This window comes from Eleutherodactylus coqui, chromosome 7 (assembly GCF_035609145.1).
Source record: "Eleutherodactylus coqui strain aEleCoq1 chromosome 7, aEleCoq1.hap1, whole genome shotgun sequence".
Lineage (NCBI taxonomy): Eukaryota > Metazoa > Chordata > Amphibia > Anura > Eleutherodactylidae > Eleutherodactylus > Eleutherodactylus coqui.
In genome coordinates, this window is record NC_089843.1 from 122,460,732 (window position 1) to 122,604,910 (window position 144,179).

Consider the following 144,179-nt stretch of genomic DNA (forward strand, 5'->3'; position numbering starts at 1 on the left):
TTTTGAAGCTGTATTTCATCCGCTGAAATCTTACAGTATTTCCGTGCGGTCATTCCGCAAGATTTCAGTCAAGTGTGAACCCAGCCTGAGGGCTTATTGAGACGACCGTATATCGGCCGGGTATTCACGCCTGGCTAATATACGGCGTCCCTCTCCGCAGGGGGAGGAGGCTGGAAGAGCTGGGAGCAGTGCTCAGAGCTCCTGCCCCCTCTCCACCCCCACTCTGCCCTTTGGCACCATTTGCAATGGGAGGGGGCGAGGCTAAGTCCCGAGACTTACCCCACCCGTCCCACCCTTCTCATTGCAAATAGTGCAGAGGGGCGGAGAGGGGATGGAGAGGAGGCGGGAGCTCAGTGCTCTGCTCCCAGCTCTTCCAACCTCCTCCCCCTGCAGAGAGGGACGCCGTATATCGGCCAGGCGTGAATACCCGGCCGATATACGATCATCTGAATAAGCCGTAAGGGCTCACACACACACACATGTTTTTTTAACGCAATTGTCAATGGAAATTTCTTATGTTAAAAACGCATCGCAAGTTTGGGCTTCAAGATTTTTGTGCGATGTTTTTTTAACATTAGAAAGTCCCATTGACATTTGCGTAAAAAAAACGCAAGTGTGTGGAAGCCCAAATACTACTGAGAGCCAATAGCAATAGGTAATCAAATTAAACAGGTTTTATACATGAAGCCTAATTACTATATCAATTAGCATTTAGGGCTCCCTCACATTAAAAACGCATCACAAGTTTGTGCTTTGCGATTTTTGTGCGATGCGTTTTTAACATTAGAAAGTCCCATTGACAATAGCGTTAAAAAACTGCAAGTGTGTGGGAGCCCTCATACAACTTTCTTTCTAACATACTTAGGGCTTCAGTTCCTCCTTACCTTCTCCAAGACATGTATTTGCTGCCAATGAGTAAGAACGCTCCACCTGCACAGCCCAAGCCTGCTGGCAGCTGAGATGTGGACACAATATCCAGTCTTTGCAATGTCCTTCAGCCAAACAGCTTTCAGCTGGACTCCAGGACTGATACACTGTAGCAAACCAGAAGTTAGACTTGCCCAGCAGCAGCTCCAGTACTTTGCACAGAGGCATTGCCCAGACTGGCTATAACTTGTCAGCACAGAGAAGGACTTGGACAAGTTTTTGGTCTCTTCATTTTAACAAGTGTTCTCATTCACTGAGAACAAACTAATATCTGGAAAGTGGTGAGGAACTGAAACACAAAGGGGGAAATGTACTAAAAACTGGAAATCTTACAGCAGTATCTAGTGGCTGCGCTGGAGACGCCTGCATAGCTCTTAGTGAATTGGACTTGTCTTTGGCATGCACCAGAAAACCTAGCCTAGTTTTGAGCTATAATTCATGCCAGTTTCTGGTGTAAATCCTAGTAAGGCTATGTTCACATCTGCGTTGGGGAGTGTGCCTTCCTGCTCCCGGGCAGACGGTCCTGTACTATGACTGAACCGATCGGACTCTAGTGACTATAATGGCATTCATTCGGATCCTGTTTGGCAAATGAAGCCAGATTTGAGCCTCTGAGCACCAAAATGAACACATTTTTCCCACCGAATTCTGGCACAAATGGATACATTCCCCTGAGGCTGCATTCAGACGACCGTATATCGGCTCGGTTTTCACGCCGAGCCGATATACGGTGTCCTCATTTGCAGGGGGAGGAGGCTGGAAGAGCCAGGAGCAGGCACTGAGCTCCAGCCCCCTCTCTGCCTCCTCTCCGCCTCCTCTCCACCCCCTCTCCGCCTCTCTGCACTATTTGCAATGAAAGGAGGCGGGACAGGGTGGGGCTAAGTGGGAAGAATTAGCCTGCCCCTGTCCCACCTCTCCCTATTGCAAATAGTGCAGAGGGGGCGGGAGTTCAGAGCACTGCTCCTGACTCTTCCAGGCTCCCCTCCTGTAGAGAGAGACGACGTATATCAGCTGGGCGTGAAAACCGAGCCGATATACAGTCATCTGAATCCAGCCTGATGGTAAGTTGTAGAACTTTTGAGCTGCAGAGTGCTTTTTTTCCATACAAAAAAATAATTTACAGATGTGTCCATCTTTAGGGCTTATTCACTGGAGCTGTTTTCACGGCCGGCCGATATACGCTACCATCTGAGCTGCTGCCCCCTTCCAATACTCTGCAGATGCTCTACGGACATTTTCCACTCCATGTAGAGCAAAGTTTTTGAAATCCCATCCACATATGTTACTGTAAATGCTGCGGAATTTCCAAAGAAAAAGCTTTGGGTGTATTCAGATGGTGCAGCTAGAACCAAACTAACCCCCATGTAGCCGTATCCACTTTTTGTAGTGGTTTACACTGCAACTGTATCAAGAGCCGCATCAGATTGTGGTAAAAACGCATGCTGTTTTCATTGGTCGGATTTAGATGTGGACTGCACCATCTGAATACACCCCTGGCTCCTCTGAAATTGCATTGTTATGTAATTAGTGATGAAACCATTTCAGTACAATCGCATGTCACCCACATATATATTTCTTGACATGGGAGCCTATGGCGATGGATGGCATCCGTGAATAGTATAATTTTTTCCCTGTCATATTTGTTTAGGATCTTGTGCCATACGTCTCAGGGTATGTTGGGTTTAGAGACATGAGTTACCAAAACAGCTCGAAAGCATCACATTTTTTTCTGTCTACTATCCTCAATGTCCGAGTCTCACAGCTATATGTTGCAATAAAGAAGATTCCCTTTCCACAGTCAGCTCAAAGTGCAGGGAGAGTGGCAACACATGACATACCAACAGTGGTGGTTGTGTGGCTGAGTGCTATGGGTAGCGGAAAGACCTGGTGACATACCCCATTAAACCCTATGGTTCAGAATCAACATAGTAGGAAGAAGTCCCACCCAAACACCCTTTGGAGGACACAGACCCCAACTACTGGCCCAAGGGCATAGCTAGTGGCTCATGGACCCTGGTGAAAAAAAAATCAGCTCAGACCATTACCCTCTGAGCAAGGGGTTGGACCAGATGATCTTGGAGGTCCCTTCCAACTCTACCATTCTATGATGCAATTTCACCTCACGGTTGCCATCCATGACTATAAAAGTATATTAGAGTTGGCATAGCTACTTGACAACTATTGTAATACAACAGGCTTACATACGTCTAGCAGCTCACCTCAGTTATCCACACCGTAATGATTCCCCCGTTGTTCCCACCACAAAATAACATACTTTGTGCTTTAACTCCCATGGGTGCTGGAAAGCACGCACCTCGGATCGTAGCAGGAATTAACCCGTTCACGCGATCTTTAGAGCATGTGCGTGCCCACAGCGCTCATCTGAATGAGCCCTAATGGTGATCTTCTGTGTTCCCCTTTCTACAAATTAATGGCAGTGCTCTGTTGTGTCCCACCCCCACCCACACATACACACAAAGTAAAGCTTTGTTCCCAGCAGCATTTTTTGCCCATGTTGTTGGATTTTGTCTCAGGGTCCCATCAGAAGTGCCAAAAAACACCTTTGAGGCGGAACTCCGAACATAACTATTCACTGTCATTCATTCCCTTCGTTTCCACTATATTTGGAGTATAATATAACATAGTTGACTGTACTATTCTATATTCTAAATATAGTGGAAATTAATAAAACCCCTGTCAAACAGACCTTAAATTGTTGTCTGCCTAGTAACAGTGAATGGTTCTGTTTGGGGGTTCTGTCTCAATGCCATTTTCGGCATTTATGACTGGGTCCCAGGACAAAATCCCAAACACTATGAGAATGAAGCCTAGCTATGGTTCCCTGCTCCCCCCACACTCCATCCAACACACAAATTGTGTGTTCTTGCTGCTGCGGAATTCGACAGATTCTGTGTCAAATCTGCATCCTGTTACATTCAATGTAACAGCTGTGGCAGAGAAGAACGATGTTTGCCCATTGAATTCAATGGAGCCGGCAATACAGCCGGCTCCATAGAAAGCAATGGGCTGCCGGCGTGCGCGGGATGAATTGTTGGGAAGGGCTTAAATATATAAGCCCTTCCCTGCAATTCATCCAGAAAAGTGTTAAAATAAAAAATATATACATACTCACCGGCTCCCGGCAGCCGGAGTTCCGCGTGGCCGGCCTGCAGTGGGTGTGAAGGGGGTGTGAGTCAGACCTGCCCCCTGATTGGCTCAGCGCATTGCTTTTAATGGAGCCGGCTGTATTGCCGGCTCCATTGAAAGCAATGCGCTGGACAGCTCCGGCCCGTTTCTAATGAAACGCGGCTAGGAGCAGATTTTCGGGCACCGGTCACGCGATTTGCGGATGCGCATCCGTCATGCGATCCGCAAATCGCGCGAAAAAATGCCCGTCTGACTAAGGCCTAAGGGTAGGCTCACATGGGGAGGACATCTTGTATATTATCTTAAAATTTCCACCAGCACACAATATGCGTAATATATGAAGAGACGTGTGCCTCTTTTCGGATCAGGTGGTTTCTGCAGCTTTCTGCGCCTCTACAAAAATGTGTGCCAGGTCCGACCTAGCATATTTCTGGTATAATCTACTCCAGTTTCTGGTGTTGGTCCTGGGTGGCCACACTCCCTCCTATCAATTCTCGCCCACTTTTTACAAAAGTGGCAAGGGTGGCGCAAAAAAAAAAAACAACACAATTTGTTTGCGTAAGTGGGAATTGTGCGAAAATTTATGAATTTTCTACACCAAGAGCTGGCATAAAACCCTTCATAAATGTCGTTCACAGTGTATTACAGGAGCAGAAACGTGGATAGAATTGTAACTCTGCAACATACATTTGTTGTGCATTTTGTCCATTGAGTTCCATGGAAAATTTGCTCCATCGGCCATTTTCGGCTCCTTCCGGCAACTGCAGACTGCCCCATATAGCGCTATATTACATTCTCCCTCTGCTGGAGATTGGTGAGTAATGTGCAGCATTTTTGAAAAAACTCTATATGTGAAACCAACTTTACTGATTTCCAGAATTACGCAATGTGGCAAGATCAGTGCAGTTTGTTAATACATATATGTCTGTGGGTCTATACATAATCATGGTATCTATATCTACTTCAGTTGTCTTCTGTATCTACCGTTACGTTTATATCTTTGTGTTTTACTTGCTAATTTAGAGAAGTACTTGGTCCACTATACAGATTTCACTCTATATTACTTATCATTGCTCCACTTGCAATATTTTAAGCAATTAAAATTAACCCCTTTAGTGGCACACCCTGAAAATCTCCGGGGCTTGCTGCACTTAAATGTGCTGAAGACTACCTAAACCTGCCACTAAAGGGGTTAAAGGGGAATTAAACGGCACATATCATTGCTTTGACCAACGCCAGCGCTTGTTGCTGTTGGAAACAACTTTTAGTAAAGTAAAACACTGTTCTATTAAGGGGAACTTGGATGCGCAGACACAACTCTGCTCATTATCTGGCATGCAAATAAAGAATATTCAATGTGAGAACAAACTGAATAGCATTCTGTCTTCTGTTATGCAACTGTGCTTTTCAGCTCCTCAGAAGATTCAGTAAAGGATCTGCTGTCTTTTTCTCCCATTGAAGAGTATCTCTAGAATACTTCGAGGGGTTCAAGGAGTTTTCAGAGTTTTTGTACAAGTAATAACATTGGCCGTAATAAACTTTATTTATGCAGGGCAAGCGGTGAACAGACCACATGTGAAATAATGCAAAAAGGACAACATGCCCACAAGCGCTCACAATCCAAAGGGCAAAGGTTTAAATGCAGATTTTAAAGGGGAACCCATCAAATAGACATTTTAGAATATAAGATCCATAAAAACAAGTCAGCAGAGGTAAGTACCCAATTTTCAAAGATTTATACAAGTTGAAATAGTTATGTGAAAATACTGTATACGTTTACTTGCAAGTTGCCTTTAGACTTATACGGTCATCTGAATAATCGGCCGCGTATTTACGCCGGCCGATATACGGCGTCCCTCTGTGCATGGGGAGGAGGCTGGAAGAGTCGGGAGCAGTGCACTGAGCTCCCGCCCCCTCTCCGCCCCTCGGCACTATTTGCAATGGGAGAGGCGGAGCCAACTCCTGGGACTTAGCTCCACCCCACCCCCTCCCATTGCAAATAGTGCCGAGGGACAGAGGAGGCGGAGAGGGAGTGGGAGCTCAGTGCACTGCTCCCTGCTCTTCCAGCCTCCTCCACCTGCAGAGAGGAACGCCGTATATCGGCCAGCGTGAATACCCGTCCGATATACGTTCGTCTGAATAAGCCATAAGGGGCAAATAAAAGAGGAAATTGATATAACCAATATCATAATGTAGTAAAAATAAATAGCCATCTCCCATTATCTCCATAGATTTATCAGAGTGAATGGTTTGTCCAGTTGTAAACTATGCCTTATCCTTTAGCACAGGCCAACAATAGTAGATAAGCAGGGGCTTGCCACTTGGGATTCTCACCAAAAGCGGTTTACCAGGCCAGTGTGATTGTGCACGAAGCAGATTTTTGGAGGAAGCAGACAGCTCCATTTCCACTGCAGTGGCCCGGCTTGGTATTACAGGTGCAAAGTTCCTATTGAAGACTTGCCACTGCAGTAGGAGATGTCTGCTTCCTGCGGAAATCAGTTCAATGCAAACAGCTCATCAGTGGGAATGCTGGGCATCCGGCCCCAGCTAATCTACTGTTGATGGCCTATCCCAAGGATAGTTCATCAGTTTACTATTGGACCATGCCTTTAACTATAATGTTATTCTATGTTAACAGATTTCCCAAAATTGAAATCCCCATTTGTAGAACATTTTTAAGACATGCACCCAAATCCAATCACAAATTGTACAGCCGATCACTATGAGCGTGGGATGCAGAAGACAAGCGGGGCCGCTTGTCTTCTGCATCTAGCTGTTCTCAGCTCAAATCGCCCGGCTGTTATACAGCTCAGCGCTCCAACCGATCTGTTCTTCATACCCTGCCTGTGTTCAGGGAGAGGGATACAGATGAAACAATAGTATCAGCTGTATCCCGCTGTGATTCCTGATAAGCCTGGTCGTTCTCTTTCAGCGTGCTGAAAGACAACGATCAGCGACTGCTTAATGAAAATTGTACGAAGTAAGTGCAGTTACACACAATGATTATCGCTCAAAAGATGGCTTTTGAGAGATAATCATTGTGTCTAAATGGGCCTTAACAAACAAGTCATGCCAGACGAATCTAATTTCCTTCTATGACAGAAACACTGACTGGGTTGATCAGGGAAATGTGGTAGATTTAGTACATCTTGACCTTAGTAAAGCATTTGACAAAGTATCTCATACCATACTTATTGAAAAAATGACCAAAAATGGGATTGACAAAGCAACTGTTAGGTGAATTCATAACTGGCTGAGTGATCGTACTCAGAGTGGTCATAAATGGCTGCACATCCAAGTGGAAGAATGTATCAAGTGGGGTACCACAGGGCTCTGTCCTAGGCCCAGTGTTGTTCAACATTTTTATAAATGATCTGGAGAAGGGAATTGATGGGAAACTGATCAAATGTGCTGATGACACAAAGCTAGGAGGACTAGCTAACACTAGGGAAGAGAGAGAGAGTATTCAAAAAGATCTAGAAAAGCTTACACAATGGGCGGTGACTAACAGAATGGTAATTAACAAGGAGAAATGCAAAGTCCTACATCTGGGCAAGAAAAATTAAAAAAGCACATACAGCAAAGGAGGAATTAGGCTAAGCAGCACATGTGAAAAAGACTTGGGTATACTAATAGATCATAAACTGAACATGAGTCAACAATGTGATGCAGCAGCCAAAAAGGCAAACACAATGCTGCAATGTATTAAGAGAAGCATAGAGTCTAGATCACGTGAGGTAATTATCACCCTCTACTCCTCCTTTAGTCAAATCTCATCTGGAATACCGTGTCCAGTTCTGGGCACCCCACTTTAAAAAAGTCATAGACAAACTGGAGCAAGTTCAGAGAAGAGTTACTAGGATGGTGAGCGGTCTGTAAATCATGTCTTATGAGCAACGGTTAAAGGATCTAGGAATGTTTAGCTTGCAAGAAAGAAGGCTGAGAGGAGACTTAATAGCTGTCTACAAACATCTGAAGGGCTGTTACAGTGCAGAGGGATCAGCCCTATTCTCATTTGCACAAGAAAAGACCAGAAGCAATAGGATGAAACTGAAAGGGAGGAGACACAAATTAGATATTAGAAAAAACTTTTAAAGTCAGGGTGATCAATGAGTGGAACAGGTTACCACGGGAGGTGGTGAGTTCTCCTTCAATGGAAGTGTTCAAACAAAGGCTGGACAAATATCTGTCTGGGATGATTTAGTGTATCCGGCACTGAGCAGGGGATTGGACCCCATGACCCTGGAGGTCCCTTCCAACTCTACCATTCTATGATTTCTAAGAGAGAAGGACGATTACAAAAAAGAAACAAAATATCGCATTAAGACATTGTGTGTGGGGTCCTTAGAAACATCCTTAGAAACCAATCCAAAGAAACATAGGGTTTAAACTGGAAACTCAGGAAGATTTATGAAAATAACTTGTCATGCAAGAACTACAAACTAAAGTCACAGTACAGTGATACCTTGGGTTAAGAGTGCCTCAGCCTACAAGCTTTTTGACTGAAGAGCAGGCTCTCACAAATTTTTGCTCCAATTTTGCGTGTCTAGGCGCCGCTTGTTCTCCCTGCATTTTTAATCCCTTCTTGCTGAAAAGCTTCAGAGCAGTGCAAGGAGAACAAGCGGCGGTTAGACGTGCCTGAGCCCCGGCAGACAGGTGAGTATATATTTTTTACAACGGCTAGGGATGATTTCAGGGCAGGGCTTATATTTAAAGCCCTTCCCCAAAAATCACTCCTGGCGAGCCGGCATCCTATTGCTTTCAAATGGGGCAACGCCATCCCCATTGAAATCAGTGGGAGAGCTTCACGATCTGGAACGGATTAATGGCTTTACAATTCATTTCAATGGGGAAAATTGATTTGACTTACAAGTGTTTTGGGCTAAGAGCTCCTTCACGGAACAAATTAAAACTTTTAACCCAAGATACCACTGTATATGGTCACAATTACCTTGTTAAACTAGACATTTAACCCTTTCCAATTCAGTTTCACACCTAGTTGAGATTTCCCTGCATAGCCCCCATGTCAGCAGAGGTGTGGCACATGGTTTTAACACCTATGCAGAAGAGAGCTGTAATGCCGGAGCTCTTTTCCGTATATGTATATTAAACTATGCATATACATATACGGAAGAGAGCTCCGATGTTGGACCTCTCTTTTGCATAGTGTAATACAAATATAGTGTAATATACACATACATGAACTTGCGTTTAATTAAAAAATTGCTAATAAGATCATCATGACAGGTCATTTTTATGTGTTTGTATTGAGTAATTCCAAGGAATCTACAATGTGCTTTCCCACCCAAAATAAATAAGAGCTGGGGAGGCACGGAAATTGGATTGGAAAGGGTTGAGTGTGTAATGCACCCTACAACTAATCCTTCACATAAGAATTTGAATTCAGAAAGATTTCTTGTACAACATTCCCCTAGGAGGTAAACAGTTACCTGGTCCTACCCAATGTGACCTCCCTATTCCTAAAACTGCAACTTATGTTCTCCTCATCCTCTTCTTATGCAATCATCAGAACAGTCTTACTTCAACCTTCCAAAGTTATCCTTTATCTGGGACCTTGCTTAAAAAATGTATGGTGAGGAAAGAGGCCTCTTTTATGGACATTTCCACTGAAGACCACGGGCCAATCACTGCCCTCAGCATTCATATGTCTGTGTGAATGGCATATGTGACTACTAAGGCCAGTGATTGGCTGCAGTGGTTACATGGACGATTTTTCACCACTGCAGGAACTTCTGGAACCAAAGCCACAATCCTAGACCTAAGGGACATTTAAAAAGGGAAGCACTTTTTTCCCCCCTCGGTCGCTTTGTTTTATATATAAGTCAACTACCCTCTAATTTTTTTTTAACTTCTAAAAACCCCTTTCATACAATTTGATATAAATAGGTCATTTTCTGATAACACGTCCCTTTTAACTAAATAACACTAAACACACTGTCACTGGATGAGTCCTCCAAACTGTTGCTCAAATGGCAGAATCCACCTCTAAGGCGGTGTCAGGAACCTGCAGCTAAGCCCCGTGTTTCTACCTTGGATTTTGTCCTGCATTCACGCATGGATTTGGCCCTGTCAATGGGCAAAATGCACATGCGGGAATCGCAACGCACCTTCGCATGAAGTAGTGACTTGTCACTTATTCACGCCGAAACGCGTTGGTGATTCTGCACATTGACAGAGGGGTTGTCCCGCGAAACAAAGTGGGGGTATACACTTCTGTATGGCCATATTAATGCACTTTGTAATGTACATTGTGCATTAATTATGAGCCATACAGAAGTTATTCACTTACCTGTTCCGTTGCTAGCGTCCCCGTCTCCATGGTGCCGTCTAATTTTCAGCGTCTAATCGCCCGATTAGACGCGCTTGCGCAGTCCGGTCTTCTCCGTTTTGAATGGGGCTGCTCGTGCTGGAGAGCTGCCTTCGTAGCTCCGCCCCGTCACGTGTGCCGATTCCAGCCAATCAGGAGGCTGGAATCGGCAATGGACCGCACAGAAGCCCTGCGGTCCACCGAGGGTGAAGATCCCGGCGGCCATCTTCGCAAGGTAAGTAAGAAGTCACCGGAGCGCGGGGATTCGGGTAAGTACTGTGCGTTTTTTTTTTTTAAGCCCCTGCATCGGGTTTGTCTCGCGCCGAACGGGGGGGGGGGGCTATTGAAAAAAAAAAAAACCCGTTTCGGCGCGGGACAACCCCTTTAAATCCACATGCGGATCTGTGCTTAAAACGGTGACAAAATAGTCCTGCATTTCTGCCACAGTTTTAGAAGGCCCTGATCAACCAAACCTAATCATATACTGACTGACTGAAAGAAAGACGACACATATGATATAGAAGAGTAAAGTTTATTCGGAGTACAAAACAGGTTTCAAAAGTGTTAATTAGAGCATAAAATTAACATGCAGCTATTGAAGAAATGCTAAGTATTTAATTCAATATATGTATAAACAGATTGTGCTAGGATTTAAAACGGTTGTCTGAGTTGTCAGATCTGTAGAAACCCCTTCCCCATGCAGTAAAATAACAAATGGCGATATACCCACCTCTCCTAGCTCCATCCTGTCCTGGTGTTGGGTCACCGCTCCGGTCTATGTTGACAGCTGCAGTCCGGTCTGGTTTACGGGAAGTCAATAACGGAGCTCAACGATCGATCGGCTGTCAACAGAGACTGGAGCGGGAGACCGAGCACCCAAAGCACTATCTTGGGACACAGCAGGAGCGAGAAGAGGGGAGTATATCACCATTTGTTATTCTACTGCATGGGGAAGGGGTTGTCCACAGACGTTACAACTCGGACAACCCTTTTAAGTACAAAAGCTAAATATTAGCATCATTTAAATACTGCAAGCTTACCACATCACCTGAACTCGGCACAGATACATTCTTTATTCACTACAAAAGGATGATGTAAACAAATACTTAATACATACAACGTGAACATTTACACTGTACCTGCACTTCACCTCTTCAAGGCTCAACCGTTAACAGAAACTAAGTGCTGCCCTACTGCCATTCTCCCACCTGATCTGAAATTGGGCGTGGAGGGATGCAGGTGATGTACAGGCCATATGGTTGTATCTGCAACTGTACCGAGAATAGCCAGTCTGAGATCAGGTGGAGGAATGGAATTAGACTGACACTTTAACCCTTTCCAATCCTATTTGGATCCTGGTTTTCCTAGGAGGCTTACTCTTTTTCTGCCGTTATACAATGGCGATATATGCTGGCTAAAGCCAGTACTGCATAAGGTGACACGTTGGATAGGCTCCGATAGCAGAGAGGCTGGCAATATACAGTAAGAGAACCCCGACGGACGTCTTCCAACATCAGAGCTGCACAGTCTTAAATCATAATGTCTTCAGACGTCAGACAGTGGATTGGAATGGATTAAATGTACTGTATGGTTGAGTGTAGAAGGATAGTTTGTACAATTAGAAGATATTTACAGTGGAAGTAACCATTTAATGAACTCAATTGTATATCTCTGTAAATATTCATGGACACGATTGATGTAAACATAAGGATCTCCTGTAAATGAAGCTTTCCAATTAGATAATAATAACTGCTGATTACTGATGTTTAGCTGAAACCACACCATATTCTCCAGATGTTCTCCAACTCTAGTAAGTGGCTACTAATTAACCGCATCATATTCTTTTTCTCTAAACTCATTTTAATTCTTCCAAGATTTCTCAATTCCATTTTATTTACATGATTATGTAATGATAGCAGCCGCAAACATTTGGGCAGCAGGCACCAGAAAATGTCTAAGCCTGCACAAGTCAAAGAACATACATATCTCACAATGGGTATTGGGTCAGTAGGGCGAAGGAACTGAGCAGTCTAACATCGACAATCATATATTGTCAGTGGTGTGATCCTATGCGGTCTGCCTCTAACTTTATAACAGAGCTATCACCATACATTGCAATTCTGTCTTGAGAATGAGATGACTGCTGGGTCACTGGCCTGCCCAAGTCTACACAGAAAAGCTGAAAGGTGATTTCTACAAAACAGGAAGAATCCGCCTATTGTGAGAGGCCTGTGGACACTATGAAAACTGCAAGATTTCAGATCTCCCCATGTACTGTAGATAGTGATATGGAAAATGTATAAAAAAGAAAAAAAATAGGACCTTTTTTAACATTCATGTTTAAAATTAAAGTAGTTCTGCATTATGGAACTAGTCCGTCAGTATATATTAGTGAGCTAGTATTACCGGTTTTAGTTATTCCTTTCTATATGAAAATTCCTGTAGTTCTGCTTCTCAGATTGGTCATGTGATCACCTGGGATTCACTTGTCTGTGTGTTCTCTGCATGGACTGTACCACACAAGCTATTCACAAGGGTGAAGGGATAGAAACTCCTATTGCAGTTATGGATGGTGATTAGAGGCTCTTTTCACACAGTTGTAATGAAGGAGATCAGTTTATCCTCCTGGCTGTATACTTCTGATCTTATTTAGGTGATGATAATCACATTGTACTCCCAGCAGGCAGAGATTATACTGGCTGTAGCTGGTCATGTGATGCTCTGCTGATGCATTATAAGATCGCTAGCAGAGCATACAGGAGGCTGCACTACAAGCAAGTGAGTTCAATATACATAAGAGACTTCCAGAGTGTGACAGGCAATCAGGCAAGCGTAGGGATGGAAAAATGTGCTCCATTATAAGGCTTTAATCTTAAAAACTCCATGTATTTTGAAAGACATAGGATGGATATAAAGAATCATTTTAGAACTACATTATAATGGCTCCCAGTGACTTATAATGAGTCTCGGATTTCCATTTTTTAATTAGATAAAATAGTGCATAAAAAACACAGAAAAACGAAAAGTACAGAGCTGATAACATGATGACAAGTTTACCTTAGAAATTCCGCATACAGTATATATTAAGTATACCTGCGTATAAAATATATTTGACTAGCAATATACATCATGGCTTCTTGTGTGTTAACCCGTTGTGTTTCTCCATAAATAGAGAAATTTTGATTTTCTATATTAGAACTCTAGTAAACATTTTGGCACAGATTCATTTTAATTCTATCAGACTAATCAATCAAAGATTTCAAATCGGGGACGTTTTTGATCTCAAGATCGAGTAACATCTGTCCAAATGCTTTTCCCTGAAAGAAAAAAACATCACAAATCAAGACACATATACACAAACATGGAACTCAGAAAGGTCAACTGATCCCTTTAAAAGGGAACCTGTCATGTCTCCGCAGCACCATAAACTAAGTAATGGAGCCGTTAGGGAATGTGGCAGTGAGCTGGGTGATGTGTTTTATACTGCCTCGATCCAGCGCCATCACTCAGTGAAGGGTGGCAGAGCGCGCACAGGACCCTGGAAAGAGCCAGACTTTTTCACACCACACGATCTTCACCACCGATTTTGTTTTTCCTGAATAGAAAAGTATACACCTGTATACTTGTTTTTGACAGAACAGGAAAATGTAGCAAGCTGCACTTTTCTTTCCTGTCATAACACAGGGGTGTAGAAACAAGGATAAAATAGGTCAGCACTTCCCACTAGAAACCTATAGGTGCACGTTAAACCATGGCTGCAAAATACAATAGAAGCACAAACTAGGGATGAGCGAGCATGCTCGTTCGAGCATTAACATACTCGAGAGTACTCATTACTCGAGCAAGCACCACTGCGGTGCTCGGGTGCTCGAGAAAATTTCACCCACTCCATTGTATTCAATGGAGCCACGGCTGCTGCCGGCGGCTCCATTGAAAACAATGGTCTGCCGGCACCCCTGCCTAGTTTTTCATGGAAGGGCTTTACATATAAGCCCTCCCCTGAAAAAGAAAAATTTTAGTGTAAAAAAAAATAAAAATATATATATTTACCTGTCCGCCGCTGCCGTGACCCTCGCAGGGATGAAGAACAGATCTGCCGCATTAAAAGAATTCCCTGCTGCTACTGCTACATCTGCCACATCTGTGACAGATGCAGCAGAGGAATTCTTAAATTCCCTACCGCGGCTGTCATGTGTGAGAATTCTGCTGCCAACTGCTTTAAATATAAGCCCTTCCCTGAAAATCCAGTAAAAGTTGTGTAAAAAACAAAAAAAAAATAGATACTCACATCCCTTCAGCTGCCGGGGCTCAGCAGAGTCTTCTCTGCGCTGTCCCCGGCTTTGTAGTGCTGTTCTGCTGTTCTCGACGAATGAATGACAGGCGAGAGCTGCCTGTGATTGGCTGAGCGCCTCAACCAATCACAATCAGCTCCTTCAGCAGGCAGGGATTTTAAATCCCTGCCTGCTGATAGATCAGCACTACAGAGCCGGGACAGAGGAGAGAAGACGCGGCTGAGCCCCGGCAGCTGAAGGGAGTATGTATTTTTGTTTTTTACACTACTTTTACTGGTAGTATAAAGTAGTGTAAAAGACAAAAAAAAAATTGAAGAATTCCTCTGCTGCATCTCTCACAGATGTGGCAAATGTAGTATCAGGGAAGTCTTTTTACTAGCGGGGATGAAGGAAACAACTGCCGCATGCGGCAAATGTGTTCCTTATCCCCGCGGGGACACGGCAGCAGTAGCTAGGCAAATTTTTTTTTTTCCTTTTTTTTTTTTTTTACACAAAAAATTCTTGTTTTTCAGGGAGGGGCTTATATGTAAAGCCCTTCCATGAAAAACAATGCAGGGGTGCTGGCAGACCATTGTTTTCAATGGAGCCGCCAGCAGCAGAAACCAGAAAAATGGCAACAGCACTCATAATACATTTACTATCAGAGATATACATACCTATAATAAATACTATAACCACATTAAATAATGCAAGGTTCTTGGTATATAATTTGTATATAACACAGGGGTGTAGCAAGGGAGGAGCTAGCGGGGCAAATGCCCCGGGCACCGTGATGATTGAGAGTAAGGGAGACTCAGCTACTTTCAGAGGGAGAGAGAAAAAACATTCTCCTCCCTCCCCTCTGTTGTCCTGGATGAGCACTTAATTTATTGGTGGAGTAGAGGCTGTCAGTCTACTGCTCCACCAATCAGAACGAGGTGCAAAGCAGAGGAAGCCCTGGGAAAGACCCGGAGGCTCACGAGGAGCACCCTCTACCATGGAAAATTGAGTCCCTGCTCTTCCTCTTCTCTCCCTCCTGCACTGCATTTCTCCTCTCTGGTCTTTTCCTGTGTTGCCTAAAATTTTATACAGGCAGCAGATCTGAGCTCTGTTGAGAAGGACAGAAGGGTGAAGAGGAAGGACCCCACAAAGATATAATAAGAGCCGCAACTCTTTTCTTCCACTGATGGGATCTTTTGTGCTGCTCAGGCTCACAACCTGAGGCTCCAGCAGCAGGACAAGTACGGCGTCATCTCTGTAAATATATATTTGTCTATGTGACAGTATATAGGTATGTGTGTATATATATTTATGCATATGTACGCATGTGACTATATATATATATATATATATATATATATATATATATATATATATATATATATATATATATATGACTGTATTGTGGGGATACCAACTAAATCTTTGACCTAGGTGATGGAAAGTCTAGCTACGCCTCTGTATACAACAGAGACCAATACCACAGGAATCAACTGTATAAGCATACAATCGCATTCGGTTTAAGGCCTCATGTCCACGGGGAAAATCAGATCCGCTGCAGATTCTCCATGGAGAATCTGCAGCGGGTCCCTCCTGCCCCGCGGACATGAGCGCGGAAAATAGCAATTTAAAAGAATTTACCTATCCGGCGCGGGCGACGAAGCTCTGCTCTTCCTCACGGCCGGATCTTCATTTTCGGCCGGCGGATGAATTCCTGACGCCGGCGGCACGTCGCCGGCACGTCGTCGACGTGCCGCGCGCATGCGCCGGGCACATCCGCCGAGCCGAAGCAAGGGAGATGCGGCCGTGAGGAAGAGAAGAGCTGCGCGGTCCGCTGCGGGTGAGTAAATGCTTTAAATTCCTATTTTAGGTCTCCCGCGGATCCGGACGGCTTCCATAGGCTTCCATAGGCTTCCATAGGCTTCAATAGAAGCCCGCGGGAGCCGTCCCCGCGGGAGACCCGCATGAAAATGGAGCATGGTCCAGATTTTTTCATGCTCCATTTTTTTTAAAATCACTTTTATTGACGATCCGCGGGTATTTATGTACCCGCGGGTGGTCAATGCATCCCTATGGGGTGCGGATCCGCATGCAGGAAATCCGCGGCGGATCCTAAATCCTATTTTCCCCGTGGACATGAGCCCTAACAGTGTATGCATTTATGCAGCGAGAAGTCAGAAAATAGTTGCCTTAGTTGTATGGTAAAAATGTCATGTGAACATAATTTTAGGATGGAGCATAGTAGGTCACCAGCAGCCCAACTCATCCTAATAGCTAAAGGATACATTCACACGGAGCACAAATGGTGTGGATTTTCTGCATCACAATCAATTGGTATCGATCAGCAGCAGACTCTATTGAAAGGTTGTAATCAACTGCAGATCTGTAGCAATGGTGCGGGTTGTGATGGGATGTTCCGCTACGTGTGAGTGTATTCTAAAGAGGGTTTTAGATTTGGGAAATCAGAGGTTGATTCAGGGATTATTTTGATTGCCATTATGGAGTCGGGAAGGAATTTTTCCTTTGATGGGGCTAATTGGCTTCTGCCTCTTGTTTTTTTTGCCTTCCTCTGGATTAACAAGGAGGCTGAAAAAGGCTGAACTAGATGGACATTGTCTTCATTCAGCCTAACATACCATGTTACTATGTAAATATTTGCATATCATTAGTGTGAGCAGGTAATTAGGTTTTCAATAGGGATGTTACTAAAATCCTGCTAATAAATTAAGCTACAGTGACCAAGGGACAGAATTCAGCACAAAAGCAATTTTAATCTTGGTTCTCCATGGAACTACTACACTGGGAACATGTGCAAGACACATGGATATCAAATACTGTACCTGTGGGTCACTCCTCAGTGATGCAATGCCTCCACCGCCTAGTGCATTCTTCAGGACAAAATTTAATCCATATATTCCTGGCAACTCATATCTGCAGAAGAGGAATACAAGTCAAATGCTGCATGTAAGAAACAATTTCGCTCTGAACATTCTACCTAGGAGTGTCAAGAGGGATAGCTGTCTATTGAACAAGCATTTGGCCAACATCTATCTAACGTGATAGCGTAGCACCTCACCAATGCAGTAGCGTAGCACCTCTACAAATGCTAACTGAAGTTTTACCTTTTCCAACAAGCATATAACATGGTTTAAAGGGTCCCCCAACTGGTCCTCCCACACTGCCTCCAGGTGACATGACCAGAGCTACTTACACCTTTTGGATCTTCTTGTATGTGTGGGTCCCATAGCTTATAGATTGTAAGCTGGTATGTGCAGTCCTCCTACCTAATGTAGCTTGTACACTATGGCGAAGATTTACTACTGAAAGGATACAAGTTTTCTGGTGCAAATTGTGCAATAAAAACAAAACAAAAAAACCTCTAACTGTTTCATGGCAAATTTACACGGGCCGAGAATCTCCCTATTCTCGTTAGCCCGAGGGAACGAACTGGCGACGTGCGTGTTTGAATACATCTTTCAGTGTAAAAGAGATGGGAACTAAAACTGAGGAACACAATTTTCGTTGACTTTGATCTTACAGTTGTTTTTTTACTAACTTTTGGCTTGTGAATCCAAAAAGGATTTTTCTCTATCACATCAGCTTTTTAAGATACAGGATACCCTCCATTTGTATCTCAAAAACCATAAAAATGTACATACAATAAAAAAAAAAAAAAATAAAATAAAATAAAAAAATGTATTTAAAGTTATCCTGTCCATACAAAGGATATTTTGTTTTTGTATGTCAAATTGTGTGCAAATCTTCCGGGGGTTTTACTGCATAATCAGTATAGCAAGCCCCGGAGATTTCCCAGCCATAATACCAACTGGCAAGGTAGTACAGTACTTTTAAATACTTGCGAGATTAAATTGCATTGTTGACTCATTTAAAAAACCTGCCCTGTGAGGCATGAGATGGTAATAATAAACCTGCCTTTGAAGGGGTTAAGCTATGTATGTTATGACAATACACAAAGCCACTGTCACTTCTAGAGTATTGCAGAAATGCAATTTCTCTGGACTGAAAGTAGGAAACCTTCGCTCGTTTTTCAAGCACGTTTTTCTCATGCAGTCTTGATGCTAGGAGTTCTGAAGCCTTTTTTGATCTTCCCAAATCTCATGCCAAATCATTCAGCTCATGCTGATCAAATCCCTCACGAACCAAGTCATCTGCAATTTCAAAATCTTCATCATTGCTGTCACTTGTTCTTCACCATAATCATGTTCTTCAAGAGAGGTAGTTCAGCGAAAACTGGCACTGGGAATTCAGCTGAATGAGACGCTGGACGTACAGCTGATGGTAGACGAGACGCTGGACGTACAGCTGATGGTAGACGAGACGCTGGACATACAGCTGATGGTAGACGAGACGCTGGACGTACAGCTGATGGTAGACGAGACGCTGGACGTACAGCTGATGGTAGACAAGACGCTGGACGTAGAGCTGATGGTAGACGAGACGCTGGACGTACAGCTGATGGTAGACGAGACGCTGGACGTACAGCTGATGGTAGACGAGACGCTGGACGTACAGCTGATGGTAGACGAGACGCTGGACGTACAGCTGATGGTAGACGAGACGCTGGACGTACAGCTGATGGTAGACGAGACGCTGGACGTTCAGCTGATGGTAGACGAGACGCTGGACGTACAGCTGATGGTAGACGAGACGCTGGACTTACAGCTGATGGTAGACGAGACGCTGGACGTACAGCTGATGGTAGACGAGACGCTGGACGTACAGCTGATGGTAGACGAGACGCTGGACGTACAGCTGATGGTAGACGAGACGCTGGACGTACAGCTGATGGTAGACGAGACGCTGCACGTACAGCTGATGGTAGACGAGACGCTGGACGTACAGCTGATGGTAGACGAGACGCTGGACGTACAGCTGATGGTAGACGAGACGCTGGACGTACAGCTGATGGTAGACGAGACGCTGGACGTACAGCTGATGGTAGACGAGACGCTGGACGTACAGCTGATGGTAGACGAGACGCTGGACGTACAGCTGATGGTAGACGAGACGCTGGACGTACAGCTGATGGTAGACGAGACGCTGGACTTACAGCTGATGGTAGACGAGACGCTGGACTTACAGCTGATGGTAGACGAGACGCTGGACTTACAGCTGATGGTAGACGAGACGCTGGACTTACAGCTGATGGTAGACGAGACGCTGGACGTACAGCTGATGGTAGACGAGACGCTGGACGTACAGCTGATGGTAGACGAGACGCTGCACGTTCAGCTGATGGTAGACGAGACGCTGGACGTACAGCTGATGGTAGACGAGACGCTGGACGTACAGCTGATGGTAGACGAGACGCTGCACGTACAGCTGATGGTAGACGAGACGCTGGACGTACAGCTGATGGTAGACGAGACGCTGGACGTACAGCTGATGGTAGACGAGACGCTGGACGTACAGCTGATGGTAGACGAGACGCTGGACGTACAGCTGATGGTAGACGAGACGCTGCACGTACAGCTGATGGTAGACGAGACGCTGGACGTACAGCTGATGGTAGACGAGACGCTGGACGTACAGCTGATGGTAGACGAGACGCTGGACGTACAGCTGATGGTAGACGAGACGCTGGACGTACAGCTGATGGTAGACGAGACGCTGGACGTACAGCTGATGGTAGACGAGACGCTGGACTTACAGCTGATGGTAGACGAGACGCTGGACGTACAGCTGATGGTAGACGAGACGCTGGACGTACAGCTGATGGTAGACGAGACGCTGCACGTACAGCTGATGGTAGACGAGACGCTGCACGTACAGCTGATGGTAGACGAGACGCTGGACGTACAGCTGATGGTAGACGAGACGCTGGACGTACAGCTGATGGTAGACGAGACGCTGGACGTACAGCTGATGGTAGACGAGACGCTGGACGTACAGCTGATGGTAGACGAGACGCTGGACGTACAGCTGATGGTAGACGAGACGCTGGACGTACAGCTGATGGTAGACGAGACGCTGCACGTACAGCTGATGGTAGACGAGACGCTGCACGTACAGCTGATGGTAGACGAGACGCTGGACGTACAGCTGATGGTAGACGAGACGCTGGACGTACAGCTGATGGTAGACTGGGATACTCTATTTTACATTTATTTTTCTTGTTCTATCCTGAAGTTTTCACTATGCAAAAGTAACAGTGACTGGGATGATTCTTGGCTCTCGCCTAACCGTAGTTATACCAAATGTCAACTTATCACGTGTTCCCTTCCTCCACACCCGTAAAACTCTCGGCACACTGCTCGCACACCTTGTGAGGGCCCAAGACTTATCTTGATCACCAAGTTTAAGTTTGAAATATGCAAAATAGGCTTGCTTGACAAATGCGCTGATGTTCGCCCTTTGACTGGGAATAGTGAAAGTGCCACAGATATAACAAGAGGAATCAGGGCTGTTTAGACACTTACAATGAGAAATAGCAGAAGTAGATATGATCTGAAGGAAGGGAGGTAAGTGTGGAACTAAAAAAATAAAATGTTTCTAATTCACTATAATGAGCGGCACACAACTCCTATTCACATGTGTAACTGAATAGCCTAAAGAAATAACAACCGGTCGCAAGGTCATCCTCCACCCCTCCCCACTCGATTCGCCCTTGGCCAATAGGAAAACCCTAGTGCTCCACTCGACTCAGAATTGAGGAATTGCATTAAAATAAGCTGTAGAGAAAAAAACTGATGTGCTAGAAAAAAACTAACAGCATTTTTGAAATCAGCATGCCTATTTTAGTCTAAATCACCTGAAAAATCAAAGTCAATAAATATTCTGTTTGAAATTGTTCCCCAGTGAATCAACCACAGCCACAACAGACGTGCAATAAAGATGCAGACAAGTTAGTTGGGCAGATTTAGTATTGCCACCTAATATTTCAGCGCAGACTTAGACAAGCCAATCAGAAGATGCACCACTTTTTTCCCATTGGTATGTACACTGTAGGGTAGATTTAGCACATCTTTATAGAGACACTATTCTCTTCCTTATGTCAGATCAAGGCTGTCTCCCTTTCCAACATTCTCTGCAAAAAAAAAAAATTGCAAGGCAAAAAGTGTGTCTAAAATAAATAAAATGTGCTGCACAACATGTGCCCCAGTTTTTTGGTGCATTTTATGGTAGAATCCTTGTGAATCTTGCCCTAATGTGGTCGTCTGGACACAAAACTAAGGACAGTTAAATTTGAAAAATCTCACTACGATAAGTGTGTGTGTGCAGCCTCAGCCTTAAGGTACGGGCACACCTAGTGGTCAACGCACAGCTGGGTTGTGGCAGCAATGCGACCGCCAACCTTGCCAATGATGCAGGTCTATGCGGTTGACTGATAAAATTAAGTCTTCACTAGTTGTAAGCACCGCATGGTCTGCCTAAAACCAACTGCGCGGCAACTGCTACATGTCCCCGTACACATAGAATTTAGTCAGGGTATGAGAGGAGGGGTAAAAATTTATGAGACGTTAGATTGTATATATTACAAAATGTCTATACAGTAAATGAATCAATCAAGATATGGTATTCAGCAGAGGTACATACCTGGCTACCAGTTGCTCATCAGGCTCATCCCTCTGCAGTAAATGCTGGAAGTATTCTTCTACAACTTGGGATGTAAGTGCTCTTTTAAGGTACGGGTAATATAATGGGTGACGAGCCACCACACCTACAGTACAAAAAGACAGGACTCTCACTCTACAAATAAATGGCAGGAAAGTCAGTTTTTGTTTGGTAAGGAAGGAGATACACGAGATGAACCATAAGGACTTGTGAAGTATAATCAATCTGCTGACGCTCTATGGTTCTATAACATGCTTGTACTGCATGTACAGTGTAACAGATTCAGGAAGTATACACAAGGAATACAATGTTTCTGTATGTATTAGGATGTTCCAATGTGCTAAATATTACCTTAAAGGTGTTCTTTCATTAAGAAAAACAAAAAACCATTAATACTTATTCCTCCCTGTCAGTCTTCTTACCGCATCTTCTTTTGTGGTTCCCTGGGTGACACAACCTCCAGCCGGCTTATTCTTCTTCTTCCGGCGACAAAGTGTATATCGCCGGCATTCTCCTTCCTGCAAGTCAATGTACGCTATGTCACTAGTGACGGAGCAATCACGCCTAGCAGGGAGTGCCAACTACTAAGCCGCACACTGACTCGCGACAATAGTATATGAATGGAGATGAGCGAACATGCTCATCCGAGCTTGATGCTTGTTCGAGTATTAGCATACTCGATGGTGCTCATTACTCGAGGGAGCACCACGCCGTGTTCGAGAAAATTTTTTGGCCCCTCTCCGCATTACCACTTCCTGTTGTGACGTGCCAGCGTGCGCACGTCCACAGCAGTATGTGGCTGAAGAGAGGGAGTGGGAAAAAAAAAAAAGCTCAGCATCCGGCGGGTCCATTGCAAAAATGCTTGAGTCTCCCATTGACTTCAATGAGGTTCGTTAGTCGAATAGAGCTCTCGAATATTACGAAAAGCTCGACACTAATAACGAACACCCGAGCATTTTGGTGCCCGTTTATTCCTATATATGAACTCTCACGGCGAGACAGCGCGCATGCACGGTCTCAGCAATAGCCTGGCATTCCCTGCTAGGCAGTGAACATTATGTCACTAGTGACATAACCTACACTGACCTGCCGGATGGAGACTGCAGAGGATGCATGCTTCATAACAGGAAGAAGAGCATCCAGCCAGCTGGAGGTGACCCGGGGGACTGCAGGAGCCAGGAGAAGAGACTAAGAAAACTATTGGTTTTTTTTTACAAAACCCCTTTAATGCCTCAATTGATACACATTTTCCACAATTCACTAATATGGCTCCTATGTAATCTATTTAGGAAAATAAATGGTGTTTTTTGGGAACTTTGGCAGTGGTATTACTATTTCCACCCTAGACACATACATATATACTTTTTGCCATCCCAACTACAGCAATAAAGAGTCTGGAAAATACAGAATTGGAGAGAGTCCAGAGGTAGAATAGTATTGTAGATGGAAGAGTGCACAAATTGAAACTCCTTTTTCTTAAATTACCTACTCATGCACAAAGTAGGGCAGAAGTGTAGACAGCTTCTAGGCATGACTTGGTACACCAGATACCATATCCTTTGGAAAAACGCATATTTGTGGGCGTTTTGTAGCTTGGAGGGTGGGTGATTATTGGGATCAAAAAGGTGGAAGTATGCATGTCAGTTATATTATAAAATATATATATATTTTTACCAAGGTTGCAAATCCACTGAAACATAAGTATACATCACAGAATTGCCATATACAGTGCTAATCTAACCAAGCTACTACATCTATGTAGTGAATTAACAATAATCAGCGTATTGGAGTTCTCGTGGTTCTACATATGAGTCCCGGCTTGGGACGTGGACTTTTACAACTGTGGTGAAAAGTAAAGGGTAACGTGAAGGGGGGGGGGGGGGGGGGGGGTGGAGGGGAAGAAAAATAGGCGGAGGAGAAAAGTAGGAGGAGAACAAGAGTTTGTCTGAACAGTACGGCGACAGGAAAGTCACAGCAAAGTTTCGAATCACGATGTTGGCAATGACACGTTGTGCAGTTTTGCAGGTACAACACCATTAAGAAGGTACGCATTCAGGCTAGGGGAAGCATGGAATGATATTATGGCGAGATATTTCAAATCTTCCAACATCTGCAACTTCTTCATTTATGATTTTTCATTTGCAGATTTATGAAAGCTGTCATTTTTCACGAGCGCTATGAGAAATGAAAGCTGAACTGTGATTGGTTGCTATGGGCAACTAAGACATTTTTTGTTTAAGACAGCTTCATAAATCTCCTTAGGCCTCCTGCACATGGGCGGGTCAGACCCTGCATGCGGGATTCCCGCAGTGGAGTTCAATTGGGTGCCCCACTGGTGACCCCTCGGTACCTGTCCGGCGGCGTTTTCTGCACTTCAGATGTGACGGCGAGAACTCCATCGCACATGCACAGTAAGCAATGGCAATCAGCGAAGACCCAGATCTCCTGATACTTCCGCAGTACTCACTGTGAAAGTGCCGCGGGACGGACGGCTTCCATTGACTTCAATAGAAGCCATCTGTGCTTAGCGCGTACAAAATCGCAGCATACTATTTCCACTCGCAGGCTGGAAATCGCATTTTCTCATAGCATGCTATGGGCTGGATTTGCTGCAGAATCTGGAGGAGGAATCCCGCTACAAATTTCGCAATGCAAATCAGCCTTTGTGCAGAAGGCCTAAGTCTTTTATTGAGGCAGATGCGGTCCCATCTCAAATGAGCAGTGCAGAGATGTTCTTGCTGCAGCACCTCATATATCTCTCAGTGCGGCTCACCGGAGATCAGAATGAGGATGAATAGGAAGACAGTGAGGGGGATGCCAAATGCCCCAGATATCCTGCTCATGAAGCAGATCTTAAACATATGTTATGGTCTTGTTTAATGCTATCTAAATCATGGTTTCATGTATTTAAATTGACAGTGCATGGAGTACAAGTCCCGGCGGTTGCACTGGCTTATTAGTATCTATTGGGATATCTCCTACATATCCTAGGAAGCAATAAGATACAATAAAACTATTATACCAAGTATGTGAAGTAATAGCTAGTAAATGTTCTGTCAGCATCCACTTATCTTGATGCATTTGGGAGGGTTGGGGGGTCGATTGGAGGGCTATGTCCTGTATTTCATTGAAAAACCCTAAAAAAACTAAGGATAGTTAATTAAAAGTTGATTGGCTCAGGTTCATCGCTCGGGACCCCGACCAATCAGCTGAGCGGGTGCATGCTGTCAGCTTCACAAATACAGAGGTTGGAGCTGAAGCAGCAGACTGACTCCCATGTAGTGGCTGGCGCTTGTAACTGCAGGCAGCGCTTGCGTTGATTTCAATGAGCACCGTGCCTGCAGTTACAAGCTCCGGTCACTACATGGGAGGTCAGCTCGGAGACTCCCGCTGCTTCTGCTCTGTGTATTTGCAGGGCTGACAGCAAGTGCCCGCTCAGCTGATTGGCCACGATCCTGAGCGACAGACCCCACCGCGATCAACTATTGATGAACTATCCTGAGGATAGTTCATTAATAGTATTTTCCATGGAAAACCCCTTTAAGAATACAATTTACGAATTATGGAGACAACAGCAATACTAATAGACTTGTAGACACTATAGATATGAACTGCTTAGAAACAGTCTAATTACCTATGTTGGCAATGTCTCCCTTGTCTCCACTTCTAGTGTAAGCCAGTTCCTCCAAACGATATACATAAGAACCGCTTGGTAAGTCTGCAGAAATAGAAGGCAATAAGGTGATAAGACCAATGAGCAGTCCTTAGCTATACTGTGTATGTACAAACATTAATACACCTGTATAACAATTACTTGTGAATATGTGATGCTCAGAATATTGTGCTTCACAGGATGCCACTTATGGTACCTCCTGATCCGATTAGTCAAGAAGCTCTAGGGGGCTCAAGCATTTGTATGTCAAAAGGAGTTGCAGCCACAATCACCTGGTGGTTCTTGTCCAATGAGATCAAGAGGCACAATGATTAGCAAACCATCCACACTTTTAAATGGTGCCCGAATTCTTGTTCTGGACACAAACAATATCACATTACTATGAGCATGTAAGGAGGTACCCTTCCTTTAAAGGGGTCTGTCTGAGGACAGATTCCCTTTAAAAAGAGCTATCTCATGAAATAAACCTGTCTATATGCCTTATATGGGTATATTGATGTCACAGAAGGGGGTCCACCACTTGAGACTCCCCTCTATGAACCAGGATGTGAGAGGCTCGTATTCTGGCAGACTCCGGCTGCTCTTGTATTGCATGGATGGCCATTCATGTGAAGCAACATGACACAGGTCAGTTTTATGTAAGGCATTTTTTAATGTTCTCTTACAAGTTGTCACTGCTTCGTCATGCATGATACTTCACTGATTAGAAGTATAATAGATACCAAATTCACTGTAGGAGAAAAAAATGATAAAACGTAGCCGATAGTAGAATATAGATGCTACAATTCACAAAAAATGTGACTAACCAGTTCAGATTCCATCGCACATGAAGTTACATAAACTGGGAGAAGGGAGATAGGTCTACACTGGGGGACCACTCCAGAAGACAGGCAAGCAGATAAGCCCTGACTCATTCAGTCCCTTTAGAGAAACAACTATCCCTGCATCTCCTACTAGCAAAAAGCTTCTCGCTTCCCCAAGTTTATGTAACTTGAGGTAAGATAGAATCTGAACTGATTAGTCACGCTTTTAGTGAATTGTAGCATCTATATTTTAGTATCAGCTTGATTTGTTTTCAAAGTGCATAAAAAAAGTTCTTAAAAGTTTCATCAAGATTTTTTCGCTTACAGTGAATTAGGGTTCATCATGCATCAAGACAAAAAAAGTAACAGACAGCTCATAATCTTACTAGTATTCTATCCAAAATAGGAAGTCTGTGAGGTAAAGCTTCAGGTAATAGCTGTGGAGTGAGGTCAGAGAAGGGGGAATGGATTTGACAAATACTCCTGTACAGTCCAGAAATATGCAGCCAGCGGTCTGATTTTTTTTATACTCGTCCACCTCCCCATACAGTCACAATTCAGTGCATTGTGGGGACCAATCTCTTCATTCTGCATACGCACACAGTATCCTCACATTGTGGACAGTGTGCACACTCATGCAATGAAGACATGACGTGCTGAATGCACCAAGAGGCGGCTTTACAGGTGGACCGTGATGGAACCGGGAGGCAGGAGAGTAATAAAAAAATACATGAATTGCATCCTCGGGCTCAGTGACCCCTGCCTTATGAGCTCACAGCTTTAGTTTATTGGGCTCATAGGACATGACTGGCTCCCTTTAATCTGATTCAAGTTTTAGTATGTCCAAATACCTCTGGGTACTTCTGGTGTTACTGGATCTACAGCGGAAATGTATTCATCCACAGTGAAAGAATGATCATCCACAAACTGCTCTATGTGTTTTCCATCCATGAAAATGTCAATCTGGAAGAGACAGAGACATCTGTAAGTAAAGGTCCCAGTTTGATTTCATATTATGTAGCTCTAAAATGGCTTTCAGGGATATTCCAATTGTTGACATTTATGACATATCTGTAAACGTTTGATGTAGGAGCATTCCACCTCGGGGACCTCCACTTTTAGGAAGAATGGCAACCCATGACTTCCATTGTGCCAAGCAAAACAGCCATTGGTGGCCAAGAATTGGAGAAGAAGGAGAGAGTGAATCAAACACGCACATGGCTTTCTCCATCAAAGCAATGGGAGTAACAGAAATAGCTGAGCATCGGCACTTGACTGTCTTTAAGGAGGATATACAGAACCAGGGCAAAAAAGGGGTAGAGTGTAAGGTCTTGAACAGAATCCAACTAATATAAAAAAAACTAAGGCGTATTAGAAACTCCTCAATTCTTATGTTAACACAACGTAATTTGCCATGAATTCTGCGTCCAAGAGGCGCACCATTGACTTGAACTGACATCCGCGACGCAGGCTACATGGCACATGCATTACATGTGCATTTAAAATCCACAAGCGGGGGACAAAAAAAAGAAGTGCCATGTCACTTCTTGGAGCGAATTCGGAAAGTCAACACTGCAGGACAGCAACAAAGACTAGGAGCATCGGTGATGGGGTGATTGTCCAGGTGAGTAATACAGTACTTACTTTGTTATTCCATCACCTTCCCTGCTTTCTGTAATAAGTTTAACATGGTGCAAATGGGGTGTGGTAAATTTAATTGGATCTCTCACTGTACATGTAAGGGCAAAACTAGTTTCTGTAACCAATGCCTATTGGCATTTTACAGGAAGCAATTAAACCTGAAACTTTCGTTGAGGCTGTAAGGGTTTACAGAATTCATCTGAAAAATCAATTAGCTTTCCCTTCTACGTATGACCAAAGTTTGATTTCCCCCTCTTATCCCGAGTCAGATCCGGCATATGGCCCATCCTTTGGTTACCTTTAGCTCATTCTCCATCCCCTTCCTCTCTTCTCTCCTGAGCAAACTTCTAAGCGAATTTATGACAAAATCAAAGTTAAACTTTTGGTCATAAATCAGCATAGAAATTTGTTCAGGGAAGGAGAGAGAGGGGCTGGAGACTGAGCTGCCAGAAAAGCTCACTAACTGAACTGCTAGTAAACAGATTTTTGTACTCTACTGTTAGGCCCCCTGTCCACGGCCGTTGCAGAATATCACTAGTGATATTCCACAAAGGGGGATGAGGGCGGGCCGCTGTCACTATCTCACAGATAGTCTCACCGCGGAGAATCTCAGCAAATCGTGGCATGCCGCGATTTAAACCCTGTAAGCGGAGAATCGCTATAATTCTCTGCTTGTGGACAGGGGGCTGAGCTTTCCATAGCAACGCTTCCCGTTACCGGATTATCGCCGCGGAAAAAGCAATGCAAGTATGCCCGTGGACAGGCAGCCATATACGGTCACATGCAGAACCCAAATAGTGCAACATTTTTTATAAAATCCTATAGCAAACATGCTTTTCAGCCAAAACACTTGCATTTCAGTGTAAAAGAAATCCCTAAAAGTGTCCATGGCCTTTAACTATTTAACGCACCCATCCTCCTATTTCCAACTACTTTGGAATACTTTTTCATTCAATAAATATCAGATACTTGCATACACTCACATTCACATTTTTCCGGGGGTACAAGAAGGAAAATGGTTTCAGGACTGGAGACCTGTAATGACAAAGGAAGATATATCACTGATCCACATCTCCAATATAATGTTCATTCATAGATAGGTTAATTAACCCATAAAAATTTCTCAACATCAAGTTAAGTCCAAAAAAAAAAATTGCAGTCTTTCCAGTCCGAGTCAGATGAGCATTGTAACCTTTATATTAAGGAACCCATATTTTGGGATCCCCTTAGGTTAGGGGTTCTACAAACTCAGATGGGGCTGTCCAGCTTTGCTTGCTCAGCTGACCTATTTGAGAAGACAGATGAAGTGTTTTGTTCTCAATTTTATCATCTGTCAGGGATTGCCTTTCTCTAAGCCAGTCCATACACTTATGAAACCTGCTATCAGACATCCATGATGGTGGTTTACCTCCTCTGAGAACTAAATACTTGGGCCTACTGAAAATTAAGATGCCCAATCTTCATTTTCCCCCTTGCTGCCAAAGATTTGCCATTGGGGGATAATCGGGATACCGCCACCATACACATTAGATAAACACTAGCTGAGCCCAAAGATGTTAGTGAAACTAGCCAACCATTTCATAGGTATGGCCACTTTAAAGGGACACTGTCACCATGAAAGAACACCATACACTACGTTATGGTGCTGTTCCGGGTGGTGATAAAGAGCGGGTGAGGGGGATGGGGGAATCAGTTTGCCCGGCTCCTACGATGTCCCTCCATGATGTCCATAAGCGGTCTGAAGATTTGACTCTTTTCCTACTACTGTGCCCACTCTCCCATAGACATGTATAGGAGAGCATGTGCACTGCGGTCTGAAAAGAGTCTAAATCTTCAGATTATGTGCAGACATCACAAAAAGACACCACAAGAATTGGGTAGTGGGCGAGTATAAAAGACACACCCTCAGCTCTCTATAGTCACCAGGAACAGCCACGTTACTAAGTTTATGGTAGTATTCCGTGGTGACAGTGTCCCTTTAAGAACAGGAACAGTCACCAATAAAACACAAAGTCTAGCCCAAAGCAAACCAAGTACAGTGCAGAAATGTAACACTCACACTCGGGGACGTCCACCAACAACAGCAGTAAGACCTGGAGCTATTGAAGTAAAAACAGACATGAAATTGATCAAACAGAATATTTGTTATTTAACTCTTTGCAAGAAGATAACTCATGATTATGCAGAGTATTTAAAACATCTGCATGCCTCAATCATTTGAAATCAGAACTTTTTTTCTAGTCTTAGACTACTCTTTATAGCCGTGATGGCGAACCTATGACATACAGAGAAGTATGGGGCCGCATGCCGAGAACCGCAAAGGAGGTTTTATCCTCGGCTCCTGAACGGCCAGGTGCAGTAGCTGAGCATAAAACATCGCTGTAGACAGTCTGTACCGGAGGTCTATAGGTCAGAACAACAGAACTCCGGCACAGAGCGCCTAGTTCTGGGACTTCCGGTTAGGCCGCTGACCTCACTTCTAGTCGGCGGAGCAGGGAGCTGACATGACAGGCTGAAAAGGTTGCCCATCACTGCTTTATAGGAATCCTATCCAAAACTGAAAATGTAACCTTGGTTGGTGTCTGCATAGAGGTCTCAACATTGAATAAATGTTATCTACCTGCATCTTGAGTGAAGTAGAACTGTTGAGCATTTAAGGCCCCCGAACATTCCTTCCTCCCTGAGCTTGTTCTCTGTCAAAAGTTTGTTCGAATCTGTGGACGAGGTTCCAATTGGAGCCTCAGGCACAGAATCCGCTAAATGACCAAAAGAAAAATAGCACAAGAATGCTGCATTATTTTTGCTGGTAAAATGCCAGATACGATGATGGAAACCCGAAGCACCCTATTATTGTCAATGGGGGACGTTGGCATCTGATATGGGATGGATCTGGCACTTCATCACTTTCAATGTTGTGCTCCAATAATGCTATGAAATAGAAGTGAAAGTTAAAGGGGTTTTCCAGGGGAATACTATTTAACCTATCATCAGGATTGGTCATCAATAGTTGTTCGGCTGGGGTCCATCGCTCGGCACCCCGACCGATCAGCTGCGCGGACGCATGCGGTCAGTGCTGCAATAACAGAGATTGTAGTGGAAGCCTCCACGCCGATCTCAGTGTTATTGCGGCGCTGACAGCATGCGCCCGCTCAGCTGATCGGTCGGGGTGCTGAGCGACGGACCCCAGCCGAACAACTATCACTGACCTATCCTGATGATAGGATTTCCCTGGAAATCCCCTTTAACTGTGTATAACAAACTACAGGCTGCCTGGCCTGTATACACGAGCCTTTTTTATAAGAGGCATCTACCCTTTCGCGATTGCAGCTTCCCTGTATAGAAATTAGGCAGGTGCAGCATAAAAACAAGAGTGCACTTTTTTTTTTGCTCATTTTGGCTATATTCATTATCTTTCCCCCCAGGCAGCATCCCTAGCCCTAATTATGGGGTTTGGTAATGGTTTATATTTCTTTATATTGGATGTCATATTGTGTTACTAATATTATATACTTTTTTCTTATTTATTCATTTTTTGTATTTAGGTTTAACACAATGTAATGTATCTTCTGTCTTATTTATGTGATACATGTTGATTCTCTTGTTGCTTTTTCATTGCTGAAGTGTAGCCTCTATTTTTTTGTTTTATGGACATTCCTTTATACATTTCATGGGCTATACGCTGTTTTATATCCCACACACTTTAAGACAGAGATACAGATCAAAAGGAGACAAAGTAAAAAGGATGATTTGACAAGTTCATCTGTTACATTTTGAGATATTTATGTAGGAAAGAAAGGGGAAAAGAGAAGACAATGACCTAACTTTCCAGACAAACTTACAAATCTAAACCAATTTTGTACGCTGATTTTAAAATAAAGTAGTATGTTAGTATATAGAGCAAACGCATTGCTTAATAATGAAGTAGCTGTTCCACATTTCACTTCCTATTAATATATCATAATACTGAAACTAAACTGTGGGAAAGTGAGGGTCTCACGTTAGAAAGGATCCATATCTCTTGCAGTCAGCAGTGTTGTTTTGATGACGTGTAGGGACATACACTGTCACCGAGCCATTGCCCTTGTTGGCTAGGAAAGGTCTTGACATTGTCAGCCATTATCTTGTATGTATGGGGTCAAACAGGGAGTAGGCCAAACCGTTAAACTTATGACTTCTTTTGCAAAGTGTCTTCAACTTGCTATGTACTTGTTATCAGTCATAATATTTATAAATGGGGAAGCTCTTTGAAATCTCAAACTCCACAGCAGCTGCCATTGTGGAGTCAACCGGAGGTCAGCTCAATGTGAATTACAGGTCACTTGCTCATACATTAACTATGTACTGTGAATGCTTCCAGATACTTTTACCATGGTTATACCATAAGTAAGGTAATCAGCCAATTTCTATGCAAAAAAAAAATGTTATTCTTCTCCAAGACCTTTGACCTTTTCATTGCAAGAAATATATATAAGTACTTTATGAGTAGAATAATTCACCGCACTGGTGCTAGACAGCCCTGGGTAATCTCTGAAGCCTACTGCAGGGCAATGCAACTATGAAACCATCCAAGAAACACTTAACGTAGTTGTTGAACCGATAATCTTAGAGAAATGATTCACTTATTTTGTATTATTCTTATTCCTTTCAGAATATTTGTGACAGTGTAATGTCATACCTCATTAACGGGATTTGAATTAAAAAGTCTTCAACCCCTTTCCATTTACTTACAGTGTACTAAAGGTGTTGCCCCGCCCAATTAAATTTTTTACCAAAAAGATAAAATACTATAATCCCTTACCGACATTGGTCGTATATGTACAGTGGACATGTTTGCATAGCATGCTCAGCATCTGACTCAGCAATACGCAGCAGATGTTGGTATTATTGAATCTTGTCTCCACCAGACGAATGGGTAGAGACAAGCTACACATTCACAACTTCATTCGCTGGGCCGGAGAATCCGCTGGTCTGATCTCCTAACTCTGCTGTCATCATTCCCCTGGCAACCTTCTTCCCTTCCAGCTTCGGCGGTATGAGTCGTCATCCACCCCCCCCTCCTTCCCTCATCCATTGCATTCCCCGCTGCCAATATCCCCGGGTGGTAACCCCTTAAGCTGGCACCGCTTTGGGTTCATAGGTCTGCAGTGATATCTCTCCCGGCGACCTTCCCTGCCGGCGTCAGTGCTGTAATTTCCACCCCCCACCCCCACCCCGCGCTGCATTTCCCCGCTGTCACTGGCCTCGGTGCTCTGCCTTCATCTCCGGTCCTTGCTCCAGCGAAGTCGGTCACTCGCTGTCAGTTTCCTCGCTGGCGTTGCATAATGCTTGCAATATGAGACGGCACCAATGAGACTGACAGCGCAGGAGACGGGAAGGGGACAAGGAAGAGCGGCGGAGTGTCACTGGCCCCCGGCGCTCTGCCTTCTTCTTAACCTGTCCCTGCTCCAGCGCAGAAGCCGGTAAGGGCACAAAGGAGAGCAGCCGTGGGGTCAGTGGCACGACGAGGTGGGAGGGGGACCAAAAGGTCTGCAAAACAAATCCGCATGCTTAAATTGCTTTGCGACGCCCATGCATCCCTATGTGCGGCTTGATTTGCGAATCTCCCGCGCAGGTGTCCCATGTGGGTTCTGCAAATCAAATCCACCTGTGGACTTGAGGCCTAAACCCACAACCGCAGTAATACTTCCTTTACAAACATTCTGTCGGTCTCTGTTATTCCTACTCTGGTGATGATTGGTCAAGACCGCATGTGACTGCTGCAGCTTCTCCCTCTTTGCAGTGGTCACATATTGCATTGACACACAATCAATGGAGCAGGGTGAACAGAGAACAGCAGGAGGACCCAGAAAACTGTTGCACAGCGCTGCAGGGACCCAGAAAACTCTTGCACAGCGCTGCAGGGACCCAGAAAACTCTTGCACAGCGCTGCAGGGACCCAGAAAACTGTTGCACAGCGCTGCAGGGTCGGTAAAGGTGAGTACTAGTGCGTGTCTTAATTTATAACATTGTAAGCTTTTGGGAAATAAAGCTTTATGGGGATGAAACAACCTGTTTAATTTCAACATAATAAATGTACAGAGCAGTGTGCCCAACATTACCTATTAGGTATTTGGCAGTGATAGCCAGCTGCACGCCTGCAGTACCCACTGGCATTAGAGCAAAGACCTTGGACCTAGCTATTTCACGCCTCAGATACATCTAGGGAGTGTAACCAATTGGAGGGGATCCCATTGTTACCCCTCAGTGAAGCCTGGCATTCTGGTTTTGCTTAAAACACACATACTAAAATATTGTAACTCAGCATTTAATCCCAGGCTATTAGAAGCAATCTAACGTGCTTGGTGGGATTTCTGCACTAGATTTACTGAAATCATGAGAAGTACTTTCTGCAAATGAGAAATGACAGAGACATTTGTTCTGTTAATTTAGAGCATTTGACCATTGATTGAACTCTCAAGTGTAAATATAGCTTTAAATACAAAAACACATCCATCTCAGCAGCGTTCATAGTCCAGGACGAGAATACTTTCAAAGGTCAAGTTCCAAAATATTTCTGTTAATTAAACATAAGAGATAATAATTGAATTTGCAACAAAGTTGAGAAATAAGGGATACAGAATAAATGAAACCTACCAAATCGGGTTTTCCGGGATTGCATGATTGTGGCTAAAATAATCCAGTGATCCAAGTCCCAATTCTAGTTCTATATTATAGTACGAGGACATTAATCTTATGGACTGCCATTATAAAGTACTACATATACATAAATGTCACTTCACGAACTGGTCTCTCTTATCTGATCCACTAAGCGCCCCCTGTTGGCACCTTCTGCTCACATTATTAATTATCCACAATTAATCTTCATTTGTTTATATACTGCAGACCGTGACTGCATGCATTGGTGGCCGTGAAAGACTGTTCTGCGCTCTGTTGCTGCGGAAGCTGTTTTGACAACTTTTTATGCCAGTTTTCAATGTCCTTGGAGTGTAGTCGACAGCAGCATAAATCTTTTTAGCAATCAAGAAATAGTGCTGCCAGATACTATATCATCTGCACAAAGGAGAACTCACACAGTAGAACTAGGTAGCAGAAAACCAACACTGGCCTTTCATAAAAAGTCCTTATATTGCAGCATCCGTACACATAGCGGCTTGTGCTGCACCACCAAGAGCCGTGTAGCAAAAACCATTTATGGTCTTAGGCCTCCCTCACACAGGTGTTAGCAAATATGCTGCATTTTTTAACGCTGCGTCACTGTGGTTTCAACAGCATTGGCATGCGTTTTGCCAATGCTAAAAAAAAAAAAAAAAAAAAGCAATAGTCATCTAGCAGGCGCTGTCTGGGTCCCTCCTGCTCTCCAGCATTCCTGCAAGCTTTCATGCAGTTGTCGGCACCAACAGAACATCTCTTGCTGGAAAGGGGATTGAAAACCCCGCCTCCAGCAAGAGATTGCTGTGGTTGGTTCTTGAGCGATGGCTCAGCCAATCAGAACCAGTGCTCGAGGCACCAATCACAGCAATTGCAGTGTGACGGAGGCCTTACTGTGAGTCACTGAAGTTTTGCAGTGTGGTTTTCAGCCGCAAAGTCTGTGCATGGTGAAGAACATTGAGACCATCACAAAACTGAGAACTATATCTTAACACAATGTAATTTGTGGCGAAACCTATGTTTGGTTTTTGTTGCTCAGTTCACAATACTACATCTTTAGGCATACTTACAGCGCTGCACAGTCAAATCTAGAAGTGGGTTTCATTCTATGCACATTTTATTAGTCATATCATTGGTTAGATAAACAGGGGTAATACAAAGACATTTACCCATTCCAGTGCCTGCGGGTGCAATCTCCCTTGCAAAGATTTCTAGAGCTTTTTTCTGCTTGTGATGAACACCAAGCCAAATGACTGCTTCCCGAACAAGCTGAAACGTGTCAGAGTATTACTAAAAGCACAGAAATGGATGAGTCTCACATATTAAGAATTACATGTCCTTCTGTGTAAAATATACATAATAACCACATTTAACATACTGGAAGTCACACGAATGGTAACATTTAGGTTAAGGCTACATGGTGGCCGTCAGCTCAAGTAAAGCCACAAGCTTTTCCCATGGAAGATGCGGGTGACAATCTGACCATGTCCAAATTCTTTCAATTGCTGTGTGACCTCTTCCCCTATGGTTAAATATTGAGGAAGCGATTTTCTATTGAAAATACACAGACATCTTTGTGACACATTATAGGTGCTTGTCCACTAAACATCACAGCAATTCATTTAGGCCCAGACAATGGAATGACCCATCTAAAGTTCCTATGGAAATCCTCATTTATTTTCTGCAAAGAGTTTTCTGTTAATATGTGTATTATAGGAACATGCTGTTTACAAAGTACAGGATACCTTCCATGTAAAATGATGGTAACTGCCCCAAAGATAAATGACATGCACTAAAGTTATAACTAATGTCCTACATGAACCGCTCTACAGGAAGCCTTCCTAAAACGATAGTCTAAGATGAATTGCATTCTGTGATGTCATCCCCAAACCATTAAAATGTAAAAGGTTTAACAGTAACTATATGTCACAGAATGCAGCGCAATTAGTGCAGTTTAAAGGAAAATGATCAAGACCTGTAAACACAGAACAAGCTCCAACATTCTGTACAAAAATGTGCTACATTTGCCAATGAAGATGCCTACTGGCAAACTGGTACATTGAAGAGGTGTTTCTGCATTTTGATACTTTCTATAAAAAGGCACCTTCATAATCTGTAGCAACTTTGTAACAATTGACTTACTAAGTCACTTCTATAAAAAAAACTATACACCGTTGTCTAACCCCATAGGCTCTGCAGCTATATATATTATGACCACAGGGGATATGTCGTGTAGTGAGATCATAACTGCGATAACGTCATCGCATCAAACAATAGATCTATGTTGTAGCATACACAGTAAGATTCCAATAATCCAGTATCCAGTAGTTCAGAATTTTTTTTCCCTGTTTCTTTTGTCCTTGACTAAGAATTACAAGAGAATATGTAAATCCTGAAAATTGGGGAGTTCATGCCTCAAGAGTAGTATATGTTAAAGGGGTTTTCTGATGACCTATTCTCAGAGGTCCATCACTTTGGATCCCCAGGCTCGCTGTCAGTGCAAATAGAGTTGGAAGTAGATAGCGCTGTCAACATTGCAGCGGCTCATGGTGCTATAGTAACAACTTCGACCCCCATGATCAACTATTGATGACCGGTCTTGAGGACATGTCATCAATAGTAAATGTCGCAAAGAACCTCTAAGTTAGCATTGTACTTTGGCTGACTTCATGGAGGTTCTTCAGCTTTACAGTCAATATTAATACACTCTTCCACGACTGGAACATTGATACACTCTTCTACGAATATCAAAGCATTTTTGGTGCCTACGCAGGCCTGATAGTGGCATATTGGATACATTGTATTCATCTGTAATGTATTTGTGTACACACACAAAAAAGTTTGGAAATATTTACATCTTTGCCTCTGGCGTGTGGTCCATATACATCTTCAGCACCAATAATCTGTACATGCACTGAACTGTAATCCTCCAAACCAAGCTCTGTAAACATTTCTCGAGTCCTAAAGAAAGATGAAGCAGAAAAATAGTGTTAATCACAGGTCAAAGGAATAGGAATGTCACCATGTCTGCACACACACAAAACACCTATATGCACAGTCCCCAAATGACGTGTGATTAAAATAGTACATGTTCAAATGAGCTGTGCATAATGCCGTGGACACTGATAGAATTCAAGACCAAACACTATTTGCAGAAGGGCAATGATAGCTCAAGAGAAGAGGAGGCTGTACAGTATATACATCTAAGTCCAGGTTTTGGCTATAAGAGGAAGATCTAGTGAAGATATCTAGTACAAAATCCCAAGACTGACAGATTAGGAACATCAAGCCAGACATTTGAAGTACGCTTTCTGTTCACAAGGCCAAATTGTCAGATTGTATTAGAAGTGGTCGAAATTACATTTCGACATGTGGACAAAGCCGGTAAAACCGATGCAAAGAGAGTAATATTGTCCATAGCATTCATTCACATTATTTTAACCCTTTCCAATCCAACTTGTATCCTGGTTTTCCTAGGGGGCCTACTCTTTTTCTGCCGTTATACAACAGCGCTATATGCTGGCTAAAGCCAGTACTGCATGAGGTGACACGTTGGATAGGCTCTGACAGCAGAGAGGCTGGCAATATACAGTAAGAGAACCCCGACGGACGTCTTCCAACATCGGAGCTGTACAGCCTTAAATCATAATGTCTTTAGACGTAAGACAGTGGATTGGAAAGGGTTAAAGTGTAACTTCTACTAAAAGAACCCATGCACCATACTAGCAGAGTACCATACAATAGCCTCAGCAACTGTGCTGCCTAGCGTGCCGCTGCAATTCTCCACATTGGGCGTTAGGATATTGTATGTCTATAAGTACACATTAAAGCGGTTCTCCAGGGCTTTTGCCACTGACGAGGTCTACTGCTCAGGAACCCTGGGCCAGCTGTCAGTGTGGACAGCACTGGAAGCAGATAGCGCTGTCAACACTGCAGCAGCCTGGATTAGTACGACAGGCACATCTCACATGGAATTCAATGGAAGCAGTGCCACAGTAACCAAACCAGGCCACAGAATGCAGGCAGCACCATCTGCCTCCAGTGCTGTCCACACTGACAGCTTCCCCCCAGACATCAGCTGATCAGCGGAGATCCTGAGTGCTGGACTCCTGCAGATCAACTATTGATGACTTATCATGAGGATAAGTCATCAATAGCAAAATCCTGGAAAACCCCATCAATATTCTTATTGGAAAAAGAGCAACTGAACAAAGTTCTATTACCTTTTCAGAATACTCTCTGCTGTGCGCCTTCCTTTTTCGGCTGACCGCGGCCCTCCTACAGCACATACAGCAGTGGCTCTGTATCCATCAAGATATGTGGCACACACCTGGTTACAGTTATAACAGTTGTCACTCTTAAAATCCATATCCATCGATATTTGTTGTAATGCATTACAATGAACAACGTATTACAATGCTGTACACTATCCTATCAAATGTCATTTTACACCTAAGCAAGAATAAATAGCAGCATTTATTTAGATATGTCAATACTTGTTGGGGCCTCCTTTGGCCCTAATGACATCAGATACTTTCTACTAACATCTAGTAGACTTCATCTGGTATTTCCCTCCATTCATCCTGCAAATGTCTGGGGAGTTCTCTCAAAGAAGATGAAATGACCAACCTATAGTAGTGCAAGGAGCGCAATCACTGGACACTTGAGCAATTGAAGAATGTTCTATGGAATGAAGAATTGCGCCACTCCATCTTCAAATCAGATGAAGATACCTGCGTGTGGGGGATGCCTTCTGTCTGAGTGTTTTGTGCCAACAGTTAAGTACAGCAGAAGATCTATTGTGGTCTGGGGATGTTTTACGTGGCATGGTCTCAGTCCATTGGTGGTAGTGACAAGAATATTGAACAAGGAGGTGTACCCTGACATTCGAGACAATATGCTGCAGACAATGTGACAACATTCTGGAAATGGTCAGCCATACTTCCAACACAACAACGCACCTTGTCCCAAATCCAATGCTGCTTTATGTTTATTTTAAGATATCGATGTTCCATGATTGGACAGGCCTGTACAGAGTCCTGATGTGAACCCCACTGAACATCTTTGGGATAAACTGGAATGTCGAGTCAGGAAATATGAACAGCATCCATTTTCTTTGATGTGTGTACTTTGTGTCAAAGTAGTTCGATTTAGCACTTTTGCAGCAGCTGACTTGGAAATAAACTGCCTCTACAAATATTCTGCATATAGCTAGTCTTTATGGGGTTCTCCAACAATTTTCAAAAACCTGAGTATAAGCTGCATATAGCTAAAAAGAACATTCACATACTTGCCTTCAAACCCCCGCTGTTCCCCTGGTAACGATTCCATGGCCAATTTCTCTTTACCAAACCACAGTGCTGACTTAATTGGCTACCATGGGTACGTTTTCAGAAGCAGTGATTATGTGCTATGATGAGTAGTGGCTAAAGACTGGCGGACATCATGGAACCATCAGGACAAGAACTATGAGAGGTGTGTATGTGAATTTGCTAATTTTAGTGACATACAGCTTACATTAAAGTTTCAAAAGTGGGAAATATACCTTAATTTGTCTTACTAAAAAAGTCTTGGATAGAGAGTACTGTCTATGGGCAGCTAAGCAGAAGATCAGTCCAGAGTTGTGCTCTCAAATTACAGTATATTTCACTTATTTTTCAATACTTCTACTAGAGTGACTCATTTGATTTACCACTTAGCCGTGTAAATAGTACTTTTAAAGGATTTGTCACACTTCTGAAGTAGAGATACAGCTCTTTAAATATCTCCCCTCCCCAGACACCTGAAGACTCATTACCTTAAGGAAAATCAGCTTTTCAGTGAAGGAGCAGTTTCTGGAAACTTTCTACTCTATGAATTAGTCCCTAAGGGAACATCTTAGATGATACACTCCATAATTATGCATGTGTATGCTGTTTTGCACAGGCATATTTATAAAGCAGGTGCATCAGTACTGTATATATATTCACAGTATAGATAGGTACACATTGGCAAAATTGGTCCACGAAATGTTGTTTCATGGACAGAGTCCCTCTCTTAAAGGGGTTGTCCCGCGCCGAAAGGTTTTTTGTTTTTTTCCATAGGCCCCCCGTTCGGCGCAGGACAACCCCAATGGATGTGTTAAAAAAAAACCAAACAACATATTACTTACCCGAATCCCCGCTCTGCGACGTCTTCCTTCTTCCTACTTCTTCCTTCACCAAGACGGCCGCCGGGATCTTCACCCACGATGCACCGCGGGTCCTTTCCCATGGTGCACCGTAGGCTCTGTGCGGTCCATTGCCGATTCCAGCCTCCTGATTGGCTGGAATTGGCACACGTGACGGGGCGGAGCTACAATGATCAGCTCTCCGGCACGAGCGGCCCCATTCACCAGGAAGAAGACCGCACAGCGCAAGCGCATCTAAAAACGCCAGAAGAAAGCAAAATTAGACGGATCCATGGCGACGGGGACGCTAGCAACGGAGCAGGTAAGTGAATAACTTCTGTATGGCTCATATTTAATGCACAATGTATATTACAAAGTGCATTAATATGGCCATACAGAAGTGTATAACCCCACTTGCTTTCGTGAGACAACCCCTTTAAGAAAGTTGTTGAGATGCTTCAGCAATGTGTGAACAGATCTCCATTCATAAGGAAGGCAATAAGGCTCATCTAGACAACTAGTCCACGGATCATTTTAGCTGGATTTCCCCTTTACAATGTATAACATTAACTTGTGCAATGACTGTTGTGATCTGAATGGACCTCACTGGACTGGGAGTATCATGCAAAGACATATTTTCAGCGATTAGTCATAAAAAGTTAAAAGAAACCCCAAAAACCTTATAAAATGAAGAAGGTAGCATCCCTCGGGCACCTTGGACGGTTACTGCTTCGGCATCTGAGAAAGCAAAAGGCCAAAAGTCAGTTGCATCAAATGAGATTTGTGCACATTTTTTAGTGTTATTCCATTTTGTAGGACAAGAACTTGTTATTTTGTTGTATCCAAGTATCTCCGGCTTTACAAGTCAAGAAAACGGTAAATTGGTTGGTATATTTTTCCCCAACACTATTTTATGTATTGAAGCCTGAGGCCACTCTCACACATGCGTTCAGTTAAACGCCGCTCGATAGTGATGAGCGAGCATTGCCCTTAGCGAGTACCTGCCCGCTCGAGAGAAAAGGCTCGGCTGCCGGCGCGGGTGACAGGTGAGTTGCGGCAGTGAACAGGGGGAGTGGTGAGGGGGGGGGGGGGGGAGAGAGAGATCTCCCCTCCGTTCCTCCCTGCTCTTCCCCGCCGCTCCCTGCCCGCCGCCGGCAGCCGAACCTTTTCTCATGAGCGGGCAGGTACTCGCTAAGGGCAATGCTCGCTCAAGCAATTGCCCTTAGTGAGTACGCTCGCTCATCACTACCGCTCGAAGCTGCTGCATTTTACCGCGATTTCGAGCGCCATGTTTGTGAACACATGGTACAGTATTTCACAGATCTTTTTGAACGCTCCCCATCATTGTGATGCGTGAGGAGGTAAGTTAAAAACACAGAAAACTAGAACAGACAATGCTGCGAAAATCGAGCGCAGATCTGTGAGGCCCCAATGGGAGTGTAGTACCACGGTAAAAAGTGAATGGTGTGAGAACACCCTTAAGCCTGAAAAAATGTAAAGTTTGATCAATGTAAAACAAGTTTTACTACCTCCAGCTACAGTGAACTCCTTGTAACTGCAGACTATGCCTTTCTCAAGAGCGATCCCAGTGTTCAAGTAAGCAACAATCAGCCACAGTTTCTGATGGTCTATTCTTTCACTGCACTAGTCACAGGCCTGTCAAGAGCAATTAGCTGATACACCCACAAAATTACAGCCACTTTCAGCACTCGTGTCTTCAGGACAGTCTCCCCCACGTAGCTGTCCAATAATGTTCCCCATTGACGGAGAATGCCCACTGGACAGAATACCAATTGCCTGTTTCTGTATCTAATGGTGCAGTTGAATACGAGGGGGGTAAAACAAACAAAAAAGGCTGATACAGTCAGTGACTGCAAGAAAGACTATGTACCCAACCAGTTTATCGGGAAGTGAGACTGGTCCTCTTTAACTGAATGCCCTCCATCCAATATTGGGCTGTTACTACTGTGTGACGTTAGCCAAGGTAAGATTTTACTTTTTCTGCTCATTTTTAGCTAATTAAAACAGATTAATAAACAGTCTGAAAAGTTCATTTTCAGTTCATACAGTATCCACGGGAAGTACAGTACAGATAACTTCAAGCAACAAGAATAACGAATGGCAAATGAAAAGACATTAAACTTCCAATCTGCTTTTGCGGTACGTGTCAAAGTACTGGAGTCTAAAATGTGTAAGGGATGGAAGTTTTCACCATCCGCTCCAGAGAATGTTTAAAAAGTTCACGGGAAAGTTCATCGAAAGTTCAAGCATGTTATATTAAGTTTTTCTCAAGGTAAAAGTTCATCGGGAGGTGAAAATACATTTCTGTAACAACACTGAAAATACGTTGGTGCCTATTTGTCAATAGAATATACATCATGAGGTAAACATTTACATTCCTGATCTGCCTGCAGCTTAACACTAGTACACAGCTCATCATACAGTAACACATAAATCACTACATGCATACTACACGAGGACAAAAGCAGTTTTTACAAAAGATTCTCATGTATAAATCATAAATAATGAAACTGAATGAACAGTGCACAAATCTATTGGAGGTCAGCTATAGGCTAACATGTTCACATTATTTCCATCCCAACCTCGGCTGTTCCCCAGTCCGTTTGCCATGGACTAGAATTTCAGTGGAGGTGAGGAAAAGATAGAAAAAAAACAACTTAAGGCTTCATGCCCATGGCCTTGGTGGACTCCGCTAACGGAATATCGCAGCGGGGTCTGCCGGCGGTGGGCGGGGACGCGTTTTCATGCGATACTTCCGCTGTGGTACAGTAGAAGTATAGTGTGATGGCCGGCTTCCATGGACTACAATGGAAGCTGCCCGTGCGTATTCCCGGGGCAGATAGAACATGCCGCAGATTTGTTTCACGCTGCGTAATTCCGCAACGTGGACATTGAGCTATTAGGTTCAATAGAACATAATAGCTCCAGGGTAACAAGGCAGAAATCCGGTTGTGGGCATTAGCCCTAAGGCCTCCTGCACACGGACGGATTTGCATTGCGCATTCCGGTGTGGGATTCCGCAGCAAATCCAGCCCATAGCATGCTATGGAAAAACGCGATTTCCTGCCCACGAGCGTAAATCGATTACGATTCTCCGCTCGCAGGAAAGTAAATTGCAGCATGCTGCGATTTGCTGCGGGCTACCAGCGGCTGGCTTTCATTGAAGTCAATGGAAGCCGTCCGGGCCGTGGCCATTCTGCAATCATCATTGCAAAATGGCTGAAGGAGCCAAGTCATCACTATGGCAATAGTGTGGCGTCCTCTCAACTGCACATGTGCCGGCCGACACATTCACAAGAGAGCAGGCCACGTCATCGCCATAGCAATGGCACAACGTCCCTTGTACTGCTCCTGTAATGGAAGCAACACTTTCACTTTAGTATATATCGCTAATTGAGCTAAGTGTACTAAAGAAAGGAAGAGGCAGAAAGGGTTAAAACCCACTTCTCCCTCCTCCTCCGGGTTATCAGCTGCAACTAACAACTGAAAACAGTCCTGCTTCTGATTGATTACAGAAGCAGGCTTTAATCCCCGCTGTAATTTTACATACGGCTGGGCTTTAAGCCCAGGACCAAGCTCCGTATATTTACAGTGCTTGGTCTTAAATGGGCTAAATCAATTTAAAACTGGCAGATAAGTGTTTTGGGGTTAGCCCCCTTATCAGTCAGCTGGGCAGAACATCACTCTTTGGGCTGAGGGATATGGACCCAAAAGCGCTGCTGGTACGAGAAGGCTTGGGATGCCAGTGGTGCAGCTATTTGCTCTTCTTATCATTGGTAAGAAATAGGTTTTAGGTTCTCCTTTCTGTGACTGTGGTGTCTTATCATGGCTAAGTCCCAATTATTCTGCCTGGCTCATGTACTCAGTGCAGCAGATGGCTTAGCTGGAAATTGCAATGAAGGCCATTTCGCTGTCCGTAAAGTTGCTTTCAAAACATTCACAATTGACAAAAACATAGATGGATTGGAAGCTTTGTATAAGCATATAATGTTCTCAAATCATAAAAAACATTTGTTATACATCTATAGCACAATCTGTACACACATACCTTGAAGTTCACTTATAGAAACATGGCAGAAATCACAGGATACATCTGGGAGAATATAGTGCTCAGGATCACCAATTTCGTAAACTAATTGCTCAGCAACAGTGCCAAAAGAGATAAGTCCTCCAGTATCCCGAGGCTTGGATATGGTGAACTTCCCATCGGAGGTGCACTCCACTATTGGGAAGCCAATATTATGCCTAGTAAGAAAAGCAGCAAACCACACTTTGGTTTAAAGAAAAGGAAACAAAACATTTTAATGTAATGTGAGTAAAATCTATAGAAAATAAATGAGAACATAAAATATGGCAACAATTTCAGCAGAATACTTTTTAATGTCACAAATAGAATGTTTAATAAACACCAAAAGCTTTAGAAAGCCGTACTATACAAAACCGAGCCCAGTGATGCCACTCATCCAGCTGCTTCCTCACTGAACTCTTTTCAAATTTGTCAGAATCAATGTGTTGCTTAAGATCTGATGAAGGCACCACTATGCTGCAGAAACACGTAATGAATAAAGCATCTCCATACCACCTCGTTGTTTCAATGACTAATCTCGGCAGTGCACTAAAACTCCTGGGTTCTTTTTTCTCCTTTCCATTCCACAATCCTGTATGGAGGCTTAGATACCTTCCAATCGCAGGGGAAACAGCAGCAGAGATATGTCTACTGTCACGAGTTGCGTCCGCCCATTGTCAGAGTTGCGTCCGCCCATTGTCAGAGTTGCGTCCGCCCATTGTCAGAGTTGCGTCCGCCCATTGTCAGAGTTGTGTCGCCCATTGTCAGAGTTGTGTCTGCACAATTCAGCCAAATCAGCAGCATTATTTATACACTCATTGACAAAAAAAAGTGCACCAATAGGGAGTTGTAAGAAAAATTCATCCGATTCCATTCATGATTGTAATGATGACAGAACATTTAGAGTAAAAGGATACGTTTATTGGGGAAAACTGCACAATTCAAAAGGAAGCTCTCATACCCAGTTGTGCTGCCTCTAGCCTGGATACATGAGATACGGTTACGCATGAAGGCATACAGACTCCATATGTTATCCTGCAGAATATTTGCCCACAGATGCTGCAACTGGGTCTCTAGATCCTGCAAACTCATAGGCTGCTGAAGCTGGCGTCACAATGGGTCCCACAAATGCTCAATTGGCAATAAATCTGCCGACTGCACAGGGCGAAACAGTGTAGCAACCTGGTGGAGGCATTCCTGGGATAGCCATGCTGTGTGCGGCAGAGCATTATCCTGCTGAAAAGTTGCCTTTTGGAAGCCCTGCCATGAGAGGAACACATGTGGCCACAGGATTTGCTGAACATATCACTGAGCTGTCAGTGTCCCCAGATCACTACTAGGGGTGACCGACTGTCATATGCGATGGCCCCCCAGACCATCAGACCAGCAGTGGGGGCAGTGTGCCGCTCCACAGCAAAGGCAGCATTGAAGCGCTCACCATGAGGCCTCCATACTGGAGTACAACCATTGTCGGCTTCCAAAGGGAACCAGGATTTGTAGCTGAATACAATATGGTTCTAGTCCATAGCAGTCCAAGTTTCTTGTGTAATCGTTCTTTTCTATCCCCGTGTGTCTCCAGTCACTCCTTTGTATTCCAGGTGTGGTAAGACTTCTCATGCACGCACATCTTACACAAGGACAACTTTCTACAAGCCCAGTATCATACTAGGAGAATTAGATTGCAAAATAAACATATTCACAAGTAGTCATGAATTTGTGGTAGTAGATCATTTATAGTCCCTATGCAGTCTTTTAAAGTTGCATTCTCCTTGGTGTCAATTGACAGCCTATGTTTCTGATATCCCTGTGGGTGAAGTCATTTGGTCAGACATGGTCATGTTGTGTACACTGAGCTCCGGATTCTGCAGCAAATCCAGCCCATAGAAAGATATGAGGAAACATGATTTCCTGCCTACGAGCGTTTTCCGCTCGCGGAGGAGAAATTGCAACATGCTGCGATTTTGTTTTGGCTACGAATGGCAGGCTTCCATTAAAGTCAATGGAAGCCATTCGCCCCACGGCCATTCTTCAATAATCATTGCAGAATGGTCGCAGGAGCTGCGTCATCACCATAGCGACGGCGCGGCATTCTCTGTACCGTGCATGTGTGCCAGTCGGTATATCAACAGCACAGGAGGAAGATGGCGGAGAGGTACATGGGGGCCACCAGCCGGGCACCGGGTTGAACTATGCTACGGGAATCCCGCATGCGGCGTTTGACCCACCTGTGTGCATGCGCCCTAAGGCTGAACTGGACTTTTGGTGTGTGGGGGTCTATCCATTAGACGGTCCCCTTGCACCAGGTGAGTCCTCACCCTTTTTTAAACATTCTTTTTTCTTATTGTTGTACACTGGACTATTATCTTCACAGGAGCGCAGTCTTATAGATATCTTTTATAACTACATGCCAAGTTTTGCAGCAATCTGACATTTCTATCTATATGGGTACATTATTTGCTTTGTCAATGCGTTTATTCGGAGCACATATATATTTTCTTGTGATCACTATATTATGGAGCACTCTGTTAAAGGGGTTGTCCCGCGCCGAAACGGGTTTTTTTTTTTTTAACCCCCCCCCCCGTTCGGCGCGAGACAACCCCGATGCAGGGGTTAAAAAAACAACCCGCACAGCGCTTACCTGAATCCCGGCGGTCCGGCGTCTTCATACTCACCTGCTGAAGATGGCCGCCGGGATCCTCTGTCTCCATGGACCGCAGGGCTTCTGTGCGGTCCATTGCCAATTCCAGCCTCCTGATTGGCTGGAATCGGCACGTGACGGGGCGGAGCTACACGGAGCTACACGGAGCCCCATTCAGAAAAGAAGAAGACCCGGACTGCGCAAGCGCGGCTAATTTGGCCATCGGAGGGCGAAAATTAGTCGGCTCCATGGGAACGAGGACGCCAGCAACGGAGCAGGTAAGTATAAAACTTTTTATAACTTCTGTATGGCTCATAATTAATGCACAATGTACATTACAAAGTGCATTAATATGGCCATACAGAAGTGTATAGACCCACTTGCTGCCGCGGGACAACCCCTTTAAATTTGACATTGAGCCTAATAGGGCCACATCAATTACCATACTAGTGAACAAAAACCCTTCCTTATAACAGCTGCGTATAATTATAAAATTTGTCAGATAAGAATATTAGGAAAAAACTAAACTCAACCCTTTGCAATCCAATTTTGGCTTCAGGGTTTCCTAGGGGGCTTTCTCTTTCTGCCATTATACAATGACGCCATCTGCTGGCTAGAGCCAGTACTGCAGTATGGGACATGCTGGAGAGGTCCCTGACAACAGAGTGGCTAGTAATATACAGTAAGAATACCCTGCCAGACGTCTTCCGACATCGGAGCTGCACAGGCTTCAATCAGAATGTCTTCAGACGTCAGACAGTGGATTGGAAAGGGTTAAAATCCCATATCTTACTGACATTTATCACATATTTGGTTAGCAGTGTCTGGTCAAACTCACCCAGGCTTTAAAAAACCCAATGGATTCGTCTGTTGCTATAAGGCGATACATTTCCGCGCTACACTAAGAGTGCTGCTACTGATAAACCAACAACAGCTTATCTACGGACACGTAAAATAAACTTCATAAAGCAGCAGCGTCCGCACTGTAGCTACTGTATATTACAGCAATACTGCTGATCCAAATATGAGCAATAGAATTCAAAGACCAATTTCCACCCCCGTGTTCCATTTCTGGAGCAGAGGAACAGAAATCAATTTTAAGGTTTTTTTTTTTTTTTAGAAAAACAGAAATCTTTCTATTTATTTCTGTTCCATTTCTTCACTTTTGTTTTTCCAACTCAACAAATAAAGCCGTCGGCTGCGCTACTTGTTCTGTTTGTAAAACAGAAGTGAAAGGAAATGCAATTAAATGAAAACATTTCGGTTTTCGTAAAAAAAAAAAAAAAAAAAAAACAATAAAATCAATGGGAATAAAATGTAAATGCTTAATTGCGTTTGATTTACGTTTCTCTGCTCCAAAAATAGAACGGGGGAATGTAAGCCCTTATTCTGCATTAATGAGACCTGATATGCTGCAGATTAGATCATGTTTTAGCGCTTATTTAGATGACCGTATATCGGCCGAGTATTCACGCTGGACGATATACGGCGTCCCTCTCTGCAGGAGGCTGGAAGAGCCGGGAGCAGAGCACTGAGCTCCCACCTCCTCTCCGCCCCTCGGCACAATTTGCAATGAGAGGAGGTGGGGGAGAGCTAAGTTCCGGGACTTAGCTCCGCCCCATCTCGCCACCTCCCATTGCAAATAGTGTCAAGGGGCGAAGAGGAGGCGGGAGCTCAGTGGTCAAAAATGTATATTCAAAACTTGTTTGTCAAAGAGGGACAAAAAACCCAAAACAAAATGTAAATGTTACATTATACAATTTTTTTAGTCCTTTCTGCTCTCCGCATGTTCATTGTGCCAGAAGCCCATTACCTTACCTGCTGTCTTCAATAGTACTGTGCACGGCTACATACAGTGTGACCGCAGGATTAAATGGTCACGTGAGTGGATTTGTATTGCGGATTCCGCGAGGATGTTCTGCGGTAAGACGCAGGCATTGAAAAACATTCATTTTTCGTTCACTCTTGTGGATACAAATTGCGTATTCCACGAGCGGAAGAAAAATTGCAGCATGCTCTATTTTGCTGCGGAATCTGCATGGACAGCCTCCATTGATGTTAATGGAGGCCGTCTGACCTGTAGCCCATACGGAATTAACATTGCATATGGGCTGTGGGTACCAGAGTCATCGCTAAGCACTGGCCTAGGACATACAAATGGACAAAACAAAAACTGTACTGCATATGACTGCATCCACAGTTAAGTTATAGGGGGTACACAGGATCACCGGCCGGGCTCACAGTCGGAATTCGACTTGCTCTTGGGAGCCCGGCGTAAAAGCCTGATATTCTGTAGTGCAATAGGGGACTGAAATAATGAGTCCTCGGGCACTAAAATCCTCTGAATGGAATGTTCACGTTCAGGTGGTTGTTATGGAACACAGAAAAATCAATAATTAGGTCCCAAGGAGTCCTTGTGCAGAGGGGGCTTGGAGACACGATCACGGTCGTCTGTGCATACAGATCACGGTTATCACATACTACAGAATGATAACCTGTGCCCCTATAGTAAGGCAAAAAGGAAAATTATATAGCAAGATGTAAAGTCTTTCCTCCTCCTAAAAAGTATGCACCTAAGGCCTCATGTCCTCGGGGAAAATCAGGCCCGCCGCGGATTCTTCATGGAGAATCCGTAGCAGGTCCCTCCTGCCCCGCGGACATGAGGCTAAAAAATAAGAATAAACTCACCTCTCCGGACGCTGCGGTTCTTCCTTCCTTCCCGGTCGGATCTTCTTTCTTCGACCCGGCGGATGTGCTCGGCATGCCGGAAGCGTGCCGCGCGCATGCGCCGGGCACATCCGCCGGGCCGAAGAAAGAAGATCCGGCCGGGAAGGGAGGGAGACCTGGTACGGGTGTTCCGCGGATCCGGACGGCTTCCATAGGCTTTAATAGAAGCCCGCAGGAGCCGTCCCCACGGGAGACCCGCACTAAAATGGAGCATGTCTGGATTTTTTACCGCACGCGGATCTGCACCTGAAAGGAAAAATGACGTCCGCAGGTATTTAACTACCTGCGGGTGTCCAATGCATCCCTATGGGCACGGATCTGCGTGCGGGAAAAACGCTGCGGATTTTAAATATTAATTTACCCGTGGACATGAGGCCTAACCAAACCCATGCACACCAATTTTAGACATTCAGTGTGACAATGACACAAGCTGTATGGGCATCAGGCATTAAAGGGGTAGTTTGGAGACAAGCGATTTTTCCAGTTTTCACTCATTCACTGGGGGGTGGGGGTGGGGACACTGATTGATCCGTGGGAGCCCGATCGCTGAGACTCTGACTGATCCCCCCAGTCACTGCTGGATCGCTGCTCTGACCGCTGTAATACCACAATAAATGCAGGACTGGTCATTTCAATGGGTCGAGGGGTGAAAACTGAAAAAATGCCCCATCACTGAGCTGTCACTGGCTGCAGCAGCTCAGGGGTATGTCTTTATGTAAAGTCCTCTTTAAAGTCCAGACTACAGGAAGCTATATGGGAGGGAAATGACCAAGTGGGGTCTCTATGGGTAGAAACACATGGAGGAAAAAGTAAAAATAAAATCCTCATAAAAGTTTGAAATAGACCACTAAATATAATAGAATCTACTGAAAACTATAACGAAGGCAAGTAGATGAAGCAGCAAATCACAGTAAAGTAATTATTATGGGGGCTGTAACTACCGTATATACCGGCGTATAAGGCGACGGGGCGTATAAGACGACCCCCCAACTGTCACCTTATACGCCGGTATACAGTGGAGAAAAAAAAAAAAATTCATTACTCACCTCCCACGGCGTTCTGTCGCGCTCCGGCAGGATGTCGCTCGCTCTGGCAGGATGTCGCTCGCTCCTCGTCCCCGCCGCAGCATAGCTTTCTGAATGCGGGGCTTGAAATCCCCGCTTCCAGAAAGCTAATACACACGCCGGCAGCCATGACAGCATTGAATGGCTGTGATTGGCTAAAGCACACGTGGCTTCAGCCAATCACACTATTCAATGACATCATTGAATGGGTGTGATTGCGAACACGTGCGCCTTCAGCCAATCACAGCCATTCAATGCTGTCATGGCTGCCGGCGTGTGTATTAGCTTTCTGGAAGCGGGGATTTCAAGCCCCGCATTCAGAAAGCTATGCTGCGGCGGGGACGAGGAGCGAGCGACAGCCTGCCGGAGCGAGCGACATCCTGCCGGAGCGCGACAGAACGCCGTGGGAGGTGAGTAATAAATTTTTTTTTTTACACTTTTTTTTTTTTTTGTATTACCGGCGCATAAGACGACCCCCGACTGCAGAGCAGATTTTTCGGGGTTCAAAAGTCGTCTTATACGCCGGTATATACGGTATCTAGATATAAACTGGGAAGCCGAAATCTGCAGATCTCAAACTAAAGATAACTAAAGAGAATTACCCTTCCCAACTTGTGCAGGACCCAACTAGAGGGATGGCCATTTCAGACAATATTAACCAACAGACTTACCAAACAAGCAGCATGCAGGTCGGGGGCACCGAGAAAATTTGTCTTTCAATATGTTGTTTTGTTGGGGGGAAGTGAGAGGGGGCACAAAAATACTGAACTTTAGAAAGGCAAAGTTCATCAGTATAGAGATGCCCTTAAAACGTATTTACTGGGGCAATGTCCTCAGAAATAAGAGTACAGACAATAAATGGGAAATGTTTAAAACCATCTTAAATACTGACTGTGAGCGGTTCATACCTTACAGAAACAAAAGGGTTAGGAATTGGAGGAAACCAATGTGGCCAAAGATGTAAAGGGGGCAATAAACAACAATAGTACAGCAATTAAACTATTAAAACAAAAAGGCAGTAAAGAAACACTAAAAAGCTATAGGGAAAAAAATGAAATGATGTAAAATGCAAATAAAAGCAACAAAAGGTGGAAACAGAGAGTCTGTGCCGAGTCCTCCAAAGTGAGACACTCTTTGTAGCAGCACTTCGCACTGGCTAATATAAGGGTTCCTGAGCGGCAGAACCTCCCTTTATGACAGTCATACCAAAAGAATATCTACATGTGCTTTATCGACTACATCAAGGCCTTTGACTGCGTTGACCATAACAAGCTATGGCACGCCCTACTAGAGCTAGGCGTATCGGCACATGTAGTCAAGCTAATCAAATCACTTTATACCAATCAAGAAGCCACTGTCAGAACACAGTATGGGGGGGGGGGGGGCACAGATGGGTTTGAGATCGGCAAAGGCGTCCGACAGGGCTGCATCTTCTCGCCCTTCTTGTTTAACCTATATGCAAAAGTGAACATGCGGGAAATGGACCTAGACGAATTGGAAATCAGGGTGAAAATAGGTGGAAGAAACATCAACAATCTCCGTTCCGCAGATGACACAACTCTGCTTCAGAAACAGAAGTAGGTCTGAAGCAGCTGATATGCAAGATTAAAACTGAGAGTGAAAAAATGGGCCTCTGCCTGAATTTAAAGACTAAAATTATGACAACTGCAAAAAATGGCCAAATTCAAATCAAAATCGACAATGAAGCCATAGAATGTGTGAAGACTTCATCTTTCTTGGCTCAAAAATTCACCAGGATGGAGAATCTATGCCAGAGATAAAACGTAGGATAGCATTTGTTGCAAGAAGTTTTTGTTTTCACGGAGATCTGGTTTAGGCACTATTTTGGATTTTCCTCCAAGCTTTCTCTAGTACTGTTGGGAATGTCTATTGAAGTATTGTGCTACCTGTTGCCCCTGTTTGGCAATTAGGGAGGGCTTTGATTCCTGTCTTGGCTGTGGGCCTGTGCTGGTTATTCTCAGTCTTCATCTGATGGTTGGTGGAATCAGAGCTGGATCTTGGCCTCCTATCTTTCCCTGCTCATGTCAAGCTAATTACTGTGGTTATTGGTGGTAGTTGTATTCTTACTTAGTTCTTTACTTCTATTCGAGATAGGGACAGTGAGTGGCCGAGGATTGTGATCGGGTGCGTTCTTACCAGGACAGGACTTCCGCTATAGGCAGGTATGGTCTCTTATTCTGAGTCATATAGGGAAAGTGCAATGCTAAACATGCACAAAATCTGGAAAAGTAGGGATATCGGCAGAGCAACTAAACACAGGATAATGCAAACCATAATTTTCCCCATTGCTATATATGGATGTGAAAGCTGGACTGTGAAAAAAGCTGATAGGAGGAGTATGGATGTGTTTGAGCTGTGGTGCTGGCGAAAGCTGCTGCATATGCCCTGAACGGCGAGAGTAACAGAAGTCCTGAATCGTATAAGACCCAATTATATCACTGTAGGGGAAGATGGCTGGACTCACATATTTTGGCCATGTCGCTAGAAAACTCTATAATGCTTGGACAGATCAGTGGCAAAAGAGAAGACCCGGCCGCCAAAGGACACAATGGCTGATACTGGCATAGATCTCACACAACTGAAAGAAGCAGAGCAAAACCGAAAAACATGGAGGGAGGGAGCCTTTAGGGGATGACTAAACGGCCAACAACAACATATTAAAACTTGACAAACTAGCTGCATGGGTATACTAAGGATAAAGTAACAAAAATTAAAAGCACTTCATGGAGATGGTCTGGTCTGCACCATATAGTGGTGGACACAATTGGGTTGTTGACCTGACTAACAGCAGGAAGCAAATCTTGCCAAACTTTACTAGTTACTGTGTAAAGGCCCGTTTAGACACAACGATTATCGCTCAAAAGCCGTCTTTTGAGTGATAATTGTTGTGTGTAACTGCACTGACATCGTGCAGTTTTCGTTAAGCCGTCGCTCATCGTTGTCTTTCAGCATGCTGTAAGAGAACGATCAGCCTTATGAGGAGTTCACATTGGGATACAGCTGATACTATTGTTTCAGCTGTATCCCGCTCCATGAACACAGGCCGAGTATGAAGAACAGAGCGGTCCAGCTGTGTTCTGCATACCCTGCTCAGAGTGCTCGGCTGTATAACAGCCAGGGGCTGTGAGCGGGGAACAGCTGGATGCAGAAGACAAGCAGAGCCACCCCGCTTGTTTTCTGCATCCTCCACTCAGAGCGCTCGGCTGTATAACAGCTGGGCGCTCCGAGCAGAGAACAGCTGGATGCAGAAGACAAGCGGCTCCGCTTATCTTCTGCATCTCCCGCTCGGACTGCAAGGTGATCGCTCAACGTTTGAGCGATCACCTTGCATTGTAAATGGACACAATGATTATTGCTCAAAAGGCGTTCAAAAGACATCTTTTGAGCAATAATCATTGTGTCTAAATGGGCCTTTACTGTGCAGTTAGACATCATGTAGGGACTCATAAATGTGACATTATTTACAAGTCGCTAGAACAGATCTGCTTGCTTTCATCTCTTTGAATATAAAGCACAACAGACCGGCACATGAAGAAAAGTAAAAATACACCAAAGTATTTCTCTTTCGCTAGAAGCTTTTTAGGTCATGTTGATGAATGCCTGCTGAGATAGTTATACAAGGACCTGCACAAACTGCAAGCACATTATTTGGTCAAGCATTTAATGTAGGTTTTATTATGGCATGCAAATCCAGAGACCTGAATGCCACGGTACATGCGGGAACAAACAGTCTGTGCGCTTTTGCCTCACAAAATCTATGAAATACTTAAAATCTATTATTAAGTGGCTTTATATTTTTCTACTCTTCCCAAACAATTATTTATACTACCATAGATTCAATCTCCCAGCACAAGTAGTATAGATATTTTTTTTCAACCTCTTCCCAACCATGAGTGTATGAAGAGGGCTCAGTAGCCACGTTCGCTCCATGGCTGCCAGCTACCCGCTGTTTCTGTCAGCCAGCAAAAACCGTTGGAATCGGAGTCAATTAAGTCGATAAAGCCCTGCTTGTTGTTCCCCTCGAGGACGCTGCCAGGCGAAACATGTCGGGTGGTTATAAATTAGATTTCAATAGGGTTTTGGTGGTGCTGACCTATTAATTTCTACATAGGCTTTAGTAAGATGGCCATCCAGGCCTATGTTTTAGTGTATATATGCACAATTACATATATGATACTGACTGATAACTGCTGTCATGCACGAATGCCTATTAACATCTCCTGAAATGTTGCCGACATGTCAACACGCTTGTTCCAAAAACATCCTGTAGTTGTCCTCTATGGCTGGGTTCACAATGGGCGCATCTTCCACAAAATCTCTGCACAGACCCTCCACACTGTAATTCTGCGGCATTAACAGTGGCAGCAAGGTGGAAAGAATCTGTATAAAACCCTTGCAGGAACTGATCTGTAGCAGAATGCCGACTGCAGACATTACACTACAAATCCGCCCCATGTGGGCCCAGTTTATAAGCGGACACTATGGATTAATAAGGAAAAGATCAGCACTTGTGGATGTATAATACTGCAGAACATTTATTCTACCATCGCCGAGAAAAAGACGATGATCAGATAACTGGAGCAGAAAGGAGGATCCTGGAAGAACTGCTTTAAAATAATACGAAAAGTAGGTGATACTATAGATAAAAATGGCAGCATGAATGAGCATTTATCCAACTTACCAGTCAGGGACAAGATGCCAGTCAGTGTATATGCCACCAGTGCACTGCGCCCCGCATTCAATAAGGTGACCAGCAAGACTGTCAAAAACAGGAGACAGATTAGATGACTGCACTTCAAAGATTAGATGTCGAATGTGAAGCAAACCTTTCCTATTCCTTGTAAGCTGAAGGGTATAGAGACACGTCTGCAACTATTACTTCTGTACCATTTCAATTTAACTCTAAATACAAAATGTAACAGCTGCGAAAATAGTCTTGTTTAACCCCTGAGTGACGGCGCTATCGTAAAACTACGTCCTGCTGTTGCAGGACGTGTATGGAGGGAGGTAGTGCTGCTATCTCCCTCCATACAGCACAGGCGTCAGCTGTTTATTACAGCTGACACCCGCGGGCAATAGCCGCGCTCGACGGTTCGGACGATCGCGGCTATTAACCCTTTAAATACCCCGAACGCTGTTCGGGGGTCCCGCACGGCCCCCCTGCGGTGAGATCGGGGGAGCCGTGGAGGTGTCATGGCAGGCGGGGGCCTTTAGAAAGGCCCCAGGGCTGCCTTAGCAGACTGCCTATCAAGCCATCCCGTGGGGGTGGCTTGATAGACTGCCTGTGAAAAAGCAGTATGACGTAATGCTATAGCATTACGTCATACTGCAGGAGCAATCAAAGCATCGCATGTTAAAGTCCCCCAGGGGGACTTTAAAGTAAACAAACAAACAAAAAAAAAACAATAAAGTTTTTTTTAATTGTAAAAAAAAAAAGTTCTAAAAGTTTAAATCACCCCCCTTTTGCCATATCCATTATTAAAAAATCTAAATAATAAATGAAAAATATGTATTTGGTATCGCCGTGTCCGTAAAAGTCCGATCTATCAAAGTAGTGCATTATTTTTCCTGCACGGTGAACGTCGTCCGAAAAACAAAAATAAAGAACGCCAGAAATACACTTTTTTAGTTATCCTTGCTCCCAGAAAAAACGCAAATAAAAGCGATCAAAAAGTCGTATGTATTCCAAATTGATACTATCGGAAACTACAGGACATCCCGCAAAAATGAGCCCTTGCACAACTACGTCGACAGAAAAATAAAAAAGTTATTGCGTGCACAAAATGACCGCAGAAAATAATTGAAAAAAATTAAATATCTTAAAAAAAAATACAAGTACTACAGCAAAAACAATACTATATAAGTTTGGTATCGTAGTAATCGTACTGACCCATAGAATAAAAATATCAGGTCGTTTTTGTTGCGGTTTGTGCGCCGTAGAAACAGGACGCACCGAAAGATGGTGGAATGTCGTTTTTTCTTCCATTTCTCTCCGCTTAGAATTTTTAAAACGTTTTTCAGTAAATTATATGGTACAATAAATAGTGCCATTGAAAAATACAACTCGTCCCGCAAAAAACAAGCCCTCATACAGCGACTTCGATGGATAAATAAAGGAACTACGATTTTTTAAAAGGGAATAGGAAAAAACAAAAATGGAAAAAAGCAAAAAAGCTCCGGCACTAAGGGGTTAAAGGGGTATCTCCATCTTGGTTTTTCATGACCAATATGGGAAAACCCAGCACTCTTTTCCAACCACCTGGCAGAAAGACCCGAGAGTGTCAGATGAAGTAAATGGGAGCTACGGAAACAGCATAGCGCCAGACAAATAAGGATACATTTTTAACAAAATACTTTTTCAAAGTTGCTTCCTTTTATGAATTTCACATACATTAGAGCAATAAATTACTGCAAATATGTATATACCCCTAAAGACAGTGATCAAAGTATATATCTGCCAGTCCTATGATGTGATCTCATTACATTAGCCCTTAGTTTTAATATGATATACTTTAGAATTAATTACACCAAGTTGCATTGGTCAGACACATATGATAGTGATCAGAGGCGTAACTTGAAGCTCCTGGGCCCCAATGCAAACCTGTAACAGGGCCCCCAAACTATAAGGCCTCCTTCACACGGGCGACAAAGTCACGCGATTTTGTAGCATTGCTACGATGCTACAAATCGCATATATTAGAAGCCCATGCTTTCCTATGGGTTCCTTCACACATGAGATGTTTTGTAGCATGCTACAAAACGACACACAAACCTCACAGGTCCGGCGATATGCCCGCAACACGCGAGGTTTTGTAGCCCATGTTTCTCTATGGAGCCTTCCTCTCTGTTGCATCGCATGAAAACGTGGTTTGCATGCGATGCGGTGCAACTTTGACAGTAGCAGATGATACAAAGTCGCGTGATTTTGTAGCGTCACTTGTGACTTTGTAGCGCTACAAAATTGCGGTATTGCTGCGAGAAAATCGCAGCGATATCGTACGGTGCATGCAATATCGCTGCGATTTTCTCACAGCGATGCAGTGTTGCCCGTGTGAAGGAGGCCTAATGCTTTATTCATAGTACTGGGCTCCCTATATGGAGGAGAGGGCTTATGGGCCCCCTAAGGCTCCTGGGCCTGGGTGCAACCGCATCCCCTCCCCTGCATTCTCTATAGTTACGCCCCTGATAGTGATGTCTATGCTTAAAAGGGTTTCCAGCAATAGGCCCAATACCCACGGACAGATTTTTGCTGCGGAATTAGCGTCCAGACACCAGCCGGGAATTCCACAGCAATGTCCATCCATAGCATGCAATGCTAAATGACTCTTCCCTGCACGCGAGCAGAAATCACTTGCAATATCTGCTTGCGGAGGAAGAATCCCAACATACTCTATTTGGTACAGGAAATCCCATGGACGGCTTCCATTGCCGTCAATGGAAGCTGTCCGATCCGTGGTGATTTCACGTCAATTTTGAAATTGCCACGGGTCAGCATCATCACCGGTGCGTCATGCTCTGCACTGCACATGTGCGCCTGCTGAGACACTCGCGACGGATCCGGACAGATGAGTATGGGTCTCTGGCTGGGCACCGGGTCGGATCCCGCTACTGGAATCTGAGCCAGCCGTGTGCAGGAGGCCTTAATGTTTTCTTATTTTAGCATAAACGGGGAAAGGCAGTCTTATTAATGATGAATAGAGATGAGCGAGTATACTCGCTAAGGTACATTACTCAAGCGAGTAGTGCCTTAGCCAAGAATCTCCCTGCTCGTCTCTAAAGATTCGGGGGCCGGCGCCGGTGACAGGTGAGTTGCGGCGGGGAGCAGGGGGGAGCGAGGGGGAGAGAGGGAGAGAGAGATCTCCCCTCTGTTCCTCCCCGCTCTCCCCCGTCGCTCCCCGAATCTTTAGAGACGAGCGGGGAGATACTCGGCTAAGGCACTACTCACTCGAGTAATGTGCCTTAGCGAGTATACTCGCTCATCTCTAATGATGAACCTTTTTCCCCTCCACTAGTTAGCAAGCGGTGAATCAATGTAGCAAGGCAGAGAAACCAAACTCTTCAATGCTGCTTTGACCACATCAGTGTCTGAGACTTTTCGGAGCCTCCATCATAGGTCTACTTTAAAATCCCAGACAAAATAGCGTGGCATGCTGTGCCATTTTGTCTGGGAAGATGCTGGAGGGTATGACGGAAGCCAGATGGATCCCACTATAGTCATTGGGAGTCCATCTGTCACGGTTCGGTTTGATCACAGATCGGAAATATTCCTGGCAGGGATTTGTGCCTATTCTCATAAAACACAATTCATAAAAGATGACACGTTAGCAATGTCCACCACAGCTGGTAACAAATGAGCGGCATCATACTGGTCGGTAAATGGCTACAAAGCAAAATGCAACAGAACCCGAAACATACACACCATATCTGAGAGCACTTATGGGTTTTGGGGGCCAGGGACCAGAATTGCAGTGCAGAAGGAAAACTTTGTACAATATGTATTTTTAATTCTGCAACATTTTGATTCTACAGCATCAAGTTAAGCCATATTCCATCATAATAAATGGTACGATTTACCTTCCAGCAGCGAGTAAGTCAAAGTCATTCCTCTTCCAGCCAAACTAGAAAAGGAGAAGATTGGGAGAGAAACTGTCATTGTAGGCTGCAATTACTGAAATAATAATAATAAATATACCAATTCCCTGGAGTATGATACCAAACTGCATGTACAAGTCAAAATGGAAAAAAAAAAAAATATATATATATATATGTGTGTGTGTGTGTGTGTACACACACACACACACACACCGTACATACACACACATCTATATATTATATATTGCACACATACACACATTTTTTTAGGTATACTGCAGTATGATAGTTAAAATTCCAACTCACAAAATTTTCGAACATGCATGCAGTATTTATCCAAGCGCATAAACACTTTTGAATGCTTCACTGAATTGTTAAACATGAATTACTGTTGTAACACCATCTGTCATGAGCACAATCATTACTAACTGGATGGCAGGGAAAGAAAATTCCAACATGCTATTATGCTGAATGAGACTGTATGTATGTTGTATTTGTATGTCGGACATATCCTTGTTCTAGCTCAGACAGTGACATTTCAATATTTGTATTACTTTATATAGTTTCTCCGGAGCACAGAAACAAGAGACATGCACAGATACGTCAATACTGGTAAATGGCACCACCTTGTGGTAGTAATTGGAAACACAAGTCACATTTTACTTAAAATACACTCATTAAAAAAAAAAATGAAGCACCTAAAAGCTTTCGGAATCAAATGAAACTTTCTATGTGTGATTGTAACGTTGATATTAGTAAGTGATTACAATATCAGAGCAAAAGGATAATGTATTGAGGAAAACTGAACACTTGAAGGTGGGCATTGAGGCTCTAGTACTCTGTTGTACCGCCTCTAGGTTGGATACAAGATGTGATACGGGTGGGCATGGAGGCTCTAGTACCCTGTTGTACCACCTCTAGCTTGGATACAAGATGTGATACGGGGAGCATGGAGGCTCTAGTACCCTGTTGTACCACCTCTAGCTTGGATACAAGATGTGATACGGGGAGCATGGAGGCTCTAGTACCCTGTTGTACCCCCTCTAGGTTGGATACAAGATGTGATACGGGTGAGCATGGAGGCTCTAGTACCCTGTTGTACCGCCTCTAGGTTGGATATAAGATGTGATACGGGCAGGCATGGAGGCTCTAGTACCTGGTTGGGCTGCCTCTAGCTTGGATACAAGATGTGATACGAGCAGGCATGGAGGCTCTAGTACCCCGTTACTGCCTCTAGCTTGGATACAAGATAAGAAACAAGTTGGCATGTAGGCTCTAGTACCCTGTTGTGCCGCCTCTAGCTTGGATACAAGATGTGATAAGAGCAGGCATGGAGGCTCTAGTACCCTGTTGTACCGCCTCTAGCTTGGATACAAGATGTGATAAGAGCAGGCATGGAGGCTCTAGTATCCTGTTGTACTGTCTCTAGCTTGGATACAAGATGTGATACGAGCAGGCATGGAGGCTCTAGTACCCCGTTACTGCCTCTAGCTTGGATACAAGATAAGAAACAAGTTGGCATGTAGGCTCTAGTACCCTGTTGTGCCGCCTCTAGCTTGGATACAAGATGTGATAAGAGCAGGCATGGAGGCTCTAGTACCCTGTTGTACCGCCTCTAGCTTGGATACAAGATGTGATAAGAGCAGGCATGGAGGCTCTAGTATCCTGTTGTACTGTCTCTAGCTTGGATACAAGATGTGATACGGGCAGGCATGGAGGCTTTAGTACCCTGTTGTACCACCTCTAGCTTGGATACAAGATGTGATAAGAGCAGGCATGGAGGCTCTAGTACCCTGTTGTACTGCCTCTAGCTTGGATATAAGATGTGGGACAGGTGGTCATGTAGGTTCTAGTACCCTGTTGGGCCACCTCTAGCTTGGATACAAGATGTGATACGGGCAGGCATGGAGGCTCTAGTACTTCGTTGGGCTGACACTAGCTTGGATGTAAGATGTGATACGGGCGGGCATGGAGGCATACAGGTTCTGTATTGCATCCTGCTGCATATTGGGCCACATTTGCTGTAACTGAGACTCTAGATCAAGCAAACTTGTAGGCTGTCGATATCGGCGCCACACATGGTCCCATATATGTTCTGTTAGTGATAAATCTGGTGACCGGTGAAAACCAGAGAGAAAGAGAAGATATTCTGGTCTCTTACGCATGTAAGGAGAACATAAGGCAGGCCATAAGTCCTATAATAGTCAGGTATGGTTTAGGCCATGTTCACAGGGAGTTGTTTGCCATAGAATCAGCAGCAAATCTACAGCAAAATCCACATTTGAAGTCTCTCATTAGTTTTAATGGAAATCGGTGCTGTAGTGCATAAAGCATGACTTTCTTCCACACGTGGACTTGAAACCCATATACAGAACAAAACGTAGTGACCACTGACTGGACTAAACATGCATGCGGATTTGGAGCTCAGAAAATCCACAGCAACCACATAGATTTTTTTTATGCAGATTGTCATTGCAGAAAAATCTAATATAGATTTACCCCCCTCTAGTGACTGGTCGTTGAGTCTCTGGCTTCAGTACCAATGTGATTGAGTTAGTCAATGTGTGTCAGACATGGCTTTATTGAAAACTCAACCTTAAAAGGTCAAATACTATTGATAACCTATAATCAGGATGGGTCATCAATAGGTCATCGGCTGGGGTCCACCGCTTGGCTCCCCGCCCAATCAGCTAATCAAGCGCCACAACACAGAGGGGTACAGAGCAGAATCCGATCACTCCGACGCTTGTGTAGTGGTTGGTGCTTGTAATCGTCAAGAGCTGCGCCTGCATTACAAGTTCGGGCCACTACACAGAGGATAGGTAATCAATAATTCTTTCCTGAAAAACCCCTTTAAGGCCTCATGTCCATGGGGAAAATCAGGCCCGCCGCTGATTCATGCAGAATCCCGCAGCGGGTCCCTCCTTTCCCGCGGACTTGAGGCCTAAAAATAAGAATTACCTACCTGTCTGGACGCTGCGGATCTGCCCTCCGTCGCAGCTGGATCTTCTTTCTTCGGCCCGGTGAATTCCTGCTCTCCTGCACCGGAGAGCGGAAATTCAGCTGCGTGTGTGCCGCGGACCCGGACGGCTTCCATAGGCGCCTGCGGGACCGTCCTCGCAGGAGACCCGCACTAAAATGGAGCATGCTGCGGGTTTTTCCCGCACACGCAATCCGCGCCTCAGGGGAAAATGACATCCGCAGGTATTTAACTGTCCCATGCATCCCTATGGGGCGCGGATCAAACGTGCGGGTGATCCGCTGCGGATCTGTCCCCGTGGACATGAGGCCTAATACCTAACTGACATCAGGCCCTGGCTCACTGTAACTTGTTTATGTCCGTTTATAACATAGCAATCTGAATTAGATACATACGGAGTGTATTAGTGGTCCCAGAACAATGCTGCTGTCTACACATCTTCCAGTGATAACAATGTCCGCCCCAAGATCCAGAGCTCTGCTAATAGGCCTTGCCCTAGAAAAATAAGAACATTTCAGCAGTTACCTTTACACAAGTTCTACAAGCGGTAGAGGATACTAAAAGCTTATTCTATTAGCAGAACAAGGTTTACAGCATTGAATAAGCTAGAAATATACAAAAAGTGGCTGCAGTGTGTACGGTGATCTTATAGCTATACCAGCATAAAGGTTGGCTTCACATAGGCGTATTTGCACTCGCAATACACAGAGAATAGAGCCCATCGATTTCAATGGGCTCATTCACATTTACATATTTTGCATGCGCATTTTGGTCGTGCAAGACAAAAATAAATAAAATACAACACGCTCTATTCTTCTGCGTAGTTGAGCACCAAAGTTCGCCATAGAAGTCAATAGGGGAGTGCACAAATGCGCATGGAGATGCATAAAACACTGCATAATTGCGCTGGAAAAAGAACACATCTGGAACTAATCAGCCAATGAAAATGCCTTGTGGGGTAAAAAGTACAATAAAATACGCCAATACACGCACAAATACACTTACACCCGCGTGAAGCCGGCCTTGATCATTACATAGCCCCTGTCCTCTTATGTTAAGACTTACCATGTGACATCAGCAAAAGGTATACTGCTGTTTTCTAAGCAAGAACTAAATATGTCTGGGTGGTTTTTGACCTCTGAACTCCTATATGAGACTTTTTGTAAATCACTCACACTTGTTTAATATACGCAATAGTGATATCTAGCATATTCTATTTAGGCCTATGTGTGGGAGTGTACACCAAGCAGCCACCCCCCCTCATTATCAAGAGGCAGTGTGAGTGGGTGTCTTATCGGCGTCCTGCACAGGTGTTATTGGCTCCTCCATTTGGTAGTCAGCTACCTGCATGGTGAGAGGTGAGAGGATGCATCTATATGCACTCCTCAGTCAGTAAGTAACGGCCATTTTCTGTGATTGTTTTTAATTTTTTATTTCCCATTCTGTGATGCACTTATGTCCACGGGTGGATCAAATTCCACATGCGGGAACCTGCAGCGGAATCTGACCTTGCCCGACGCCGAAGACACTGCAGGTCTTCCACATACCCGTCCGGGTCTTCTATTTCCTTCACTGCGGATGTGTGTGGAAGCCCCAGCCGTCGCGCTGCCACACATGCGCAGTGGAGTTGTTTTTTTTTAAACTCCTGCTTTCTAGCGGAATCTGCAGCCTGTCCACAATTTAATTGCGGACGGGCCGCAGATTGGATGGCTTTCATTGACTTAAATGGAAGCTGTCCATGTAGGATCTGCACTGAAATGGAGCATGCTGCGATTTTTTTTTTTTTCCTGGTCCAAAAGGCCTGCAAATCAAATCTGCAGATTTTACTACATTTGCGGACACCCATGTTTCCCTATGGGCGGCTTGATTTGTGGATTCCGCAGATCAGACCCGCCCGTGGACATTGGGCCTTAGTCATTACTCTCCATGGTACACATCAGTGCATGCAGCTCACTGCCAATAAAGTTGCAGTTAAAACCAGACAAGATGTATATAATCTAAACTGTATTTAGATAAGTATTATCCCAAATTCCTTTTTATTGGTATCAAAAATTAAAAACATAACTCCCCATATGCTGAAGGCAAACAAGGAAGAAGATTAACTTACTCCTAAGGGCAGAGTACAGCTGCAAGCAGGCGTCTCTCCCGGATACACTTAGTCACTTGGAAATAATCTCCTGTATATAATTATTTTTCATGTAGCAATGCTCCTCTGGGTTAATTGGGGGCACGGCATACACCTCAGTAGAGGTTTTTATGATCATAAGTCACCTGTCCACAGTGATTAGAATAACCTACCCCAGGTAAGCATTCATGCTTTGTACATGCTCGGGAAAAGGCTTCCCGCTGTCCATATCAGTGATTCCAGCCTCTTTAAATGCATCTTTCTGGAAATCAAACAAAACATGTATTATAAAATTTGTAGTCGTAATAGTAATAAACATATTTTACTTCTGAGACCACATTATGAAAATATATATGTATATACAGAGGCTTAACTTGAAGCTTCTGGGCCCCAATGCAAAACCTGTAACGGGGCCCCCAACTATAATGCCTTATGGTCCCCCTAAGGCTCCTGGGTCCTGTAGCTACGCCAGTGTACTATATATATATATATTATACACACACAGGCGTAACTATAGGGGATGGAGAAGCACCCGGGCCCAGGAGCACAGTCATCAAATGGAAAACGGTATATTTTGGATTCAGGCTACAAAGGGGAGTAAATGCGGGCATCCGGTGCCTGGGTTGGAGTTTGTGTGGCCCTCCGGAAAATGGAATTAGTACACTACAAGTGATTTTTAATGTTGCATTGCAAGAGCTATAACTCATTGACATAGCTGTATGAGGGCTTGTATTTTTGGGATGAGTTGTATTTTTTTTATGGCAGCACTCTGGGGTACATAGAATGTGTTATATAAAACTTATTACATTTTTTGGAGGGAACACTGAAAAAACCTCCAGAAATTCCACCATTGTTTTTCGGTTTTATTCTTATGGCGTTCACCATTGAGTAAAAATAATACAATAACTTTCTTATCTGGATCAGCAAAATTAGTACAAAACTAAGTTTATAGAGATTTTTTTTTACATTTTTTACTATTTTTCCACAATAAAAACATGTTTTTAAAGACAAACAATTGAATCTGCATCACCACAATCTAAGACCTATAACATTTTTATTGTTCTGGCAACGAAGCTGTAATACCTATTGTGTGCTGCTTTTTAAAAACTTATGGGAGTACCGTATTTTCCGGCATATAAGACGACGGGGCGTATAAGACGACCCCCGACTTTTTGTCCTACATGCTGGGAATACAGTGTAAAAAAGAAATGAATACTCGCCTCCAGCGGTGCTGCTGCAGGCTCTCACTGCCCCGTGCACGCTGGTAAAGCATTGCTTTCTGCAAGCGGGGCTTGAATGCCCTGCCTCCAGACAGCTAATGCTCTGATTGGCCAACTTAGTCTGGCGTTAGCCAACCACAGCCATTCATTGACACCATGAATGGCTGTGATTGGCTAACGCCAGACTAAGTTAGCCAATCAGAGCATTAGCTTTCTGGAGGTGGGGCATTCTAGCCCCGTTTGCAGAAAGCAATGCTCTGCCGGCTTGCACGGGGTAAAGACAGGCTGCCGCACCGCCACTGGAGGTGAGTATTCTTTTTTTTTTGGACAACTGCATACCCAGCGTATAAGACAACCCTTGACTGCAGAGCAGATTTTTCGGGGTTAAAAGGTCGTCTTATACGCCAGAAAATACAGTATTTTATCCATTTAAATGGGTTTTTGTGGGTGAAAAAATGTATATTTTTTTTAAACTGGATTTATTTTCTCTAAATTAATCTTTATTGAACTTTTTTGACTCTATTTTTTAGTTCCTCAAAGGTACTTGAAGATGCGTTCTTTCAATCTCTAAGATAGTACACTGCATTCTACTAGGTCTATGACAGCAGCCTATTCAACTCTGTGGGAGGCAGGGCTTCATTGGCTGAGGAGGAGATCGTATGTTCAACAATCCTATTTTACAGCAAAGGATTTCCCCTGTTTTTACAGAAATCCACAAGCTTACCTGTTTCATCAAGTCATCTCCAGCCACAACGGCAATTTTCAGATCAAGACCACTTTTCTTCACAATCTCTCGCAAAGCATCAGCGCAGGCCAGAGGGTTTGTACCGCCAGCATTACTGATCACACGAATACCTAGCAAATTACAATAATCAAAATAGCAAACTGAATATATCAGCAACTAAGTTACGGTGCTTATAATTTAGCTGACTGAGTCTGCAGCGCTATGTTTCCTAGTCACCTGCTCCCTTGTTCGTGCTGTGTCCCCTAACAAAGTCAGTGAGTGCATCTCCATTTACTTCTATGGCCCAATAGGCATTCAGGGGTCCCAAAAGACACCCTTGCAATAAGATTGCGAGGTGCTGTGTGGTAGTCATGGCAGCCCAGGGCTTTGTGAAGACTCCCAAGACTGCCATGTATTTCCACCTAATAAGAAAGGCCAGTCTTAATAAAATGTCGTCAGAAATGCCATACAGTGCAATAATGAAGTATTACAGTATATGGTACATGCCATCGCAAGTTCAAGCTCCCAATGGGGATAAAAAAAAAGTTAAAACAAGTGAATTTTTTTTTTAATATAAAGGATACTAAAAATATTATAAATGTAAAAAAAACAACAACTCCTTTTTCCCGTATCTATAATTTAAAAAAATATATATATTTGATATCACTGCGTCTGTCTGATCAAAACAGTGCATTATTTATTCTGCATGATGCAAAATACACAATGCCAAAACTGTGTGTTTTGGTCGCTGCTTCCAAGAAAAAAATGTTATAAAACTAATTTTAAAAAACTAGCAAAAAGTCATTTTTAAAAGTTATCCACAAAATTTCATGGTACATTAAATAGAACCATTAAAAAGTACAAGTCGTCCCGCACAAAACGAGTCCTCAAACAGCTATTTCGATCGAAAAATAAAAGGGCAATGATTTTTTGAAAGTGGGGAGGAAAAACTAAAATGAAAAAAAAAGGAAAAGGCCTTAAAGGGTTAAAGAAAAAAAAACTTCTTAAATAAACATCAAAATAGTGGCATTTAGTGCAGTCAGGCTGAATACAGAATAATTAACAGATTAATGTGATGTAAAATACCTGACTTATGAAGGTCTTTCAGATATGGGGCCATAGCCGTGTGTATGAAGTCTGGAGTAAATCCAAGGCTCTGCAATTACAATGCAATCTTATCAGAACATTTCGGACTGCGTCATAAGCATACTACTATACCCCCGCAGTCATTCTTCATGAAGTGATGGAAGTGATGCCACCTCTGCTCATGAGACCACAGACAAACTCTACAGATTGCTTTATACATGTAAAACTAATTAAAAACAAAGCGGCTCTAAAGCCTCCTAGCTGGTCCTACACAGAGGGAATTATTGTTCGGGCTCACTCTGAGGCTTCGGTCACATGGCGGAATGAGCTGTGGAATTTTCCAACATGGATTCCCTCTGTAAAATCACGGTAGAAATCTGTGGCCATTCTGCTGCAGTTTTTGCCGCGGAACCACACACAGATTTTTAGCCTTATCAATAGGCTAAATCCGAGTGTGGAATTCCAATACGTTTCCGCATGTCACTTCTTGATAGCAAATGGCATGGAAACAAGTCACAATTCAGCAGGCAGATTTTGCTCATTGAAAGGGCTAAACCCACGTGCGGATTTGCAGCAAAAATTACGGCAGAATAGTTGCAGATTTTGGATGCAGTTTTACAAGTGGAGTCAGCGCTGAAAATTCTGCAGATGATTCCGCAGTGTGAACATTAAGGCCTCATGTCCACGGGCTAAATATGATTTGGGATCACCCCCCCCCCCATAGGGATGCATTGACCACCTGTGGGTAGATAAATGCCCGCGGATGGTCAATAAAAGTGATTTGAAAAAAAATGGACCATGCTCCATTTTTGTGCAGGTCTCCTGCGGGGACGGCTCCTGCGGGCTTCTATTGAAGCCTATGGAAGCCGTCCGGATCCGCGGGAGACCAAAATCAGCATATACTCACCTGCTCTGGATCTTACCTTCGCCGCGGCTTCATCTTCTCTCCGTCACGGCCGGATCTTTTTTCTTCGGGCCAGCGCATGCGCGGGGCACGCAACCGACGTGCCCTGCGCATCCGCCGAGCCGAAGAAAGAAGATCCGGCCGCGACGGAGAGAAGATGAAGCCGCGGCGAAGGGAAGATCCGGAGCGGGCAAGAGGTGAGTTAATTCTTATTTTCAGCCCTCATGTCCGCGGGGCAGGAGGGACCCGCTACGGATTCTCCATGGAAAATCCGTAGCGGGCCTGATCTTCCCCATGGACATGAGGCCTAAGGCTGGGTTCCACAGGGCAGAATCCCGCAAAATCTCACAGTTTGGCCGCAGCGAAAAAACACGAGATTTCTGCTGGGAAAGCGCTGCTTCAAAAGCCACGGTTTTGGAGCGGCTTGGCTGCACGCTTTTCTGATGCGCCCATAGAGAAGAGCGCGGCCGCAATCGAAAAAAAAATAAAATAGACATGCTGCGGCCGGAGAATCCACGCCGTAGCGTCGGCTTCTGCCGGCTTTTCCACAACAGATTGGCGGTCCCGTGTGGACAAGAGTTTTGACAAATCTCATCCACATGGCTGGCTAATCCTGTGATTAGCAGCTGCAGGCGGATTTGCCTCAGCCACACTCTGGAAGGAATTTTCACGGCAAATCCGCCCTGTGTAAACCCAGCCTAAAGGGGCTATGTGGCAGCAAAGTGCTTTAATAGATTTGTCTGGCTCCAGACTGCACCCACCACGATCCTGTGAATATTTACTTATGTCCTTTCCAATGATGTCACTTCCATGTGGACCATATTCTGCGTTGCACTGGTATCTTAGCTAGCATTAGTTCCGCCACCCCACACATCTGATACCTTGAATAGTGCCATCCACTCACAGCACAATTTCCCTGAGCACGCATGTGCAGTAGAAATTATGGAAGATGGAACTTCGTATGCTCCAGCCCAGCGGACGCTTCCGCTCCTGTTCCCTGTTCTGTATTCAGATCATACGGACAGACAGGATGTCAGAAAAGATACCAGGACTGGAAGCTCCACAATGAGTGAAAAGTCCATCGGTGACAAATAAGGTACAGGGACCTCAGAGTCGGCTTCATTTGGTCATTCTGATTTAGGGTACGCTCATATGTAGATAATTTACTGTGGATTTGGGTGCATCATCTCCTTCATTATAACTGTGTGACAGGAGCCTCTAATCATCAGCAGTAAGGGCTCCTTCACACTGGCGAGGGCGATATCAAGCTGTGAATCACAGCCCAATATTGCCCTCGCCATCCATGTGAAACCCATGAATGTGAGGTGTTTTCGCGTGGAAACAGTCTTACATCACTGCGGGGATGAAGGGAATCCCCACCGTGGCTGTCACAGCCACGACAGAGGATCGCAAAGTTCTCCCATTGTTTTCAGTGGGGCCGGCGCTGCTGCCACCAGCCCCAATGAAACAATGGGCGATATCGCAAAAAGATGAACATGCTGCGAATTGTTTCCTGCATAGCATCGCAAAATGGTGTCCTGCAGGAAACCATCACTAATGCGAATGAACCCATTCAAAAGGTGTTTCATATTTGTGTGTCTCGCAGTCTCCTCACCTGAGGAGAAGAACTCCAGGAAGTTTCAGATAGAAAGGAGTAACTAACAAAGGTGATACTACCGATTTCCCTTGCTAATAAGCCGTACTACCCTGGTTTTCGGGGGAGGCTTGTAATATAAGCCCTACCTCAAAAATAAGCCCTAGTTAGCCTATATGAGAAAAAAAAACATCAATACTCACCTGGTCCGCGGCATCCCGATGCCTCGCGATGGTCTCTGGCAACACTGTGGCAAGTTGCAGTGTCCTCCGTGCTGACATATCAGTTTCTTTCTGGTAATGGGGCTTTGAATACCCCACCTCCAGCAAAGTGAGCACTGTGATTGGATTAAGTGCCAGCCAATCACAGCCAGGGCTCGATCATTCACAGCCATTCAGTGAATGACATCACTGAATGGCTGTGATTGGCTCATCGATGGCTTTTTAAAGAATACTTTTGCAAACACAATGTAATCACTCTGTCACTCTAACTTACTTGATCATCATGCTGCCATCATCACCCTCTATACTGCATGGCCACAAGTCAGTGTGTGGCCCTAGGCTTAAAGGGGGATTCTCCTCTTATAGAGTGATGGCATAGCAATACAATTTGCCATCACTTTATGACTGGAGGAAGTCTGACCTCTGGGACACGCACCGATCCTGAGAATGAAGTGGATGCAACACGGATTCTTCATGAGAATATACTTACAGGTGACTTGGCTTTTACCGCTGTCAGTAGAGACATTGTTATCTCCGAGAGGTAGTCGAAAACTAAGAAATCTAGCTTTCCTCCGTGTATAAGCTGTGGAACTGGAAAAAAGCAGAACGAAAACTACATTGTGGAATATAATAAAGCACTATTATATGTAAGGCCGCTTTCACAGCTGAGTCAGAATCTCCAGCCGGAGGTTCAATCACAGATCCGGCTCAAAATACCGGAAGAAAGAGCGCTGCATGGATAGCTTTTTCTTCTGTCCAAAAGCCGGGCACAAAGCGAACAGACCCCATTGTAATCTGAATAATTTGGCTCCGTCCTGAGACGGAAACGTTCAGTTTCGAGGATTCCCCAATGCAGGTGTGAAACCGCCCTAATTAAGATTGTAGGATTAACATCTACATCGTACCTTATGAATGGAAGTAACCAAAGAATCTCTCAAATGGCTTCTGTAAAAATATCAGTCATTTGGATCTAAATCAATAATTACCAAGTATAAACTGTCTAACTTATCTTTATGATGCGAACCATTACAAAGAATAAAGAGTATGATTTATGGGTCAATCACCCCAAAAATATAATAGTTTGTATGATATTGATGAATATGTAAATGGATGTCCTAACAAATGACTGTACTAGCACAAGGTGTGTGAAATGCACAGAGACTCAAAAACAATTGTGTAAAAGTAAAGCTGATTTTTTTTAAATGAATTAACCCTTTCCAATCCAATTTTAGATTCAGGGTTTCCTAAAAGGCTTTCTCTTTTTGCTGTTATACAACAGTGCCATCTGCTGGCTTAAGCCAGTGTGTGTGCGCCAGAGAGTCTCAAACAGCAGAGTGGCTGGCAATAGACGGTAAGAATACCCTGTCGGACGTCTTCTGACATTGGAGCTATATAAGCTTCAATCAGAATGTAGGAAGACGTCAGACAGTGGATTGGAAAGGGTTGGCATACAACAGTCAGAATGACATGAAATAGCTGGCAGAGTACAGATGTTTGATACGGGCATCGTTGGAGATCCGGCAGATGTCCAGTCATAGTCCAGTCCTGCCCAGACGCATCCCAGCGGATCCTCTGTTATCGGTCTGACTGCATCGGAGATGTATTGTTTCAGGCGATCCAGTGACTCCAACATCACCCATATTAAACATCTGCATTAGGATCTCCAAGAGGTTTTCTACCTTTTAATGTCATTCTGGCTGTTGTATGTTAATTCACGTATGAATGAATTTGCTTTGTTTTTGCATCATTCTTTTTGGATCGCCCTGTACATGCAATACTTGTAATGGTGCAAACATACACCTTAAGGTCAGAATTCCAGGAGTTGGCTATTGATATTAAGTGGTGTAAGAAAATAGTATTACTTACTTTTAAGCTTCACACGGCCAAGAAAATTGTGTAAGATTTGTGGAAGGTTCCCATTCTTTTGAATGGGGTGATACACATGAGCGATTTTTTTTTCCTGCATAGCACTGCAATGTGATGCAAGAGACAATTCACAGCAAGTTCTATCTGCTGCGTGATCTCGCATCACAGCCCCATTGAAAGGAATTAGAGAACACCACGATCCTCTGCAGCGACTGTGATTCCCTGCATCCGTGAGGTGAGAAGAGGCTGCTTTCACATGAAAACGCCTCGCATCACGGGACTTTCACATGGATGGCGAGGGCAATACTAGATGTGATTCACAGCCCGATATCGTCCGTGCCCATGTAAAGATAACCATGTGAAATCTGCCGAAGGCTAAGAATCTTGTATGTTTGGTGCATTGCGTGACTCGTTCGAATATGAACTCCATTCTTTTGAATGGAGTCATATACATGAGTCGTGGCATGTCCTATCTTTCCTCGTTCCTCAGTACGCATTACCCATTGCTTTCAATGGGAAAGTAAAACACATCACATGGCGTGCAACATGCACGTGAGTGCGATGCAAGGTTTCCCATTGAAAACGATGTGAAAAACTTGCCGATCCTCTAACGCGCCTGAAAGCCGGGCCGGAGGATCGCTACTACACAGAAGTCATGGGACGTGTTTTTGACAGAAAAACGCCTCACATCGGCATGAAAATGCATGTTGGCAAGCACAATATCGGGCTGAGTTTCTCAGCCTGATATCAGGCTCGCTCGTGTGTAGGTAGCCTTAGACTTCATGTACAGGACTGTGTTAGCCATACAAAATCAGAACAAACCCTCCATGTAAAATACACAAACATACAGGGGCTTTTACAGAACTTGTACGGAGTACTACAAGCTTCTTTCCACACCGTGGTGGTCTGTCTCTGGTTGGCTAAAACAACTGTTCAAGTTATATCCCCCAACAAATGACTCTTTTGGTTGAAATCATCTACTTTCATCAACTTCGGTTTAATGTGTTTGGGGACCTCCAGAGAGTGCATGGATACACAGCAGTCACTCCAGAACACCCTCACCTTGATCATACACAGCTGGCGTGCCGGGGTATGTAGGGAACATCAGACATGGAGGATGAAGGAGAAACCTGGCACTGCACAAAATAAAAACTCCTAATCCTATGACTAAGAACACTTGTTGCTCAGAAGGCGTTAGTTCCTTCCATGAGTGGCCAAGTGTCCGCCTGGGTAAAGCTCTGTTTTATTTGGATCCTATGCAGGGTCGGATTTTTCTTACATTCTCCATGTTAAAGATCTGTTAACATATAGAATGTGTCCAAGGCCGTAAATGGGATATTGCAAATAGTTCAACTAACTGTACCTGCAGCAGCGGTGTCACCCCAGAATCCAGACGCACAACCAATCCTTACTGGAGGGCGTCTCTGGAAAGAAGGCGGGCAGTCTGGTTCTACAGAGAGCTGTCGGACGCAGGGCTGGCATACTTTACTAGGGAGAAGACCAGCTTCAGGCCTCAACGAGGAGATGCACCTTCTTGCTAGAAGAAACACTGTCCACCCCATATCTGAGGCTGTGCAGGAAGCAAGAGGTACAGCAGGGTTTAACAGGCGGCTTTCTGTTCTTGTTTCCAGTCACCATGCAACCTGCAAAATACAAGAAGAGATTTCGATTCTTCAAGCAGAAGTCACAGGAGAAGCGGGTAGCTGAGAGAGGTGAGTATATGGCTATTATTATATGGCATTTTTTAAAGAAAAAAATGTATGTCAGACCACGCCATTACCCCAGAGGTAGTCTTGGTGTTGTGGCCACTGACATAAACTGCCCAGGATAACTCCTGCTTGGTACTGGAGGAGCAGGCAGAGAGGAGGTGACGACAGGTGGAAGTATTGCATAACAGTATGGCAAGTCAATGATCAGGGCAGGCAGCAGACAGGAACAAACCAAGGTCAGGAATGGAGAAGACGGGAAAGCTGAGAAGAACAAACCAAGGTCAAGAATGGAGAAGACGGGAAAGCTGAGAAGAACAAACCAAGGTCAGGAATGGAGAAGACGGGAAAGCTGAGAAGAACAAACCAAGGTCAGGAATGGAGAAGACGGGAAAGCTGAGAAGAACAAACCAAGGTCAGGAATGGAGAAGACGGGAAAGCTGAGAAGAACAAACCAAGGTCAGGAATGGAGAAGACGGGAAAGCTGAGAAGAACAAACCAAGGTCAGGAATGGAGAAAACGGGAAAGCTGAGAACAAACCAAGGTCAGGAATGGAGAAAAAGGGAAAGCTGAGAACAAACCAAGGTCAGGAATGGAGAAAAAGGGAAAGCTGAGAACAGGCACAGGTCATAGCAGGAATCAGTCAGTCACAAAGCACCTTTGCATACGAGACAGATTTGCCCAGGCACCCTTCAGTGGGTAAGTGGGGAGGGTGCCTTAAATAGTTAGTGGATTTCTGGATTGGTCTAGGATCGAAAGCTGGGCGAGTGATGACTCTTTAAGAGGCGGGATGTCCACACGCGCACCCAAAGGGCAAGAAGAAACTGACAGCTGACATTTGCAGCAGAGAACATGGTGGAAATGTTGCTGACCGCAGCCAACAGAAGGAGCTAGGGAACACTGCCATAATATTTATGCTGTATTTATCCATTAATCAATACAATTTAGCTATTTTCCCACAGGTGTGTGTGATATCAGGCCGTGAAACTCGGACTGAAGTCTGGCTCGCCAACGTATGTTTTTTTTTGTGGCAAATGCAAGGTGTTTGTGTCAAAAATGCCAGGCATTACTTCAGGGAAGCAGTGATTCCATTGTGATGAGTGACGGGGTGCGTTAGAAATCGCTGAAATGCACTGAAATAGAACAGACAATGTTCAAAACTCGCGGCACACGCCTCACTGAAATCAATGGAGGTTTACAGCGCTTAGTGCGCTGTTTGAAGCGCTGTAAAAACACGCTTGTGTGAGAGCGGCCTTAGGCCGGCTGCACACGGCTGTGACGGGCTCCGCCACGAAGTTCCGTGGCGGAGCCTGTCACGGCACCCCCCAGGAGACCCCAAACTTACCTGCGGATCCGGCGTCCTCGCTCCCGCATGACGCTTCCCCGCCCACCTCCGCCGCGTCATGACACGCCCACCGTGTCACATGACGCGGCTGGCCGTGTCATATGACGCGGTGGGCGGGGAAGCGGTTTCACGCTATCTTCCGCTGTGCTACAGCGGAAGATAGCGTGAACGGACGGCTTCCATTGACTGCAATGGAAGCCGGACGCGCATACGCCCGCGGCAAATAGAGCATGCCGCGGGTGAGGACGGGAGATTTCACGGTGCGGAATTCCGCGGTGGATTTCCGCACCGTGAGCATTGAGCTATTAGGTTCAATAGAACCTAATAGCTGCGGGCAACGCAGCGGATTTCCGACGCGAATTATGCGGCGGAAATCCGTTCATGGGAAGGAGGCCTTAGACAGGACTGGCACAGAAGATTTACAAGTGGCAAAGTGTAGCTGAAGACCACCGCCATATATATGCGCAGGATAGCGCTGCACGGTGACTACGACGGAGGGTCTCCTGCACACGCTGCAGCCTGATTCTCAAGTTTTTACACTGATGTTCTTGATGTCTGCTGCACTCCGGACCTCCGCGTGACGCTGAGAGCGGGTCTGTCTACCGCCTGCGCAGACACAGTGGGAACAGACCGCGTAGAAAGTGGCCCCGCTTCCTCCTTACGGGTTTTCTTTTTCACAAGATGCTGAAAAGTTGCATATTTTGCAGAAAACGTACAAAAACTTGCAGTTTTTTTTACCAGAATTCTGCCATAAACTGGTTAATAACCTCCCCAGAGTTCTCACCGCCCCCTGCTGTTGCAGCGGGCTCACTTCTGTGCCATCCATAGGATGTAAGTTTACGTCCCGCTGCATTAAGTAGCGTGCGCCCAGGATGGAAACTTGCTTCCTATAGCATTAAGGGGTTAAAAGAACCAAATGATCCGGTTCACGAAAAATCCCCATTGCTATCTCAGACTACGGCCAGTGACACACCGCAGTGTTCCGGCCGCCATTCTGTGTCCGTCATATCGAAGTGTATCCCGGCCGGGCCGCGGTCTCCTGACGCAAAACCTGAGCACCATATAGTCCTATGATGCTAGAGTTGGAGGCAGGAGACTCGCGGTCCGGCCGGGACACACTTCATTTTACTATGGGAGACCAAGATATGGCAGCGTGTCACCGCCTAAGTAGCGCCAAACTATGCACCATTCTGTCCAGTAAAATACTAGGCAGCCTAAGAACTCATCAGACCCCGTTACAGTCAGTGGGGTCCATCTGGCGCCATTTGTGCCCCTCTTGTGCTGCCCCGACACCGTCATCATCACTGTGCGACTCTTGTGATAGCGCCGAACAACAAAAACCAGGAGGCCGCGAGTGCGCCCTCGATAATTGGTACAGCGCTATCTGGCACACACACTAAGGCCGGCTGCAATCCGACCCCCCATACGGCCGGCGACCTTGCACTCCTGGATTTTCTTCTTCTTTTCCGCAAAGCACAAAGTTGCGATTTCTGGGCGATGCATTTTTAACATTAAAACCTCCTATTGACATTTGCGTAAAAAAAACGCAGCGATATCGCGATCACTGGTGTGCAGGCACGCTTACACAGCAAAGACCTCCTTAGATGTCTATGGGAATGGCGCAAATACGCAGGGGAGGGGGGGGGGGCAGCACACAATACATTGGACGTTTGTAGGCTAATTAGCCTTTTAGTCTACGGAAAGGGTGCGTCACACGGGCAAAAATGACAGCAGTACGCGCGCAAAACAACCTCATCAAACCATATTCCTATGCTCCGTGTTTTTGCGCATATGGTCATGTGCCGCCATCCCAGGGGCTAACCCACGTGGGTTCTTATACATGTGTGTATTGTCACATGATGTGCGGATAAATATGCGGCACGTCCTATTTCAGTGCGTGAACGTGCGCCAACGACGCCGGACACCTGTGTACTCGCCGCGTAGTCATGCACGAAGTCGGGGCTTCAACAGACGGGCGCGATTATGTCTGTGACGTGGCGGGGAAAATCACGGACGCGTTACGGGGCGAGACGAAATTACGGATTTCCATGTTTTGTCTCCGCTATGGGGATTCTCGGCGTGGGTTCTACGCCTGACATTCCCGGACTTGCGCTACCGTTCTCGCACGCCGGTAACACTGCCCGCAGGATCAGGCTTCCCGCTAGCGCTTATCGTCCACGTTTTATAACCGCCGGCTCATGCTAGTATGCTCTGTAGCAGCAAACGGATTTTTGCGCTCAGTGTAATTTTGCGTGCGTTTCCTTTTGCGGGCACAGAACCGCGCCACAGCGGCACAACGCACGGGAGTTTACGTAAAAACGTATTCTGTTTACATTTTCCAAAAAGCGCGCCCGTGTGCCTGCGCCCTAGGAGCCCGGACTGCCACATAGCAACCCAGAGGGGGCAGCTGCCCACAGGGACAGGATACTACAATGATGGGGGGCCCTAAATCCCATATAAACAGCCGGTGACACTGGAGTCCCGGACCGCAACACAGGTCCGTCATACGGGGCAACCCGACCCCCTCACCCCGTCCCCCTCTGCCGGCGGGCCCCCACGGCCGCCCCGGCCCCGCACCCCGTAGCTTCCGGCCTTTCCCCAAAGTTTTACTACTGTACCTTCCCGCAGCGGAGCGCTCGAAAGACTCTCACCCAGCCGGCGCAGTAATATAGGGGGGCCTAACAGCTTGCGGGTACAACAAAACACAGTGCGGTAGAAAGCAGGCGGTGTCCATGAAGAGCTAGTGAGCACGTTTCTTTACTGGACACGTTTAATTTGTTTCTTTACGTTTATTATTAATAGTTATCCAAAATCATCAAAATAATGTTTTTGTGTCCCCTATTTACTGAATGGAACAGTCCACAAATAAAAGCAGGGCGGCTCTGGGGTTATTCCAGAATTGTCCGGTAGGTGGCGGGCGAGGACTGTTGTTTGCGCGGTGTCGGCGGCGGACGGACTTAGTTCCGTGTAAGAAGGCTGCCGGAGCCGCCGCCCGCACACCCGGCCGTCGTAGAGGCTCCCCCGGATATGTTATATGTGGGGAGGGATGTGCTGAGGGCTGCTGCTCTGTGTAATATGGGGGAAGGAGGGCAACCGGGTACACAGCAGCCACTGTGCCAACATGGAGGTTTACGCGAATCGCACGGTTGCTGGATTGATTTGCTATAAACCGTCCGCCAGCGCAGGATCTGCCCGCCCGGTGAGAACCGGCCTGGCGTTGAGCATGTAACGCTGCTTTACACGACCGTGTAGTTACAGCGTGTTCGCACACGGAATACGCCGCAGCGGTCTGCCCTGGGCTTCCATGCTGCCGGTCACACGTATCGTACGCAGTAGAGACCGCAGCACGTGCTATATTGGTGCGTATTACGCCCGCGTACACTCCAAGGCAGAAATTCTTAAAATCCATTGTAAAGAGAACATATCACTACCTACGGCCGGCTGCACACGGGCGGGTTTGCATTGCGGAGGTAAAATCACAGCATACTCCATTTTTGCGCGGATTCCGCGCAGATGACTTCCATTGACTTCATCCGCGGAGCCTTTCTCAATGACATTGCAGAAAGGTCGCGGATTCCACGTCATTGTTAAGCAGAAGTTTAAAAAAAAAAAATCGGTCCTGCGCATGTCCAACGGCGAGCCGTGCGGACGGATTGCAGTACAGATGAAGGGAAAGAAAAGCAGGTACTCGCGGGCGCAGCTGCTGCTGCCAGGGCTGGAATCCACATGTGGAATCTGACTCGCCCGTATGCAGGCGGCCTTATAGTGCCCACAGACGGGTGTCCGGGATGTGCCTGTTAGGGCACGGGCAATTGCCCATTGCATTACTCGTGGGTAACGCAGTGCACGCTTTCGATAGCGTTGCTCTGGAAAGCGCAGCCCCCTGTCCACGAGCGAAGAAGCATAGCGATTCTCCGTTTGTGGGACTCAAATCGCGGCAGCCTGTGATTCTCCGCAGTGAACCTTTCTGTCAGATAGGCTCACCGCGGAGACCTGACAGTTCTCTCTCCTCCACAGCGGCGGAATATCGCTAGCGATATTTCGCCTTGCCCGTGGACAGGGGGCCAGATACTCACCGAGGTCCCCATTTCTGCTCTGTCACCCATGAAGGGCAATGCGAAGACTCCTCACTGCCGGCTACGCATGCGCACACACTGTTCTCTAGGGGAGTGCAGGCAGAGAGTAGTCCGCTGACTTCCACAGACAGGAACGGGGAGCCGGGGGAGTATAACAGTATACTATATAATAGTATAACAGCCACTTATACCTTATGCTGCTCATAGATGGGGACAGGTTCCCAAGGCAATTGAAAAACCTCATTCCCAGACTAAAATAAATAAATCTTGTTATTTGTATAGCACCAACTTATTCCGCAGGGCTTTTTATTTATTATTACCCCCGACCAAGCTGGGTACTCATTTTACCGACCCCAGAAGGATGAGTCAACCTTGTGCCAGCTACCTTAAACGTGTAGGGATTGAACCCGCAACCTTCAGGCCCTGCACCACAGGGCTCCTTCACATGAGTGGATATGTTTTTACATTCACTCAGATACACCGTGAATTCGCATGAATAGACGATTTTCCGCAATCTTGTCCCGATCTTAACTAGCATATTCTCGTCCATTCACACAGTTGGGTGTGATGTTTTAGCGAAAAAATACGCCATAGCCCGGAAAGCCCTTACTCGGCATAAATCCTCAGAATGACTTCAGATGCCTAAACAAAGGCAGCTGTAAGCTTCTCACTGTGTCAGACGCTCCTAAACTGCCTCCCCCTCCCTTTTTTCCAGCTCCCATAGGAGTCTATGGGAGCCGCCAGGGTATATGGGTTGAAAGACAGAACCAGAACTATCTTTTTACCCAGTGTCTAATAGCTGGCGCGGATTGTGGTTGCGTATGTTCCATTTTTTACGGTGCAATGTTTTTGAGCGCTGCATATTCGCCCGTATGAACAAATTCAGTGGAAACCAATACCGCAGTTTTCGTTCGGGCGTGAAAACGCATGCGTGAATAAAGCCTAAGGGCAAGTTCACAAATAGTGGAATGTGAGCCAACATTCCACAGCCAACGTACAGTACATCGTAAATGAGTGCGGTTTAACAAACCCCGCTCACTTACAACGGAGAAAAATTGTGGAGGAAAATAGTCATTGTTCAAATTTTCGAATCCGTAGCACGCTCTTTGTTGCTTAAATGTGGGGGGGTTATCACCATGAATTTCATTTATTGCGACACAATGAGGCCAGCTTCACACGGGCGACAGAATCACGTGAGATTTGTGTGTTTTTAGATGCACTAATGTGTGATTGTTCTCAGAGCGAGAAACCAAGTAATCTTGTAGATATGATACCTTTTAATGGCGAACAAAAATACATGATGTTACAGCAAGCTTTCAGGGATATCTCGCCCCCTTCATCAGGCTATTGAATGAAACTAGTTTGGATGGCACATAATTATAACATACAGATGCAGAGGGGAGGGGGACACCCCCCTTCTTGATCTAAATAAATGTTTACACACAGAAATTTGAGACTATTTTTCACTCAAAACTTAAAACAGACAAACACAGTGGAGACCTACATCATAAATCAGTCCACTGAGCTCAGGATAGTTTCATGATGTGTCTTATCTCTCCTTTAACCTGCACATGGAAGGAGATGCAGCACCACCTAGTGGATGGCAACATTATTACAAGTTCTGAATTTTTGAATGAATGAGCCCTTACTGAAAAAATCTCAGGATGGGTAGAAGGTGTCCTCAAACCACTGGTGAGGAATACAACCAGCTACTTGCAGGACACCACGGATCTACTGAACAAACTGTCAACCATAGGTCCCCTCCCAGATGGCGCAATCCTGGCCACCCACACGCGGGTGGAATGACCGTCTGCCAGGCGCACCTTGAGGCCAATGGGGTTGCCTCTGAATCCGTGTTACAACTCACTAGATTAATTCTGACACACTATTATCCTTTGACAAAGAGATATTCCTGCAACTGACCGGGAATGCCATGGGCAGTAAAATGGCACCGCAATATGCCAACCTTTTCATTGCAATACTGGAGAGTGACTTTTTGTCCTCCTGCCCCAACAAACTACTGGCCTACTTCCGCTACATTGATGACATCCTAATCATCTGGACCAACACCGAACAAGAACTAATAAAATTCCAGGAGAGATTCAATGCATTTCATCCCACCATAAACCTGACATTAAGCTAGTTGTATACCGAAACAACTTTTTGGACACCACCATAAAAATCTCGAACAACTCAATACAGACATCCCTATAACGGAAACCTATTGATTTTCCCACATACCTTAGATGGGACAGCTTCCATCTTAAACACATCAAAAAGTCCATAGTCTACAGCCAGGCCATCAGATACAACTGTATCTGCTCCAACCCAACAGACAGAGAGGAACATTTATACCATCTTAAAAGGACATTTATAAATCAAGGCTACCATCCCACCTCAATTGACGACCAAATCACCAGAGCCACCAGAATACCCAGAAATCAACTACTCCAATACAAGGAGAAAGAAAAAAACAGATGTGTACCTCTAGTAGTGACCTACAACTCACAGCTAGAGGTACTAAGGAAGACCGCAAGGAAACTCCACCATACCCTACACAAGGATGACCATCTGAAAACCATATTCCCAGACCCTCCGTTTCTGTGTTACAGGTAACCTCCTAACTTGAGGAACTTCATAATCAGGAGTGCATTACCCTCTGACACACAAAAAGGAACTTATCCCTGTAAGGTAAGGAGCTGCAAGACCTGCTCACATATACTGACTGCGGACAGGATACGAATCTCCAACACACAATGGGACTATAAGATCCCAGGGACATTCACATGTTCCCCGTCCAATGTTGTGTACCTGATCCTGTGCAGTAAATGTCCTGTTGGGGTGCTTTATATCGGTGAAACAGGCCAAATCTGAGAGCCAGGATGAGATGGCAAAACATTTTTTGTGGTCATGGACACAGCATAAAGCAGATGAGAGTTATTATACTGAAGGACAATTTAAATTCACATCACAGAAGAATTTGGGAGTACAAATTTATGGCCATGTTTGATACCCTCAAGAATGGATTGGACCTCAACCTGGGATTTTTGCATAAATGGAAAAATATGAAAGGTCTGAAGGATGTTAAAAGGAATGTCCTCTTCCGAATAATGATTTTAAATTTTTTTTGCTTTAAAACTTTGTACAAATTCAGAACTTGACTTGTAATAATGTTGCCATCCACTAGGCAGTGCTACATCTCCTTCCATGTGCAGGTTGAAGGAGAAATAAGACACATCGTGAAACTGTCCTGAGCTCAGTGGACTGATTTACGATGTATGTCTCAGCTCTGTTTGTATGTTGTTTTGAGTGAAAAACAGTCTCAAATTTCTGTGTGTGAACATTTATTTAGATAAAGAGGGCTGTCCCCATCCCCTCTGCATCTGTATGTTATAATTATCTGCCATCCTAACTAGTTTTATTCATTAGCCTGACAAAGGGGGCGAGATATCCCCGAAAGCTCGGTATAACATCATGTATTTTTGTTAGCCATTAAAAGGTATCATATCTACAAGATTACTTGGTTTCTCTTGCTGGGAACAATCACACATTGCTCTACTGGCTAACACCGTACCAAACTTTTTTTCTTTTTAGATGCACTAATCTCACACAAATATGAACCCCATTTTTTTGAACGGGCTCAAACAGATGAGCGATGTGTTCCTGCATGGCGATGCAGTGTGATGCTGGAAACAAATTGCGGCATGTTCTATCTGGCTGTAAGATCTTGCATCACAGCCTCATTGTTTACAGTGGGGCAGCAGCGTCAGCCCTCACTGAAAGCAATGGGAGAACTCCGCGATCCTCTGCCTGCGGCAGCCACGCCGGTGGACCCCTGCATCCTTTCAGTTATGTGAGGCTATTTTCACATGAAAACGCCTCACATCCACAAGGCTTTCACATGGTGGGGAGCGCGATATGAGGCCAGGATTGACGGCCCCATAATGCGCTCGCCTGTGTGAAGCTAGCCTGAGTGAAATCCGCAGCGAAGATTTGCCCCAAAATCTGCTTGAAATGGACAATTAAGTTAATTAGTTCAATATGCGCAATTTTCATGCACAAATGCGCAGGGAAATAGAACGAGCAAAATCAATGGGTTCTATTTACTGTGTATTGTGCACATAAATCGCTGCGCAAATACACCCGTGTGACGAAGGCCTAAGTGAAGATTAACATGTGGCATATTGTTTCGCAACTGGGATTTGCTAAAGCCAATTTCACAGCAGAAAAATTTGCATGTGTGAATCTCGTAAGGATCCCATGCACTCGGCAGTGTCCTGTGCAAGGAGGCCATATGACTCCCATGCCGTATAGACTGTTGGTTGCCTTCTCTACAGTGCTATTCTCCACTCACTGCATTGGATGCCTTCTGTACATTGGGCATCTTATGGAACACACCACAACCTTTTTCTGCTAAGGGTCATGTGAATTAAAGAGGTTGTACCAAAATCTAATATTGTCCCCTATCAGGGATGACTTTATGATTGGTAGGGGTCTAACTGCTAGGACTCCCAAGAACGGAGTTTGCCAGTGGTCCCCACATAAATGGAATGGAGGACGTGCATGTGTGCCGCTGCGCCAATCATTTCAATGACAGCACCACAGAGTGCTCAGCAGTTTCTGAGTAGGCAAAATTGCCTGGAGCAAATAGTGTGGTCAACTGCGCAATTCTATCCAGCCAAGATTCCGGAAACCTGCTGAAATAGAGATTAAAGCTTGCAGCTTGGGTCACTGATAAATGACAACCTATGGAGCCGTTCACCTTCCCATTGGAATACTTTTTTCAGCATGTTAGACAGAATCCTTAGACGGGAAGCCTGGGCGGCATCCGGACGAGATAGCCTTACAATGGCAGCCAATTATAGCACCCCATTCTCTGCATCCGACTAATGTGGATGCTCTTTGCCAGAGGAATCTTTCTGAACTACCATGACATACACAGGCATGTCTGTCCTCATGGCTTGGGGACATTCAGAAAGGAATATTGGGCTGCAGGTTGTGCATCCCTACTTTATAGGGTCAGAAAAACCACATTCAACCATATATTGATAAAGTGTGGTGTGAATGGGGCTTAGCGCCTTTTAGCAATGTCCATGGTCATCTTAACTGAGCTCCAGTGTGTTTGAAAACCTGTATGATCTGGAGCACAACTTTACTGGTCCATAACATGAGTGATCCTCAATATTCCGATTTACATCCTCAAGAAATCTATTTACAGTACATAGAAATATTGTTTTCCAAGGTCAAAAACTAAGAAAGACGGTAAGATGGTTAACAAGGCATTTCTTCCAGGAGCCATGAGAAGCGACAGACGTGCATATTAGTAGACACAATACAGCTGAGACTCCAAACATCACAACAGTAGAAGACTGTGAGTGATGTCTAAAAACTATTTATAGTCCTTGAAGTCCATCCAAGTGAATCAAGTGTTAGGAAAGAATTAAGATAGTTATACATATATGGGAAATGGAACATACAGTTCCACTCAACTGTCCTTCCTTTATGACTGTAGCCCAATTCTTTTTGCCATTGATAGAACCTAGATGCAGGTTTCCAACGTCAGTCTTAGATTTTTCTGGACATCTTGGCTAAATTCAAGAACAGTCTATGTTTTTACAGACAGATTAAAAAAACAATAATTAATAATAAAGAATCTAGTAAACTAAAATACAGGATACTAGGCTGCTTTCATATTGTACTTTAACTTTCCATATTGGTTCTGTCTCGGATTTCTGCCTTTTATGCAGAAAACTGCACAAGAACGGAAACCTGGATGGTACCAGGATGGAACTATAGAGTTTAATATGTGAGACTCGTTGGTCTTGATTTCATTCTTGACGGTCTTTTTGGTTGGAAAAGTGCCTTTGTCATAGTAAACTCTATGGTACTGTCCCAGTTCTGTCCAGGTTTCCATCGCTGTGCAGTTTTTGGCATGGAACACAAACCCGAGACGGAACCTTTTCTGGAAGTAAAAGCACAATGTGACTGTTTTCTAATTTGATGGGCAGAACCCAATCACTCAGCCTACTGTTTAGACATTTTCAGTGCATGTTAAATGAGGATTTTTTTTTCATCTTCACATGTGCTTTGTCCACATTCAGGTTGATGGAGCCCCAAAAGAAACAGTTCAATAGCCTACTGTACATCAAACACAAAACATCAGTAATATATCTAATTGATCTGCCCTGACTTTTTTCATTGTAATGCTGCAAGTAAAGTATAGTTGCAAGAAAAAGTAAGCAAACCCTTTGGAATTTCCTAGATTTTTGGATTGACTGCTAACAAAATATAGTCTGATTACTATCTACATCACAATTATAGACAAATACAATCTAACTAAATTAACAACACAAACATTTGTACAGTTTCAATTAAGGATATTATACAAAGATGGACTGACTGCCTGCCAGGCGCACCTTGAGGCCAACAACTCACAAGATTCATCCTCCCACACAATTATTTCTCCTTTGACAAATAGATATTCCTGTAACTCACCGGGACCGCCATGGGCAGTAAAATGGCACCACAATATGCCAACCTCTTCATGGCAAAACTGGAGAGTGACTTTTTGGCCTCCTGCCCCAACAAACCATTGGCCTACTTCCGCTACATTGATGACACCATAATCATCTGGACCAACACCGAACATGAACTAATACAATTTCATGAGAAATTCAATGCATTTCACCCCACCATAAGCCTGACATTAAGCTACTCCTATACAGAAATCAACTTTTTGGACACCATCATAAAAATTTCAAACAAATCAATAGAGACATCCCTATACTGGAAACCGATTGATCGACCCACATACCTTGGATGGGACAGTTCCCATCCTAAACACATCAAAAAGTCCATAGTCTACAGCCAGGCCATCAGATACAACCGGATCTGCTCCAACCCAACAGACAGAGAGGAACATTTACACAATCTCAAAAAGACATTTTTAAATCAGGGCTACCATCCCACCTCAAGTGACGACCAAATCACCAGAGCCACCAGGATACTCAGAAATCAACTACACCAATACAAGGAGAAAGGAAAAAACAGATGTGTACCTCTAGTAGTGACCTACAATTCACAGCTAGAGGTACTAAGGAAGACTGCAAAGAAACTGCATCATACCCTACACAGAGATGACCATCTGAAAACCATATTCCTGGACCCTCCCCTTCTGTGTTACAGGCAACCTCCTAACCTGAGGAACTGTATAATCAGGAGTGCATTGCCCTCTCACACAAAAAGGAAAGTTGTCCCTGTAAGGTAAGGAGCTGCAAGATCCGCTCACATATACTGACTGCGGACAGGATACGGATCCCCAACACACAGCAGGACTATAAGATCCCAGAGACATTCACATGTTCCACGTCCAATGTTGTGTATCTGATCTGGTGCAGTAAATGTCCTGTTGGAGAGCTTTATATCGGGGAAACAGGACAAAAACTGAGCCAGAATGGGATCTCGCCACTCAATTAAAGAGGGAAAGACTGAACTACCTGTGGCAAAACATTTTTGCGGTCAGGGACACAGCATAGAGCATATGAGAGTTATTATACTGAAGGGCAATTTCAAGTCGCAACATCACAGAAGAATTCGGGAGTACAAATTTGTGGCCATGTTTGATACCCTCAAGAATTGAATCAACCTCAACCTGGGATTCTTGCATTAGTGAAAATTTGAAAGGTCTGTGCTACCATGAGGTTGGTCAGCGACCCTGGGTGGCAATGGCAAGGGGTGGCCACGGCATTCTGGGATGTTGTTGCGCCTATGTTCAGGTCGGCGAGCGGCAGCGCCGTGCTCTGGTGTGCGGGCGCGGCATGTGGCGTGCTTCTGCTATAAGAGGCGTGCGTGCTCTATCTCTGTGAATTATAGTGGCTGGCTGGGAGCTCCGGTCAGCCGGCTTGATTGGTCTCCACACAAGGGGCGGAGACTCCTGAATATTGTCTGGCAGCTGCTGATAGCAGTTGCCAGTTATTGGTTCAGTTCCCTGTGTGCTTGACCTCGGCCCTGCTCCAGTGGTAGTTACCTTGCCTCGATCCAGCTCTCGATCCATCTGCCTAGCCTGTCAGTACTAGTAAGTTGTCATCTGCATAGGTACGGCGGTTCCTCCCTGTCCTGCCACTAGGCAGTGTAGAGTCAGTGTTGGCAGCCTGGACCTGCCCCCCATTGGGGCGTGGGTGAGGGTCAGGGAGTCCCGTGCCGTGCGTACCTGTGCACACTACTAGTACTGTAACAGTCTGAAGGAGGTCAAGTGGGACATCCTCTTCCCAATCTTTTTTTTTCTTACTCTCTTTAACCCCTTAATGACATGGTCTATTTTGGGCTTAAGGACACAATGATTTTTGGCGGATTTTCTTCTCCATTTATCAAAAGTCATAACTTTTTTATTTTTCCGACGAAGCGGCCGTAATAAAGGCTTGTTTTTTTGCGTGGCAAGCTGCCGTTTTTATTGGTGCCACTTTTGGGTACATTGACTATATTGTAAAACTTTTTTTTTTTCTTTATGATATCAGGGAGAGAAAACGCATCAATTCTGCCATAGATTTTTTTTTTTTACAGCGTTAATCATGCAGCATAAATGACACAATCCATTTTTTTCTGTGGGTCGGTACGGTTACAACGATACCAAAATTCTTACATTTTTTTCCCACTTTTCTGCAATAAAAACCCTTTTTTTGGAAATCTTTTTTTTTTTCTAAATCGCTGCATTCAAAGTCCTGTAATTTTTTTATTTTTCTATGTATGGAGCTCTGTGAGGGCTTATTATTTGCGAAACGAGCTGTACTTTTTATTGGTACCATTTTGGGGTATATACGGCTTTTTTGATCACTTTTATTGCGTTTTTAGGGAGGCAAAATGCTAAAAATTAGCACTTTCCCTTAGTATTTTAGCATTTTTTTCACGCTTTCTTCCGTGCACACTCAAAAGCATGTGCAGCATATTGTACGCGTCGTTACAGAAGCGACAATACCAAACATGTGGGGTTTTAATTTTTTTTAACCTTTTTTTATCCTAATATGAGAAAAAGCATAAAAAAGGTTTTTTTTAACTTTTTTTTTAATTCATTTTTTTAATCTTTTTTTTTTACAACATTTGTGTCCCCCTGGGGGGCTTTGACCACAGTACTGCTCATCGCTGGGATAAAGCATGGCAGGGCTACTGCCCTGCCATGCCTTATCGCTTATACAGCGATAATAGGCATTGGCAATAGTGTCTGGCGTCCTGTTGCCATGGCGACAGGCCAGGCTCTCGCGATAACATCGCGACTGCCAGCCAAAGACACAGAGGGAGCACGCTCCCTCTGTGAACTCTTTCCCTGCCGCGATCTACATAGATCGCGGCAGGGAAGGGGTTAACAGTGGGGGGCGCATCTCCGATGCCCCCCCCCGCTATTGCAGCGGGACGCCTGCTGAGACTGACAGCCGGCTCCCGCTGCGGGATAGCGCGGGATCATATGTGATCCCGCGCTATCCCCAGGACGTAAGTTTACGTCCTGTTGCGGGAAGTACCCCGCTGCCAGGATGTAAACTTACGCCCTGGAGCGGGAATGGGTTAAAACTTCATAAAAATTCAGAACTTGACTTGTAGTAATGTTGCCATCCAATAGGTGGTGCTGCATCTCCTTCCATGTGCAGGTTGAAGGAGAGCTAAGACACTTCATAAAACTGTCCTGAGCGCAGTGGATTTATGTTGTGGCTCAGTTTGTCTGTTGTTTAAGGTTTTGAGTGCAAAACAGTCTTAAATTTCTGTGTGTGAACATTTCTTTAGATCAACAGGAATGTTTTCTCCTCTCCTCCCCTCTGCATCTGTATGTTATAATTATGTGCCATCCAAACTAGTTTCATTCATTACCCCGACGAAGGGGACGAGATGTCCCCGAAAGCTTGCTGTAACATCATGTATTTTTGTTAGCCATTAAAAGGTATCATATCTACAAGATTACTTGGTTTTTCTTACTGAGAACAATCAGACATTGAAGACTTGAGCATACATCAATCTATGGCAAGAGAAATCTACAACTTGAGAAAATTTGGGACTGTTGCTACTCTTCCTGGGAGTGGACACCCTGTTAAGCTCATTCCAAGAGCAGAAAAAGCAATCCTGAAAGAGGTGAGAAAGCAGCCAATGGTAACAGCAAAAGATCTACAGAAGACTCTACAAACTGCGACAACCTCTGTTTACGTGTCCACTGCTAGAAAACCACTGAAAAAGAATGGTATTCATGGAAGGCCACCATGCAGGAAACCCATGTTGTTTACAAAAAACTTATTTTTCAGCTTGGCTGCCTTGGACAACTAGTGTTCATTGAGGAAACAATGCATTCTAAGGAGTATCCTAACATTCTATAGGAAAATGTAAGGGAAGTAGTCCATGACCTCTTCCTGAGGAAACATTGGGGAATGCAACAAGACAAAGACCTAAAGCACATGCGTAACTCAACTAAAGAATGGTTGAAAAAGATTTGTGTTTTAGAAAAGTCCTGACCGTAACCCTATGAAGTCCTCAAAATTGTCTTTTCATAAACTTAACATATTCTGCAGTACTTTCCAAGCCAAATGATACATGAGCAAACAGAATTAAATTATTGCTCTCAGTAAGAAAATATATATATATATACCTTTTAATGGCTAACAAGAACAACTGATGTTACAGTAAGCTTTCAAGGCTACTTAGACTTCTACACCAGGCTGGTATGTTATGAACAGGCCTAAAGAGCCTCTAAAACTTGCTGTAACCTCATTTCTTCTGGTTAGTCAAAGGTATAAGGTATCTTGTCTGCAAGATTATTTAGTTTCTCTTACCGAGAATAAAAACATTTTGTTCTACTCACTAAGACGGTACCAAACCCTTTCCTTTTTACCTTACAGAATCAAACATTACCATATTAAACCAATAGACAATTTAAACAGTAGGAGTGAGGACCCTGCTCACTAGACTTTTTAACCTATGAGGGGGTGATACTAGACATACAAGTGCTTATTCTGTACAATAGTCCTGCCAGGTTTTTAATCAGTAGGGTAATATGCATTAAACTTCATGAGCTGGTCACCAACTGTTATCTGTTCATGTACAAATATGAAGTACACTAGGGTATACGGGGTGTGGAGGATACAGTGGTTTGAATGCGGTCAGGTTTAGAAAGGGAATGTAGAGGGGGGGTAGATGGAGAAAATTTAGTTAGGGACTGTGGTAGGCTTCCCTAAAGAGTTGTGTCTTTTTGGCACACTCAAAAATGTGGGTGTTGGGGATTAACCTGATTGTCCAGGGTAGCGCATTCCAAAAAACTGGTACCACTCCAGAAAAATCTTGGTGATAGCAGTGGAAGGTTTATATTATGGAGGAACTTAGTGTAAAGTCATTAGCAGAACAGTGAGTACAGGTAGGGTGGTAGACAGAGAAAAAGGAAGAGATATGGGACAGGGCAGCACTAAGGAGAGCTTTATGCAAAAATGTTGTTTCAAAAACTTTTATTACCTTTTATTTTTTTTAATACTAAAACTTTTTTAAACTAACTTTTAATTTTTTTTCAGTCCCCATACTTGCGATGATTTCATAGCTCCTGCAGTATGATGCAATGCCATAGCATTACATTATACCATGATCTGACAGGCAATCTTTCAAGCCACGATGCAGGCATGGCTTGATAGGCAATCTGTCATGGCAGTCCTGGGGCTTTGAGACGACCCCTGCTGCCCTGGAAACTGTAACGGCAGTTCGGAACCACAAACATTGATCGGGGCATTTAAATCCTGCTGTCAGAATTGACAACTCAACGGCTCCGATCATTAGCGCTGCTGATCAAAACTGTTGTGGGCAGGTGTCGGTTGTAAGAAACAAACAGCACCCGCATTTTATGAAGCAGGATTGACTCCTGATCCCGTCCATACAAACCCTGAACCTCCAGGATGTAAATGTAGGCTCTGTAGCATTAAGGGGTTAAGGTACCTTTGCATAGGGGTTATCACCCGAATTCTTGCCGGAAACAGTGAATTTGGGCGATAATCATCCAATGTACACATGGCCACCGATAGCCCACTGAACGAAAAACCAAGCGACTATCAGGCTGTGTAAACAGGACCTGCTCAATGTTTGAGCAACTCCTGTTTACTGCGAATGGAGACGGTTGGCCAGGTCAATCCCCGGCCACTCTGCCTCTGTTCATTTGAACGACTGTTGCTCATGTGTAAAGCACAGGAGAAATAGGTGGTGGCTCATAGGACAGCTGTTGGGCGCTTAAACACCCGACAGTCGTCTCGTTTAAAGGTCCCCTTAGTCTGTGTATGAACCTATTCGTCCTCACATTTAGTACTCGCTGTAAAACAGCTGCAGGTGACAGGAGTGTGCAAGTGATTGAGTATAGTGAGTGAAGGAAAGATCGGAATGAAACATGACCCCAAGACAGCGGGCATGCTGCCTAGGAGTTGTAGTAGCCCCACACACGGAGATGAAAGAAGATGCACTTTTCGCTCTGGGGAACATAAACCACATTTGTAGAAATTTGAGAGTGCTGTTAACTTCTGTAGATGAAATGATTGAAGATAGTACATTGTGGTCAGTAAGAAGGGTATTTAGCTTCGTGTAGAACGGCAGATATGTCAAACACTATTACCACTGAAAAATGATATCTTGATCGTTGCCAACATCTTGAAATATTCTTCAAGGATAACTTGCCCCTGAATGAGTGTATGTGCAGGAAACATTCAATCTGTGCTGAACTATAGTTTTTGAGTTGTATGTTGTATACATACTGTATATGTATGTAAAATAATGATATTTTCTTCCAAACAGTGCATCTTAAGCAGAGATCCTATTTTTTTGCTTGAAATCTCCTTTAGGCCTCGTTCACACAAACGTGTATTTGTGCGCACAAAACCACACTTCTATTAGAAAAATAGTTTGTCTATGGTGTGTTCACATGTCTGTGTTTTACAGGCATGCAAATTCACGCACCTGCAAAAGATAGGACATCCGCACGCTGGGAAGGTCTGTGCTGTGCGTAAATATTCCCCTTAGGGAGTCCCCTCATCACTGAACACTGTGACAGCACTGTCACAGTATTCAGTGACAAGGGGACTCCCCATGGAGAGTGAAGAATCCCCTGTCACATCTGTGACAGTTGTGGCAGAGGACCGCAATGTTCTCCCATTGCTTTCAATGGAGCCGCCGCTGCTTCCAGCAGCCCCATTGAAAGCAATGGGATGCAGGCAACCACTGCAGTGATTTTCGGGTGAATATATACTGTATACTCACCTCTCCGCCGCTTTTGGGGCTTGGCGCGTCTAGCCACTTGGCTCGCCAGCACTGTACTGAAGCTCTTTCAGCTGGTGGGGATTTAAAATCCTGAAAGGGCTGCATCTGATTTGCTGAGCGCTCAGCCAATCACAGGCAGCGCTCAGCCATTCATTGCATTCAATGAATGGCTGAGCGCTGCCTGTGATTGGCTAAGTGCTGTGACTAATCACAAGCAGCGCTCAAATGTCATTCGATAAATGGCTGAGCCATGCCTGTGATTGGCTGAGTGTTCAGCCCTTTCAGGTGAATGGGGTTTTTAAATCCCCGCCTGCTGAAAGAGCTTCAGTGCAGTGCTGGCGAGCCAAGTGGCTAGACGCTCCAAGCCCCGACACCGGCGGAGAGGTGAGTGTATATATATATTTATTTTTTTTTAATTTATTTTTTTACACAAGCTAGGGATGATTTTCAGGGAAGGGCTTATATTTAAAGACCTTCCCCGAAAATCACTACAGGGGTTGCCTGCATCTCATTGCTTTCCCATTGCAACGGCCCCATTGAAAGCAATGGGCATGCAGCTTTGTTCACACATTTTTTTTGGCACGTCCGTTGATTCGCGGTTTTGTGCGCACAAATACATGCTCATCTGTACGAGGTCTAAGGATAGCTTAACTGCTCTAGATCACATAAAATCATGCGGTCAGCCTTTATTGAAAGATGTCAGACTTCTCAGCTACTGTCATAACGGAACTATTACTCTTTGGAATTTAGAGCAATTATGGAAACTTGTAATTAATCCCACTTCTGTAGCTCCCAGGGAACATTCTAACAATAAGGCAAGTGTAGCAGAAGCCTTTCATAACAGTGCTGAGAATAAATGGAGCGGAATAATAGATAGATGTTGAATCTGTGTTTTCTCTTTGTCCAGTATTGAAGCTCTTGAAGTGTCAGACTGTTTCATAATATGCAGCAAATATTTGATTGCTTCTTATCTTATTTGGAAGATCAGCACACTATACCATGTTTGACTAAAAGAGTCCAGTAAACTCAAAATTTCAAGGTAATGGATTGTGCTTCAACCTGCAAAATGAATAGCTTTGTATCCAGTAAAATTCCCAGTGTCCTCAATAGGAGATATCCTAGGTATTCATTCTTGAACTCAAACTTAGTAATATATTGTTAAAGATGTAACTAAAGTACAAGGATATCATGCTTTTGAACTGATTAGTACACTATATGCCCAAAGGTATGTAGGTATCTGACCATTACTTATATGTGTTGGTGGGACATCCCATTTTAAACTCATGGAGTTTACATAAAGCCAAACCACCAGCTCACCACATGAACGTATTTCGGCCAGCTGCACAGTCAGCAACAGAGAATAAGGTCGGGCTCACACGAACAGGTTGGATTCCGCATCAGGATTTCCGCAGTGGAAGACCTTTGATCATTCACGGAAAGTAATTGGGATACATCATGAATGCAAGCATTTTTTCTGCACAGATGTACATGTATGCATAGTGTATAGGCCACATATAAATAAGATCTCTCTCTCCCCTCCAGAGGCATTCCAGCTTTTCTATCTATTTTCCTCTGAAGTTGCAAGCATTTGAGCCACTCATACGCAATGCTAACTAAGGGCGTAACTAAAGGCTCAGGGGCCCTGATGCAAAAGGTGAGCAGCCCCCCCCCCCCCTCTATCTGTATCTGTACCCGTACCCATACCTAAACCATGCTGCCAAGAGGCATAACTTGAAGCTCCTGGGCCTCAATGCAAAACCTGTAACAGGGCCCCCAACTATAATGCTTTATTCATAGTACTGGGCTCCCCATATGGAGAAGAGAGGCCTTATGGGCCCCCTAAGGCTCCTGTGCCCGGGTGCAACCGCATCCCCTGCACCCCCTATAGTTACACCCCTGAGTAACTACCATACATAACCACATAAAAGCAGAGTGTATTACTAAATCACATTATAAAGCAAAATATAGACATTAAATTAATAATGGCTTGCTAGATCATATATTTGATTAACCCCTTAGTGACCAAGCCTGTTTGCGCCTTAATGACCAGGCCAAATTTTGCAAATCTGACATGTGTCACTTTAACATGGAAAAACACCAGAAAGGTTTTGCATAGCCAAGCGATTCTGACATTGTTTTTTCGCCACATGTTGTACTTCATTTAGGCGGAAAAAATTGACCAATAGAATTTGTGTTTATTTATTAAAAGCGCCAAAATAGGGAAAATTTTGAAAAAATCGTCATTTTTTCACATTTCCAACTGCAATATCTCAAAAATGTGCAAACATAATGTAGAAATTTTTGCTAAGATATATATTTCCATCAGTTTACTTTATTTTGGGTGCACATTGGAAAAACTTTTGTTTTTTTTTAACCATTTAGGAGACGTACAAATTTAACATTACTTTTCAGCATTTTGAGGAACACTTTGTTTTCCTACACCAAGCCAAGATTGGAAAGGTTCATAGGAGTCAAAATGATAGATACCCCCACAAGTGACCCCATTTTAAAAACTACACCCCTTAACGTATTCACTGAGGGGTGCCATGAGTATTTTAACCCCACAGTTTTTTTTCAGGAGTCAATGCAATTTAGAAGAGAAAAACTAAAATTTCATATTTTTGCAAATATGTCATTTTAAAGACAGGACTTTTTTCTATAGTACACATGAAAATTAGGATTTGCACCCCAGAATGGATACCCCTGTTTGTCCCGTGCTCAGAAACATACCCATTGTGGCCCTAGTATTACGTCTGTATGCACAATGGGGCCCAAAATGAAAGGAGCAATTGGTGACTTTTCGAAAAGAAATTTTGCTTGAAGTAGATTTAGTCCCCATTGCCCACTCGTAGAGCATTTGAGTGACCAAAACGATGGAGAACCCCCACAAATGACACTATTTTGAAAAGTAGACCCCTTAAAGAATTTATCTAGGGGTACAATGTCTTTTTTGACTTCACGGTTTTTGAATGAATCTAAGCCAAGCATAAGGAAAACAATTACGATTTTCATTTTTTGGGTAATTTTGTCATTTTAAAAGCAGTTTTTGTTTGTACAGCACATATATGAATGAAGACTTGCACCCCAAAATGGATACCCCTGTTTGTCCTGTTTTCAGAAATATACCCATTGTGGCCCTAATCTTATGTCTGAATGCACAATGGGGCCCAAAATGAAAAGAGCAACCGGTGACTTTTCGAACAGAAAATTTGCTTGAATGAGATTTAGGCCCTATTGTACACTTGTAGAGCCCTTGAGTGACCAAAACGATGGAGAACGCCCACAAGTGACCCCATTTTGAAAACTAGACCCCTTAACGAATTTATCTAGGGGTACGATGTCTTTTTTGACTTCATGGTTTTTGTATGAATCTAAGCCAAGCAGAAGAAAAAAATTACGATTTTCATTTTTTTGGTAATTCTGTCATTTTAAAAGCGAATTTTTTTTTGTACAGCACATATATGAATAAAGACCTGCACCCCAAAATGGGTACCCCTGTTTGTCCTTTGCTCAGAAACATACCCATTGTAGCCCCAATTTTCTTAGAGGGCGCATGGCTAGGCCTATAGTGTATGGAGCACCCGTTTGATTTTAGGGTGCAACTGAATAATTTACAGGGCCCATTGCACACTAGTAGAGATAGTAAACTGCCAAAATAATAAAATGCCCCTCACTAGTGACCCAATTGGGTGTACTGGGCATTCTGACGCTACATTTTTATTTTTTAAAATAATTATAATGTGAGTGAAATATAAATGTGATTTCATTTTTTTCACCAAATTTGACACTTTTAGGACCGTTTTTTTTGTTTCAAACAGGAAAAACTGGGGAGACGGACTAATAATAAAAGTAAAACTGATTCCCTAAAAAGACCCCCACCCCACCCACACACCCTTTTGGCGTTTTTTATATGTGAAATAAAATTAATAATGTAAAACTGTATGGTAAATTTCAAAGCAGGGGTAATTACAAAGGCCAGGGTGGGATGGGCACGTGGGACAATAAAAACGCGTATCTCTCCTCCTCCCTTGCTTAGTGCAGACGCGACACTTTTTTTGGGGGTATTTTTTGCTCGCAGTCTCGGGGATGGGATTCATAAAATGACGCTCCGTTAGCCTCCGCACCTCCTCCGATTGCAATGCGTCTTGTGGTGCGGTGGTCCCAAATAAAAGATTTTCTACGAGCTCTTCCTGAAATTGGAGGAAGCTCAGCGTGCCCCCAGACGATTTATAAATCACGTGAGCGTTATATGTAGCCATCTGTATAAGGTAGATGGCTACCTTCTTGTACCACGCTCGCGTTTTACGTTTTACAAGGTAGGGCTGTAGCGCCTGGTCTGACAGATCGACGCCCCCCATGAATTTATTATAATCTGTGACGCAGACCGGTTTAATTTTCTCCGCTGCAGCCCCCCTCTCCCTAACTGTAACGGAGGTGTCTGCGTGCACAGTGGACAGCATAAAGACGTCCTTTCTGTCACGCCATTTAACTGCCAGCAAGGGGTCATAGGCCAGTGCGTAAGACGCACCTTTGTCGACACGCCTGGAAACAAGGGGCTGTGGGAATCCTACCCTATTTTTACGGATAGTTCCGCAGGCCCCTGTACCTGCGGCGTGTAACGCTTTAAAAAGGGGGACGCTCGTATAATAGTTGTCAGTATATACGTGGTACCCCTTATTTAAAAAAGGGCCCACGAGCTCCCACACAATTTTCCCGTTGATGCCAATGTCTTCAGGGCAGTTGGGGGGGTTTAATTGGCGATCCCTGCCCTCGTAAATAAAAAAGTCGCAAGTATAACCTGTGGCGCTCTCACAGATTTTGTACAGCTTGACGCCGTATCTTGCGCGCTTTGAGGGAATAAACTGGCGGAAAGATAAACGCCCTTTGAAACTCATCAGAGATTCATCCACCGCCAGATTTTTTTGGGGGGTATAAATGTTTTTAAAGGCGTCCCTTAATAGCGATATAAGGGGCCTTAATTTGCCCAGTCTATCGTATGCTGGGTCACTTCTTGGGGGGATTTGCGTATTATTCGCAAAATGAAGAAAACGCAGAATGTTTTCGTATCTGCGTCGGGGCATTATCGATGCAAATACGGGCGTCGCGTGAATGGCGCTCGTGGACCAATAGGACCGTATTGATGACTTTTTTACGAGTCCCATTAGTAAAATAAGTCCCAAAAATTTTTTTAGCTCAGGGACATCTACGGCGGTCCACATCACGGAATAAACCGACGTGGGGTGCGCGGTCATGTATTGTCCAGCGTATATATTTGTCTGCTGGACAATTAACTGCAGCACATCGTCAGTAATGAATAAATTAAAAAAATGATACGGGGTGAAATTTGCGACGTCCAGATTAACGCCTGGAGCCGCTAAAAATTCTGGGATGCGGGGCGCAAACAAACTTGCGGCACTCCACACAGTGGTGGGCGCCGCATAACTTGGCCCCGCTGCCCCAACGACTTCCTCTACCTCCATAGCGCTGGAGGCAGAGTTGTCACTCTCAAAAAAAACCTCCTCCTCCTCCGACTCGCTGGTAGCATCGCTACCGGAGCTTGAAGCGATGAGCAGCGCGTACGCTTGCTCGGTGGTGTAGCGCCTACGCTCCATTTTATTTAAAAAAAATTGAATGGGGGTAAAAAAAAAAAAATAGCCCCCAAAAAAGTGGACAGGGATAAAATAGGGTAATTGGGGTATAAGGGAAGGTGAAGGCGGGTAATAACGGGGTTTTTTTTTCTTTTTTTAACTCTCTATATGGCACACGATTTTTCTCAGCTATCTCTCTCCTGTCACAAATCACTCTCAGTGACAGGGGAGAGATACCAGGACTAACTGTGTGCCATATTTATTAAACAAAAGACATGGGTGGCTGTGATAGGTTTATCACAGCCACCCATGTCAGCAGGGACCAATTACTTTGGTCCCTGCAAGTAACTATGCCTAAGGCAACTTTTGCCTTAGGCTCTACTGCGCATGCGCAGTAGAGGGTAATGCCCTGTGCTTTGGGGGGGCTTTTGGGGACCTTGGGGGAGCATTTTCATCTCCCCCCATGGATCGGATCCATGAGGGGAGATGAAACTACAACTTTTTTCAACTTTTTTCAACTTTTTTTTGATCGCCGGTATCCGTTGGATACCGGCGATCGCGTGCTCGGGAACCGCACTCCGCGGTCCCCGGTGACATCTCCTGTCTCCCGGCTACTGAAGGTAGCCGGGAGACAGGGGATTTTAAAATTTCGCGCCGCTTCGGCGCTTCTGCGCATGCGCCGCCATTTCCCCCTCGGCGCGCATGCGCAGAAGCCCGTGGCGGCTCCAGATCACCGGAGACATCGTGGAGGATGGAGGTGAGTATTTTCAGCTGCCCTCATGGATCCGATCCATGATGGCAGCTGAAACATTTACTTTTTTTTAACTTTTTTTAACTTTTTCGCGATCGCCATTATCCATTGGATAATGGCGATCGCGGTACCGGGGACCGCTCACCGCAGTCCCCGCTGACATCTCCTGCCTCCCGGCTACCTACAGGAGCCGGGAGCCAGGAGATTTTAAATTTCCCGCGCCGCCGGGCCTTCTGCGCATGCGGCTGACGTAATGCCGCCTGGCGCGCATGCGCAGAAGGACGGCTGCGGGGCCCGGAGCATCGGGACAGCGGGGAGCCGTGCGATGGACCTCGGTAAGTAGTTTCAGCTGCTCCGATGGATCTGATCCATCAGAGCAGCTGAATATGTCACTTTTTTTGCAGTTTTGTTTACTTTTTTGCGATCGGCGCTATACATTGCATAGCGCCGATCGCAATGCCGGGGGGGGGCTCCGAACAGCCCGGGATGACAGCTCCATGCTGTCAGCTACCTGCGGACACCGACAGCATGGAGCTGTCACGTCCACAGCCCGAGGGGCACTATTCTCTGCAGGAAGCATGTTTTTACGTCCTCAGAGAATAGAGCCCACTTCGGGAGGACGTAAAAACACTATGGGCTGGTCGTTAAGGGGTTAAAGCCTGCTGGAAATCTGTTTTTTTAAGGTAAAAATCCCAAACCCCTCACAGTTTACAGACACCTTGTTTTGGTCGACTCTGCTTTCTGATTATTTAATTGTTCCTGGCTTTTCAACAAGTTTTCTAAAATACTCCAGGTTCTCCTTAGCCGCTCATTTGCTTCCGTTTGCGCCCTGTTTTATGTCTGTAAGTTCTGATTTTCAGGTGGCCTCCCCCATTTTTCTGTTGCTCTGCTGTTTGCAATCTACTTTTAGGGAACAAGCCTAGTATTTTGCCAGTAGATCAGCATCCTGACTTCCCATGCTGCACTGCATAGTCTGTGGTCCGGTCAGCATTATCAGAATGCCCACCTCTCTGCTTACCCTGGACAATCAAACATTTAGAGGAATTCTGGCCAGATGGTTAGTAAACCCACTATAATGTGTGTACACAGACGTACCCACTCGCTGTAACAACAGGAGAGGCAAAGACTGTGGAGATCATATCACAGTGTCTGCAGATCCGTCAGCCTGAAGCCTGTGAGTGCAGGGGAGCTGTCTGGGAAAATAGTCCCCCCTTCCTGTGGCGATGGAAACATCCCTATATCCTTGATACTAAGGAAGCGCTGTACCTAAAGAGGATTGCACAGAAGCTAGAGTGGAGACCTCCTAGTGGTAGTCACTTTAAATGTGATTTACAGTAGTAAAGGTACACATTTTTTATTGCAAGTATATTACAGAAATGATTTGATGTATGTAAGCTAGTAGATAAGCTAAAGTTGTCTGAAAAGTTAGTGCCCCTTTAAGCTTTTCTATATCAGTCACAGAGCAAACTGATACATCTCCCTTTCAGATCTCATGAAAAGATATGGAAACCACACAGACAGTAATTACATCAGGGTGTGAGCTGTCAGAAAGGTGCTTACTAGAGATGAGCAAACACCCTCTCTGACAAGACGCTAGCCGCAGGACAAGCAAGCACCTCCAGGGCATACAGCGCGAGTTCAGGCCACGTGTCCAGCTTCGACACCCAGTAGTTGTAGGGGGCAGAGGCGTCACGGAGGACGGTCGTGCGATCGGCTACGTACTCCCTCACCATCCTTTTACAGTGCTCCCGCCGACTCAGCCTTGACTGGGGAGCGGTGACACAGTCTTGCTGGGGAGCCAGAAAGCTGTCAAAGGCCTTAGAGAGTGTTCCCCTACCTGCGCTGTACATGCTGCCTGATCTCTGCGCCTCCCCTGCTACCTGGCCCTCGGAACTGCGCCTTCGGCCATTAGTGCTGTCGGATGGGAATTTTACCATCAGTTTGTCCGCCAGGGTCCTGTGGTATAGCATCACTCTTGAACCCCTTTCCTCTTCGGGTATGAGAGTGGAAAGGTTCTCCTTATACCGTGGGTCGAGCAGTGTGTACACCCAGTAATCCGTAGTGGCCAGAATGCGTGTAACGCGAGGGTCACGAGAAAGGCATCCTAACATGAAGTCAGCCATGTGTGCCAGGGTACCTGTACGCAACACATGGCTGTCCTCACTAGGAAGATCACTTTCAGGATCCTCCTCCTCCTCCTCAGGCCATACACGCTGAAAGGATGACAGGCAAGCAGCATGGGTACCCTCAGCAGTGGGCCAAGCTGTCTCTTCCCCCTCCTCCTCATCCTCCTCCTCAACGCGCTGAGATATAGACAGGAGGGTGCTCTGACTATCCAGCGACATACTGTCTTCCCCCGGCTCTGTTTCCGAGCGCAAAGCGTCTGCCTTTATGCTTTGCAGGGAACTTCTCAAGAGGCATAGCAGAGGAATGGTGACGCTAATGATTGCAGCATCGCCGCTCACCATCTGGGTAGACTCCTCAAAGTTTCCAAGGATCTGGCAGATGTCTGCCAACCAGGCCCACTCTTCTGTAAAGAATTGAGGAGGCTGACTCCCACTGCGCCACCCATGTTGGAGTTGGTATTCCACTATAGCTCTACGCTGCTCATAGAGCCTGGCCAACATGTGCAGCGTAGAGTTCCACCGTGTGGGCACGTCGCACAGCAGCCGGTGCACTGGCAGATGAAACCAATGTTGCAGGGTGGCAGCGTCCGTGTGGGACTTGCGGAAATGTGCGCAGAGCCAGCGCACCTTTACGAGCAGGTCTAACAAGCGTGGGTAGCTTTTCAGAAAGCGCTGAACCACCAAATTAAAGACGTGGGCCAGGCATGGCACGTGCGTGAGGCTGCCGAGCTGCAGAGCCGCCACCAGGTTACGGCCGTTGTCACACATGACCATGCCCGGTTGGAGGCTCAGCGGCGCAAGCCAGCGGTCGGTCTGCTCTGTCAGACCCTGCAGCAGTTCGTGGGCCGTGTGCCTCTTATCTCCTAAGCTGAGTAGTTTCAGCACGGCCTGCTGACGCTTGCCCACCGCTGTGCTGCCACGCCGCGCGACACCGACTGCTGCCGACGTGCTGCTGCTGACACATCTTGATTGCGAGACAGAGATTGCGGAGGAGGAGGAGGAGGGTGGTTTAGTGGAGGAAGCATACACCGCCGCAGATACCACCACCGAGCTGGGGCCCGCAATTCTGGGAGTGGGTAGGACGTGATCGGTCCCAGGCTCTGACTCTGTCCTAGCCTCCACTAAATTTACCCAATGTGCCGTCAGGGAGATATAGTGGCCCTGCCCGCCTGTGCTTGTCCACATGTCCATTGTTAAGTGGACCTTGGCAGTAACCGCGTTGGTGAGGGCGCGTACAATGTTGCGGGAGACGTGGTCGTGCAGGGCTGGGACGGCACATCGGGAAAAGTAGTGGCGACTGGGAACTGAGTAACGCGGGGCCGCCGCCGCCATCATACCTTTGAAAGCCTCCGTTTCCACACCCCTATACGACAGCATCTCCAGGCTGATAAATTTGGCTATGTGCACGTTTAACGCTTGAGCGTGCGGGTACGTGGCGGCGTACTTGCGCTTGCGCTCCAACATTTGCGCTAGCGACGGCTGGACGGTGTGCTGAGAGACATTGGTGGATGGGGCCGAGCACAGCGGAGGTGAGGGTGTGGGTGCAGGCCAGGAGACGGTAGTGCCTGTGTCCTGAGAGGGGGGTTGGATCTCAGTGGCAGGTTGGGGCACAGGGGGAGAGGCAGCGGTGCAAACCGGAGGCGGTGAACGGCCTTCGTCCCACCTTGTGGGGTGCTTGGCCATCATATGTCTGCGCATGCTGGTGGTGGTGAGGCTGGTGGTGGTGGCTCCCCGGCTGATCTTGGAGCCACAAAGGTTGCACACCACTGTTCGTCGGTCGTCTGCACTCTCAGTGAAAAACTGCCAGACCTTTGAGCACGTCGGCCTCTGCAGGGTGGCATGGCGCGAGGGGGCTCTTTGGGAAACAGTTGGTGGATTATTCGGTCTGGCCCTGCCTCTACCCCTGGCCACCGCACTGCCTCTTGCAACCTGCCCTGCTGCTGCCCTTGCCTCCCCCTCTGAAGACCTGTCCTCAGTAGGCGTAGCAAACCAGGTGGGGTCAGTCACCTCATCGTCCTGCTGCTCTTCCTCCGAATCCTCTGTGCGCTCCTCCCTCGGACTTACTGCCCTTACTACTACCTCACTGATAGACAACTGTGTCTCATCGTCATCGTCCTCCTCACCCACTGAAAGGTCTTGAGACAGTTGCCGGAAGTCCCCAGCCTCATCCCCCGGACCCCGGGAACTTTCCAAAGGTTGGGCATCGGTCACGACAAACTCCTCCAGTGGGAGAGGATTCGGAACCCTTGCTGCCCATTCTGGGCAGGGGCCCGGGAACAGTTCCTGGGAGTCTGCCTGCTCCTCAGAATGTGTCATTGTAATGGAGTGAGGAGGCTGGGAGGAAGGAGGAGCAGCAGCCAGAGGATTCAGAGTTGCAGCAGTGGACGGCACAGAACTCTGGGTGTTCAATAGATTGTTGGATGCACTTTCTGCCATCCACGACAGGACCTGCTCACACTGCTCATTTTCTAATAAAGGTCTACCGCGTGGACCCATTAATTGTGAGATGAATGTGGGGACGCTAGAAACGTGCCTCTCTCCTAATCCCGCAGCAGTCGGCTGTGATACACCTGGATCAGGAGCTCGGCCTGTGCCCACACCCTGACTTGGGCCTCTGCGTCCTCGCCCGCGTCCACGTCCTCTAGGCCTACCCCTACCCCTCAGCATGGTGTATTACCAGTAGTGCAGAAACAGAACGCTGTAATTAAATGTGCCGCTTATTGGCCTGTGGTTGGAGGCTGACTTCGCTTACGGAACGCCAGGAAATAATTTTGCGCAAGCCTGCTGTAACACTTAGCTGGCTGCGTATGAATTAGGAGGACAACTACACCCAGCACAGACCCAGTACACTGAGGACAGTCACAGGCAGCCCAAATAGATTTTTTTTCCCAAATGTTTTTGGAAAGGCCCACTGCCTATATTCAATAAATATATGTCAAATGTCCCTGCCTCACCGCTACTGGCCCTGGAGTATGTAAAATAACTGCAGACTGTTGCACTGTGGACAGGAATACAGCGGTGATGTAACAGCCAACACAGAGCCAGGAAAGAATTTTGCGCAAGCCTGCTGTAACACTTAGCTGGCTGCGTATGAATTAGGAGGACAACTACACCCAGCACAGACCCAGTACACTGAGGACAGTCACAGGCAGCCCTAATAGATTTTTTTCCCAAATGTTTTTGGAAAGGCCCACTGCCTATATACACTGTATATGTCTTCTCTCTCTGCGTCACCACTACTGGCCCTGGAGTATGTAAAATAACTGCAGACTGTTGCACTGTGGACAGGAATACAGCGGTGATGTAACAGCCAACACAGAGCCAGGAAATAATTTTGCGCAAGCCTGCTGTAACACTTAGCTGGCTGCGTATGAATTAGGAGGACAACTACACCCAGCACAGACCCAGTACACTGAGGACAGTCACAGGCAGCTATAATAGATTTTTTTTCCCAAATGTTTTTGGAAAGGCCCCCTGCCTATATTCAATAAATATATGTCTTCTGTCCCTGCCTCACCACTACTGGCCCTGGACTATGTATAATTACTGCAGGGCGCAATGCTCTGCACGGCCGATATACAAAAAAAAAAAAAGTGCAACACTGCAAAAAGCAGCCTCCACACTACTGCACACGGTTAGATGTGGCCCTAAGAAGGACCGTTGGGGTTCTTGAAGCCTAAAATAACTCCTAACGCTCTCCCTATAGCAGCTCCGGCACCAGCAGCACTTTCCCTCCTCTATGTCAGAATAAATCTGTGGCGAGCCGCGGGAGGGGCCTATTTATATACTCGGGTGACACCTGATCTCGCCAGCCACTCACAGCAGGGGGGTGGTATAGGGCTTGAACGTCGCAGGGGGAAGTTGTAATGCCTTCCCTGTCTTTCTATTGGCCAGAAAAGCGCGCTAACGTCTCAGAGATGAAAGTGAAAGTAACTCGAACATCGCGTGGTACTCGTCTCGAGTAACGAGCATCTCGAACACGCTAATACTCGAACGAGTATCAAGCTCGAACGAGTACGTTCGCTCATCTCTAGTGCTTACAGATGTGGAATTAGATTCCACACTGTATGCAGTTGAGCCGACCAGTATAGGTTTTGAATTTTTACATCTTGGAATACTATTTAACAAAGTACTCCTGTCCCCTGCGCAATTTTTTTTTAGTGTGTTCCATTAACCCTCGGGGATAACCTTGCTACACCAAATAGTCACCTGACACTTTTTTTCTTTTTCCCATAAGACATTGCTGAAACAATTTCTTCTTGCCCTGCTGTGGTAACGCTCTCTTAACATACATTGGATGGCATGAGTCTGCATGCAGCAGTGTATTCCCAGAGGTAGGTTTATGATAAATAGAGGAGACCACTGTTCCCAAATCACTATCTCTCATGGTGTATATATATCCAAAAAATCTATTTTGCCTCTTTGTACCTATTTTAAAAATTATACATTCAAATCATCATGATTCAGAAACTCAATAAAGCTTGGTATGACCGCTATATCGGCGCCCCAAATCATGATGAGGTTGCTGATTTAACAGCCAAACCTGGCTAAAGTCCAAGAGAACCAAATGGCTTGTTGTTTGTGTGGCGAGTTGTAGTTTTTTGGGGTACATATAATGTATTTTTTTGTTTTTTTTACAGTGTTAATCATGCAGCATACATGATGTGATAAATTTTTCCATTGGGTTGGTACTAGGGATGAGCGAGCATACTCGGTAAGGCGTTATACTCGAGACAGCATCACCTTTTTCGAATACCTTCTGGCTCGTCCCTGAAGATTCGGGGGGGGGGGGGGGGGGCACAGGGGTGAGCGGGGCGGTTGCAGAGGGGATTGGGAGGAAGAGAGAGGGATCTCTCTCACTCTCCTCCCCGCTCCCCCTGGCTGCCCCGCGCCGCCCCGACCCCCGCGGCCCCCCCGAATATTCAGGGACGAGCCAGCAGGTACTCGAAAAAGGCGATGCTCTCTCGAGTATATCGCCTTACCGAGTATGCTCGCTCATCCCTAGTACCAACCCAATGGAAAAACTCGTACGCTCGCTCACCTCTAGTTGGTACCATTACAATAATTCCAAAGTTATCTATATATTTTTTACGTTTTTCCAATTTTGCACAATAAAAATTTTTTGGGGGGAAATTATTATTTTTACTTGCACTTAAAGTCTGAGAACTTTTTTATTTTTCATACGTTTACATGCATGCGTGCAAACCCCTTCCCTGTCAGGACACAAGTGTAAGTCTTGGAGTGGGAGGTGGTTAAGAACCATGTTCGAAGAACATAAGCAGTTTTTTTGTAAAATACTTTTACTCCAAATTGTTTAAATAAAGCTCTACTTTTTTTTCTGCAGTCCTTGGAGTTCCGGAAACTCTTGCTTCATGCTGTTTACGTATGATAAGGTTGAAAGAAGACACTGGTCTTATCAAGTCCAATCTATAATCCACAGGATGACAAAAACCCTACACGAGGCGAATGCTAGCTGCTGCATATTAGGAAAACAATCCTTCCTGACTCCAAAAATGGCAATCAGAATAAATCCCTGGATCAATGTCTTATGTATATATTTATACCATGTTTCCCCGAAAATAAGACAGTGTCTTATATTAATTTTTGTTCAAAAAAGTTTAACTTTTTTACATGTATAGCTGCCTGTACACTATTTAAATTGAGTTTTTAAATTAACTGTTAGCAGGGCTTAATTTTGGAGTAGGGCTTATATTTCAAGCATCCTCAAAAGCCTGAAAAATCATTTTGCATCCTCAAAAAATCTGGAAAATCATGCTATGTCTTATTTTCAGGGAAACGGGGTAGTACCTATAACTCGTAATACCTTTACTTTAAAGAAAGCCATCCAGATAACTTTTAACCCTTTCCAATCCAATTTGTATCCTGGTTTTCCTAGGGGGCTTACTCTTTTTCTGCTGTTATACAATGGCCCTATATGCTGGCTAAAGCCAGTACTGCATGAGGTGACACATTGGACAGGCTCTGACAGCAGAGAGGCTGGCAATATACAGTAAGAGAACCCCCATGGTTCTGTATTGTACAGCATCGGAGCTGTACAGCCTTAAAGGGGTTGTCCTGCGAAACAAAGTTGGGGTATACACTTCTGTATGGCCATATTAATGCACTTTGTAATGTACATCGTGCATTAATTATGAGCTATACAGAAGTTATTCACTTACCTGTTCCGTTGCTGGCGTCCCCGTCTCCATGGTGCCGTCTAATCTTCAGCGTCTAATCGCCCGATTAGACGCGCTTGCGCTGTCCGGTCTTCTCCTTTGCTGAATGGCACGAGCGGCTCCTCGTAGCTCCGCCCCGTCACGTGCGCCGATTCCAGCCAATCAGGAGGCTGGAATCGGCAATGGACCGCACAGAAGCCCTGCGGTCCACCAAGGGTGAAGATCCCGGCGGCCATCTTCACAAGGTAAATATGAAGACGTCGGACCGCGGGGATTCGGGTAAGTACTATCTGTTTTTTTTTTAATCCCTGCATCGGGTTTGTCTCGCGCCGAACGGGGGGGCTATTGAAAAAAAAAAAAAACCCGTTTCGGCGCGGGACAACCCCTTTAAATCCTAATGTCTTTAGACGTCAGACAGTGGATTGGAAAGGGCTAAATTTGTACAATCAATGAACCATCACAACATCTTGTAGCAGCGGGCTCCACAGTCTCACTGTTCTTACAATAAAGAAGCCCTTTCTATGAAGATGGGGAAAGTTTCTTTCCTCTAGATTCAGAAGATGCCCCTTGTCTTGGTTGCAGGCCAGATCTCTCTATTGACCATGCGTTTATTAGTACATTGTAATTAGTTTGTTTTCTAATTTGAATAGCCCCAAGTTTGATAACCTGTTTTGGTTACTCGATCCACTCATTTCCCTTTATTACCTAAGGCATACTTTTCTGTGCCCATTATGTAGATGTCCTTAATGTGTGGTCTGCCTAGTGATTTGTATAGAAACAAAAATAACAGCATAGGAATGCGCCAAAAGGTCTTCAAAAAGTCCCGTTCACAAATATGCAATCCCCGAGATGTCGGGAGAGCTGCAGGACATAAAGACGGTTTCCCTTCCAAGGAGGAGACCCCCTCAAGAAAATATAGATAGTATTCTATTAGAAAAAGGCTTCACTGCGCTTCGTGATATTGTGCTATTTTATAAATACAGTCTTTGTCCTAAAAACATAGAAAATTGGTGAAAGAAAAACACTTACTGGACAGGAGGGGGGTGTGTGGTATTCAGAAACCCCCTCCTTGAAGTGTTCACTCCAATCACAGAAGTAAGTACACACCAGTCCACTGGGGTACAATCCAAGATTTTTTAATATGATCCACAGACAGTGTAATCAGCAGGCCGCAACGCGTTTCGGTGTTACAACAACACCTTTTTCAAGCCAATATAAAAAATCTTGGATTGTACTCCAGTGTACTGGTGTGTACTTACTTCTGTGATTGGAGTCAACACTTCAAGGAGGGGGCTTCTGAATACCACACCCCCCCTCCTGTCCAGTAAGTGTTTTTCTTTCACCAATTTTTTATGTTTTTAGGACAAAGACTGTATTTATAACATAGCACAAGATCACGAAGCGCAGTGACGCCTTTTTCTAAAAGAATACTATCTGTATAGAAACAAGGCTGTTCTTAGCATCTATGCCTCTTCTAATGCATCCCATTATTTCGTGTATTTGTCTTGATAACAGCTGCCTGTTACTGGTTGCTAAAATCCAATTTACTGTTCACTGGTATCCAAGATTCTTTTTAAGTGGCAACTTTACCCAGTGTTTTACTATTTAATACTGTAGCAAGGGGGGTACTCTTGCCTCGGGATCGCTGACCTCTCGTACCAGAAATGGCGCACCACACGGGTAAACACAGCTCAGGAATAGCATATATCTTTGTCTGTCTCCTGCCAGCGTTTATTTTACAGCACGTCACAGCACAGCAAATCACACAATGTCCATAATGTCAGTAAGCACCCCAACTTGGGTGGGAGTCCAGGGGCGTCATCCCTGTCGGATTCTTGCCTTTCTAGGCCACCAGCCTCCTCTCTGCTTGGGTGAGTCCAGGGGCGTCATCCCTGTCGGACTCTTGTCTTTTTAGACCACCAGCCTGCAGCACCTCCCTATGCTGCGCTGGCCCTCTCTCCCCCCCTCTTTGGCAGGAACTGGCTTTTATCTGGTTCCTGCTCCACCCCTTGGTTAACCCTTGCACCAGAAATCCTGTCTCTGGCCCTCTACAGGCCCTTCTGAGTACTGTACTATCACAATACATAATTGTACACTTTGATTCCTCGTCCCTAGTGCATAACCTAAAGTTTATCCACATTAATCTTCACTTGCAATTTCTCCGCCCAAGCCTCCAGTTTCCCTAAATCCCTCTGTAATATTACTAGATCGAACTGGTTTGCAATGCAAACATAAAATGTTTGGGAAAATGGTTGTAAATGTTTTAAGAACTGTCGAGCCGAGGATAGAACTGACTAGAACTGTTCGCCGTCTACGTATTGGTCTTCCACGTTCTGAGCATATTCTTGGTCTTCCAAGTTTTGGCAACAGTCAAACTGGTTAGCACTTGATATGAGCGTCACTTACCAATGCTTGACTCTCCCTAGCGGTGGGGTTGGCTGAAGCACAACAGCGTCGCTAAACTTAACATAGGAACTTTGACCTTGCCTGACAGGTCACTCAATATATCAAACTCACATTTTATAAATTTATGGTGGTGGTGAGGATGTCACAAATCTAATGACACCAAAATCATGCACCAAAGGTCACGCAAAGGGGTCAAAGTGTCGTGCAAGAAAAACATGTAGGCTTTTTTACATTAGATATTATCCTCCCCATTGCTGGTTACCTTACAGAGTTTAGCATGAAGAAGAGAGAGAGAATATTAGGGAAGAGAGAGTATTCAAAAAGATCTAGAAAGGCTTGCACAGTGGGCGGCAACTAACTGAATGGTATTTAACAAGGAGAAATGCAAAGTCCTACATCTGGGCAAGAAAAATGAAATAAGCACATACAGAATGGGAGGAATTGGGCTAAGCAGCTGCACATGTGAAAAAGACTTGGGTATACTAATAGATCATAGACTGAATATGAGTCAACAATGTGATGCAGCAGCCAAAAAGGCAAACACAATTCTGGGATGTATTAAGAGAAGTATAGAGTCTAGAACACGTGAGGTAATTATCCCCCTACTCTTCCTTAGTCAGACCTCATCTGGAATACTGTGTCCAGTTCTTGACACCACACTTTAAAAAAGAGATAGACAAACTGGAGCAAGTTCAGAGAAGAGTTACCAAGATGGTGAGCGGTCTGCAAATTATGTCCTATGAGGAATGGTTAAAGGATCTGGGAATGTTTAGCATGCAAAAAAGAAGGCTGAGAGGAGACTTAATAGCTGTCTACAAATATCTGAAGGGCTGTCACAGTGCAGAGGGATCAGCCCTATTCTCATTTGCACAAGGAAAGACTAGAAGCAATGGGATGAAACTGAAAGGGAAGAGAAACAGATTAGATATTAGAAAAAAACTTTCTGACAGTGAGGGTGATCAATGAATGGAACAGACTACCACGGGAGGTGGTGAGTTCTCCTTCAATGGAAGTGTTCAAACAAAGGCTGGACAAATATCTGTCTGGGATGAATTAGTGAATCCTGCACTGAGCAGGGGGTTGGACCCCATGACCCTGGAGGTCCCTTCCAACTCTACCATTCTATGATTCTATGATCTGCAAATATCGAGTTTGACCCTCTTTTACAGCTATAACAACCTCCATTCTTCAGGAAAGAGTTTCCTGTAAGATTTTAGAGAAGTTTTCCAAACCCTTTCCAGCTCACTGCACAGCTTGTTCAAAAATTTTTACCTTGCAACATCCCTGCAAAGAAATCTCTCCCTGTCTACCATATCACAATAATAGCACTGCATAGTAGTTCAACAACTCAGGATTCTGTAGAAAAGAGAGAAATTAACCAGAGGCAAGTAAGTTAAGTACTAAAATCCAAACATAGAGGTGAGAAATACTACGTACAATCACAGAGACTAAAAGAAAAGCACCTATGTGGTTGTAAATTCCAGTTGACCATAGAACCACAGAACAAGGACCCAGTCTTCAGTGGCAGGATGAGCCCTGCATTAAGGCAAGAAGACTTTAGTTAAAAACTGCTGGTCCTCCTGTCCTTTCCGATATATATAGTGATGTATGTTTCAAGTGAAGTAGTCAACAAAGACACAAGGCAGTACTAGCCATCAAAGGGCAGGTAGTTTAGATAACAAGGAGGCCTGTAATATAGTTGGGTTTACCCTCTAGGCCCTCAAAATGGAGTGGGCAATCCACTTGTTAGACAAAGCCGAAGAGAGATCCAAACTTACTGGGTTGAAAGGGGCTGTTGAGATGGGGCGGCAGTGGGGGGTTGGTAGCAGGCACAGCACTCATGATGGTAGCTCATCTATTGTCCCAAGTACATCCATGGGCATGAGTATTTTCTCCCACCAAATAAGGGACCAACAGTTGGGTGGTGACTGGGCTAATTGGCTGCAACCACATATTAGCTGACAATGCTTCTGCTTGAAAAACATTACTTTGTTGCCAGGATCCTGTTTCCTTGCGTTCTAGTAAAGGCCCATTTAGACGGGACGAATGTCAGGCAAACGATGCCCGACACTCGTCCCCGCACATACTGGCTCCCGTGCAACTGCACGGGAGCTACTATCACTGGCTCACAGCAAGGAGGCTGCAGGAGATTTCTCTCCTCGCTCTCCCCCGCCCCTTTCCATTGACATAACATAGCGGCCATTTAATACTGAATGGCTGCTATTTACACTGAACAATCATCATTCAGCTCATCGTCCATCGTCTATGCTGCATAAACGATGGGTGATGAGCTGATTGCTTATCACTCAGTGTATATAGCAGCCATTCAGTATTGAACGGCCGCTATGTTAAGTCAATGGGGAGGGGCGGGGGAACGAGAGGAGAGAAATCTCCTACAGCCTCCCCGGCCACCTATGGCCGCTCTGTGTGTTTTTGTGTCACAATAATGTCACACAGCAAAGTTTTAGGAAAGAAGCACTCAGAACTAACGGAAAACTGAACTAGAGCCGGGCTTTCCCGCTACAGGAGGACAAAAGATGGTCTCTAAATCCCTTTTATCAAGTGTCAAAATCTTAACCTGTTATTGCCTACTGGTTTAGAATTTTTCAGGTCCAACAAACAGAAGTAAAAAGCCAAGAAGTTTTTTTTCTGCAGTAGAGAGGAAGGTCATATTTTTCTGCATTTTGACTGAACATTTGATAGTAAACCAAAGTCGACTTATTCCTGTCGTGCCCACTTCATGACGCTCTCAGCTTTCACACTGCTCAGCTTTATAATCTGTAGACATATTGTATAGTAGAAGCCCAGGCCCTGATAATACGTCTCCAACAGCAGCACAGCAGAGGATCAAGTGACAACATTTCTTATCAAGTTCTTTATTTTCATGCTTCCAGAACAGAACTTGATCCACTTCACAATTATATTTTTTCACATCCAGGTCTATAGACTTCACGTTTTATAATATACAACCCAGAGCATAGTAGTCGTTATACAGTATAGAGAGACAAATCACACGGGCAGTACAAATTCTTTTGGACTAAAAGAGGTCAAATCACTGAAAAAATTTAAAATATAACTTTTATTATAAGATTAAAAAGGGCGTACATACTAATACATATATCTATATCCTCATATGTACCCCAGATTTATAGATATCCAACCAGGTTACCTCAGACCGAGGGTTTATACAGAGGAACTAGATGTACAATCTCCTTTGCATAATATGGCAAAAAAGAAGTGCATAAAAATGTGTGAAGGCTTGCTACCCAGTCCGAATTTATGGATATTTATCCGGATTTATATACAGGAGTTTTCTTTCCACTTATAGCTAAACAGTTGAGTGTGTATGCCCATTTACCTATACAAACACGTATATTTATTAGGGCTGGAAGGTCAAATCCACTGGTCTTCTGTCCTATTCTTCATATGTGTGTTTCACTATGTATCGGGTGATGTTGCTATATGGCAATTCAAAGACAACCATCACCTATGTAGGAATGTCCCAACAGATCAAATATAAATAATTCTCCCCTTATGGGAACCAATGCCAATCTCCAAACAATAGCCAGCTGTATAAATAGGAAACTAAAGCCCCATTTACATGGGATGAATGTCGGGCAAATGATGCCTGACACTCGTCCCCACATGTACTAGCTCCTGTGCTGTTACACAGGAGTGAGTATCATTGGCTCATAGCGGGGAGACTGGAGGAGATTTCACTCCTCGCGCTCCCACGCCCCTCTCCATTCACTTAACACAGCGGTTGTTCAGTACTGAACAGCTGCTATTTAAACGGAACGATTATTGTTCAGATAATCACCCATCGTTTATGCAGCCTAAACAATGAAAGATGAGCTGAACGATGATCATTCAGTGTAAATAGCAGCCGTTCAGTACTGAACAGCCACTATGTTAAGTGAATCGAGAGGGGCGTGGGAGCGTGAGGAGTGAAATTTCCTGCAGCCGCCCGTCCCTTGCTGGCTGCACTGTCAGAGAGCTAGTGATACTCGCTCCTGTACAGCAGCACGAGAGCGAGTATGTGCAGGGACGAATGTTGGGCATCGTGGGGCGAGGAGGCTGGAGGAGATTTCACTCCTCGCTCTCCCCCACCCCTCTCCATTCACTTAACACAGCGGCTGTTCAGTACTGAACTGCTGTTTACACTGACGATCATCATTCAGGATTTTATGCAGCTTAAAATCTGTCACTGTCTCAAACAGAATCACTAACTGTCTACGCATTTCTCCAGCCCTAGATGAGGGAGACTGGATCATCAGGACAATAGATTAAGAGTGCTAGGAAGTGATATGAGAGAGTATAAAGTCCTAACAGAGAGGGCCTTCTATTTATTATATATTTTCATGCTTGGCTCAGCATAGTTTTTGGTAATGCACATGCATGGGGTCTCTATCTGCACACTGAGCTATTGTTTCTGACTCAAAAACAATGGCTGCCAAGCTATTCAGTGTTTACCCAGCCAATAAATAATATGATAGCATAATGTATTAACATCTTTCCATAGAGAAAGTAGTTCCTAACACTGGCTAGATGTACTAACAATGAAAAGCACTTCTATGTATAAGTCACTGGAAACCATAGTTGAACTACTAGGGGTCGCAATTACAACCCTGGCGCTGCACTGAGGGGGTGATGCGAGGTTTCCCCATTGAAAACAATGGCAGAAACTCTGCGATCCTACTCCCCGGAGTGACCCGAGATACAAAAATGCCTCATATCCGCTGTGAATTTGCATATGGGCGAGCGCGATATCAGGCCATGATATCGCAATCGACCGTGTGAAATTAGCCTACAAACAAATTTTCATGGTGTCCAGGAAATAACTCATGTTTGGAGAGCTTATGCTAAGGGACTAAATCATATATGTAAATTTGTTTTGCAGCTGTATGCAGATCAGTTTAGGTATGGGTACAGGTGTGTGTGTGGGGTGGGGGGGCTCCGAGCTGAACTTTTGCAACCAGGCCCCTGAGCCTTTAGTTTACCCCCCTGCTGGAGACCTATTGTTAAAGTGTAACTAAACTTTCAAATGACTTTTCAGAGTAAGCTGCCATGTGTGTATATGAAGAACAACATAATTTCTGGACATTATATGACTTGTATCCTGCATTTTATAGCATTTGTTTTCCTTCTAGAACCCTAGTTTCTAATTGTCAGATTTCCCTGAACTCAGCTCCAGGAGGGGTTGGAGACTATCGGCTGTGATACACTGTACACAGGAGAGCAGGTTGTTTTCTTTGCTGTCTCTCTGTAGCACACCCCCAGAAGCAGCAGCAGCATAGAGAGCATTTTGCAGCATTCCTCAGCAGTGTAGATGTGATTTCAGTAGCTGCGAGACAGTAAAACACTTACAAGAAGCTGCCGGCACACCTCTCTGCTTCTGCCTAGTTTCTTCTTTCTTCTCGCTTTTTCCCTCTGCATAGACATTTGGGGGCAGCAGTATAATCTAATCTCTCTGTGTTTAGACTTTTGTGTATGGATTTTACAACATTGTATTATCAGTTTATGCCGAGTGAGTGATCAGAGCAGGAGACAGGAGGAGATGTGGCTGAGAAATGTTGAAAGACGTATTTATTAGAGATGAGCGAACGTACTCCGTAAGGCCGATTTCGCAATCGAGCACCGTGATTTTCGAGTACTTCACTACTTGGGTGAAAAGTACTCGGGGGCGCTGTGGGTGAGCGGGGGGTTGCAGAGGGGAGTGGGGGGGGGGGAGAGGGAGAGAGAGAGGGCTCCCTCCTGTTCTGTGCTGCTACCCACCGCTCCATCACGCCACGCCCCGCCCCGCCCCACAGCGCCCCCGAGTACTTTTCACCCGAGTAGTGAAGTACTCGAAAATCGCGGTGCTCGATTGCGAAATCGGCCTTACCGAGTACGTTCGCTCATCTCTAGTATTTATCTAATAAGATATTACTAATTTTCTTATAGTCACTTGTACTATTCATATATGAATAAGGATTTAAAGTTTAGTTACCCTTTAAGTTAATAAAAAAATAAAAACATGTAGAATATATGATGTCACTATCATTCGCAAGCTTTTCTTTAAAAACAAAAATAATATCTTCCACATATGGATTATTTGGTTATGACTGTATTGTCAGCATGTAAAATGCGTTCCTTTAAAAGTGTTCCCAAAGGCTTAATAAATAAAATAAAGTTTATATAACAGAGCACATGACATGTTCAAACATTCTATCTTTTTTAAAAGGTGGAGTAAAGTTGGCTGGAACAAGATCATAAAACTCAGAAAACACTTATTATACAGCATTTATAATATACAATACAGCAAGTGGTAATATCACTTACTGTATTAGATCCAGAGATCATATAATAAATCCTTTAATGCCCGAGGCCTCAGTACAAGCTAGAGCCCGTACTCTGAGTGGACTAAATCTCTAATTTCTTCTGTTACATTGGCTGGGTGTGGTGTTCTCCAGCCAGCCAATTACCACTGGTCTGTTGCATATAAATATCAACCCTCTGCCTGGGAGTTGGTTTCTTCATTCCCTCTTGTGTTTGCTGTCATGCTTGTTGCTCTTTTTATGTGAGCTGCAATGTTTTCTGAGTGTCTGAGCTGGTTGCCAGACATGTAGTGTGAACTGTGTCCTGTGCTGCTTGGATCGTTTTACCATCAAGGGTGAGTTAGGTCCTTAGGTTCCAGTGTGGGGCTGTCTCTATTGGGACTATCGCCGTAATTAGAATGACTGGCAGCAATCCAAGGTATGGAAAAATACAAATGCGTTTATTTACCCCATAACAAACAAGCAACGTTTCGGTCAACAAACCTTCCTCAAGCTCATACAAAAGTATGTAAGTGCACACTATATAAAGACAATGTGAAATACACAAACCAATAAAAACAAACTGTGCACAGATGTACCTCATCCAACGCTGATCACCTCGTCCTCCACACTCTGGCTGCTGTCCGGCGCACTGTGTGTGACCTCATATTGCACTCGACCAGTTTCCTCCAGACCCGGCCACGTGGGTCTCACAGACCGGTCTCCCTGGCACATTTGCATAATGCCTGTCAGTGCAAGAGCCGACGTTTTACCATCAAGGGTGAGTTAGGTCCTTAGGTTCCAGTGTGGGGCTGTCTCTATTGGGACTATCGCCCTGCTTGCAGGCAGGTATCCTGGGGTTAGTTGTCTCGTTAGAGTAGGGACCACGAGACAATGAAGACCCTTGAAGTGGGCTTGCAATTTAAAGGGGTTGTCCCGCGCCGAAACGGGTTTGTTTTTTTTTTTAACACCCCCCCCCCCCCCGTTCGGCGCGAGACAACCCCGATGCAGGGGTTAAAAAAACAAACCGGGTAGTACTTACCCGAATCCCGGCGTTTTCATACTCACCTGCTGAAGATGGCCGCCGGGATCCTCTCTCTCTGTGGACCGCAGGGCTTCTGTGCGGTCCATTGCCGATTCCAGCCTCCTGATTGGCTGGAATCGGCACGTGACGGGGCGGAGCTACACGGAGCCGGCATTCTGCACGAGCGGCCCCATTGAAGACAGCAGAAGACCCGGACTGCGCAAGCGCGGCTAATTTGGCCATTAGAGGCCGAAAATTAGTCGGCACCATGGAGACGAGGATGCCAGCAACGGAGCAGGTAAGTATAAAACTTTTGATAACTTCTGTATGGCTCATAATTAATGCACAATGTACATTACAAAGTGCATTAATATGGCCATACAGAAGTGTATAGACCCACTTGCTGCCGCGGGACAACCCCTTTAAGTGACTTGGCTAATCCACAAACTAATTCCTTGTACTTATTATAGCAATTCCATCTGTTTATCCATGTGGGTATGCTTTGTGAGTGTTTTGGGTTGTCAGTCGCTGCTTTATGTCTGTAGTCCATCCTATGTCAGATCCACCAGTCCATTGGTTGTTGGACGCTTGGTTCTTGTTTGTTTGTCCTACCCGTCCATTGGTGGGCGGATGCCTGATCCATATTCTGTCCCCTTTGTTCCTTGGTAGGTGGAAAGTAGGGCCTTGTTTGTCTGTCTGCTCCTGCGTTTAGCCATCTGTAAAGCAAGCCTATCATCCTCCTTGACTGCATTAGTACCATTTGATCCCAGAGTCCCGTTGGCAGTCCAGGACGGATGTAACAGTAATAAACTTTGTGAGGCTTCATTCACATCAGCTTTGTGGGCTCCATTTGGAGCCTCTATTTCCGAATTCTTTGCTGTGCTATGGTGTCCGGGAAAATGCCAGCCAGTACAATGAAAACCAAATGGATCTCACTATAATCAATGGAGTCCTTTGGGTGCTATTCGTGTTCATCATAACACAGCCAGGAAATGGGAACCCCAGCGTTGAAGTGAAAATAGTCTAATTTGTATTAACTAAACATCTTATGGTTGAAACTTTATCTTGTGGCATGGAAGAGTGGATCTTCGTGATTCAAAAGACCTCGTTATTAGAAAGACTTGAGGAAGTTTTAAGGGGGTGGTCAAAGACACATCTTCCATGAGATATTTGCCATATAGACAAGAAATTGCACTTTAAGTGAAAATATGTATTATTAATATAAGACCAATGTTAACAAGTGATTAAAATAGACTGGAAAGTGACATATTCTCTTTTTATTTGGGAATTATTTACAATTTGGGAATTTCTGTTTTTATTTCTTTGTGCCAACTCTCCCCTATTGTTTCTGCTTATAAAGCTATTTGAGCACTGGATATTTCTTAGGATGAGCCCATCACTGGAGAAGTCCTGCACAAATTGAAGTATCTTGAATAATGCACAAATTGAAGTATCTTGAATAACGAAAAGCCGTGGTTGTCAAGTGTTTTGTAAGGCGGAAAAGCATCTTGTTTTGTTGCTGTTTGTTCCGCAGCTAGATGATAAATCTGGTTTACTGAAGGCTGTTGTGGTCATTCTTGTAGAGTCTGTGAGATGCGTAGCTTATCAACAAGGAGAAAATGAAAAGTAATAAAAGTGTTTGATTTGTACTTTATTTTCAGAGTGCTGTTTGTTAGAGCTCGGGTCTGCTCTAATTGGCACAATGAGAATGGAATGAGGTGCTGCGGCAGCAAGATGTCATCTCTGCACATTACTACTAGAGATGTAGAAAATGAAAATATCTCTCCTGATCCATATAGAACATTTTTTTGGCTCCTTCGCACAAATAGTATTGGCTCTGTGTGCTGCCTCTCATTGGCTCAGCGGGACCAATCAGATGAGAGGCAGCAGTCACTCACCCATTCATGAATTCATGAATGGGTGTGTGAGTGGAATCTGCCTCTGATTGGTCAGGCTGTGACCAATTAGAGGCAGCTCATTCAGCAGGCAGGGATTTTAAATCCCCGGCTGCTGAATTATACTCACAGCTGTTCAGAGCAGCTCAGGAGGACTGCCGCTGGCCGCGCTGAACTCCGTCTGCCCGGACTAGGTGAGTATATATATGTTTTTTATTTTTAAACATTTCTGGATGAATTGCAGGGAAGGGCTTATATATTTAAGCCCTTCCCGACAATTCATCCCGCGATCGCCGGCAGCCCATTGCTTTCAATGGAGCCGGCTGTATTGTCGGCTCCATTGAATTCAATGGGCTAACATCGTTCTGCCGGGACAAGGAGAGTATATATTTTTTTTATTTTTACACATTTCTGGATGAATTGCAGGGAAGGGCTTATATATTTAAGCCCTTCCCGACAATTCATCCCGCGCTCGCCGGCAGCCCATTGCTTTCAATGGAGCCGGCTGTATTGCCGGCTCCATTGAATTCAATGGTCAGTGCTCGTTTAATTGAGACGAGTACCGCGTGGTGCTCGTCTCGAGTAATGAGCATCTCAAGCAGCCTAATACTTGAACGAGCATCAAGCTCGGACGAGTATGCTCGCTCATCTCTAGTCACAGCTCTTGGAAATACCGCTAGTCCATACAGTAATCAGGAGTCCAGCGACATAACCAAGCAAAACCACAAGACACAAACTTTTCTTGCAGCCACCACACATAGAACCTGCTCACACCACACACAGAGAGAGAGAGAGAATGAGAACAGAGAAAGCTGAACACACCCACACCTGGGAAGACAGCTTTTATGTGTACTGACCCAGAGTGATTGGCTGACTGGAGACACACATGCCCAGCCAGCACAATCCCCCACACCTGAGCAGGAAAGCTGCAGAGAATCTGTAGTACCACAGATCTCAGGAGACAGATGTGATAGGTATATAATTTATATACCAGAACTGCAGAGACACTAAACTGAAATCTTCAATGAAGTTGAGTACTGCTGTATGTTCATTGTACTGTATATAATATCATAATAATGGATCCTAGGAGATTAACCCGCTATGAACGTGGCCCTTTTTTCATTTTCAGTTTTCATCCCCACTTTTAAAACATAACTTTTTTTATTTATCTATCAACGCAGCTGTTTGAGGGCTTGCTGTTTTTTGTGAGACGAGTTGTATTTGTCAATATCACTATGTAATGTACATTATAATGTACTGAAAAACTTTTTAAAAAATTGCTAGTGAAGTGATATTGAAAAAAAAAAGCGTAATTCTGCCATCTTTGGGGAGAGGGGTGGTCTTGTTTCTACAGTGTACAGACTGCAGCAAAAATGACATGATAATTACTCTATGGGCAGTAAGCTTACAACAATACCAAATTAATTACGTTTTTTTTTTTGCTGTACTACCTTAAAAAAATAAAATATCTTTGAAAAAAAAGTAATTCTTTTCTGCCCCCATCTTCTATTAGCCATAACTTTTTAATTTTTTTGTCGACATAGTTGTGTGGGCGCTTGATTTTGTGGAATGTCCTGTAGTTTCTATAGGTACTATTTTGGAGTTCATTTGGGATGCAATTCTGACTTTGTGGGTTTTTTTTGACAATCTTCACCGTTCGGAGTTACTTTGACAGATCAACCTTTTAGGGCTCCTGTCCATGGGCGATAGTGCATTTTGTTACTCACAGCTAGAGATGAGCGAACGTACTCGTTTAGGGCGATTTCGCACTCGAGCACCGCTTTTGTCCAGTAACTGACTACTCGGGCGAAAAGATTCGGGGGCCGCTGGGGGGCGGGGAGCAGCATGGGGGAGCGGGGGGTAGCAGTGGGGAACAGGGGGGAGCTCTCTCTCACTCCCCTCTGCAACCCCCCGCTCACCCCCGGCGCCCCCCGAATCTTTTCGCCCGAGTAGTCAGTTACTCGAAAAAAGTGGTGCTCAAGTGCAAAATCGCCCTAAACGAGTACGTTCACTCATCTCTACTCACAGTGATAATCTGACTGCGAGTAATGCAGTGCACGCTTTCCATAGCGTTGCTATGGAAAGCTCAGCCCCCTGTCCCCGAGCGGAGAATCATAGCGATTCTCCGCTTGCGGTACTCAAATCGCAGCATGCTGTGATTTGCCACGATTCTCCGCGGTGAGCCTGTCAGATAGACTCACCGCAGAGAACTGACAGTTCTCTCCCCTGTTCCCCGGCGGCGGAATATCTGTAGCGATATTCCGCCTCGCCTGTGGACAGGGGGCCTTATAGAAAAAGCGATACCAAATATGTTTTGGGGTGTTTTTCTTTTGTTTAGATTTTCTTATTATAAATATGGGGAAAGGTTTTTTTTTTTACATTTACTACCTTTTATTTTTTTTAATAATTAATGAAACTTTTTAAAACTGATTTTTACATTTTTTTAGTCCCCAGGGGGGACATGCACTTTTGATGGTTTGATTGCTTCTGCAAGTATGATGCAATATCACGGTATTACATCATACCATGATCAGACAGGCATTCTGCCAAGCCATGCCGCAGACATGGCTTGATAGGAAATCTGAAATGCCAGCCCTAGGGGCTATCAGAAGGCCTACAGCTACTACTGGTATATCAACTGAGCGGCACCTCACGATCCCACTGCAGGGAGCTGTTCGGGACCGCCAAACTCCTATTTGAATTGACAGTGGCATTTAAAGGGTTAACAGACGCTATCAGCGGGAGTGCTGATCACAGCTGTTATGGGTGGGTTTCATCTGTAAGAAACAGCGGGCACCTGCATTGTATGGGGTGGAATCAACCTCCGATCCTTCTCCATACAATCCCGGAACCTCCGTGACGTAACTATTAGCGATGAGCGAGTATACTCGCTCATCTCTCGTAACTATACGTAAGAAGTTAACGCACAGAATATTACTGGAAATGAAACACATTGAGCAACTGTGCAATTCACTGATCAACATTTACGATTTCTAAAAAAAAAAAAGCTGTTTGTTTAATTATTGTCTCCAAAGAGTGAACACTCTGTTTGATATGACTAATGTTCTCCTCTCCTGAGGGTCATCACCGCCCACGTTCTTCCCTCTTACCCTTTAATGTGAACTTTGGACAACTCATTGTCCATGTTTGCAGGGTTTCTGCCGGCCAGGTGGAAGCACATAAAACAGCAGAAACCTACAAGCTCTGCTTCATTCGTGAACTTTTCAGCTTAGCAGGTAGACATAGAAAACCTGCTACAATGCCACGATTATACCACCAGGGGGTGCTAATTCTGCAGTCCATACTCCTCTTCTCAAGCACTTATTGTGTAAGTATAGAGCCAAATGTATACATTGGAAACCAAGAATACTTTAATTCAGCATTCTTTCTGTATTAATACAATTTTCATGAGTGTATCTGGATAGAAGTGCAATGATATAAATACATTTTTGACAGTTCTACTGTATATTGACTACAACTATTAACCGTAGCCATATATTTATTTCTCCTAGCAAAACCTAAAGCCAAACACAGATAACTGCTGCATCTTAGATGATAAATTTGTAAGTACATCTTTATTACATATGAATATCCCAATGAGCTCTGTACAGGATTAATTACTGTTACTTATTGCATGCTCATAGGGGGAGTATTGTCCGACCACTTGTGGAGTCTCCAACTTCCTAAGCGGATACTACACAGACGTAGATACAGATTTGCAGTATTTTGAAGGACTTCTAAGTCAAATTAGAAATGACACAACCACTACTACTACAATTGTGTCCAGCATGCAACAAGTAGGGACAAAACCCCCAACAGCTCCACAAGGTAAGGAAAAGGACTTGGGCATAGATTGCCTATTATTATTTCTGTAAACGTGTGTTTTCGCTACTACAGTCAGCGGCCTTTATTTTACAATATTCTTTCCTAATTAGGGATCAAAGACCCAACACAGAAATCCAGAAACATGTTGACGGAGCTTACAAGATATGAAATGGTAGTTACAGAGAATGAGAGGGTCATCCAGTAAGTATTCGGAAAGGTTGAAGTCTATAGATTCCTCTATGACTAGCAAATGAAGTAGGCATTCAATAGGGGACATAATTGCTAATTAGGGTTGGGCTCACAGGTTCCGACCGTGTTTGCCACTGTTCTAGAAAATTATGAAAAGTAACTATATCCAATAATTTATAATGGTGGGAGTATAAGGGTGGTCTCACATCTGCGTGGGTCCGTTACAGATGCGGCTAAGACGGAACAGTTCAGCCGCGGGGATTCTTCTTTCCTGCTCTCTGAACAGAGTAGGAATGCGGAATCCCCAACGCAGATGTGAAACCAGTCTAGAGATGAGCGAACGTACTCGGTAAAGCACTACTCGTCCGAGTAATGTGCTTTATCCGAGTACCTCCCCGCTCGTCCTGAAAGATTCGGGGAGCGCCGCGGAGCGGGGAGCTGCAGGGGAGAGCGGGGAGGAACGGAGGGGAGATCTCTCTCTCCTTCTCTCCCGCCCGCTCTCCCCTGCTCCCCGCCGCAACTCACCTGTCAGCAGCGGCGCTCCCCGAATCTTTCAGGACGAGCGGGGAGGTACTCGGATAAAGCACATTACTCGGACGAGTAGTGCTTTACCGAGTACGTTCGCTCATCTCTAGAAACCACCTTAATCCTTATATTTTCTAGCCTAGCAGATCTTTAACCATAGTCTTCTATACTACTTCATTGTAAGTCTAGTTTTCTCTTCATTTCTCCATAGAGAGCTACAAGACTTGCTGAACACAAACTCCCAAAAAATGTCCGTGCTGAAACAGAAGATATCCGTTCTAGAAAGCCAATGCCAAAACCCATGCAAGGATACCGTTGAGATAAATGATCTCACAGGAAAAGGTAGGGTTTAAGAATCGAGAACATAGACAGACTTTAATGTTATTGTTAACTGGATCCATCTGATACTCTTCAGTTTGTTACCTAACCATCTTAGACCATTAATGACAAGTGTTTTTTAGTCCTAAAGGACACTTTTTAGTAGTTTTATGCATCTGATGGTTTTATGGCCCTATTTTTTGTTGGGCTGTGTTTTTGTGACAAATAGGGCTGTTTATTAATGCCTTTCTACACTGATTTTTTTTTCTCGTTTAATTAGTGTTCAGGTGTACCAAAAGCTAAAAAAAAGATTTTTAAGATGTATAGTTGTTTATGAGTATACTTATGCTAAAATGAAGTACAGGAATGACTTCCCCATTTTGCTCTGGACATTTTGATCTATAATTTATATACTCTTGGTTTATAGGATTGATATGGCGATAGTTTAGTTTGGCGTGGGTCATTTTTTTAATATATAAATTATTTTATTCTAGAATTTTTTTCTACTTATTTCTGTAACTATTTTTTAACATCTATGATCCCCATAATATCATATGAGACCTCTGGGGATCATTCACACCATCATTTATTTTTTTATATTTCACACTTTTCCACTATGACTGCGGTATCCATAGGAGCCCTAGTTACAGGGGGGAAAAAATCCCCCTGTAGTGACAATAGTCACTGGTAGATCTGATTGGAGTCTGCTAAAACCCAGCAGCTCTGCTATACCAGTGGGTGCCCAGCGATCAGCGAATATCAGAACTGACACTTCCACTGCTTCTATACTCTAAAGAGTGCTTATTGAGCGCTATGTAGCATGTAAAAGATAAGATAGAAGCTGTTACAACTTCTTCTCCTCCAGGTCCTCGGCTGTCAGTGACAGCTGAAGATCTGACATACTCTTGCTAGATTGCAGATGCAGTAGTTTTAATCTCGTACTGTATTTTAACTATAGTGTGGGATTAAAGCCCAGGACCAAGCGCTTTATACTTACGCTGCTTGGTCCTTATCGGGTTAATATGAGAGCAGCACTGATAAAACATAAATTCTGTTTTTTAGATTGCCAAGAAATTGCAAATAAGGGAGCACGGACCAGTGGTCTCTACTATATCAAGCCTCTGAAAGCCAAGCAGCAGTTCTTAGTTTATTGTGAAATTGAGCCATCTGGCAATGCATGGACCGTATTTCAAAGAGTAAGTGAAAATACTTCCTAATGATGCTGCATTAAAGTGTAGTTGCAGGGGGACTCCCAATGTTGTATCTCATTTTTAGTGGGATGTCTGTTGATACTGTAGCTGCAGGATTTAACCCTTTCCAATCCTCTGTCTGATGTCTTCCTACATTCTGATTGAAGCTTGTACAGCTTCAATGTCAGAAGACGTCCAACAGGGTATTCTTACCATCTATTGCCAGCCACTCCAGCTGTTTGAGCCTCTCTAGTGCGCACACATTGGCTTTAGACAGCAGGTGGCAGTTGAATAACATCAAAAAGAGAAAGCCTTTTGGGAAACCCTGAATCCAAAATTGGATTGGAAAGGGTTAATATTTCTGTTAGCTGGCAGCACTGTAGTATTCGATATCTCAGATAGATGACTCAAGTGATTAAAAGAAATCTATGCTCCCTGCTGTGACATTGCTAAAGATGTTTTCCACATCTCCATAGCTCTTAAAGGTGTTGTCTCATGTAGACAAAAAGCAAAATGCGTCCAGCTCCATGAAACAATCTTCTGTATTAAATATCTTAAAAATGCCATAAAATACAATGTAATCTGCAACTAAATCTGTGCTCATGTGTGAATACAGATTTATGTGCAGATGACATTGTATTTTATAGCATCTTAAGGATACTTAGTAAAGAGGACTCTTTAATGAAGTTGGATGGTTCAATCTGCTCAGCTCCTCTTATTCTATAATGTGATGCTGGTAGATTAGACAGCATTTTCATGGTAAAATGTTCCCTTTAAGTGAGACAATACTTTTACATTTGGTATTGTGTGCAGGTTTTACTTTAAAAAAATCTGCTATAAATATAGTATGGGGGTGAGGATCCTGCTAATACAAGGTTGGATAAATCTAAGGATTCATTAACTCCTAACTTTTTATTGTTATTACGTGACACAAGTTGGGGCCACTAAAATTGGCAAATTGATTGCTGGTATCTGGCTGCTAAAGTTCACAGAGTTTTCTCAAACTCATGATTTGGGTGTAAATGCACTGCGAATATGGGAGCTGGAAAAAAAGGGAGGGGGAGGCAGTTTAGCAGCGTCCAATGCAGGGAAAAACTACAGTTGCCTCTATTTAGGCATTTGAAGTAATTCCAACGATTTATGCCGAGCAATGGATTTCTGAAATGCGGCGTATATTTTCGCTAATACATTGCACCCGGTCGTGTGAATCAGCGAGAAAACACTAATTAAGCTTAGACTTGATCGCGTCGGTTCTTCATTTACGCGATGGTATGGCGCAGGCAGGCGACCGTCAAAACGCATTCGCTCGTGTAATGGAGCCCTCAGAGTGCATTTACATGGGGGATTTTATCATGTGAGTTTTATGTATTGTGCGATGAACCAAACTCGCACAGAAATAGAAGTCATTATTCACAATTCGTCTCTGCAGAAAACCCACCTGTAATTTGCTATAAGTGAGTAAAAAAATCCCACTGCACTTGCATATAATGTAATTTTTATTAGTGAAACATTTTTGCATGTGCTAAAAAAAGTGCATGAAAATTGCACGCACTGCCATGCGATATGGCCCATTTTTCTCACAAAACATATCACACTCGCATAATAAAATCAAGGGTTTGCAAGTGCTTTAACCCTTTCCAATCCACTGTCTGGCGTCTAAAGACATTATGATTTAAGGCTGTACAGCTCCGATGTTGGAAGACGTCCGTCGGGGTTCTCTTACTGTATATTGCCAGCCTCTCTGCTGTCGGAGTCTATCCAACGTGCCACCTCATGTAGTACTGGCTTTAGCCAGCATATAGCGCCATTGTATAACGGCAGAAAAAGAGTAAGCCCCCTAGGAAAACCAGAATACAAATTGGATTGGAAAGGGTTAATGCACTCACTTGTGTAAATGCACCTTGTTACTGAGATTGCTTTCTGTCAACAGATTTCCTTGTATAAGACTGGTTTCACATCTGCTTCAGAACCTCCAACCGGATGTTCCATCGCAGATCTGCCTGAAAATACCAGAAGAAAGAGCATTGCAAGCTGAGCTTATTCTTTAAAAGCCGGGCAGCTGGGCGGAAAGCTAGCAGATCCCATTGTAGTCAATGGGGTCAGGCCAGCACCGTTCGGTTTCGTCCAGAGACGGGACCATTCGGCCACGGGGATTCCCCATTCCTACTCCCTGAATGGTATTCAGTATTATGTATTTATATATTTTTCTCCAGAGACTTGATGGTAGTGTGGATTTCAACAAGAACTGGGTCCAATACAAAGAAGGATTTGGATATTTGTCACCAGCAGACACGACAGAGTTTTGGCTTGGAAATGAAAAGATTCACTTAATGAGCACCCAATCTACCATCCCATATGTTCTGAGGGTAGAGCTGGAGGACTGGAGTGGCCATAAAAGGTGAAAAATGCAAATCATGACCAAATATTGTATCTCTAAACGCCACATTTGAGAATGTTTGTTCTATAAAGTGAGAGTATTGGCTTTTCATCTGCAGTTGCCTAATCAGTAGATTAAAAGGCTCTTATAGAGCTTGCTGCCATCTAGAAAATCAACCGAACAAATACGGAACTGCACCAAATTTATCTAGATAGCATACTTGGCATAATAAATTTGGTGCAATTGACTAGGTATTTTAGACCTTACCATAAGCAGCTTCATGGCTGGTATCTAAAACCATCAATTGAGTTCTATCAACATTACATGTTATGCATATTTTTTATGCATAGTAATGTACAGAGGCAACCAATTTTACCTTAGTTATGTCAACCAATGACCAATGAGTCAAGCTGAAGAAAGACCCATCTGTATATGTCTACTTATCAAAGGCACTTAGAAATGGTCCCTTTTTCCTATACAGCACAGCAGACTATTCCACATTCAGACTGGGTTCTGAAAAGGACAATTACCGCTTGACCTATGCATTTTTCCTTGGCGGTGATGCTGGAGATGCTTTTGATGGCTTTGATTTCGGAGATGACCCAAGTGACAAGTTCTACACCTCTCACAATGGCATGCAGTTCAGTACCCAGGACAAAGATCATGATAAATATGATGGAAACTGTGCTGAGCAAGACGGCTCTGGCTGGTGGATGAACAGATGTCATGCCGGTCACCTCAACGGCAAATATTACAAGGGTAATAATTCTACATGTAAACCTCTGCACATATATTTTGTAGGTAGGAGAATCTTGGCTTCATGCAGTCATGGACAGTATTCATCCAGAGAAAAGAATAGGAAGTCTCAGTATGGATATGATCATTTTTTTTGATTGGCTTATGCCTATTCCGATCCTTAGATGCCCCTTTTTACTTGTGCCCCATTCTCATCCTGCCCTTGGCTGCATCTTCTTAAATATTCCATGGCAGTCAGGGCTCTCCAAATTTATCACAATAGTTACCTGTAAATACTGTTTGAAATATATGTTCCTTTTTTTTTTAGTTAGTATATGTTTCATATTGCCCCTTTGTGCATGCCCCATTAGGACATCCTAAAAGGGAGGGGGCCTGCTTGAGCCAGAAGGGACTCTGCCTGTTTTAATAGCTGTCATGTAATAATACAGGGGACATATATGGCTGCCTGCAGATTATGGGTCTGGGTTTGGAAACATCCCGCTGTAATCCCATGGGATTTGTGAAACCGCTGCTATCAGGCCAGATTGTGAAGAATCTCCTACAAAATATTAAATAATTGTTTCCTCTTCCATTGCTTTCAGATGGCATCTATTCAGAGTCTGATAGTCCTAGTGGTTATGACAATGGAATTATTTGGGCAACATGGCGCAGCCGTTGGTATTCCATGAAGAAAACGTCAATGAAAATCATTCCTTTGAACCGATATTCATCAACTGATCAACAACACCAGTTTACAAAGGATTCAAAGGTTGGATCTGATCGCCGAGGAGATATCTAGAATTCTGAATCTTTTACCTATTCCACACTGAACTTATGACCTAATATGATCAGCACACCATACTCATGTCTTCAAGTAGACCCTTTTTACAAATAAAGTATTCAAAGCATGAAAAGAATCTTTGTTGCTATTGCCACTGCTGTCTTCTACTGTGCTTGTGGTTGTTTACACTACTAAAGTATTGTCTACCTGAATAGAAAGTGAATTGGAAAATACATTTCCCTAACGACTTCTATATTGATATCTAAACCATTGAAGGGGATTCTCAGGATTAAAATGTTGATGAGCTGCCCTAAATCAATCAATGGGGTCTAACTTCTGAAACCCTACAGGCCACCAGAGCAATAATGGCACTGGGCTCACCGGAGCTCCATGCTTCCTTCAATTCTTACAGTACATGCAGTTGCGCCAGGTACTGTAATTTAGCCCTATTCATATTCTAATGATTAGCGGGATTCCTGCAAGTTGCAGCCCAACAAACGAACATTAGTGACCTCACTTAAAGATATTCCATAAATGGTTTAGTCCCGTTAAACCCCTTTAAATGCAAAAGCTGTGGTCCCTAGAATTATCGTCTTTGACGCTGTCAGTACTTTACTTGTTATGGTTAGTCCAAGGATAGCAATACATTGCATGTCATTTAAGCTCAATGTGTCATTGCATATGCAGTCCACGGTCTTATTCCAAATGATGGTTGAATGCGGCAACCTGTGTTCAAGCTCTAGGGAACCCAGAGTAAAACTTTTTGGGTTAATTTCTGCATTGTGCACATCTTTAGTTTCATTGGTTTTTCATGGCCAAGAGGCAAAAGTGAATGTAATTTTGTGATTGCACTAGGTTTGGTTGGTCATGGTTAAAGTAATCATTCACTAAAGGTATGTTCACACATGGCAAATTCGTTGCAAGAATTTCTGATACTGTTCCACTCATTGGAATAAGGCTGGCAGAAATCCATGCCCACGCTTCGGAAAGATCCTCATTTACTTGTGGAATGGATTTTCGCTTGCAGAACTTTTTGCAACAAATCTGCCGAATGTGAACATACCCAAAAAAGCACACAGAAGTCAATAAATACATAGCAATGCATCATATAAGCAATACATATGCACAAATCATAAAAGGTGTTCATTTTGGCTTTAGGTGCTATACCTGTGCTCTTAGAATTTGCTTTGTGGCTGCTGTGGCTTCTTTTTGCTGCAATGTGTTGGTGGGTTTCGATATTTTAATCTGTTGTTCTCTTTCATTGTAGGTTGGGGACATATAAATTGAAAGATTTTAAATAAAAGCTCCAGTTTTGTGGAATATGGAATGTACTAGATCTTACCGTCTGGAAAATTGCACTACGTCCGGTAGAAAGAAGACACATTGAATTACATGTAACATTAAAAATAAAGTCTTTCTATTTTATTTCAAAAGACATTTTGGTTGAAGATTACTTACACAATCCAAATAACATGGTCCTCATTGAAGGGGAAGGTGACAATATTTCTTCTTAGGGTACTTGCACATTGATGACATTTCTGTCCGATTTTCGGACTGAAAATTGGCCCAAAAAGCAGACACAAATAGAGCCTATTTATTTGAATGGGCGTACGCATGCAGGCCTGTTTTTACTTGGACGATCAGTCCAAGTAAAAAAAAATTGCAGCATGTCCTATTCTTTTAGAACGAGAATAGCACATACTATGTTTAATCTGTTTATTAGATTATAAATGTAACATATAACAGAAAACAGTAGTATAGTTGTATATTTTTAAGGGTTGACCATGAGTTTCCTGGCAAGTATCGTACTCAGTCATTCTTGTGGTCTGTACATAATGCTTCTTCAGGCGTTTCTTAAGGTCCTTCCGGAACATAAACAGCTTGTTAACAACAACTGTAAAACTATTGGGTTGAGATTCCCACCCATTTCTTTGGTATGTTACAATGGTTGAATTGCCTAACAATGGGTTAAAGGAAAATAGAAGGCGAAAAGAAACAAGGAAAAGTGAGGGAAGTTCAAGGGGAAATAGCACAAAAAAAAGGAAGAAAGGGAGCAGGGAAGAGGGTGTGTGTATAAGTATGCTGGGGAGCATGCTAGGGAGATAAGAGAAGATGGAGCTCGGAGACATGCCTTCACTCAAGTATGTTGAAAAAATCTCGGCTGTCCTGAAAGAAGGTCCATGCCATCCATGAGCCCATGTTTTTGAAATACTTAGCTGTGCTCTTAGCCATCATCTCCTCCATGTGCATTGAATGGTTCATAATATGGATAAACTCCAGCATATTCGGAGGAGAATAGCACATATTAATGTGCGGCTTGCCATACATCGGACAGCTCTGGTCCGATTTGTTCCCGAGAATCTCGGGCACAACTTTTTAAACTCCTATGTGCATGTACTTTAAGTGCAAAAACCATGCTTGGTGTGGCTGAGGATGAAATGGATAGATCCAATTAGAAAACCTACTTCTATTACCTAAACATGCTCTAAAGCCGACTCCACAGAGGCAGTAAATGCTGAGCAATTTCCGCAGCGTTTACAGTGCAAGGAAAGGTAATGATGAGTTTTCTAAATCTCCTTTACACGCCATGGATTTTTTCTGCAATGAATCGGCATCAAACTTGATAAGTGCTGTGGTTTACATTTCTGCAACAAACTGACTATGTGGACCCTTGACCAAAAACATTATAATAAAATATAACTTTTATTAAAGAAATAACTAAAAGGAAGAACATACACACATAAATCTAGATCCAGGAAAACCCATGGAACCGATAAAAATGTATTGATACCACTGTCCATAAACAGTAATAGACCGGTCAGCAAAAACTGAAATCAAACAAATAAACAAAACGGCAGCATGTCAGCCCTGGTGGTGGACTGACAGCATCACCAGTCCACCACCAGGGCTGACATGCTGCCGTTTTGTTTATTTGCTTGATTTCAGTTTTTGCTTATTAAGGCTCTGACTTAGTGACCACCTTATTGAGGGACTAATATAGGTCTTTGAATCCTCTTTCCACTCTATTGAGGGACTATTATAGGTCTTAGGAATTTTCCTTGTAGGTCTAGAGCGAAAATTTATCAGATGGCTATCCAAAAGGCGGCTATTCTGGGCTGCTGTGAATATGCCATCTGATTATCCAGGGACCCGATTACAAAAATTTTGCCCTCGGGATACTCTTTGACTTAACGGCTAAAATTATTCTATCTTTCTGTACTCGGGACTATTATCCCTGAGAAATTATAACTTTCTCTCGCATAAAGGGTAGAAATTTTTCTTAGCTATACCCTACTCTTATTTCTACCATTGTAGTAGTAGGGTTTTCGTAGTCCTGTCAGTTCATTTATCTTATATGGCGACAATAATCTATCTAGTAATATAATTGTCACCAGTGGAAATGACAGTTCTACTCTGATGGATCCCTCTATATCCAGTGTGTCATTTATTTGACAGTGCTGGACATTTTGAGGCTTCATCAATTTTTTATTTTTGTACCACTATCCGATTTCTGACTGGGAGTCATTAAACCAGTAAAGTACCATTTTTTGCGTATTGAAACCCCTGATGAACCCACGTTGTGGGAGAAACGCGTTGGGTTACGCTTACAATTTTTAGTGGTCCGGCATAGCTTATTTTCTCGATGTGAACGACGTATACATCACCGAACCTGATCTCTGGAGTTTGGGTCACGTTCTGTAACATCCAACTGTCGGACTGGGTTACGCTTACAATTTTTAGTGGTCCGGCATAGCTTATTTTCTCGATGTGAACGACGTATACATCACTGAACCTGATCTCTGGATTTTGGGTCACGTTCTGTAACATCCAACTGTCGGACTTATGTCACTTTTTCATCTCCTGATTAGGTTGACGTGTATACAATAGATTCTGATAATCCTGTCAGATTCTGCAAAGAGACCGAATACACTAAATGGCTGAGTCATAACGATACTCAGACTGACCGGTCTATTACTGTTTATGGACAGTGGTATCAATACATTTTTATCGGTTCCATGGGTTTTCCTGGATCTAGATTTATGTGTGTATGTTCTTCCTTTTAGTTATTTCTTTAATAAAAGTTATATTTTATTATAATTTTTTTGGTCAAGGGTCCACATAGTCAGTTCTTTCCAAACTAGTTGGACTTCACTGCTTCTGTTAAATTGACATTTCTGCAACATGTCTACTTATGTTGTGGAAACTGTACATATCTTCAGAGGGTTTTTACCCGAGAGATCAATGACTAACATAAAAACCACACCATAGCCCGCAAATAGAGTAATGTAGTGTTTTTTGTTGCTTTTCCTCTTCAGGAAAAGCTCTGAATCTGCTTAAAAATCCACGTTTGATGTTTATTAATAAATTTTACCAATATGACCTCAGAAGCAGGAGCTACCACTACCATATCACAAAAACCCAACACATTCCGGTGGGGAAAAACACAATTAAATATACAAACTTGCCAAGAAAAAAAACACAACCAATTTTGCAAGGCTTCTTAACTTTCTGCAGCTAATATGTCATATGTGAAGGTACCCTGAGGTCAGTTTCGCTAAAAGCATATAATGGATCCATTTATGTGCCAAAAACAAAGATGAACTGATGCTGCCAACTACCGACCCGTCTCAAACCTCCCCTTCATCTCCAAATTACTGGAACGCCTGGTCTACTCCCGCCTTACCTGCTTTCTCTCTGACAACTCACTCCTCGACCCCCTCCAGTCTCGTTTCCGCTCTCTACACTCGACCGAAACTGCCCTTACAAAAGTAACAAATGACCTGATGACTGCAAAGTCGAGAGGTGACTACTCCCTACTAATCCTCCTTGACCTGTCTGCTGCATTTGACACTGTTGGCCATGACCTCCTTCTCACTATGCTCCACTCTATTGGTCTAAAGGACACGGCTCTCTCCTGGTTCTCTTCCTACCTCTCTGACCGCTCTTTCAGTGTTTTCTTTGCTGGTTCTATCTCTGCTCCACTTCCTCTCGCTGTTGGGGTACCCCAGCGCTCGGTCCTTTGTCCCCTTCTCTTCTCTATCTATACTGCCCCAATTGGACAAACCATCCACAAATTTGGCCTCCAATACCATCTCTACGCTGACGACACCCAACTACACACCCCCTCTCGTGAGATCTCTGGACCATTTCTCCAAAATATCACCGACTGTCTGTCCGCTGTCTCTAACACTATGTCCTCCCTTTTTCTCAAACTAAACCTCTCTAAAACTGACCTCCTTGTCTTTCCACCTTCTAACTGACCTCACCTCAACATCTCCATTCCAGTGTCTGGCACCATCATAAACCCCAGACGGCATGCCTGATGCCTTGGGGTCACACTGGACTCTGACCTCTCCTTTACCCCCCATATCCAATCTCTGGCCCAAACATGCCTCATGCACCTCAGAAATATTGCTAAAATACATCCGTTCCTAACCACGGACACGCTAAAGACACTCGTGGTTGCCCTCATCCACTCCCGGCTTGACTACTGCAACTCGCTACTCATCGGCCTCCCCTGCTCTAGACTCGCTCCACTCCAATCCATACTAAATGCAGCAGCTAGGCTCATTTTTCTATCCAGTCATTATTTAGACGCCTCCGCATTATGCCAGTCGCTGCATTGGCTGCCCATCCACTGCAGAACTAAATGTAAACTCCTCTACCTCACTCACAAAGCTCTGCATGGCGCTGCACCACCATACATCGCCTCCCTACTGTCAGTACACCACCCAGCCCGCTCACTCCGATCGGCTAACGCACTCAGACTAAACACCCCTGTAATACGAACCTCACATGCTCGCCTACAGGACTTCACCAGAGCAGCACCCATCCTCTGGAACACTTTACCCCAAGGCATCCGGACAATTCCCAATGCACGAAATTTCAGATGTGCCTTAAAAACGCACCTCTTCAGGGAAGCATACCAAATCTCCTGACCTAGTCCCTCGCCCCTCCCTTTGGCGCCCCACCCTGTTTGCTTTCTAATAAATGATCTGTACATGAAATTTCCTATTGCCTGTGTTCCCCACCCCCTGCACCTCCTGTACTACCCCCAACCCATTTGTGTCTAACCCAATGTACCTCTCATTGTATTTTTTGTATTGTTTTGCATTTATCCATGCCTGAAAGCGCTGCGGAATAAGTTGGCGCTATACAAATAAAGATTATTATTATATGAATCTCCCGTCCCAACCGTGGGTCTACGGGGCCTAAACTCAGGACATCATAGGAATATATATAAATGTGCTTGTGAAATATGTTCATGTGAAGCTGATTGTAGGAACCAGAAGAAGAAGTAGCTGCACAGGTGCTTTAATTAGTTTGTTACTCTACTTATAGTTAAAGTTAAAGAGGTTATCCAGTCAGCCAAAACTTTTATGGGATCCAGTAGTGCCAGCACCGCCACTTCTAGCCCACTACCGACACCGGGTCACATGGTTGTCTTCCTTTACCTTCTGATTGTCAGAGACGACAGTGGGCTAGCTGTCATGTCAATGACTGAGTCAACCATTTTGCTGTGTCTGGCAGAGACAGTTAAGAGGGATGGCTTTTTGAGGGCTTATTGCATTTAATGCAATTAACAACCTGGGTCACTGCAATAGGGATGGAGCTGTCAGCTTCCGGCTCCCTCACCACTGGCAGCTACTCCAATATCAGCTATTGGTAGGTGTCCCAAGTGGCAGACCCCCGCTGATTAACTATTGATGACCTATTCTGACTTTTAAAATATTTATAAAACATGAGCATTTTTTGTATAGTTAATGTAAAATAGGAAGTTATCATAATGAATTTATAGTGACGTTCATGTCTGCTTAAAAAGATATACTGTTAATAATATCCCATTATTCTATGTATACAATAATACTTACACCAATCCAGTGGTGAAAAAAGGGGGTTGTACAGAATTAGAGAAAATTATTTCCTTTTTGTATAAGCACACGGTGGAATATGCTGCCATACTGTCATCTCCACATCTGCTCCCCTCCAGGTAGACAAGTACCTGAAGGAGAGGCTTCCGCCATCTTCCCCGGGAAATCTCAAATAACTTAACTGTCCATATGCTATATGTCAACAGTTCATATATGAACAGCTACAATATTGGATCTTCACTACAGAAGCCGCCTCGAACAAGCTCATTCCGCCTCCCCCCCTCAATAACCAAGAGCCTACAGGGATGATGAAGGGAGCCAGTGGTGGTGGTGGTGGTGGGGTTTGTGGAGGAAGCCACTGGAGCTGATAAAGAGAGTCACCAGGAGTTGTTGAGAGCCTGCCAGGAGAATGCAGTGAGCTCTGTGGAGTGATGAAGAGAGCCGAAAGAAGGGGTGATAAAGGGATCTTGCCAGAGAGAATGAAGGGAACCTGTGGGGAGAAGCCACCCACCCACATCCTGGGCACTCTCCATTCCCTTTTTGCCTTTGAAAGCTCCAATGTCCTGCACTTGTCACTGACATGTGTAGCTGACCATAGCTCTCATCTGGACCAAGCGGGGAGAGCTCAAAAGCTGCACTGCCACACAACGTAGCGGGAATTCTGGTGTAGTCTACTATGTCATTATATACCTTTTTGCTTTCACACTCTTAGGACCAGACTAATTGATCCCTATGGACACATTTAGCATGTACATTTGGAGCTTTCCCTATGTACTCTCTAAACTTAGGGCAAAAACATGATGTGAACTGAGCCCAAGGTGTACATGATGCACAGTAACACCTCAAAAAGAGTTTTAGGTTTTTGGCTTGTTATATGCCCAGTGGAACTTTACAGAGATTGTGCAAAATATTGTGTAATGTCAAAGTCCACAATCAGATGCAACACTTTTTGTAAAAATCAATCCTGCTTAAACAGAAAAGAGGCCACAGAAAGGTTATTTGCATGTTCTGGATCTCTATAAATTTGTGGAGAAAAAGAATAAGCAATACCCGAGTCATTTATTCTCTCATAAGGAACAGCATCCATCATGTTATGTAGTATGTTACTTCACCCCCCCTTGTTTAACCTATATGTGGAAGTGATCATGTGGAAAATGGACCTAGACAAATTGGAAATCGGGGTGAAAATAGGTGGAAGAAACATCCACAATCTCCATTATGTGGATGACACAACTCTGCTTGCAGAAATAGAAGCAGGTCTGAAGCAGCTGATATGTAAGATTAAAACTACAAGTGAAAAAATGGGCCTCTGCCTGAATTTAAAGAAGACTAAAATTAAGACTAAAATGGCCAAATTCAACTCAAAATTGACAATGAGGCCATAGAATGCGTGAGAGACTTCATCTTCCTTGGCTCAAAAATTAACCAGGCTGGAGAATCTATGCCAGAAATAGAACGTAGGATAGCATTGGGGTGAAGCTCAATGCTAAACATGGCAAAAATCTGGAAAGTAGGGATATCGGTATCGCAACTAAAAGCAGGATAGTGCAAACCATCATTTTCCCCATAGTCATGTATGGATGTGAAAGATGGACTGCGAAAAAGCTGATAGAAGAAGGATTAATGCGTTTGAGCTGTGATGCTGGTGAAAGGTGGTGCGTGTGCCCTGGACGGCTGGAGTAACAGACAGAGAAGTCCTGAATCGTAAAAGACCCAATATATCACTGGAGGGCTAGTTGACCCAGCTCAGGCTCACGGATTTTGGCCATGTAATGCGAGCAGAGTTGCTAAAAAAGTCTATAATGCTAGGACAGATGAGTGGCAAAAAATCTATTTGAATTTCAGGTTGTAATTCAATAAAGCAGAAACAACACCAAGGAGGAGGGTATGAATACTTTTACAAGGTACTGTATGTTGTCATAACTCAGGGCTCCTATGGCCGGGGATAGATTAATAATGATGCAAATGGAACACCTGCTCCAGACCCTGTATTGCCCTATCTTCAGGGGTCAATATGGCTGTTTGCTCTTCAGCGGGCTGAGAAAGCCCTAAACATTGATTCTCACCAATTCTTGCAACTCTACTCACTTTTATTGTGAATAGGCACTTTAAAGGGATTTTCCGAGACTCAGATATTGATGACCTATCCTCAGGATAGGTCATCCATTGCAGATTGGTGTGGGTCTTGAGCAATGGACCCTCTCCCAAACAGCAGCTCTAAGTGGCTGCAGTCCTCGTGTAAGGATCGTGGCCACGTCTCTACTTACTAGGCACAATGTATAGCTAAACTCCTAGATGCTATACTATGCCTAGTATAGCATCTCAAGCCTATTCACTTGAATGGAACTGAGCTGCTCTCAGTTCCTATAACCAATCAATGTCAGAGAAAAGGTTGTGGTGCCCAAGTAAACCCCATGTATTAATCGCATGGCTCCCAAGTGGTGAACCCCGACCGATCTGATGTTGCTCTATCCTAAAGTCATGGAGTCATAACAGTTGGTCACAGGTTATATAATAATGTATGTGATAGGTCCTGGGTCATGGCAGTGGACGCTACACACAACGCCACACGGACTCTATGAAGAGAAGAGTGTGAGATTTTAATTGTGGCTTCTTCCTGCACCTCATGGAGACTTTTGGTGTAGCTGAAAGTTATACAGATAGATGTGTGGATGATGCAACAGCGGACCGGCAGAGGCTTCTGCAATACAACCAAAACCCCCAAGTTAGTGCAGCTTGCAAGTAATTTAGTGTTAATTAACTGCTGACTGTAATCGGCTACTCTGCCATTATCAATCAACAGTCAGTTAAAACTCAATTAATTAGCAAGATGTACCAACTTGCAGGACTGTTGGCCACATGTGGGATGTGCAGCGGCTGTTATGTGAGACCCTAGAGCTCTTTCACACGAGCATATATCGTCCGCCGTTTTCACGGCTGGCCGATATATGCTACCATCTGAGGTGTAAAACTGGTGAACGGGCGCCCAAATCTAACATTTGTGCGCCCATTCAGACGGCATGGGCCCCAGCGTATATGCACCGAGGCCGCCATGTCATTGCCCCTTCCCTCCCTCTCGCCGGCTCACCTCCGCTCTCCTCCCCTCTCGCTGTTTGCAGTAGGAAGGGGGCTGTATGCGGGCAGAGCTAAGCTCTAGCCCTCTTGACAACCTCTTGTTCGCAGCCAGCAATGGGAGGGGGCTAGGGCTATCTTTTGGGCCCGACGTAAAAACGCCTATAGCTATATTGGCCGGCTGTATGCTTTTATGTTGCGGGAATATGGCCATGTGATATGATGCATTGGAATCCAATGCATCAGATCATAACATATTTCGGCCGACCGGGAAAACGGCAGGCTGATATACGCTCGTGTGAAAGAGCCCTTATGTTGATTTATCTGTTGAATCTGGGTATTGGACAAGTTGGTAAATTGTTCAACTTGGGTGGCCATCACAGAGGTGCCTAAAAAGGATAACTGGCTAGCTAATTTTGTATGTGGAAAATGCTAGAATTGGGTGATCATTACCAGAATTAGGCCACACCTTTATTTCATGAAAGGTTAATCAGTAGTCTGCAAAGTGCAGTTTTCACCTTGTTGTGAAACTACAGTTTTAGGCCTCCTTCACACAGCGCTGTGATTTTCGGTTGCCCTAGTCACGGCCAAAAATCGCATGAACCATGTCGCAGCTGCATCTCCCATTTTAACGTCTATTCAGACGGCCGTGTGTGGCAAAGAGAGGGGGCAGGATGGGGCGGGACCTAGTATGTTAAACTCCTGCCCCCTCTCTCTGCAGGCTGCTGGCAAGGGGAGGGGGCAGAAGCTTAGCGGAGCTAGTGTGCTCATCTCCCATCCCGCCCCCTCCCTTTGCTGGCAGCCGGCAAGGGGCAGAGAGGAGGAGGGAGTTTAGCAGAGCCGCTGCTAAACTCCCTCCCACCTCTCTTCTCTGGCAGCTGTCATAGACTCCCATAGGAGTCTATGGGAACGGCAGGCGTATTACAGCATTATGCTTGTCAGCGTAAAAGCATTATGCACCAAAAAATTGCCCATCTGAACAAATGCATTGGAATCCAATGCATCAGATGGTCGCAAATTTTGACCAGTGTATTAAAACACTTGTGTGAATAAAGCCTTTGATCTCTTTCCCATGGGGAGCTAGGCGCACAAAAATCATGCGGCTATTAGAACCAAAGGTTTCCTATTAGAATGTTCAGATTCCTTCATCTTTTTGTTAGCCATTAAAAGGTATTATATCTACAAGATCACGTGGTTTCTCCTGCTGGGAACAATCACATTTTGATTCCTTCATCTGAATGTTCCCATAGGAAACCACCACTAGTTGTGTGTTTTCACGCAAATGATTTTTGTGTGCCTAACTCTCCATGTGAAAGAGCCCTTAGGCTTTCATGGCATAGACTCTTCCAACAGCCGTGGTCCTGTATTAAGTGCTTGCTGTTTCGATTGTAAAACAGTAAGACCTCCCTCACACACACCGCTTTTCGCAGTGATTAGCGCTGCACTTCTAGCAAAGCGCTAAGCACTGTCAGAGGCACCCATTGTTCTCAATGGAGCCTCTCACACAGCCACTCAAACGTGGTGCTCTTTGAGCATTGTCTGTCCTATTTTTGAGCGTTTAGCGCTCCTCATCAATGATGCGGAATGCTGAATGTGGTGCTGCAGCCGAAACCAAAAGTGAAACACGGTAAAGTGCCGCTATTTCAATCGTGGTGCTTTCCACAGTGCACGTGTAAAGGAGCCTAAGGAATACTGTATTTTGGCACTTTTAGGCCCCATTTAGAAATGGTGGTTTTGTTGCAAAGTTTCACTGCAGATTCAGAAATGAATCTAACTACATAACATGCAGGGGGACTTCTTAGAAACCCTCAACGTGTAGCTGAAAAAATCCATGCAGATTTTAGAACATGCTATGGATTTTAAAATCTGCAGCATGATCAGTGACTGCCTGGTTGTGTGCACACTGAATAGTACATGACTGCTGCAGCTTCCTCTAGGACTGTAGCAGCAAGGATAAGGGCTCTTGCGCTGGACTCAGGGACATTTGACTAGTGAGTAAAGGCCCATTTAGACACAACGATTCTTGCTCAAAATTCACTCAAAGCCATCTTTTGAGCGATTATCATTGCGTCTAAATACACGTACATCATGCAGTTTTCGCGCACGATTTGTTCCTCGCTCAATTCTAGCTTTCTAGAATTGAGCGATAAACTCTTATCAGCGGTGCAGGCTGTTATCACAGTCAACAGCGCTGATAAGAATCTTTCAGCTCGTGTCCAGCTGGTAGTTCACAGTGTGACACAAGCTGTAAGAGTGGAGAACAATGCAGCTGTTTGCTTATGCAGAACAGCTGTATTGTTCGCCAAGCAATAGTGGCTGTGTCCTGCTCCGCCTGCATAGCTCTTAAGTAGCTAATTAGCTACTAAAGACTATGCAAAGATGATTGCTCATCTTTCAGTGTAAATAGGGTCTAAGGCTGATTTTTTGTATTTGATCCCATTCCCTGGCCATTTTTTTTAAGCTCAAAAAAACCCTTGAACCTCTTCCATTTGCTCCGAATACCCAAGTCACTGCTATACTTGATTATATTATGAAATAAATACTAATATCATTTTTCTCTAACCACACGCTAACATGCATGTTATTACACATTACCTTCAAGGTACACACTGTGGTGGCATGATCCTAGTACATGACTGGCACAGAACTCTGACCTTGTCAATGATGGAAAGGATACTATGTTGCAAACTGTTTTTTCTATTATTGTAAATTACAATGTGATATTCAGAAGTTACATCTCTTCGTTTCTGGAAATTGGGTCGTGTAGAAACCTTTCGGGAAATACAATGTGTCATGTACATTTATTAATGATTAAGAAGTGGCCATGAAGTGCATCTTCTTTTGACATATTTACTCATTTCCTCCCACGCTGTATATCTTTCTTATTTATTTCTCGCAAAAGACAATATAGGAACATCAGGTCATCTCAGACAACCTTGAGTAAATTTACTCAGTTGCTTGAGCAATAATGACCAGGGCAGTGACATGGGCCCGGACAGAGGTCCTATTATCTTGGCAAACATGGCAAAATCCAATCAATCATTACAGAGTAGTGGACCGGCTTATAAAGGACAACTAGATGCAAACCCTTTACTATAGTCTTCACTCAAAGCCAAAATGAAGCTGAGAGCAACACTTGCAACCTTGTTGCTCTGCCTTGTGAGCGCCGCATTGGTATGGCATTTTTCATTTATCAAAATACCCAATATCTATGCAGTATATAATGAGTTTTTAAAACTGTGGTATTAGTTTAAGTTTGTACTATTATTTCTACTTCAATTTCTCGTAGTACAGGACCTTATCAACTATTTCGATCAGTCCTATAGACTTTAAATGGAGCAGCAATGTGCATTGATTTAGTCAAACTTTTCTGGAACAGGGGCTAAAGACCCCGTTCTAATGATCAGTGAGGGTCCTAGTGATCATATATAGGTACTCCATGGACTGTAATTATCACAACCCTGGTTCACATAGATAGCACCTGTGCAAATGTTTTTCATATCTTTGGACAACTGAATATTTCATAACCAGTTTCATTATTTTCTAGTGTAGACCAACTCCTTAATATACTGTATGTCCTTGGTTATTAGAACTTTTTCTACTCCTTTAGAGATAAACATACTAAGCACTGTAACACTATATTTTTAAATGTTTTTTTTGGACTAGTCAGAGGAAACCTTTGACGCATCTGGTGCAACCGGCCGTGGCCCCAGACTTACGGAACAGAAAGCTGATAGTGGATGCAAGCAAGAAACCAACTGGCAAGTCTGTGCAGATGATGACTGGGTATGGATTGATTCTTATATTATATTACTAATTCTGTTACTAATTCCTTAGTCTACAATGCACAATATTTAACAATGCTTATAGTAAGAGAAATGGCAGGTCTTCAGTAGAGATGAGCGAGCACCAAAATGCTCGGGTGGTTGTTACTTGAGCCAAGCTTTTTGTAATGCTCAAGAGCTCGGTTCGAGTAACGAACCCCATTGAAGTCAATGGGAGACTCGAGCATTTTTCAAGGTGCCCCATGCTCGGCATAGGGGATCTCTCTCTCTCTAGTGAGTGCTCGCTCGAGTGATGAGTACTTTCCAGTATGCTGGAAATCAAGCTCGGACGAGCATGCTCGCTCATCTCTAGTCTTCAGTTCCGAGCTCTTGGACTCCTGCCAAGCTGACCTGCAGTCGTCACAATGGAATAATATATTATGATTTTTATTTATTTATTTTGATATGAATTTGCAGATATGTTAAATCTGCCGGCAGCTTCGCATTAAAATTCACATTTGAAAATGCGTATTTTAATACAGATTTTGCTGAATATTCTGCAGCGTATTGTGGAATGTTCTGGTGTGTGTAAAAGGACCACACGGTTAGATTGACACGAGCGTATGAGTATTTGCACTTGCATTGGTGCTGCATTTTTGTGCATAAAGCGTGGTGCATTTGTGAGCGCAACTGTTTTCTACTGTACTTTTGAACATGCAAATCAAGCGCATTTGCGCACGCAAAAATAAACTCACAGTCACAGTCCCATACTTTGAAATGGCTTATTGGTCTAATCAGTCTCATATGTTCTATCTCCCTGTGCAAATGGGCAGAAAAATAGAATACGCTGCGTATTTTTTGCGTGATGGAATTGCACTTGC

The 144,179-nt window shown here is 44.4% G+C and overlaps 3 protein-coding genes across 3 annotated transcripts in view; 2 read left to right on the top strand and 1 right to left on the bottom strand.

Moving 5' to 3' along the window:
- Nucleotides 1–10,915: 10,915 nt before the first annotated feature.
- On the bottom strand, nucleotides 10,916–78,706 carry LOC136572750 (uncharacterized). Its single transcript, XM_066573610.1, has 21 exons — nucleotides 78,680–78,706; nucleotides 74,374–74,653; nucleotides 71,635–71,735; nucleotides 68,426–68,495; nucleotides 67,340–67,470; nucleotides 65,569–65,657; nucleotides 63,666–63,765; nucleotides 60,273–60,316; nucleotides 56,380–56,457; nucleotides 45,231–45,427; nucleotides 41,841–41,899; nucleotides 39,237–39,343; nucleotides 37,869–37,974; nucleotides 36,183–36,282; nucleotides 30,425–30,464; nucleotides 29,349–29,400; nucleotides 27,576–27,687; nucleotides 25,883–25,966; nucleotides 22,231–22,354; nucleotides 17,514–17,604; nucleotides 10,916–13,719 (listed from the first exon to the last, which is right to left on the bottom strand). The coding sequence occupies exons 2-21, from the start codon at nucleotides 74,570–74,572 to the stop codon at nucleotides 13,645–13,647; spliced, it is 1,959 nt and encodes a 652-aa protein (XP_066429707.1). The 5' UTR covers nucleotides 74,573–74,653; nucleotides 78,680–78,706; the 3' UTR covers nucleotides 10,916–13,644.
- A 44,120-nt stretch (nucleotides 78,707–122,826) lies between these two features.
- On the top strand, nucleotides 122,827–131,025 carry FGG (fibrinogen gamma chain). The gene is made up of 10 exons (XM_066574683.1): nucleotides 122,827–122,978; nucleotides 123,163–123,213; nucleotides 123,295–123,478; nucleotides 123,586–123,676; nucleotides 124,401–124,531; nucleotides 125,570–125,703; nucleotides 127,911–128,095; nucleotides 128,556–128,833; nucleotides 129,412–129,578; nucleotides 130,858–131,025. The coding sequence occupies exons 1-10, from the start codon at nucleotides 122,910–122,912 to the stop codon at nucleotides 130,870–130,872; spliced, it is 1,305 nt and encodes a 434-aa protein (XP_066430780.1). The 5' UTR covers nucleotides 122,827–122,909; the 3' UTR covers nucleotides 130,873–131,025.
- An 11,610-nt stretch (nucleotides 131,026–142,635) lies between these two features.
- FGA (fibrinogen alpha chain) overlaps nucleotides 142,636–144,179 on the top strand; it is a 10,026-nt gene continuing 8,482 nt past the window's right edge. The window contains exons 1-2 of the mRNA XM_066573611.1: nucleotides 142,636–142,708; nucleotides 143,201–143,320. Of these exons, the coding sequence (XP_066429708.1) occupies nucleotides 142,652–142,708; nucleotides 143,201–143,320 (177 nt within the window). The 5' untranslated portion in view covers nucleotides 142,636–142,651. The remainder of the gene's footprint in view (nucleotides 142,709–143,200; nucleotides 143,321–144,179) is intronic.

Excerpts from the sequence above, each read along its gene's own strand:
- LOC136572750 (XM_066573610.1), bottom strand. The coding sequence starts at position 74,572 with ATGGGGTGGACAGTGTTTCTTCTAGCAAGAAGGTGCATCTCCTCGTTG. Across the intron at positions 27,688-29,348 it reads ACCCCCGGAAAAATGTGAAT|ATTGACATTTTCATGGATGG; the intron begins GTGAGTGTATGC and ends TGTCTCTTCCAG. Across the intron at positions 13,720-17,513 it reads CACTGAGGAGTGACCCACAG|GGAAAAGCATTTGGACAGAT; the intron begins GTACAGTATTTG and ends TTTTTCTTTCAG.
- FGG (XM_066574683.1), top strand. The coding sequence starts at position 122,910 with ATGCCACGATTATACCACCAGGGGGTGCTAATTCTGCAGTCCATACTC. Across the intron at positions 123,677-124,400 it reads GAGAATGAGAGGGTCATCCA|AGAGCTACAAGACTTGCTGA; the intron begins GTAAGTATTCGG and ends ATTTCTCCATAG. Across the intron at positions 128,834-129,411 it reads CAACGGCAAATATTACAAGG|ATGGCATCTATTCAGAGTCT; the intron begins GTAATAATTCTA and ends CATTGCTTTCAG.